General features: G+C 43.7%; 2 protein-coding genes across 5 annotated transcripts in view; one reads left to right on the top strand and one right to left on the bottom strand.

The window, feature by feature from the left end:
• The first annotated feature begins 24,717 nt into the window (after positions 1 to 24,717).
• KIF26B (kinesin family member 26B) lies at positions 24,718 to 91,133 on the top strand. Its single transcript, XM_027779854.2, is given in 11 exon segments — positions 24,718 to 24,918; positions 26,521 to 26,614; positions 28,685 to 28,947; positions 31,847 to 32,030; positions 36,782 to 36,941; positions 65,240 to 65,402; positions 66,537 to 69,827; positions 69,829 to 69,976; positions 81,542 to 81,744; positions 83,129 to 83,279; positions 84,039 to 91,133. Coding segments are annotated over 11 exon segments (5,004 nt in total). The 5' UTR covers positions 24,718 to 24,720; the 3' UTR covers positions 84,188 to 91,133.
• A 12,332-nt stretch (positions 91,134 to 103,465) lies between these two features.
• The window catches only part of SMYD3 (SET and MYND domain containing 3), a 419,966-nt gene continuing 381,084 nt past the window's right edge, over positions 103,466 to 142,347 (bottom strand). For all 4 annotated transcript variants that reach the window (XM_055810875.1, XM_055810877.1, XM_055810878.1 and 1 more), the window contains 2 exons: positions 111,474 to 111,582; positions 103,466 to 104,170 (listed from right to left, as the gene is read on the bottom strand). In XM_055810875.1, coding sequence (XP_055666850.1) covers positions 104,063 to 104,170; positions 111,474 to 111,582 — 217 coding nt within the window. In that variant the 3' untranslated portion in view covers positions 103,466 to 104,062. The remainder of the gene's footprint in view (positions 104,171 to 111,473; positions 111,583 to 142,347) is intronic.

Here is a 142,347-nt window from a genome sequence, read left to right as displayed (position 1 = left end):
GGTGTGTGAGGGCCAGTGTGCTGGGCTCATCTTCTTCCCTTTGTTGTTGTTTTCAGCTACTCCATATCACAAATACTCTGTTTTTTATTTTGGTTGGCTGTAGAAAGGATACAAGGATGCTTCTGATGTATTTGCATTGATTCTGCTTTAAGCCACTGAATATTGTTCTCGGAGGACCTGCATTGCTATGTGCTGCTGACAGACCCAGAGAAATAATTTCCAACTGAGAAATAAGGTGCTCCTGTGGACCAGCCTATCGGACTAGTGTCTGCAGTCAGAAAGGCTAACCCTCCACGTGATGGACATGCATGGCTGACTGGCCTCTTTGCCTGCTCTCTCAGAAGGCTTGTTCTCGCAGGACCAACAGGGCTGGGAGGCCCGGAGTACCTGCAAACAGAAGAGAGCCAAATGTCCTGTGAGGACTGCTGCTTGTTATACCCAAACAAGAGACGTGATCACCTCCTGGTGAAGTGAAATACAGCACTATCTTCTTTCCATTCCATTTCTGATAGAGCAGTTTCGTCTGTGGCCGCTGCAGCCTCTTGCCCTCTAGTTTTCTTGCTTTTTATCTTTTCTATTTCTGTTGTTAACTGACAGCAGCTGCCAAAACCGTATCCCACTGCATTTCTTACATACTTTATAATAGCTGCACAACAAGTACATAGTCTGTGATGTGCTGGTCTTCAGATCTGTGTCTCTTTGGATATATTTCATGGTGGTGAAGGCTCTCATTCTAATTGCTTACAGTCTCATAAGCAGAAATGGTCTCTGCAGTGAAATGAAGAGGCAGGGCATCATTACCGCAATGGGTGACAGATCTGAAAGGATTTATGATCTAATTTCACTTCATTAATGACTGTGATATTTAACTCTTCCAGCCTGCCCTTTTACTAGCTGTGTCTAGTTTTCTGGACTGCAGTACCACTCTCACTTTGTGGACTACAGCCTGCCCCTCATTGCCTTATGTCTTTGCTTCCAGGAATACGGTCCATCCGCATTGTCTTCCTTAGCACCACTTTTTCATCCTCCCACATTTATCTCAGGGCTGTCTTCCATGTTGTCTCCCTTTTCTTGGAATCTGTCTTTTCCTCTTCCACCAGCCTGTGCCTTCACTCCCACCCACCTTCCCCCAGCTCTCCCGCTGACCTTACTCTGTTCTAAAAGGGGGGGAAGATGCCTGAGCCACAGCAGAAGACAATGATCGAGTAGATCAGGGCAGAGGTCTGTGAGAGCAGCTCTGCTGATTGGTGCTTATTTACATCTCCTAAAGATCTGATGCCTAAAACCTTAGGAACTTGCACCTAATTCATCATGTCTTATTTTCTTTATAGATAGAAGAAGTAGACGAGTACTCAGTTTCACGTTGCTCACGTGCAGAGGTATACAAAAGAACTCTTAATTGGTCCAGATGCCATTACTGCAATATCAGATGTCTGTATTAGCTGATATTTGAGAGATCGCTTGCTAGAAACAGCATTTTAACAGACTTCCCAGAGACAGAAGGTTGACATTCTTTTCCCTCTTGTTCAGCTAAGGCTGCTGCTAGCTCTGGGTGGACCAGAGCTGGGCTGCCAGCTCCCCCATACCCTTCCTTCCCGACCTCTCTCCGCTGCCTTCTTTCTAATGTGAAGATCTGCTACAAGTTCTCCCACAATGCTTTTTATTTCTGCTGATGCCATGAGCTCTATTGTACCTTTAGGATGTATTTATATGTTATGAATTATGTTTTACTCCCATGCTGGCTTTTCTTTTCATAAACAAGCCTTACAAGAATCTCTGCATCGGGCAGTTACATATAAATTTGATCCTTTTGTTTTGCTCACAGAGAGGATAAGGTAAATGATGGATTGCATTAATAAAAAAAAAAAGGGAATGGCTGTATGTAAACTGGTCCCTTACGGTATAATATCCCTCTCTTCAGACCTGTATCAACAATGTGTTGAACAAGGCGTTCATTTAGAAAAGGGAAAAAATATCACCTAGCCTGAAAGTTCAAGCCCAGAGTTAGTACAGCGCGAAGGTTAGTGAAGCATACAGGCACTGCTTTGTCTAAACAGTGTGCCGAGGAGAAAAAGGCCAGAAATGACCCACCTGGAATGTGGAAACTTTGGGACCATAAATGAAGAACCCGATTTTCCCTTTAACAAAGAGTGTGTTTAGAGGTATGCTCATTATTTATTAGTATGTTCACCCAGAAAGCAACACAAAAGCTGAATAGGCTGTTCTGGCTTATGCACACAGTGGGACATGACAGGGTTCTCATGCTTTTCTGTTGAAAGAACTGTAGATGTTGTGTCAGGATGCATGCTAGTAATCCTAGAGAATAATCCAGGCAAATCCTGGCCTCTCCCAGCCCACCCCTCTGTCAAGAGAACTGTTGTCATGTGGAATTAAACTACTCCCGAAATGACTTACCATGGCTGTTACATCATGTTCCTATTTGCAACTCTCCGGAGGTTATCAGCACAGTTAATTCATGTGTCATGGATATTCTTGAAGTTAACATCACAAATCAAAGTATATTTATAATATTGGTTTAGAAGGTAGATATTTAGAAATGTGTATTTATTAAAAAAAGAAAACCTTCATCGTTCAGCCAAAAAAGTAATGCTGGGTTTTCTGTCGTTAAACTGACAGGATGTTATAGCTGCTGTAAATAACAGTGACTGCTAAAATCTTTTGGCCTCCCCAGTGTACAAATCAACTATACACGGATTAACTAGTTTCCTCTGATGTGGTTTGAACTAATCCAATATCCTCTGATAACAGGAGAAGGCCTTTAATTACACCATTTTGCTTTCTCTTCTGTGTGTGCTGTGGCTTCTCAGAAAAAACTCTTGCTTTATGGAGTTCAAAGTCAACTTTAAAAATCTGTTACCTGAGTGATGCCTGGGGACATCCGTGCCGGGCTTTTGCTGGGATGCTGGGGCTGGATGCATGTGCCTTGTGGCTTGGGTGAGAAGAGGTTGGGACGTCACCAGAAACAAGATGGACAGATTCCTCCTCCCCCTTTGGTCTGTGGCTGGGTGGTACTGTGCCACATCCTCAGTCCCTCACGTGCTTCACTTCGTACGAGAGCAATGTGAGGGATAACAGGGGCTCCAGGTGGCTCCTGCCCTTCCTCGTGTGTTTGCACTACCTTTTGTTCTCAGTCGCAGGAGCTGAGCAGCCGCAGGGCTGCCCTTGGCGTGCTTTCGGTGGCCCTGCCAGCAGCCCTTGCTTTTGCCTGAGATTTTTTGGAGTGGTGCATGCTCCTGCAGCATTTCCTTCACTCGTGGCGTGCCTTTGTCACAGGGATCCCATCTGGGGCTGGGAAAACAGATTTCCTAGATATGCTGCTCTACCTTGGGAGCCCGTCACACTGCGGGTATTGCATGAATATTGTATTCAGCAGCTCAGTGACTTTGTCATGCTGCTGCAGAGAAATACAGAAACCAAGCCATTCTCAGGCTGACAGGCAGACAGGCTGCCAGCAGCTATCTGAGATGAATGGTTTCGTTTTCATGTTTTAACAAAAAGCAAGATGAAAGTTGACATTAGTAGAAGACAGGTTCTTTGGCAATCTCTGCACTTTCACCCTTCCCTAGATGTCATTATGTACTTCAACCAGTAACCACTTTGCTTTCTGGTAGTCACCTCTGCTTGCTTCTGCCCCTTTTGGTCATCAGATTTATAGCAAAATGATTAGGGGTGGGAGAGAAAGAGATGGAGAGAGAGAAGAGGCTGAACAGGAGAAGCAACAGTAAGTTACTTCACTGGAATACGGGCAGGCTGGTGGCTGAATGGCTTCACTGAATTTTTCTTGTAACAAAACTGAAAACTGCCCATCAACAAGGGTGCCTGAAATACCTCTCAGTTCTTGCTGAGGATGGGGAAGTGTTTAGCATCTAATAGCTAAATATTCTCAAGAACCTCAGAAGATGACTGTTACATAGCTTGTGTTTGGGCCTGTTAGGATTTTCATGTTTGTGATTAGCTGAAGCCTTCAAAGATTGGTGTTCCTGGAAAACCAGGCTTGCTCCTATTTAGCGATTCTATAGGTTTTCCCCACTTTGGGAGAATCAACAGCTGGTCAGGGAGCACCTTCACATGGCTGCAGTGCTGGAGATGTGCCAAACAATTCTGATGGGGTTTAAGGTTGAAGCAAGGTTGTCAAGTCTCACATGAGACATGAAACTGGCTGCAGCTGAACCTCGTTCCAAGCTCCCCTGTGCCCAAGGGTGCATCTCCTAGTTTTGAAGGCTGGTGAAGCCTCCTTTGTACCTTCTGACCTGCCGAGTGATGTGCTAACAGGCTGTGCCTGGTGTGCTTCAAGGAGCAGGAGAGGTGAGGCTGGAGCAGTACTAGTTGCTCACACTAGCCCTGGGGCTCTTGCACCATGCGGATGGATGTGCAGCTGTCCCGTGCACACAACGTGCTGGTGTGTGTCTCGGCACATGGAGTTTCATGCACTGGAACAGGCAGATGATGAATCTAACCAGACATCTGGTTTTGACTCCCTCAACAGACATTTTACACCTTCAAGAAGTACGTTATACCCATGTGGGTTTTCTCTTGGCTACCTCAGCGTGCACTTATGGTCCTTCACCGCATAAACCAGCCTTCCACATCAGTTGTGAACTTGGCTCTGGGGCAGAGCAGTAATGATTTGAGCAGCTGGGAATCAGAGAAAGGAGGAAGAGTGAGAAGGGGAATGAACACAGGCATTTTAAAGACTTTACTGGGGAGAAAAATATTTATTTGATACACAGTATTTTTGCAGTGTAAATTATCATCCCTGATGAACTTATCCTAAAAAATAACCTCTCTTTCTTTTTTTTTTTTTTTTCTTTCCTTCAGTTTTAAAATACATTTGGATCTTTCGAGAAGGCTGTGTGTAAAAGTGAAACTCACAGCTTGGTGGAGAGAACATTGATTTTAACATGTCGTATAGACACATGCAGGCACAGACAGGAGCCAAGTCACTGAAATTGTCTGTAACAAATGGATAAGATCCAGAAAAGTCTATGTAATTAGATTAGCCTTTGGCCTGGCAAACACTTAATAAAGTTCCTTTAATACAATGTGAGAGAGCTAGTAAAATAAAGAGAAATTTATCATGGCCTAAAGTTGGGGAAAAAAATAAAGCAACCCTATTACTTTTTAATTTCAAGGCAATGAATCCACTGGCTAAATGTATTTATCGGTTGGTCGCAACAGGAGTGTTAAACAAGGAATGCTCAACCAACAGTCTCCATATTTTCTTAAAGCAGTGTTTTAAAAATCCTTACAGTGCTCAGATAAGACAGGTTTCCATTCCATCATGCACTGAAAAACTGAGCGTTAGTGGCAGTTATTGTTGTTTTTATCTTTGCCATCAGTTTGTTCAAGGTTATTTCAATGATCTTCTCTTCTAAATCAGACTGGAAAAACAGATGACATATAGGACCAGGTTATGGACCGGGTCCAAATGACCAGAGAAAAGAGTCTGAGCTGTGACAAAACACATGGGTGAGAGAGCAGGAGCTTTGGCAGAGCACAGCGAGGACCCATCTCTGTTCCTGTTCCTCTAAAGGCACCAGGAATTTTATCACTGGCTTCAGTGGCAGCCTAATTAGGTCTCTGAAGGCTTTTGAAAAATCCCCCTTGACATCTGATGGCTGTTCCCTGCGGTGTCAGTGGAAAAGTATGCATCTTTTGTCAGTGCAGAAGATGGCTCCACGTGGAACTCCGCCCCCCCCCCCTCCCTCCTACAAATTAATGTTATAGCACTTCTTTTGTCAGCCTGTGGCTGAAGTGCAGCCTTGTCCATGAAATACAGCGTGAGTTTGTTATGGACACAGACGAACGGTGCAGTAGGTTAATGCAATAGTCTATCTCTAGGCATCTGGGTTCACACCCTTGCTCAGACCTTGTGTAAAGATGAGTTTGTAGTCTCAGCAGACTCTTTAGCACACCTCATTCACAGCACTTCTGCGTGTTTTGGCGGTTTTCCATCTCTGGCCAGAAAAGGCTTAGGACTGGAATAGCAGTAGAGCTTTTCCAGGTGAGAAATGAAAAGCGCTGATAGAGAACTGCAAGGAAACTGTTCAGACTGTGTCTGTGGCGGATGAACAGAAATACCACCAACCCCGTGCAACGTTTTCAGTGCTTGTTTGGACACTTCCACAGTGCCGTTAGTTCCAGGCTGTTACAGTTCTGCACCTTTATGCCCTCCCTGTGTGTCTAAATGGTGAGGTCCTACAAGAGGTCCTCTGACTACTTAACACTTAGTAATTTAAGGAGCAATTTTGAAATTTGAGGGTATATTGAGCAATGCCTTACTTTAAAAAAAAAATAAATATACAATTCCATAGAATGTAGCAGGATAGAGTAGTATTCAGCCTGATTAAGTGTTGGATTCATCAATTGTTAGATGCTGAGGGCAAAACCCCAATCTTTTCTTCTCAAGACACTGGAGTATCATGCAAAGTAATTAATAGTATGTACATAATGAGTCACAGTAAGGCCCAGAGAACTGAGTTGTGTATGAATGTAAAATGGAATGGAGGGAAGGAGGAGAAATCCTGCTCTTGAAGGCACTGAGCGCTTGAGGAGGTGCAAGGATATTGGGTAGATCCATGCAAACTCATGAACATGCCTACATGTATTTGGCAAAGATTAGGTCAGTGGTCTATACAGTCCAGTCTCCTGCTGCCTCTATCGAAGGTCATTGCCTGGTGATTTAAAGGATATCTTAAATTAAGTTGCAAACTGTGCAGCAGCGTTGGCTGGGGAAAAGGAGAGGAAGGATTCTTTCCTAATACTGTGGACAATTAGATGACACAGTGTGGTAGGAGGTTTGATTATTTGAAGCATCCCTTTGGGACCACAACTGCAGAACAAATCCTGTAAAGGTCGAACCATCATCCAGACTAAAAAATAAAAATAAAAAAAATCCAGTTACAGTGTTTACCTTAATAGCCTTATGTAGTAGTGCTGCATGCTGAAGAGAAATGCTTGTTAATATCATTCCCAGAGTTACTTTCCCTGCTTGAGAATTCAAAGTGAATTTTTTATTTAAGCATTTATCGTGGGATGTTAGAACTAGAAAAGCCAGCTTCATCTTCCTGTCACTTGTAAACCTTTCCCTTGCTATAGTCCCTAGTATTTCAACAGCAAAGTTCCCAATGTATGGAAGGTGGCTGAACCTCAGCACAGGGATGGTGTCCTATTTGGGGGAATTATATTACTGGCTACACTGATGTTTTTGTTTTTAAAGTGTTTTGATTGCTTGGCCATGTGTAGGCTTTCTTCCTTCTTTTCACCAAGGGCGTCAGTACCCGGCTGTGTTGAAGCCCTGGGGAAGAGCTCAGCTCTCACAGTGGTCCCCAGCCAGCCGTCCTCTTTCTCTTCTGAGGCAGAAGGTGTGAATTAGGCAGAAGACACTCAAAGGCTGAGCCCAGCCCCTGATGCCCAGCCCCATGTACCCTCTTCTTTTCAAAGAGTTTGACTATTGCTCTGCGTAGTTTCCTCTGAGACACATGCTTTTTGGGTTACTGTGACCGTGATCTTCCCTTACCTTTGTTCATTCCTTCAAGTGAAACCTTTTCCTTCCAGCCTGACAAGATCCCGTTCATCTTCAAAAGCTGAACTGCCTTAAACAAATCAAGGTCCTATGATTAACTACTCTGTCTGAAAGAGCTTGTGGCGAGTCAGTGGGCCAGGAGTTCATCTTGCATATTTTGGCTGGTCTATGAACAAATATTGACAAATATTTTAACAACATTTTAAATATCTACCCATCATTTTTCTTTAGGGCAGTTCTGCGTACTCCTGCTCTACATTTTTATTCTTATGCGAGAGCTATTTGCAAAAGGTTTATGATAACGATTTCTAGATGGTTTTCAATGTTTATACGTGAAAAGCATTCCGGCTTTTCCTTTGCAGACTCTCTGGAAAGTGTAAATACAGGAGAGTGTGCCACGTATACCTACAGAAACTTCAAAGTTTTCTGCACAAAAACATGTTGGCTTTTAGGCTAGATATCCTTTTTTTTTTTTTAACATGTTTTGTTTCATATTAAGATAATGAATTGTTTTTAGTAATGTGGAAATGCAGTGGATGTAGGTAGACTTTGCTCCGAGTGAGCATTTCTAGAGGGAGTAACAAAGTATAGATTAGCTCTACAAAATACATGTTACACTACTTGAAAAATAGAATATAATTGCCTGATTAGAACTCTTTGTAGATATCAATTTGCTCAGTCTTATTTTCCTCAGTTTTATGGATTCTAATTTAAAGGTTTTAATTTTGGTTTTCTACTGTGCTTTTATTAACTCTTTCGGTACTTAAGTGTTCAATACACACCCATTTAGTAGGTCTAGTTCTACCAAAAGAACAACTTAATTATCTAATGGTTTGGTTTTTTTGGTATTAGTAGCTATATTTCAGGATAGCTACTCCTTGCCAGGTCATTCTAGTTCCCAATGTTCATTTAATGGTATAATTTTAAAACTGATGGAATTAATTGAAAGTTATCAATCAGTTTTTGTTTGTCTGGGTTTTTTTGTTTGGTTGTTCTTTTGTTTGTGGGGTTTTTTTTCCCCAAAATACAAATTTGGGTTAACTGTACTCCATAGTTATGGAATACTTTAGTTTAAAAATTACTTTTTAAAATCATATTTAAATACTTTGAAAATGTAGTTTAGGTCAGTGAGAAGAAAACACTTTGGTTTACTGACAGACTTTTCAAATGAATCCAAAATAATTTCAGCGTTTCTCAGAAAATTTTAGTCCTGCAGTTTTTTATTTCTATTCAAAACAAAATTGTTTTTTGAAACATCAAAGTTTCTGTCCCGATAAAATACAAATTCTAAATGTTGGCTCTTTAAAGATGTAACTCAAAGTTGTCAAGTTAAAATGTAGTTGTGACTTCTTGTAACCAAAATAGCTTCAACTGTGTATCTTGCAATAAGATACAAATTTTCAGTGTAGGTATGTGTGAGAGTCCTTCTTTTACTAAAGGGAAAAGAAGGCATTCTGCAAAATATGCTGGCTTATCTGAGTTTGGAATTTTAAATTCAGGGGAAGAAATCTCCATTGCAGAGGTTCGGCAAGACAGGCTCTGAGTTATCGGCATCCTTTGGGGGAGAGGGGCTACGCTTTAATGCCTTTTGTATGTATTTGCAACAGTGTCGGTTACCAGAACTGAGCAGCTTGACCCAGTTGAATCTGTACGGTCTATAAGGGCTGAGCTCCATAGGATCTGGAATGCCTTCTTTGCCTGCAGTGTCTGAGATTTCCTATTTGATGAGCTGAGGTTTGCTCCAGCCTTCAGAGGTAATTAAAGGTGATTAAAATATATCCAGATAAGACATTTTGGGTTCAAGTGGGTTTTTGAGGCTCATGTTAACATAGCAGTCTAGGTGTAATCTGCTATGTATTAGAAATCTCTCTCCTGTGTTAGGGCCATAGATATAATGGCACCCAGAAACAGCAAATAAACCCACTTTTCCTGATGGAAATCGCTGAAGGGCCAAGGTAGCTGATGCATAAAGCAGATTCCATGTAGCATATTCAGGCATTGGTGTTCGTTAATGGTAGAAACTTTTCTGCCAGGTGAGCTGGTGGGAGGGATTCTGTGTTACTCTGTCTGGAAGTCATTATAGATTTTCTTCCTTGGGCCTTTGTCCATCTGGTCACTTGCAATATTTCAGAGTACATTTCAGAGGATGTTGCAGTCCGTGGGTGTTCATGCAGTAAGAGACATAGTAAATTAGACTTACCGTGCATGTCAGTGAACGATACAGAAAAGATTTGAACCATAGACCAAAATAGTTTGGAAAGAGTTATTATGATCTGTCAAGTCCATAATTCACATTTTAGAAAAGCCCTCAGTATAAATTTACAGTTTGGATTCGTTTTACAACCTATCAGGCCGTTAATCAGGGCTTTGTAAGGTCCCCTACTGCAGTTTTATATAATCTGTATTTTTATGTTTTGACATGATGGACTGTAACAGCTTAATTAAAATAATATTAAGAGGTTTACTGAATCCCACGCTATCTGAGGACATCCAGAGATAGTCACTCCGTTGAAAATGTACCCTGTTCTATCTTGTTATTGAACAGAGGATGGGGTATGACCTGATCTTGACAGGGACCAAGTTTCTTGCAACATCTACGCAAATTGGTAGAAATGAATGACAGAATTAATTTCCTTTACTTTGGCAAGTTCATATGAAATATTCACCTTACCAACACTTGTATGGAATATTAGCTAATGTACATTTGCGTGCAGCAGGTAAGATGTGCAGCCTTTAACAGATATACAGTAAGAGCAGTGGTGTAGGCAAAGTTGTGTGAACCGTGACACATTACCATTTATTAGGCTTTATGTTATTGAATAATCTGAATCAAAAGCCAGATGTAAATACACCCAAATTTGAGATGCACACTGTCCAAAGTAAGATCTATGTCCCAATTTTTTTCTTTGTATAGTGAAAATACTATGTAAGAATGAAAGGTACCTGGCTATTGAAGAGGTGAGCACCGAGCTGCATGGTTGGCAGTGCCCAGAGCTGAGCGCTGCTGTGAGGATAAAAAAATGAAGGGCTGTTGTACAGCTGTAGTACTGGATGACAAGTGATAAAGACAGCTTTAGAAATGCAATAAAAATCCCACATTGTTAATTTTTCACCGTAATAGTTGTCGTTATGCCTATGACCGTACCTGAGGCTTCCCAGCTGGACAGATTTGTGGTCCGTTCTGTCTAAATGTGGTACTGTCAATTCCAGGAACTATTTGGAAGGATTTTATGTACTGAAAGAAGTGAGGGAGGAAAAACCAAGTTGATGCAAGTTAGGGCTTTGACTCCACCAGTGAAAATCTAACTATTGTTGTGGTTGGCATGACTTTCCTTTGGATTATGGCCTAACCCTGGCCACACTCACTTTCCATGCTTCTCACATGTTGTATTGATGTATATGATCAGCCTGTACTCAAGCAGTCCCACTTACTTCAAGACATACCTTTTCCAGGTTTTGTGGTGTCAAGCCACCCTTCAGCAGACAGACAGGCAGTGGAGCTGTCTCCTTCCCTACCACGCAGTGCTGGTGTAGGCTTATGTTTAGATTTGAAGTTTGAATATTTCATCAGGCTTCATTCTGTGCTGCACATTAAAAATCACTCTAAGTGTAATTTTTGTGGTACCTTCTCCCTTTTGTCATTCTGATATATTTTATCTTGCTTATTTGTTCTGCTTGTGCTCTAATCTACTGTGGGAAGATGATTCTTAAAAAAACCACAACACCTCACCCAAAAGTGACCTCCAAAGTGGAAATCATAAGATTTTAAAGGAGATGACCAAGGTGGAAATCATAAGATTTTAGAGGACATGAAGCAGCCAGCTCTGTTGCTCACCTCTGAGAGATACAAAGGCTGGAGCTGTAGAATTGTCAGCTGCCCAGCCTCAGCAAGGTCCTCCGCTTGTTCTTGTCCCCCAGCCGATCACTCTGCCTGCCTGCATGTGGAAAGAGAAATCATATTGTTGGTGTAGTTCAGGCTAGCTAAGGGTGAAGCCTTCTTAAGCAGCTCCTAAGTGATCAAGTGCCTGACCTTTAGAAAGTAACCTTATGTGGCTGAGGCAGTTCCCGTCCTGGGGTCAGATGCAATGGAAGAAGCCTTGCTTGGATTTGTAGAGTCCGGAATGAGATTATTCTTAGCTACTTAAATAGCATGCCTAGAAAACTGATCACACTGGACTTCATATTTGACAAGGAGGGATCACTTTGGCACTTACAATGAGGGTTTTTAAGCTGTGAGGGACTAAAGCAAACTGCACGGAACTTCTGTTTTCATAATTTTGTTCATATTTGTCAATAGTGATTATAGCCTTTCATTATTTGTACTCTATTTACTGCCAGATGTGAATTACCAGCAAAGGAGCTGGAGTTGCCCTATGCTTCTCTGTTAGATCATTCATTAAGGAATGTAAAAGCTTTCCAAATCAGTCACAACTGCTTGCTCCTTTGATACGAGCTTCACCTAGATACCCAGAAGAGTTAAAGTGCTTACCATTGTCTCGGTTTGTGATGTTTGTCCAACTGCCTTGTTAATCTGAGGTTCTGAAACCCAAATACAAATGCATTTTTGCGTTTGCGTTAAGCAGCTCAGCTTGTCTAGAGTTACAGTGAGGATTGTTTTAAACGTGCACCTGGAAACAAAGATAAAATAATCCTGTATAAGTAGCAGCTTAGGGACAAAGTACTATTATAGCAAAGTTTTACTTTAAAAAGCTCTGGTAATGACCATTGGGTTCATACTCAATAAGTCCCTATTTTGTGTTTTGGTCATGGAAAGAGCTAATTATAGTCAATACAAAAAACATATTTGCAGGACTCAACAAAGTTCATTTTTATAGTTCTTATAGACAGCAGCTGCAGGCTATCAGCCTGGACCCTTGATAAATGGTTTTGACATTTCCTACAGACACCCCTCATGAAAAAGGCCTTTTATTTATTCTCAAATGTTGAATTCTGCATTATTGATCAGGTGCCATTCATTAAAGGCTGCTACTTGCTAGAAGAATTACACAGCCTCTAAGCTACACATAACATAATGAATTATTCTGTTGACAAACAGCAACGTTAAAGGAATGTTAAGGTTGCATGGTTAAGTGCTCAAAAGTCAGGAAATGGCAGCTGAGGTTGGAGATGATGGGAATTTTTCCCAAATTAAGATTGCAGAATTACAGCTGAAGGCATGTACAAAGACCACTAACAAGCAGTGGATATTTGTTCTAGGGCAAGTGGTTTGCTACTGGGTCTACTCACAAACACTGCTGTTATTCATTGCAGTGTTTAACAAGGCAGCAAGCAGTGGATGAAATCATTAGTAGCAGGGGTCACTAGGCAGATGGGCATTTTGTTGGCTGGTTCTCATTGCATTCGTCAAGGAAGAGGGTCAGTAGTAATGTTATGCTGTATACTACAGCTGAGGGTAAAAGTTAGTGATTCCCTGTGACATGAAGCAAGTTTAATTTGTCAAAGTACTGTTTCCATTTAGTTCTCATGTGGGGGCTCCTGGTTAGTTTTATTTCTGCATTTTCCATCTGTCTGCCCCTCTGATTTAGTATCATTTTCTTCTGTTATTTAGCTAGTTATTTTCAGTACAAAAACCCCAAGAAAACATTACAGTCCTGATATCTCTAGTCTGTGATCAGACAGACCAGGATCAGTGCATACCGTACACATACGCAGTGCATACAATGCTTCCTTGCCTGCTTGCCTGGATTTCTTCCCCGGGAACAGAGGGTGCAGCGGAGATGAGCTGCGCTGGACCTGTCAGATGCATGCCCAGGAACCAATACCGCAGAGTACGCAACACAGAGGCCATTTGCACCAGTGGTGTAGGGTTAGTCAATATGTCTTCGGATTTTTGCCGGTAAGAGCATCCTTGTACCATCAGACGCTGCTTTTGCTGATCCCCAGCTTTTAGGAACAGATTTGCTCACATATATGACTTCCTTGGATTTGCTTTCCTTCTGGAGTAAGTCAGGTTGTAGTGCCTTCTAGAGGCTACTGAAAATACCAACACATTGTTCACTACTGGGCAGAAAGCAGTCGGATATTAGGACTGGGGAAGGAATTAAATAAATAAATATAAAAAACCCCAACAAACACCCCGCCCCCCAAATAATAATAATAAAAAAAAAAACACTAAGGGAAATCTGAGGAAGTACAAACAACCAGAGCCTCAGCAACATATTCTGGAAGAGCTGAGAGAGTCAGCTTTGTGTGCTCTATGTACCCAGCAGAGACCTTTCTGGGACATTTCCCACCCTTCAGAGGAGTGACGACATCCCACAAATGGCACTATGAACATGCTCAAGCCCAGTTATGTCTCCAACGGGCTGTAGATTTTATTCAGAATGCAAGTTGGCTCATCAGAGCCTGTGATGCTCTCCTGATAACAGAAGTTCCCCCCAGTTTGTGTCTTGGTAGGATGCAAGTGGCACATGAGCCATGGGGGTATTGGCAAAGCACAGCTTGGAGGGGACTGGTGGGATGCCAGTGCAGCCCACCACAGTGGGAGGCTCACAGGGGCAGGCTCTTGGGTCACTGTTGGAGATGGGATATTTTGGAATTATGTGAACTTTTAGATGCGTCTTGTATGGTCTTGTCTTCTATTCTCTTGTCCCAGGCACAATAAATAATCCTGGTTGGTTTTTTTTTCAGAGGCATGCAGAATCAAGTCCACAATAAAAATCTGTTCCGCAGATTTCTGCTAAGGCTCAAAAAACCTGCATTTTTAGTTGGAGATAATATATAGCATTACAAATGAATCTCATTAATTCTATGTGACTGGCTGCTTGGGCTCTGTAGTAATTGTACCTCCCTGTACCACTGCCAAAGATAGAAGCATGCAGGTAGTATTAAATAGGATACAACATGAAAGAAAAACTAAATTTAATGTCATGTTTATGCCCTTGTAAACATTCTAGCCTACGGTTATGGGATAAGCAAAGGAAGAACTAGAGTTCAAGTTCCTTTCCTGGGATCTTAGATGTTTCATTTATTCTTATGCTTTATTTCTGCAGTTGAAAAATGAGCATAATTGTAAATGTATGTCTTAATCCTGTTGGAAGCCTTTGCAAAGCCCTGTAAGATGTTCAGGTGAAAGGTTCACTAACAGTATAAATCATATCATTGCTTGGATCCCGGTTTTATCATTTCCTCCTTTTTCAAGTTTCATTTTGTTGGTGGCTGTTCCTAACTAAGGTCAAATTCTCATCTCATGTACTTGCAGGTAGATAAGGAATTATTGCTGAATTCAATGGCGTTATGATGTATTCCATTTCTCACTAAAGCATCTAGCTCTAATCCCTGAAGTTTCTGCTGATTTGTTTCGTGTGACGTATGGCGCTGGAGGCTGGTTATACTTCCCTTCTGGAGACTAGATTTCTCCTCTGAATACCCAAACACTTACTAGATATCACACTTATATTGCCTAATATGATAATTGCACCTCCTTCCATTTATATAGACTCTTCTTAGCTATGCAGCCCCTCGCTTTCTTTGAGATTTTTCTCCTCCCTGTGAATTCCCAAATCGTTTTCCTAGTTGGTAGCATGAATTAACCCTTTTATTTAATAGCTGTCATTACCAACCACCACTCCAAAGCTTTACACGTCTTTTTCCATGTTTATCTGCATTAAACTGCAATTCGTCACTTCTTCTAGCTTGGCTTAAATAATGTAAATCCTCCTTATCTGATTGCATTGCTGCTCATTATTTATGGTGCTATGCCATATACTGTTATGTGTAGACTGGGGAATCTTCTTTCGTATGCAGTCATGGAGATCATCTTTATAAATAATGGAAAAGCTTACAATTGTGATTATACATCTTCTGTGCAATACCTGTATTTCCTTTGTTTCCCTAGCACTGAAAAGGCATCTCAAAGACATGCGTAAGGGAAACTTTGTCTTTTATCTGCCTTCTTTCCATAGACATTCTTGTTTCCTTTAGACAAAAAAGCAGAGAGCCTGGTTCATCCAGGAGTTTCTGTTCTCCTGAGAACGTATAATGCAAAGCCCTTGGTGCCACCCTTTCCCTAATCAGGGATGAGATGATCTGCCTGCTTAATCTTACCAAGTTGCATCCTATGCACCTTTTTCACCACTTCATAAAAAGGGAGACCAGGGCTCTAAGAAGTAATATGGCAGGCATAATTATCAATGCACATGCTTGAGATATTGCTACTGTTGATAGAAAACAGTAGCAGTACCAACACCTGTCCTTGCGGCGGCCGAGGCAGTATAGCCATGTTTTGCTAGAAGGGTAGGTTTCCAAAAGGAAACTTTAATGAGTGAAGCCAAGTTCTTTCCAGTCTTTCTGCCTCGCTGGTGCCACAAATGTGTGTGATGGATTTGGCCGGTTTGTCTGTGGGATCTGTAGATATCAAGCCAGGTTGGAAGAGAACAGAGTAGCATGGCACATCACATGCTTGGGAGGTCACTACTGCACCATCTGAGTTTCTTGTATTTAACTTAATGGAAAATATGGCTAAACTGTGCAACGTTCTGTGGCTGGGACCATGTCGTGGTTTAACCCCGGTAGGTAGCTCAGCACCACGCAGCCGCTTGCTCACTCTCTGCCAGTGGGATGCATGACAGTCTTGGAAGGGTAAAAGTGAAAACTCGTGGGTCATTTCATGATAAAGTCAGTTTACTAGAAAAAGCAAAAGCTGTGTGCACAAGCAAAGATAAGAAATTCATTCACCACTTCCCATCAGCAAGCAGATGTTCAGCCATCTCCAGGAAAGCCATCATGTGTAATGGTTACTTGGGAAGACAAGCACTGTAATTCTGAACGTTCTCCTCTTCCTCCTTCTTTCTCCAGTTTTCATTGCTGAACACGATGTCCTATGGTATGGGCTATCCCTTGGGTCAGTTGGGGTCAGCTGTCCCAGCTGTGTCCCCTCCCAACTTCTTGTGCCCCCCGCAGCCTGCTTGCTGGTGGGGTGGGGTGAGAAGCAGCAAAGGGCTTGGTGCTGTGTAAGCCCAGCTCAGCAGTAACGAAAACATCCCTGTGTCATCAACGCTGTTCTCATCACCAATCCAAACCACAGCACCATAGAAGCTACTATGAAGAAAATTAATGATCCCAGCTAAAACCAGCACAGACTATAAAGTAAATTACACAGGAGCAGGTCATGTTCCTGGGCACTGGTACTCAGTCATCCATACTCCTGCTTTGTTAACAAGGTCCCTGGCATGGTGTTGGGCCACTAGACTGCTCTCCCAGACAATTCCAGGCATGGTGTTTAAATTCTCATGGGCAAGGGACCATCTTGGCAGACCATTGGATATGGCCACACCATAGCAAGGGATGAGAATTACAGGGAACGATGCTGGGCATTTTGTGCCAGGGAGCAGGTTTTGCCTTGTTTAATTTACTAGATAGGTACTTTTTATCTAAAGACCCTTTTGAAAATGTTGTATTAAGCAGAAAAAACGGAAGGGGAAAACCTTCTACTCTAAATAGCTGCTGAAGCAAAGCAAAATATCTGATGATTTTGAAAGATAATGAGATTTACATCAAGGAAATGAGATCTTGAAATTTGTAGCAGCCAACTGTATTTGCTACTCAGCACAGAAAAATAAATTCTTACTGAAGTGAGAGAAGCAGAGCAAATTTTTGCAGTAGCATGTTTGAGGTTTCGGTAAGGCATCTGCTGACCGTGCCAGTAGGTGCACGCTGGCAGATCTGCAGATCCACCACAGGGAAGACCAAATTTACCAGCTGATCCTGTGTTGTTCATGCTGGGATTATGGAAGGATGTTTTGGTTTGTTTAGGTTTTATGAAAATGCCACTACCAGTGATGTTTAAAGGTATTGAAAAAAAAAAAAAGTGCTGCAGTTTCATCCCCACACACAGCTGAGTGAGACTATTCTTGGCCTCACCATAGATGCAGGTATGCTTCTGTGGATCTCTGGGCACATCTGTGGAGAGTGGCAGAAGGTGGGAAAATTCCTCCTGCTTAAAATGACACGCTCCTGTCCCAGCTATGAAGGACTGAAATGCCAATTTCCCCAAAATTATTAGCAGGAAGCAAAAGGAAAACCAGGAACACAGTCTGCTGCATGTGGTGAACTGTAGGGAAAGATTGTTTCCATGACAGGATGATCCTTGTATCTTTTTTTTTTTTCTTTTAAAAATATATTTTTTAAAGAGCAGAAGAAAATTGCAGTGCTCTGTGTTAATCTAGCAAATGCTGAAGTAGCAATGTGGCAGCGGCATGGCCGGGCTGATGGACGTGCTGGTTTCCGACAGCATCGATGTTCAGTGCTGCCCTTCAGCCTTACCAAACCACAGTGACAAAACCCAAAGCCACTGCTGACATGGACAGGACAAGAGGTCACTTAGCCGTGCCCTGTGACCTGAGTGTATTTCATACCAGATTTTACTGGATTTATGAATAAAGTCACATCATCAATTGTAAAAGGGAACAATCCTGGCAAGGGCAAGCTTTCTGAATGCTGTGACTGGCATTTGGGTGCAGGACACTGACACTGTTTCCCGTTATCACGGCAAGCACTGGCAAGTTCAGCTGCTGTGCGGGTCAGGGCTGACAAGCCGGCAAAGTTTTAGCAATCGCACAAGAAAGGAACAGAGGGGACAGTGACAAAAAAGAGGAGGCCTGCAAGCCCTCATGGTATTGCTTTTTGAATTATTTCCACTGCCTTTCCAAAGCAGCAGTAGCAGTAACAGCATTCCCACAAAGAGCGATCAAGCCTGAGTTTTTTCTAATTTGTGCTGAAGCGAAGCGATTTGTGAAAAGAACAAGGGAGGACAGTGAGGCCTGTTCACACGTGCTTCCCAACCAATTTACACTGATATAATTTACCTGAGTTTGCACTTTTTTCCCCAAATGTGACTAGACTTCCATTAAAGCAATGCCTGCTCATGCAATTCTGTATTTGTCTCATTGCCCCAGTCCATCTGTCTTGACCTCCTAGATTTCGTGTTAGAACAATCAGTTAATTGTCCCATGATCTGTCAGAAAGTTCCTTTAAAATGCTTAACAGACTGTTTCCATATTCTCTGGGCATTATAGAAAGGCTTCCAGCTATGCATCCCTCATGCAAAAGCATGTATGTGCATGAGCATTTGCCATGTCATAGATTTTCTTGTGCTGTAGTACCTTGTGGCTGGCTCCAGCAAAAAATGTGTGCCTGCCACTATTATTTACAACTGTAACAGTGAGAAATTACAACCCCCACTCTTCATTAACCTCCAATAAGGCTGTTCCTGCAGCCAGTGGTTGCCATTACATTGATGGAGTGCTAATACAGCTCAATAGCCCTGGCTGGCCCAGCTTGCCCGTGACTGCACCACAGCTCCTGCCTCCCACCGCTACCCAGCACACATCCAACAAGCTGCTGGTATGATGGATGAGAAAAGCAGCTCAGAAAGGCACGCACAGTGCCCAAAGCAACAGCTGTCTAGCCCTGTCCCTGCAGTAATTAGATAAATGAACCCCAAACGAAATCTTAGAAGTAGAAGGATGTGAGAGTATCCTCGGTGTCAGTCCCCAGTTGCTTGCGTTGCCTTGTTCAAGCTTCTGTTTGTAGTTATTTGTGTGTGCTACAGATTTGACACAGCTTACCTCTCCCATCTTCTGTGCTCATTTTGCTGCCAGTCCTCCAGACAGACCCCTGTGGGCCAAGGAGACACGGGGGTGTCAGTGACCGGAGCTGGGCTCTGTTGTCTTTTTTTTTTTTTTTTTTTGCTGTGGCATCAGTTCTACTTTGCAGAGCGTGCTGAACCTTTGTCCTGCTCCACAGAGCAAGAACATAACAAAAGGTCTGTGGTGGTAGGTCACAAATTGTGTTCAGCTGGGGAAAATCCTGCAATTAGCAAATTGACTCTTCAAGAAATAGTTGATGTGTAATAGGGATGCACTAAATAATAACAAAGGAGAACCAAAGGGACATGGTTCAGAAATTGCAACAGAGCTGACGAAAAGGTCTGTGCTTATTTTAACGGTACAGAAGTATAGTGATAGTACAGCAATTCCCCTGTATCTGCCCTTGATGCCACTGAATGGTACCCATGAAGGAACTCTTCAGTGCCAATGATTACCATGTAGAGATAAATTTATGAAAAGTGTATACATTATTTTTATATATATTCAGAAAACGTGTATGCTTTTTACAAATAATGTATACAATTTAAATACACACACATATAAAATAAATGCATATATATAGTTGTGTATATTATTGTATATGTATGTAGATTATATACATAATATGCGTATAAAATTCATATACAAAAATGCAAAGAAACTTTGTTGTTAAAACCTGAACAGCAGAGCTCTGATTCTGCTTTCATTTGTGGCATTGCACATCAGGAGTAATATTGTGGGATTCAGTGACGGTAGAACAGGACAAATCTTTGCAGGGGGGGACTGAAATCCAGAGTAAATGAGGGTCCTGTTGGACTGCGTAGTTGTCAAATGAAATCCTGTGGACTCAGAGGAGAAAACACATTAAAAAATACCTGAGCCTGAGCAGAATGAAGAGGTGAAGTTTTATCGTCGAAAAGGCACAATAGTGATGCAGAGCAAGTGACCTTTTCTTTTATCCTCTCTCTCCATTCTTAACCTAAGGTAATTCTTCATGGGTTCAGCCAGATTGGCATGAGTGTAAAATTCGATCAAAATTAGGCCCAGGCTGTTTGTTTTGTTTGTTTTTCCGATAGTGCGTATCTCAAGAAACTGCTTCCATGTTTTCCTGCAGGAATGGTCAGAGGTGCGTCCGAGGCTGGGTGCTGCCAAGACCCGGTCGCTGGAGTTCGAGTAAGAATTTCTGGCAGCCTGAGTGGTCCCATTAATCGCAAGCGGTCTCTCTTAAATGCTTCAATTACAAGAGATTAGTGGGAAACTGTAGCATTGGACTAAAGGAGTAATGACACATAGGAACTGAAGCAGAAAACCTGCTTTCTTCTTTTTAAGGAGATGTTCAATTCACAATTTATTTAAATATAAATTGCAAGCATAAAGTATTAGAGTTCTTAAACATCACTGTTCAGTTGGTTTCAAATTAACCGCACTGTATTTCTGCCTTCCACAGAGCATCACGGTGAACTTCAGCCCGTCTGTTCCTTAAATTGAACTGAAGTCTTTTAAGTCCACTAAGCTCCTGCGCTACCCCGTAGCTGGCAGAGTCCTGTGTGCCTGTCCTGGCGCTGCTTCTTCCGCGGCACGGACTGAGGGGGCCAGCACGGGCTCTGAGCCCCTCCGCTCCCCCCAGCTATACATCACCCACAGGAGTGTGAAACGGCAGGGCAGGAGGACATGGTCCCCCATCGTTTCTACTGCTGTAGCTTGGTTGATTTACTCTTGTCATAACCCCCACTAGGAGATGCTTTGCGCGGATCCTTGGGTTTAGGTTACATGCATAGTAATGGTTAATAACGGAGTGCCTACCTAATGGCGACTGCCCGTCCTTGAGGGCCAGTAATGATGGTGTGCCTGCTGGTGGAGGAAGCTCGATTTAGCCCGTTGTGCAGGTGGGGAGGGTGAAACGGACTGCATCACTGGCTCACAATCCTACAGCACCCGAGGCACAGCCGCTGGGAGGGGTCCCAGCTCCCCAGGCTCAGCCCCATTCCCAGACCACAAGCGTGCCAGTCTCCTTGGGTGATATATCTAGCTCAGGTGTTTTAAAATCTGTTTTGGTCCGCCTAGCTCATTGTGCCACAGTCACTATGCAGTCTGAATCCCTATACATGTTTCTCCACACTGAAGTTTGCCTGTATCTTGCCTGTTTGTTGGGTTTTTGCTATAGTCACAGCTCTGTGGCATGTAGTGGATGTGTTTTTCGCACAGCCAGGATATAACTGTCTTCTCAATTAACATACATAAATCAGGAGTAATCTGGAAGAGTTACACTGGTGTGAAACTTGCCTGGAAGAATACTCTAGGCTCTACAAATTACCAGATGAGCTCAAATAATTTAGTGTTACTACTTGTGTTCAATTTCCATCACACTCATGCATTCATCTTTATTTTTGCTAGCCCATAATTTTTGCTGAAGACTTTCACACAGATTTGTGCGTGCTGCTGAATTCGGGCCAGGGACTGTACTTCCCAGGACAAGCATTTTTATTCTGCCTACAGCAAAAAGAATAACTTTAGACAGCTTGCAGTGTAGGCACCTACATCTCAGGTAATCATTTCAGATGCCTGTGGTGGTATTGGGAAAGCAAGAAGCGTTTGCGGTGTGCAACGCATCTTATCTGGAAGGCAGGTCTATAAAACAGACCCCATGAATAAGTGCTGGAAGTGCCTGTTTCTCTCTGTTGTCTACAGAGGGGTCAGACAACTGGCTCGGATGGAGACAGCTCCTGCAGGCTGGTCTAAATGGAGGTGAGAGGAATTACCAAGGTGCACAGACGTCACGTCAGCTGCAAACAAGCTAGCTCCAGAGTAAGAAGTGGTCCAGCTATCGGGATACCCCCATGCTATCAATATGATATTTCTCTGCCCTAACACACAAACATGGTCATTTCCAACCAAAATGCTTCTGCGATTCTACGTAGATGCAGTGCTTAGGGATATGGTTTAGTGGTGGACTTGGCAGTGTTAGGTTAAAGGTTGGACTCGGTCTTAAGGGTCTTTTCCAACCTAAGTGATTCTATGATTCTATGAACCATTAAGTCCCAAAACAAAAATCCTACAGGAAATACAGAGGTCCACAGGAAATGCACAGGGTCATGGCAATAGCAGTATTTTTCTTAAGAAATTTCTGTATTTGCCAGAGTGGAGGAGCCAAATGGTCACAAAATGTATGTATAGACAACTCCTGGGACTTCTGAGTTGAGCTCTTTTTTTATAGCGGTTCATTCAGTTTATCTGATGCTGGTAAATTTTTAGGATTTCAGTTAAATTGGTCTTTTACTTCAGGGAAAGATAAACCTTCCATCACTATAGCTGTTGGGAGTTAGGAGGATTTGCAGTATTACTTCAGTAAGAAGTAACAGGAATTAATCTGATTTTGTGTGAACAGGTTTAAATCAGGACCCAAGCCAGTGATATTAAAATGTAACAAAACTGGTGTAGCTGAAGTTAAAACTGAATGCCCATACAGTTTGAGGCAAGAAAGAACTCTTAGGCTGCCTGTATGAAGGGTTGTTAAATTTCACGCATTATCCATTCTCCAAAACCCAAAGAAACGTAGCCCCCGGGTTATTCAGTTAACTCTCCTTTGCACACGGGGATCAAGGATCTGGAAGACTTGAATTCATAGCAGCCAGAAATACACATAAACTTCTGGGGGAAGACCTTTTTAAAGCAGAGCAAGTATTTTATTTCAAATAGTTGAAGAATACTTTTTATTTTGGTTTTCAACAGATTAGTCTAATGCTCTTGATATTGGCATCTGTTTAAAAATGTGGGGCACGGTAGAAAAAGCCAAAGGCATCCAAGGTGGAAAACAGATCAAGGCTGCTATTGCCCTTTGTTTTCTTGCTCTTCTGGGACTTGCAGTGTTGTACTCCCTCCCTTCCTTGCTAATTCAGCTAGTGCCTCCCTTCTGAGCTACCAGGAGACCTAGAGCTGGAATAAACATTCCAACATTCCAACCTTGCCCAGTTCATGTGGACTGACCAAGGGTGTTGACTGCCTTTGTCCTTAGTAGAAATCAGCTCTGCTTTGGGTTTAGTAGAATGCTTTGGCAAAATATTAGAAGTGGCTTTTTTAGTTAGAGGTTAGGTTTCATAAACAGCTTAACTGAGCAGTTAAGAGAAACCGTTCACACCCAAGCTGTATTTTTCCTTTTTCCCCTCAACTATATTGCATAACACTGAAATCATGTTCACAGATTCATGGCCTTTCCACCATCTAACCACAACTTGTTTTCTCAGGTTAAAATACAAAGAGTCAAATCACCAGCTGGACTCACAGATATCACAAAAAATACCGAATAATTCCCATTAATCTCTGGCCTCATTCCGTTTTCTTCAAAGGAGTTGTGTTCCAAATGAAATTTCCCAGATTTTACCTCTCAAAGCAGCTGACTTATTTCCATGTGGGATGATCTTAGGCCAGCATGAAATGAGATCTGCATGCAAAGAGCTCCGGTCTCCATGAGGCCAACTGGGACTGCAGCCACCTTTGACTTCCAGGGTTCTGACCTCCTTGCAGGGTGCCCCTGCCATGCCAGCAGCAGGCGTGCTCTCCCCCTCTGCTGGGGTGACACTTCGTGGTCCCTGGCGTGCCAACCCAAAGTGGGTTTGGTACAAGTGCTGTACAATTAAGGAGCACCGATGTAGAAGTTCTGCCTGGCTGGAAGTCAGTCTGCTGTAGGCCGCAGCCTGCGCCGCATGGCTGGAGCTGTTGGAGAGGGGACGTTTGCCCTGTGAAGTTCAGGAACTCGTCTGTTTGGTGGATTCACGGGGAGAACCAAAGCCAGACTGATCGTAGTCACTTTTACTTACTCTAAATTGCTTACCAACTGGGCTAAGGATGCAGCATAACCTCATTAAACCCATGAAGATGTATTTTTGTCTTAGGAATAACGCTTTATTATGTAGCCGTTTAATGAGTTGTGAGCTAACATGTTTTAACAAATCTTTCATCGCTTATTACATTCCACTCCCTCGATGATAATTTCAAAACCTGATTGTTAAAACAGGGCTCTTTTCACGACTCGTTGATGATGACACTTAGAACTGAACACTTCATCTTTTCACGTTTGGATTAGAATTGGAAAGGTGTAAATTATGGATCTGGCTTTTATGTGTTTTTATCGATCAGATTGCTTCGTAGAAACCACAACAGTTCTGATAGCTTAGCAGTCTAGATTACCTTTCAGTTTTCTTAATTGGGCCACTGGGGTACAGTTAATATTCAATTTATACTGAGAGTAAGACAAGGTGGTGTAACGCTTCATCATTGTACATGCATAACATCGATGCTTAAACACCATGGAAGTGCCTTGTAAGTCTCAATACACAAGCTGCTTGTTGAAATAGACGGAGATGAGTTCTGGCTTTGTTCACTGTGTATTTTAGGCCAAATTCTGCCTATAATAATTCCTGTGTCTTCACTGACTTCCACCGAGATGCTACAGCAAGCGTGATATGGTCGAGTGTAACTGGAAAATTCATTCAACATACCAGTCCAGAGCATCCAACAGACTAATCAAATGTGATCATCTTTTTGTGTGTTTGCTGACAGGTCAAAGTCATGGTACGCATCTCTTCCACGCTTGCCAGAGACACATCTGAGTCCAGCTCTTTCTTAAAAGTTGACCCCCGTAAGAAGCAAATCACACTGTACGACCCATTGGCTTGTGGAGGTCAGAATGCTTTCCAGAAAAGGGGCAACCAGGTTCCACCCAAGATGTTTGCTTTCGATGCGGTTTTCCCCCAGGATGCGTCACAGGTAGGCGACGTGTGATCAGAACAGTTATCTAGACAACAGCAGGCACCAGAGCCAAATTAGTTTGTGCTGCAACGATGGTACTTCCAGTGCAGTTAGAGCAGGGCTCAATTTGGCCCACCGATGTCATCAATAACGATACCGGCTTATTAAATCATATTTTGGTAATGGTGTGTTTTCTTTATTCTTTAAATAACTGCACTTAAAATTATACGTGCAGGGTATGTGCTAAATGGTACCTAGTGGGCAAATCCTCAATATCAACAAGTTATTGTATATTGTAAGACCTTATTATCTGGTGTATACAGTAATCTGATCAGAACTGCAGTTATCCAATGCAGTCCTCTATTCATTAAAAACTCAAGGATTATTTATTCAGTATTCTATTGTACAGTTTACAGTAGGAGCATGGGGATTTTAACCCACGAACCGTTAATCATGTGTAAATATTCAGATTTCTTATTTTATTAGATTTCTTTGGTTTGATAAACTATGTTACCCAAACGTCACGAGGAGGACAGAAGAAGAGTAAAGTAACATTGCAAAGTATAATTAGAAAACTGTGCTGTAAGACTGTTTCTGCACAGTTAACTAGACAGAGGTAGGACACAGGGCCAGCTAAAGCACCCTCATATGATTGTACCATTAGAGCAGTCCCTGACCTAATTCTGGTCCCTGCAGCAAGCACCTCCCATTCTAATGCCAGGATGCCTGTGAACAGTCCCTTTCTTGGCCCATTTTATTTACAATTATAGAGACAGTCAAGAAACGCCTATGAACGAGGTGAATTTACATGATTTAGTACCAAATGCGAAGCGCTTTACATTCACCTGAACTGCTAATTCTAATTTCGTTTCACCCATTGTTGATGGGCAGACGCACTGCAGACCATTCAGCCTGCTGGAACTTTAAATCTAAGAATGCCCAGGTTAAATCTGTGTGTTGTACTTCTTAGACTACTGCTACAGCCTTCAGGATAGAGCCTACTGCTGCAAAAACCTCAGACAGCTCATAATAACATAGAGAAATTAAGAAATGTCACCTAGCTAATTCCAAAGTGGCTGTGTGTTCCCCTTACATTCCTTACCCATCTGCTAGTAGAATTGAACTCAGGGGAGTTCAATATTTGGGGAATAATTGGGGAAATAATAGAGCCTGTAAAAATTCTTAGTATTGGTTGTTTTTTCTCTTTTTTTTTAAGTCCCCTAAATAGGCAATTCTAACAAACCATCTGCATCCCCTTACAGTGTGTGTATTTTGCTTAACTCCACAAAGGATGTTGATGCTTCAGCAAATGAAACTTACTTGACACAGAACAAAAGTCCTGCTTTGTGTGCTTACACAAGTAACGCCATTCCCAGCAACAGCATAGGGCACATGAATGAGACAAGCAAGATTAAACTATTTGATATTTCAACATGCTAGCTGGGACACTGATGATCTTACAACCATTTTCCAGTAAAAATACTCTGTTGATTTTCCTTATTATTGTTAATGGGTTTATTTTCTTTCTTTTTTTTCCTTCTTTTTTTTCTGTTTTTGTTTGTTTGTTTGTTTGTTTTTGTTTTGTTTTGTTTTTTCTTTGTTTTTTAATACCTGTTACAGGCTGAAGTATGTGCTGGGACTGTGGCTGAGGTGATCCAGTCTGTGGTCAATGGGGCAGATGGCTGTGTGTTCTGCTTTGGCCATGCCAAGCTTGGTTGGTATTGTTAAATTTCCTTACTCAAGCAGCAAAGTGAATATTTTTAACCCAAGACTGCTAGTTCATTAGATTAGGGAAAAGAAATTTTCATTTGTCTGTGCATAGTAATTGTATTTGAAAGTGGTACACTGTGCATGACCTTGTACTACACCTTCACCTTCTGCTTACACATCTATTCACTTTGCATATTGTCTTAAATGTTGGGCAGCATGCTCTTTGAAACAGAAGTTATCTTTGAGTTGTTGCTTCATTCTGTCCCCTGAGTACTATAGCAATTTTTAGCACTGTCTTCAATTGTTAATGAATGATCCAACAGTGAATTGCTAATGAATGATCTGACAGTGATCTGCAGTTTTACAAATGTGCTTGGTGTTGGAGACTCTTTGCCAAAATACCACTTCTATCAGGCTGTGTAAAGGCTGGAAACAACCACTCAAGTACTTGACGTTTGTGATGGCACAATTCAAGTGCTGTGACTGGGCACTTGCAATGTTTGATTTATATTCTATTCCCTAATTAGACAATTCCATCATTACAAACCTCTTCCTATTCTGTCTCAAACAAATCCTGTTCTAATGATTTACTGAATGTTACCAGTGGGTCAAAGCTCGCACTTTGCAAACGCATCAACAGCATTTCAGGTATTTGTGGAAAGACAATAAAAAGAAGAATCATCATCATTAACACACCATTCTTTTGAAATAAGTGGATTTCAAGAGTAGTCATGGGTTTTGTTCATGCTTATCTACTAGTATTTTGAAAATACTGTATCTGTAATTAAGAGCATTGTATTGTGTGTGTACAATGATCCCTGTTCTTTACCATCTCAAAGAAGCATTACATATATCATTTAAAAGAATAAATCAGTTTTTCAGATGATAAAGAAATCAAGCTGTAATCAGGCCATGATTATCCCAAATTATAGGCAACAAAGACTGGAGAGTCCCGAGTGCTGTAATGCCACCAGCTCGGGTACAATGAAGGGAGCAGGGCCACTGGTCCAACTTACCACAAAGCCCCTCTGGGCCAGCCAGGAGTGACACTTGGATATTGAACCCCCTGTGACCTGCCAAACAGGGGATGGTAAATAAGAAGGAGAAGAAAGCCGCCAGGTAAGTGTCTCACAAGTGCACGGTGCCCTTTAGAGAGGTGGCCCAGCTGGGGCTCTGCTGGAGCAGGAGCTTCGGTGCCTGCACTGCCCTGTGCCACCAGCCACAGGCACACCCGGACCTCGCCACAGGCACGTGCATAGACATACTTTCCTCACTCATCTTTTTCCACAGAGATTCAACGTGAGGAAGTCAACAAGGTAAAGAATCCATAAGTATTTGCCTGAAACGGTGTATACCTTTATCATTTGGCTTATAAATTTAGGAGCTTTAGAAAAGTTGTCTAAAAGTGTTATACGTCGTGACACCTAAAGCGGTATCAGATAGTACTGTGTGTCTGTTCATAATCAGCAAACGTTTTAGAGGAGAGACAAGCCAGAGCTATAATTGCAAAGTCAAATGATAGCAAACCAGGGGCAAGTTTTGACCCAGGAGAAACATTTCTTGTTGTGGACACACTTCTGCACTAAAAGAGCACATGCAGCTGTTGGGGTTTTTCTGGATGAAGTTATATCTGTATGATCCTGGGAGCAGTTTCCAGCAATCCCAACCGAAGCGTAATAGACTGTTTGAAGTAAAATGCTATTCAAAGAACACTAAACGCACAGTAGGGATTTTTAGAGACCATGGCAGTCCTGCCCTGCTCAATTCCCCCCGCCACCCACCCACGGCAGGGGCTACAGTGTTGTGTGGTTGGGACCTGAAGCACCCTGCCTGGGGGATGGGAGATGTCAGGGGAATGCACGAGGAAATGATTTTTGAAAACAGCTCAAGATTTCATCTGCATGTTCCATGTCCTATTTGTCTGCCTGCCTATCTTTCTCCCTTGCTGACTGTCCTTATTGTAATGAAGAAGTCGCTTTCATGAGGCTGTGCAAGATAATCTCTCTTGGCAGAAGGCTGTGAAGGTCCTGGGAGTGATGTTGTTATCTCTTCTCCATCCCCCCATTCCTGACAGGAAAGTCATACACCATGATCGGGAAGGATGATTCCATGCAAAACCTCGGCATAATCCCTTGTGCCATCTCCTGGCTCTTCAAGTTGATTAACGAACGCAAAGAGAAGACGGGAGCCCGCTTCTCGGTCCGAATTTCTGCGGTGGAAGTATGGGGGAAGGAAGAAAATCTGAGAGACCTGTTGTCAGAAGTGGCCACAGGCAGCCTGCAAGATGGCCAGTCCCCAGGTGTCTACCTTTGTGAAGACCCCATTTGTGGCATGCAGGTGAATCCAAGGTTCATTTTACACTGAAACAAGCAATGTGATTTTTTTTTTTTTTTTTTTCTGTTAAGATGGTTCAAATTCAAGAACTACCCAGAGTATAAAGTTCATAGACTTGAAAGTGTTTACTATAAAACATGCAAGAACTTGATGACCTGCAGCTGCAGGGCCATCTGCTCTCCTGGCCTAAATATTTGTACCTCTGGTATAACTGATATTGAGCAGGGGCTTGTGTTTGCAATAAAATACGAAAACATTCAGTGCAAACTAAAATTCACCTCATTCTTAAAAAAAAAAAAAAAAAGGAAAAAGTGTGATCTCTTTTTTGTAAAACAACAAGCTAAAATATTTACAGTACTGCACAAATAGCTGAAGGCCATTAATATGGCTGTTTATCTCTTTATAAACTACATTATTTATAACCTTTTCATTAGCAATGTTGTAGGAAGCATTAATTGCTACTTATTAATTGCTGCCAAGAAATAAATTTGTGAGCTGGGCAAGCCAAGAATAACTCAAACTCTTCTCAGGTTTGGAGGTTTAGCAGGAATGAGTAAGTGGCTGGTGTATTTCCTGGGTAACCACTAGAAAGTCTCAGCAGCCCTATTTTTTCCCCCCTCTTGGTTTGAGGGGAAAAGAACTTATTCTTTCATTTTGCTGTCTCTGAAGGAGTAAATCTGCGGTTTGCGTGAGTAGATGAAGAGGGAGCAAACCAGCAGGATGGAGCTTGAATCCATTCTTTCAACCTTAAAAGCAAAGGCTGCTTCGGGAGAACCTGCAGGACACTGGCTGTCCAAGGCTGGGGAATGGAGGAAGCAGGGAACAGACCTACAGGGTCACGTACCCTATTTCCAGCTCCAAGCGTCTAGAAATCATGATTCACATCCACAAAAGTAATGAATCATGAGATTTTAAATAGCAAGTAATAAATTTTGTGGTTTATCTCTTTGTGGTTTATGGCTTTTAGACATACTTAGGTCATATTTTCCATTCTTTTCCATTCTACCCAGGGACTACAAAGTTATGTCTTGATTAAAAATAACAATTAAGGTTCTCGTTCTCCTTTGACTCCTGGCTTTAGTGCTGTATGAAAAACATGAGTATCACGAGATCTCACCCTCTGGTATCTAGAATGGGTGCAGTCTAGTGAATAAAAGGTGGGAGACTTGAGTCTTCACAGTTCCCATTGGGGTGATAGAAGGGCCAGTTAAGATCTGAATTAGCATATGTAGATTACATCCGTTACATAACCGTGTAACCACTGGCCTCTCCTTCAACTATTCTTTACTAAGGTATTTAAGCACAGCAACAACAATAATAATAAATATCCCATTTGTGTTGCTTATTTTCATTTAGATACAGAACAGCTATATGCAAAATTATTTTAGATCGGTGGAGAAAAGGTAGCTCCATGAGACACCTGTGTATCTCTGCAGTGTAAGATACTGCATCGATTTGCAAGAAAAGAAGCCTTTTATGTGTGTTCACAAGACATAGTGATATTCTGGAGTCCTGTGTCCTACACCTGAATTCTCAAAATGCTCAGATGAAGGGAAGATATTATATTGTAGCCACACAGATACGCAAAATCAGCAGTGTGTGTAGTAAATGAATAATCACCATATGTCATACTGTCTGTCATTGGGCCTTTCCAAGTATGCACATTTTCTTGTTGCTTACATTAGTGAGATCAGCCCACAGACTGGCCTGCCTTCTGCTTGCCTGGTTAACCCCTTCCTGCTCCTCTCCCTCTTTCTAGAGAGAGCTTAGCCTTCAGCTGTGTCACCCCCTCCCATGCACAGTGTTGCCTTTATCCCTCCTCAGGCTGATCAATGGTCAGGAAGAGAAGACAGGAGGACTGTCTTCTTTAGGAGAACCTGACTTCTAGCTGTATTACACAGTAGGGGAACAAACCCTGCAGATGGGAGCTTGTCCCTGTTTTTACACCAGGCAAAACAAGCCTATCCTATGGGCTGCAGGCCATCTCTGCATACTACCAGAACTGATGCCATAAGATCGCACAGTCACATGTCCCTTCCACTGAAAAACTAATCTTGGGTGACACGAAACATGCATGCATTCCTAACATTGCGGGGGGGGGGGGGGGCGGGGGGGGGGGCGGGGGGCGGGTAATAATGCCTGCCCTCCTATGCTGTCTATCACTTGAGACAGATAAGAGGAGGCTGGTGACTGGGGTTGAGGTCCAGCAAATGTGACTGTATGTGCATTACCTGCCTTGTTCCCTTTAATGGATTGCCCTGGCTTGTCAGCAGATGCATAAGCTTGTGGTATGAAGGGGCAAAAAAGAGGCTTCTCTTCTGTGCTGCTCCCCACATGCTGTGGGGCTTCAGTCTTGTTATTTATCTGTGGACTGCTCCCTTTTAACACTTTCTGAAGGGTAATGCACAGTCCTGCCCCTGCCCGTCTCCACCAGCTGTTGATTCTGGGATTGGTGTTTCTCACACAATTTTTTTCCCCCCACTTCTGATTATCAGAAGGACATAGTGATTGCCAGAACCAGCAATGCAGGGGGAAAAAAGGCAGTAAAAATAATGAAAATAATGAATAAGTAATAAGCATAAATGGCTTAAAATTCTGGGAAAGCGAAGGAAGAAATTTATGCACCTGTCCGGCCCGTGGAACGGTTCCCAGTTTGCTGGGGTTTATGTGTAGCAGCTTCAACCAGAGATACCCCAAGAGAGAACACTCAAAAGCCAGGATTCCATCATGGGGCTCCTGGAGGACATGCTGGTGTCAGGAGGGTCTCATTCCATGGGCACCTCCTCCTTCCTGGTGCCCTCAGATCCAGCGTGCCCACAGCGTGCGCTGACTAAGGGAGGTTGTCTGGTGGTGTTGCTTGTGTGGGAGCTTCTCGGTCATTTCTCCCTTGTCTTAACTGCAGCTTCAGAACCAGAGTGAGCTCCGTGCCCCTACAGCAGAGAAGGCTGCCTTCTTCCTGGATGCTGCCATCGCCTCACGCCGCAGCAGCCAGCGGGACTGCGATGAGGAGGACCACCGCAACTCCCACATGCTCTTCACCCTGCACATCTACCAGTACCGCATGGAGAAGAGCGGCAAAGGAGGAAGTAAGCTGTCCCCTTGCTCCCTTCTGTCCCCTCCAAACCTGACTCAAATGGGCTTTAAACAATATTCTTTAGCCATGAAAATTAGCAGGTTTCTGCATTCAGCACAGGGTGGAGTCATTCATACCAGGCTCTTCACCTGCCTGGTGAAGACCCACCAACAGCCATCAAAGGCCACTGGGGATTATCACCATCACTTCTCAGTTTAATTGCTGTTGTGGAGATACTAACAGTTAGTCCTCAGCACTGTCTGGGCCTCTCTATGTAAAAAAAAAAAAAAAAGATAATTTCCAACTGGCTTTTAACATTATCTTTACCGACAGTGTTGAGGTCATGGAGTAAAATATTGTGGTGATGGGAATTCCTAGCCACCCTCACGTTAGCTGCTCCTCCGGCATCTAAATAGGGCAGTGTGTGTGTGGAAGCTGATGCTGGCAATCCATAAACTGTACCTTTTCATGGAGATACAAAATATTTTAGTTGCCAGCCCAGCTACACATGTACAAAGGACTCTCGTGGTTCTTTGTAAAGGCTCTGGGCTTTTCAGGTTGCCTTGCTCCCTCTCTTTGCCACAGGTGTTTTCTCTGGCTTGTGTCATTCCTTCCATCTCTCAATTGTAAATGAGGAAAAGATGCTTCCATTCCTACTTATATGTTTTTATATTTTTCAAAGGTTTCATTTGACTTGCACTATTTCTATTTTTTTATTGTATTTATCTTCTGTTCCAAGTCTCCTGGATTGTTTATAACCAGAGATAGAAGTTTGTTTGCTTTTTACTAAGTTCCAGTGATAACAGATTTGTATAATATAAGCACCCCCACCGAAAAAGAAAACTTTCACATTAAAATTCTTTTTTTTTTAATAATCATTTTTTACAGGGGAAAAAATGTTTGTTTGAAAGACACCAGAGACCTCTGCTTCTTTAAATTTGTGGACTTAAGCAATTCTGCAGAAACAGCATATGTTTCAGGTCCTGTCTCTGCATAGGTTATTTGTAATAAGGAATAGATTGCAAGCTATGATGTGCAGTGGGTGAACACCACTGCAGTATTAATGTCTAATGTTCAAATGCAGAAAATTTACATTGTCTGTAGCTACAAGAGAGAAAACCAGAAAGTTGCTCTAAATGGAAATGCAGTTTGCATGTGTTTAAGTAATAACGCCTGTGGAACTGGCAGGCAGAAATCTCAATTAACTGAAGGTTTCTTAATTAACCACTCTGCGGTGGAAAGGAAGACTGAATGCTCAGACAGACTGCTTCATAGGAATAAAGATGGCTGATTTTGAGGGAATTATTAATCCTCCATGCTTTTTACTGCATGCATGTACATGTATGCACAGTCCTTTTCTACTGTTTTCAAACACAATTAATCAAAGGGAAAATTTATTTTCCTGTGGCTATAATGACTCATTTTCAAAAAATGAGACATAATCCTGTTGGATTATAATATGGCATGCTTTACGCACTGCCTTTAGTTATATCTTTGTCTTGTGGCCACACCACCTCCTGTCTTCAAGTTCCCATATCTGAGTGGCCTCACAAGCCAGGCAGGGTCAGATCTCACTGATAATTGAATGAGGGGGGAATTCCAGCTGCTCCGAAAGGGCGCCTAGTGATTACCACTGGCTCCTGCTGTAATGAAGGACTTTTCAGAAAAAAAAACCCACAAAAAACCCCCACGTGAAGATAGTAGAGATACATAGATTCCAGTAACAGGATTAAAAAAGGAGAGGGGAAAAAAAACCCCAAAAAAAACCCCCAAAGAAACAGCTTCTAAAGCACAAGAGATTAAAGGGTTGGCCAACGTTATGATTTTAGTATAAAATGACTTAGAATAACGCATTGGTATTGTACTTACCTCCTTGTTAGATTCATTACCAGGAATGTCATGAAGCAGGCTCAGCACCACTGAAATAAATGGCATTGTGGCAGAGCTGGCACCATCATTTTTCACCTGTCAGCTCTCCGAAGCCTCTGTGGCCACAGACAAAACCAAGTGTCAGGGTGTTCCACTTCTTTTCTCTATAGCTGCCAGGCACATTAGTGGAGAACTTGCCTAATAACTTCATTTTCAGATCAAGCAAGTAGATCTGCCATCCTAAACATGTCTGTCTTTGACTTGTAAACTAAATAAGAAGAAAAAATCCGGTTATTTCTCTTAATTCTAGATTTTCTCAGCCTCTGTAATTGGAATGTCTTTGGAAACAATATGACTGTGATTTTGAAGGGCAGTGATTTTTTCAATTTTCTTTCATTTCCCCAATGTCCGGTAATCTTAGCAACAGAAATATTTATTGTACATAATTCAGTCAAGTCACCTGCAGTCATTTTCAGTAGCCGCTAAACACATTTTGTTTTTCAAAGGAAATCACTGGGGGATACTAAAAAAAAGGTAGTGTCAGCTTTCTGAGTGTAGCAGTCTTAGAGGACTCAGGGACTCCACAGTCTAATTGCTTTAAGGACTTTTAGCATTGAGGCAAAAGTGCTCCACGAATGTTGCAGAGTGAAAGGGCAGCTGCCTGGATGGGTCCCAGGGCAGCCTGACCTTCCGCAGTGAGTGCGGGAGCCCGTCGTGCCTCTGGATGCTTCCCCATGAGAAGTGTCCCACCTCTTCCCACCACTCGGAGCACGGTGCTGAAACTTCCACGGACACCTTTCATGGGTTGTCGTGTAATCTGTGTTTTGAATGCCTAGCCACCAACATTAATTTTAATCAGATGTCAATCCTTCACTTCTGTTTCGTGATACTCAGCATGACTTAACCAATGTCACAGTATAATTTAATACATGGAAATCCTCTGTTGCCTAATACCTGATGTAGCTGAAGAACCGACAGGACTTGAAAGAAGCCCAAGTTATTGTATTTTAAGAATTGTTGACAGAGATGCTGGCTACATTTTTGGAATATTATTCTCAAATCCCATAGCAGAAACCACTTTCAGAAAAAGTCTTCTCTATTTGTTCTTTTCTTTTCTTTCTTTTTTCTTTTTTTTTTTTTCTCTCTGCTTTTCTTTGTTTTTCTTTGCTTCTCTTTGCTTTTCTTTTCTTCTTTTCTTTCTCTTTGTTTCTTTTGTCTTTTATCATAAAAAATCTACTTGTTTTATTGTTGTTCATTTTAATTAGCTATCACCTACAATTACAGCATTGTATATAACACATTGTACAGAAAGGATGGATATTTTTACAGAATGTTTAGCATCATGCAAGATGCCAGGCAGTAAGACTAACCAGTGAGCCCTGTGTTTTGCAGTGCTTGCAAAATGAAATCCCTCTCTCATTTTTTTCAGTGTAAGTTAACATGTTTTAGGTTACAGCTAATAGTGACGTGTATCTTTAGGAGCCATATATTTTCTATGTTTTATATGCATTTTTCATAGTAGACTTTCTGTGAGCAAATCTGCAAAATGATATGATTGTGTATCACCTGTTTATATGCAGAAGTTTTACCAAGTGTCTTCTTCACATCTCTGTGTAAGCTTGTTTCCTTCTTCCTCCTATGGCACCTACACACCTGTGTACCATGGCATGGTACCACAGCTACTGAATGCAGGGTCATTGAAAAAACATACTTCCAGTTGATAAGACATTTCCAAATTAAATGTATCTGGAAAATAGTTTTCTAAGGTCCCCATCGTGCAGTTTCTCCCATCACCATCTTTCCTTGTGAACTGATCTTCCCCCACTGCTCATACATTTCTTTACCAGATGCATAAGCTGAGGTCCTGTGTCAAAATGACTGTGAATATATTTGCATAGAGGTAAACTCTGATGTGAAAGTATTTCCACTCCTGTTTGAGTTATGTGTGTGTCCTCAAATAGTGCTCTGAACTATTGAGTTAAGATCGTAGAACTAAAACTGCCTTTTCCTACAGATTGCTTCTAAATTAACTCTCGAGAATAGGGAGGAGTGGTCAAGAGCAGACGCAGAAAAACCCAGCTAGGGAATTGTCTTGAGGGATTAGAGAACTAGAAGCACTTCTGTAAAGCCTATAGAATCCCTGTCCTGGGTTCACAAGCATAGCTTTTGAAGAGATCAAATGTCAGCTCATCTTGATTTTTCAACTTTAGCACCTTTTCACATTAAAGGTAGTGTGTTGATACAGAGAAAACAAGGAAAAACACGGGGATCCACTGACAGTTTTACAGGAACAATTTTCAGAGCAGGGCAGTGTGTTGACAGTCCGTTACCCATGGCATGGCAAACCTTCTCTTAGCCCAAATGCAAATGTAGAAGTATATCGATTTAAACCAAAGCTGAAAGTCCCGCTGATGCCACAGATTCTTCTGACGATCAAGATGGGAAAGATAAGAGAGGCTACCACAGGGCCAATGTTCACCAAGCAGCAATTCCCAGCCTGGAGTTTTCTGGGCAGAGGAAGAGAAATGACAGAGACAAAACAGAGCCAACTCAGGTACAGGCTAACAGAGCTGTATTAAAAAAAAAAGGGGGGGGGGGGGGGGGGAAACACCCAAAACAACAAAACCCCACAATGATCACTCACAAAGTGAAATCTGCGGGAGCTGGTGAGTACTGAAAGCCTCAGCAATTTGTAAGCTAGTCTGGAGTGGACAGTGATGTGCAGCAATCAAAGCTGACAGCGAGTTAACAGAACCCCCACCGTCTGTTGCTGCTGACACAAATTAGGAGAAGTTTCTGGGCTGTGTTCCTCTTTGCAGGTGGTGGCCAGGCTTCTGCCTTGCTGAGAGGCTGCTGCTGGAGTCCCACGCTAACTGTTCGCTTTGTTTGTGGCAGTGTCGGGAGGTCGCAGCCGCTTGCACCTGATTGACCTGGGGAGCTGCGTGAAAGTGCTCAGCAAAAACCGGGAGGGCAGCCCTGCCCTCTGCCTCTCCTTGTCAGCACTGGGCAACGTCATCCTCGCTCTAGTCAACGGAAGCAAGCACATCCCATACAAGTAAGTGGTGTTCTGTGTCACACCTAGCGAGAGATGCTTGCTAGCAGTTGGTTTGCCTGGGTTTGAGGCAGGCTCCAGGTAAGCAGCAGTGGTGCAGCCCTCCTGAGGTACAGCAAAACCTGCCTGAGGTTCAGCACCACCTGATGCTGAACACAGCTGCACTGTGTCTGATATTCAGGTCTCACAGGAAGAAACCTGCTAGAATAGGACCTAGGTGTCTTAAAGATCTTCAGGCTCAAAGTTCAGCACATTAGGATTTTGTTCTCTAGGACTGTTCAAAGATATTTTGAATGTTTCAAAGCATCTGAGAGCCGGTTCCGTATTTGCTTTGCAAGCATTGTTGCCATAATGCAGCCCTATACAGAAAATCATTTTGCTGGCCATTGTTTGGAATTCAGTTTCTTGAAGACACATGTTGCAATGAGCATGCATGCTTGTCATGAGATCCCCTCTGTGATCCGAGGTTATTTTACATTTTATTGTGGTATGGTTGGAATCTCAGTGTCAGCCTTTCACTTGCAAAAAAGTATGAGGCATTATTTCCCATGCTAGACAACAGGTGGCCTTGGCTACTGCAGGTGACTTCGGGAAAAGGAGAGGAGTTGCTCACCTGGTGGGTATGTTTTGTACTCACGTCTCTTTGGCATCATCTCACTCCGTTTGTGCAGGTCTGAAAGCAAGCTTGGATTCATTACCCAGCCCATTTAGTCATACAGGCTTCCTACTGAGAAGTTTCAGATGTGGTGGATGGTGCTGGTTTTCTCTAGCCTAAAGCCTGGGGAGTAGCAACTAGCATCACAGGGGCAGCTTACAGGAGCATCTTGTAATTGAACTGCTAATGAATGTCACCATTGGTGAAGGACATGTACATGAGATCTGGAGTTAGGAACAACGGGATGACAGGAAAACCGAACCAAGTCATTCACAGAGCCTGTTTCAGTCCATACATTTTACCCTTCTTATCATTTTAAGGGCTGTAAACATGCTTGTTTTCTCATATTCATTCAAGATTGCAAGGTACTGACAAGTTTTCTTCTATGGTTTTCATATTTTCATTTTGGAAAATAAAAAAGAATTGAGATTGGCTATAATTTAATTTTTCTTCTAACATTTATTTTCCAAAATTATTTGGCAGTCTGGCTTAAAACCGGCTTTCTGGAAACATTTCTGTTCCTGGAGCTCACTCAGACTGAAATTCAGTTAAGGGGCAACCAAATTTGTACGTAGAAATGTTCATCAGCTGTTTGTTGGACTGTGCACCTAGTCACAGTGTGAAAATAGCTTGAACTCTGCACTGCACAAAGCGTAGCTCAAACTCTGCTTATCAAACTCTGTCTTCCTTCCTGCTGGATGTTATGGATTGAAGGGAAGGCCAGCTGTTGGAATAGAAAAAATGATGTTAATGATGCTCCCTAGGTTAGAAGTAAACATACAAGGGATAGTTACCAAAGACAACAGCTGTCCTTCCTGGCAGTGGCTGACTGGGAGAAAATCGTCTTGTCTTCAAGACAAGGTCTTCAAGACCAAATTTGTCTTCTACTTGCTGCTTCCCAGTCTCTGCTGGGATTCCTGTCTGTTGCACTCCGAGCTTACACAGCCAGGGGGGCTGGCGTACTCGCCCATCACTGTCTGTGCTGCTGAAAGCCAATAAAAGCTCTCTTATGGCCAGCATCTCCTCTTGAGTTCACTCCTATAAGAGAAGATATTATAAATCATAAATATAGAGAAGTGGTCAGTCATCTATAAATCACAGCCAACCTCTCTGTTTCTAAGGAGGACTTTTAAAATGTAATTTGAAAAACATACTGGCATACTTAGGAGCAAGTTTTGTTCACATCTTGCCAAGAAGAGTCCAGAAAGCATTTTTTCCCTAAAGTGATCTATTCACGAGCAACGGAAATAAGAGTCTTGGTGGCTGGGTGAGCGCAAATGCTACTTGCTCAGTGACCCAGCGGTGCAGGCGTGTGCTGCTCCTCGGTGCAGAAGGGAGGCAGGCGGGGGTATGTGTGTGTGCTGCATTGTGGAAGCTGAGCATCCTATAGACTGGTGCGATACATGTTCGGTGGCACCTCCTCTTCAGAGCAGCGGCTAGCCTATATAGCTGATATCACTTCCCTTTCTTTAAGGGTGTTGTTGTTGATTATTAAGGATAAAATTAAAATTTTAATAACTGCCTTTTTTGAATGGGACTGAAGGAAAACAACAGAAGTGTTTTCTTATGTGACAGCATTGCACGTTGCGTGGGTGGTCTCAGCAAATTTCCGTAGAGCAGCAGACAAAATGGAGCATCTTTTCTTTATCCGAGCTGTTGAACAGCCATTAAGTATCTTATGGCAGCCTGTCAGTTGGCACTGTATCGCTTCCCGGGAGCCTGGGAGCTCACCATTTCATAGACATCAGGTTTTCTCTTACTGCAGAAACGCAGTTCTCTAAACGCTGAGAGGCTGCAGGTCTTAAACTCCCTTCAGTGCAGTATCCAGCTTCATCTCCGCAGGTAGTAGTTGTAGGGAAAAGCTTGTTCAGATTCATAGCTGGTACCAGATGCTACTGGATTGCCTTCTGTGGGCTGTGTGTTTATGCCAGGGAGGAATTTGCCTCTCTGCCTGCAGTTTCTATGAAAAACACATGCTGCTGTTCAGTGCATTTTGCAATTTTTTTTCTTACCCATAAGGCTAAGCCTTGGAAGCCATTAAATTAGAATCTTGCTCCCCTGGGGACACCCTTCCTCCCCCAACACACACACACACACACATGTAACAGAGATTAACATTAGCTTTAGCAGGGACTTGGCTGCTAAAGTTGTAAGAAAGTAATGTAGAAATTCTCAGACATCAAACAGTACGGGCTGATATGCTTCAGGATCTTGTTGGGCATTCAAGTTACATTCCACAGGGGTCTGAAAAATGGGCAAGATCCCCCATAAAGGGCAACCACATGCAGTGAGTGAGTGGCCAGGCTGTGATTTCTTGTTTGTCTCTTCCGCATATGTACTTATAATCTGTCTCTAATATCTCAGTATCTCTTTGTCACTATCAATGTCCAGACCTATGCGGTACCTTCCTAAGCACATCATTCTGTTGTGGTGTGAACCAGTGTGTTCGTCTAGCTCAGTATGTTATGTAAAAATAGAATTTTTAATTTGACTTCAATACGTTGCCATTTAATGTCACCAGTTTCTTTTGCTCTTGAGTTACGAGCAAACCCCTCAAAAGACTGGGCAAGAATTATTTTCTGTGGAGCCCTGTCAAATGTCCTCATAAAAGTTGGAAAGGGGCACGTGCAAGGCCGAGGAAGAGCAAAGGAGTTTGCTCCTGCTACAGGCGCAGGGCTTTGCTGAGCTGCAGGAATTGTTAGTGCCATTTTATTTTTTTAACACCATTTCAGCTTTACATTAGTGCTGCATTATTTGCCTCTGATTTCCAAGATGAATGTGTTTTAAACCCTCAAATGAACACCCATTTACACAAACTCCAGATACTGGTTTATATAGCTCACTATTCAAAAATTACTCCAGTTGCTAAGCAACAGGGGTGGTGATAATTCATGGTAATGCTGTTTTGGAAATAATCATTTTTATACATTTTAATGACTATGAGAATGTAAGAAAACTGTTTAGAAAAGTGCAAGGCTGTATGAATTTCTCTTTCCGAAATTGTTGCTTGTTTTATTTAATAGGCTTCTCTCTTAATGTGCGCTCCCAATGTGCTAGCGTTTCTGGAAGCATCCTATATTTTGAACTACATGCTTATGCTTATCCAAGGAGGGAGTCTTGTCTGTAAAATAGATGGGCAGGAGTCAAAAGCATGAGTTTTATTCTTGGCGCTTCTGCTTCTCTGTCGTACGGTTGCAGTTTGTCCCAGGTCTTACATGCTGGTATTGTTTGGGGTTTTTTTTAATCCTATCTGTAGAAAGTAAATGATATTAAGTGACTGGTGCAAGGTTGCACAGGAGGCTTAGTGGCAGAGCCACCATGTTTTAAGATCTAATCTGGTGCTTAAACCATGGGCTAATCCATTCGTTCTTTCTGCATGACCTTTGGAAAATAATTTATTTCTGTATTTATTTATTTATTCCATTTATAAAACTGAACTAGAAAAAATCAAAGTAGGAATTTGTAAAGGGCATTGCGAGTTGGCAAAAAGCACTACTTACATTTTAACTGTTGGTAGGACTCTGTTGACTTATTTTCTTATATTTTTTAGAGTTAAGGACTCACATAGTTGGTCCTAATGAAATAAAAATTCTGGTTTTCGTTGGTCAAGGGTAGACTAATACTGCTTTTAAGCGAAGAGGAGAAAATAATTATGGATTATAGTACGGTGGTATAAAAGATGAGTTTAAAGAATATGCTGTATATCAGATATTTTCTTTAAATTGCTAGTTAATCATTGGAGTAAAATGACAATAAGGTTTGGATGGATCCAGTAATTCAGATTCTTTTCTTGGTTAAATGGGTGTATCTGTCTGCAGTTGTTCCATCTATGTGAAAAAAATTGCGTGAAGAGATCTGGGAACCCAGGTTCGTTTATACATCTTGCCTTTGCATTTATAGCATGAATGAGGTTATTTTTCTCAGAAGAAATGTCAGTGGAAACTTTTCAGGAAGAAGTAAGGAAAGCTAAAACCCAGTTCACAATACAATTCTTGTACAACAACTAGTATTAGTACTGAGAATTTTATCCTTATTTATGAGCCTGAACTAAGTCTTAGTTTTGTGGGATTCACACAACTGCGTCTGCTTACTAGGCCTAGGAATTTAATGCCAAAATTGAACTATGTGCCCAATGAGCCATCTGTTTAATGGTTACTTCATCAGTGCCTAAGCCTAAAGTGATTTATGGTTTTTAACTGAGAAATTTCAATCAGTTTTGCTTTCCACTGCTCCATCTACTAGTCTTCTGATCCTTGCTTTTGCTTCTTCTCAATGAGAACATGGTACAAAGACCACAGAGAGCCTCAGCAAATATGTGGTGCTGCCTTTGGAACCTCTAATCTTTCTGTGTTAATTTAGCATTGAATATATTAGAAAAGGGTGAAGAAATTTTTGCTCTTCTACTTGTGGAAATGTGAGAGCAGAAGGAGGAGAAATATTGAAAATGAGGACAGATGAAACAGAATTACAGGACTGGAAAATGGCCCAAAATGAATGGGAGACATCCGAGATAACATGGAGAGGAGACAACAATCCACAGAGAAGAACTGGGAAGCAAAAGAGAAAAAGAAATGAGCCCATTCAAAAAGAGGAATAAGCCTAAGAAACACCCCTGAATGTTCCAGTTGTAGAGGAGTGTTCAATGGAGACTTTGTTGAATGTGAAATAGTTCCTAATTAGCTATCAAAAACATGAGCTGTTCAGAAACAAAAGACTTTTTCCATGTTGTTGGCAGCCAGGTCACATGGACCAGAGCCTTGGCTAGCAGAAGCTGAAGCCACTGGAGCGATGCCATATGATACCAGCTGAGGACCTGGCCTTAGGCACTTGCTCTTTGACACTAGCCAGAGTGCTCTGGCAACGTGGAAGAGCGATGCGGTTGCCAGCAAGAGCACTGAAACACCATCAGCGTGGCTATAAAGAGGACTTGGAGCATCTGGCAATCACTTACACCTATGAGGTTTTTCTGTAGATGACAGTTTTACTAGGTTGGATTTCTGACAATTTTTTTCTTGATTCCAGGGAACTACATAAAATAGATGGAATCAGGGATGCACAGTCTGTGAATGTAAGAAAGCTTCTTGCATGTTATTAGTTTAATCTGCAACTCAGGAGCATGAGGATAACAGATTTTGCATGCTCCAGCAATCGCTGTTGTAGTGTTCGTCAACAATGCACTTTATTGTAGGACAGTTTGCACAGCTGATAGTGCAGATTTGAGCTTTATCTGCACATGTCTTACAGTACTGTGTTTCATCAAGTTAATGAGAGATAGTAGACAAAATCCTCAAGGAAAGCTCCGGTGGAGCTGCCATTCCCCAGCTTTGGGTTTTCAACTCAGCCCTGCCAGGCTGGTAATGTGATAATAATTGGAGCAGAGATGTCTGCAATGCACGTGTAGTGAGTGTGGGTGAGTAGGTTGAATTCTTGAGCCCGATCCCCTGTCACACCAGCATTGCAACAGACTTTAGCCAACATGGCTCCATTCTGTACAAGTGTTGAAGTGGGAAGGATCAGGCCTCACGATGCTCTTTGAACCTCTCAATGAATTACCGCTCTACAGATACTGTAACAAGCAAATAATGATGGACCGCAAAATGAAATGAGAAGGGAAGTGCTTGTGGTTTAGAGTCAGATTTAATAGCAATTACTAATTGCATTTAAATAGTCTTTCCTATCAGTGGCAGATAGCTGCATCGGGGAAGGACATGACGTTGGTCCCGGGCCAGCACAGACGTGACTGGTAATGAACAGCAATCCAGTAGTGTGCAGTTATTGCTGAAATATAACTTGAGTAAGACCCAAATAGGCCATCGTGGTCATTTCATATAAAAATGAATCTGTACTTAATTCATTAAAATGCCATTTTGAACCTTCAGTCAGGGTATCCAGCAGTTTATTCTCACCTGTTCCACCACTGGTTCAGGCTCAATTGAACATTAATACATTTTCTCCTATGGAAATGTGGTGATAATTCATTTCATGTATAATTGAACAATTTTTAAATAGTCATATTCTTGGAATAACTAGCTCTTGTGCAGTGCAGCAAATTATCAGAAAGCATGTAGTAATGTTTATTAGCCTTACTCCGCGGTATTGGTTCTCTCTGGTTTCTTGAACAGCTGCATACGGATATGATCTGTGAAATTAACTTTTGTTTCCCTACTGATCCTTCTTTCCCTGCACAAACCCAGTATGACTCAGGGCAAGAGAGCAGAGACATCCCGCTGCCGACACCCAAAGAAAATAGCTGTTCCTTCCATCCTGCCAGGACTGTAGCCCCTTGTTCGGAGCTGGGCATCTCATTGCTACAAAGAGGTTACGGGCTGCAGAGAATTTTAAAGAGAAGCAAGAAGAGTTATGAACAGTCGGAGATGAAAGGGTTACTCACCTGGAAGAACATCGTGACAGAAATAAATCTTCATAGCTTGCAGGGAAAAGGAGACCTCTGAGAGGGGAGATGACAACTACTCTAGTATTTCAAGGGTGTGAATACACACAGGAGGAGAGAACTGTTTCTGATGAGACAGTGGCAGAACGGTTCCTTATCCTTAAGTAATGAGGCAGAGAAATATAAACTTGAAAGAAAGCTAACAGTGATTCCTGCAAGACAATGGAATAACTTCCTGAGAGCTGAAGCAAATACTCCATTGGCAGAATGACTTAAAAGCAAAATAAACATGTAACAACCAAATATTAATTAACGGTTATATAATAAACAGGTCCTGCTTGGTTAGGGGCTAGGCTTACGCAATTTCAGTGCAGAGTTCTGGGTCCAAATCACCAGCAATTTTCAATAGCTGTGCTTCCATTTTGATAATTTATCTTCATCCTTGTTCGCAAAGGGTTTGCACACGGCAGGCAGTTATACAAAGAGACAATAAAATATGTTCTGGTGTGTCTACTAGATTCTCCTCTGCTTTTAGGAGTCTGAAAACTAGCAGTCAGCCTGATTGTTACATTTGCAGGGCAAAAGAAACCCAGAATGTCTCAGTGGTGTCTTTCTCAAGTATCTAACAGGGATATGGATGCCCAGCCCATTTCTGTGCCGGATGACTTAACTCTGTTAACCTCTTTAAGGTCTCTTTCTCTTTGAATTGCAAAAGCAAGTTCTCCCGGTGCTTGATCCAAAACTCAGTGTAAGTCAATAGAAATCTTTTTATTGGGCTTTGGCTTAAGCTCACAGATTAGAAAACATGCTTATATCTAATTAGATGAGATAATCCTCAAATCCTTGCTAAAGGATATTGTATACCGTAGTTCACGTTCAATATTTGGTGATTAACAGCTTATTTGTTGAAAGAGGCAGTATGTGCTGAAGTGTTACCTAGCGTTGAGTTTGTTTGGGATTGCAAGGGATGTGATTGATGGGATTGGTGAATGTGAGAACTGGATATGTACAATCATCTATTGACTGGTTGCAAATGAGTGCAAAAAACCCTCATGTGACCATGAATTTGGAGCTCAAGAAGGTTGTACAGGAGCTTGTCACATAAGCAGGGATTGGTGACTACTGAAGTGGCACAAGCAGGACTATTTTTTTTCAACCTTAACTGAAAAATGAACAAAAACATGGTTTACATTTCTGGGCAAATATTTGAACAATTTTTCTTTCTTTTATTTCTTGGACTGTATTTGACACCACCCCCTCAACAGAGCAACAGGCCCTAGAAACTTTGAAGAGATCTGTGAGGTTGTAAGCAGGGAGTATTTCGGCCAGTTTGCCATGTTGCTTCAAGCGTGTTTGAATGGCATTGCCACTGCAAGATGGTTTTTTTTCCATACAAACTTTTACCGAAGTTCTTATTTTCCTGACATTTTTGAGAGGAAAGCAATGAAGACAACCCTCTTGTGCTCTTCAGATACCAGCTAGCTTCTTCTGGATGATCAAAGTTCTCTGGCTGAAGGTTGCCTCCAGGCCTGTGCACAATGAACAGATGTGAAGTGAATTTTTTAAAATATGCATTGGCTTTAAAAACTTAAGCAGGCTGGTTAGAGCTATCTTCTGAAATATTAAAATTATCTCCCTCTCCTGCTGCAGAATGAGCTCATTAGATTATTTTGATTTTCTAAATTTTGTCTGTTTATAAATGCCATCAGGTGACATGCTTTCTAGCAATATGTGACTAGACTCAGTAAATTTAATTTCAGACAGCAGGTTTAACTCTTTTAGCTGTATTTTATCTCATCACTCCATCAGCAAAACTGTTCTACCTGCCGTATTTAAAATTATTTTCCAATGATTTCTTTTTGAGGGGTGCGGGGAGTTGTTTCTCTCCCTATTCCTTAGTTTGTGCTCTTGGGCAGAAATGAAGCTTCACTCATTTTGAAAATGAGTGGCAGAACGTAAGCCCATGCTGAAACATCAGTTCTTAGGTGCTCTGGGTGGTTCTGAAGAGCAGAGTGCGGGGTGGCAGAACAGTGGCGGTGGCTGGTTTGGGTGCTGTTACAAACCTGGGAGCTATGGAGATAGAGTCTTCAGCCTCTGTAGATAGAACAACAGGAGAAAGTGGGAAGCTGGCATAGAGGTGTCGGGATATGGGGGCTTGGAAAAGGACGCACAACGCATTATAGTCTGCAGGAGTGGGTGCTCTCACTGATCGAAGTGGCTTCTCCGGCTTCTCCGCTGCCCTCGCCCCAGGCAGCTGGCACAGCCTGCAGCTTTCCTGGGTGTGCTGCCTGCCCTCAGCGGGAGCTCCGCAGGGCAGGGGTCTCACGGGAGCTCCGCAGGGCAGGGGTCTCATGTAGCTCCTGTGTCCCTGCGGCACCTTGGGCTGCACTAGCACCTGCACCGCTCAGCCCGGAGGCAGCTGCAGCACAGCCAAGGGGAGCCACTGGCAGGGTGAAGCTGTTACAAAGCACTTCATCATCTCTGTGCAGGTGGGACCTGAGGCTCCTTGGAGCAGGCTTTTAAGGGCTGAACACAATTTTCATGTCTGCCTTCCAGCTAGAAACAGAGTAGCTGAATCTTTTGTGCTCCTAGACTGCATTTCCTCTCTTGCAAACACCAGTTTTCACAGGCTCCATGAGATGTGCTTTGAAGTTATGCACACATGTAAGAGCACAGGAATTAGACGCAGGATCCAGATCTGCTACCTAGCTGGCATGTACTGCATAACAAAACCCCAAACGTTTCCAAAGGTGTGGTGTTAGAGAAACAACTGCATTTTTTCAGAGAGGGAGAGAGAGTATTCTAGGAGCTCCATGTACTCAGTCAGCCCATGCCGATGTGCACCTCCTGAATCCTGCTCCTCTCTCTCACGGGCGGACTGGAGGGACGGAGAATCTCATATTCATCTCATTCTCATATCAAAGGGAACGGAGTGTAACTGCTGTAGCTGCAACAGTTTACACTGATGTGAAAGGAGAGCTGGTGGAGGACCAAAGCTGAATAAGATTTGGCTCTGAAAATACATGTCTGTGAAAGAGAACCAGCTGGCACTCTTCCACCCTGTGCTCCAGGGAGACCTGTGGAACGCTCCTACGTGTTCCCCAGCCAAGGGTTGAGGCTACTTACTGTGGAGCGTGTTTTAAAGAAAAAGTGAGGGTGTGCTTTGGTAACCTTTAGGATCTTTGCATCATTCAGAATATAAAACAAGCCCATTAGGCTGGTAACAGGTTTTCTTTTCTCTCGCTAGGTGACTACTGCCATTTTAGATGGCTGCTTGCTGTGTGATGGCAATATAATCGGTGGCTTTTGTTGGTTTTGTTGGTTTTGAGCTTCCCTTGATTGAAGTCCTCTGGGAGTTCCTTTGCCTGGGATCATTTGTGTGTGTGTCAGACATAAATATCGAGTAGGTTGCACAACTGACAAGTCCTTTGTGTCCGTTTGCAGGTGCCATGTCTGTTCCCCTGACCCTCAGCACAGCGAGCCCCATGAGGGTGATGAGGGTGGTGGTTGGGGGAAGGCTCTGGCTGCTGTGAATCTGTTTGATGCTTTGGGTTTCTCTACTATAAATGCTCCCAGGGACTGTCACTTGTCTTCCCAGCAGGGCCAAGGCTCATCCAGGCAGGGACATGGTGATTCTGGGGTGCTGTGGCAGAACTCCCCAGTCTCTACTGGTATCCCGATCACTTAGGTGCATGCTGAAAACTGGATTTTTTTCACCCACCCAAGCAAATTCAAAAAGCAAAAAGTTTTGCTTAAACTTTTCTACAAAACATACTTTTCACCGAAAGATAAGACAATGAAAGCAAAGAATTACAAGCAAGTCAGTATGTGTATTTAACGAGAAACTGGTTATTTGAAACATAATACAATAAGGTTTTCTTTACAAATTGGGTCATTTGATTAGAAAAGAATTTGCATTGTTTAAGGCGTAAGATTTTGAATTTTATCTGACAATGCTATTGTATCACACCCATGCAAAAGGTAGTATAACCCTTAAAAATAAGTTTTTAATTCCACTGGCCAGGGTCCATCCATCAATGATGCTTCTCTGTAGGGTGATACCTGATTCTTTTAAGGAACCTCAGCTTCACACTAATATGCCTAATCAGAGAGCAACCTGCTGTTGCTAAAGGAATCCCTCTCGCTGAAGACCAGAGAACAATAGATAACTGAAGAGAGTAACAACAAAATGCCACATCTGTTCAACAGGGAATGTTTAGTTGTGGGCTATGAATAAAGAATGTTGCAGGCTGCGTATGAAATTATAGTAAGGTAATATTCAGCTCCAGCAGTAAGTGTGGGTATGTGAGAGTCATTTTGACTAGCAATTACACATCTATTTTATGCATTAAACAGTTAAGGTTCATTTCAACAGAGAGATAACATAAGTTCAGAACACAAATAATGTCCTTAATAATTTTATGTTTATATCTGTATAGATATAAAACCAATAACTGTATGCATCATGATAAGTATTACCAGCGGGTCTGTTTCACCTTAATTCATCTGCCAGAAATACAAAAATCCAAATGTTTCCAACTAATATCTAATCTGTAATCTTTAGTAAACCTAATAAATTCTGCATTGTTCTCTGTATATTATCCATTAATAGTCCCAGGAACTGGAGCTTCATGAAAGTTCCTTTTTAGGACTGCACCATTTGGAAGTACAATTCTATTGTGTCAGAAGCCAAGTAATAAAATTTACCAATTATTATTGTCTTAAATACAAAGGGATAGAGTTAGGTATTCTGCACTGACATTTTAAATCAAATGCTGCCCATATGACCATTCACTGCATTTTGCAATACCTGAATGCAAGAGTGAGTTCCACTGTATTAATCTCATAATATGCAATAGGAATATGGACGGTGCTTTTTCCTGCCGGCTCCTTTCCCACAGTAAATGAACATCTCCCAGCTGTACGGTCTGATTATGTTCATATTGAAACATTTCTGGCAGTTAAATCTGCAATCCTTTGCATATTTAAGTAGAGAACATTCTTTTGGGAGATCTGGAAGGATGGGCAGAGCACGGCAAATGTGCACTCCCCTTGCTGCACAGGTTTCAAGAAGGGGAATCCTGAGGGATTCTTGCTCTTCTCACCCATAATAAGAAGAAAAAATCTCTACCACCATCTTTAGGAAAAAGCTGCAGCTTCTTGCAGATCAGGGGCTATGCACTTATTGTCTTAAGGTCAGGGGTAGATAAGAGCTGGGAACTGGCTCAGCGTGCTGTGCTCTGCCGTTATCCAAGTGTTGAATTGCACACATATAGACCAGCAATGGACGGATGTGTTTGCGTGGTTGATTTAAAGACGTGATTTGTTTTTTTCAGGCATTAATGTGCATTTTGGTTATCTCTATTTTTGACTCGTTCAGAGTAGGAACCAGTAAACACAGGACACGATGGGATTGTCGGCTGACTCTCATAGCCTTCAGAAAAGAAACTCCAGCACATTTCAGCTGCAGTAAATGAGATAGCCCCTAAATGTGACCTTGTGCTGCTTCTCAAATATTTCTGTCATTGCTGTCAGTCTGTTTGTATTAATTATTAAATATAGAACTTGTATATCCCTTGATGCCCTTGATTTACACAAGCTCTACAGAATGTGGATCAGATACATTTTCCTACCTGTTCCTACCTACATCTTACTATCTGGAATTCTTTGCACTCGTTGACAAGTGGTAACGTTATGAAATATTCAGTTCTTTTCCTACTTTATTTCCAATATATTTCAGAAGTAATTTTTATTTATCTATGGTTCTGGCAAGTAACTGTGAAGCACTCGTCATCACTGCTGCTTCAGTCCATGGTTATTCAGAATCTCAGTTCTGGCTGCTGTTTCTCAAACACTTCCATAATCCCAAGCAGGTGGAGGGGAAGGAGGCAGGCAGAACTGGAAGTCACATTTCTGATTCTGGGGCATTCCAGGGGCACAGCACCCCATGTTAAACCTTTCTGAGGCTTAACCAGCAGCAGGCATCCCGGGATGCTGGCTGGGCCACCCTGCTGCCCGGCATCTCCACAGGACACAGTGCGCAGCCCTGTGACCCTCGCTCTGCCATGTCCCCTCTATTTGCAGCAGTCACATCCTTGGCAATCCCCTCTGGGAGACTTGTAGAAGACCCACAGACCCACAGGTCTGGGCTGCTGCCTCAGTGACCATGCTCCAAAATATTCTCTGATACCATATATGACTCTCTTTTACCTGGTGGGGAAGGTCTAGAGATGTGTGAGGTTCTCACCCTTTTCTCTTTTCTGCTTGCCAGGCCTGAGATAGAACGCTACGTTCTGCTGTGCTAATTGATTAAATGGCATCTATCATAACATAAAGAGATCAAACAGAATTATTTTTTCTCCCGTGTTACTGTTTAAAGCTCTCAATTCTGCTCAGATCATTAGCGTGTAATTTTCTGATGAGCTAGCCAGAAAGTCCCTAAATAAAAATTAGTAGAAAAGATTAGCTAGGAAAGCTAGACTGGTAATGAGCTGTTGCACTGTGGTAATGTGCTAGGTTTATAGTTCATATGTAGCCCTAATCAGCGATAAGTGCAAGTTGTCAGCATTTGATAGCTAATTGGTGTTTCTTGGAATTACACTGCAACAAAAACATTGAAATGAAAGTAAACTTTTTTTTATATATGACAAGTTAAGGGTTAATTATAAATGCTTGGGTCAAATACACCTCCTAGCTATGCTATATGCAAACGGGCTGCACAGAGGGAAGATTCTCAGAACTTCTTTGGTCCCTTTTGGGTTATTGCTTTTTTTGAAAAGCGGTACAGTAGTGGCTTTGAAAGCAGAACAGGGCCTTTAAGATATTTGCTATGTATTAAATATGTCATACATCACACAGAAAAATAACTAAACGCGAACTACTGGAAAATATTAACAATGCAATGATGATTTGAACTCTCATAACAGCCCATTTGTTACTGATTGTATTTACTCCATGTTCATTTGAGAACTGCTGTCCTCCCACAGAATTAATTGCACATAAAATCATAACATGGATCTGAAAAATTAGAAGGCAGGAATAATCTCAGCCACAGGACATGAAAGGCTTAAAAGCCTGGCTAACCTGACATCTGTGAGCTGAGGTTTTTGTCATTGCACAGCTATAATTAAATGGCTCTAATCACTCTCATAATGCTAATATGAGCAATGTCCTACATGTCCTTGGTAGCTGGTGGTGCAAATGACGGCGGTGCACGGTGTCCTGCCTCAACACGGTGCAGCATGACAAGGACCGCCCAGACACGGGTGCTCCAGGAGATTCTTAGCCACCTCCTGCAAGGCTGAAGCATACGTCATCACACAATCTCATTGCTAGTCATCCTAATACATTTTTTAATTGGCCATTTAATTGACCATTTCCAATCAGATTCGATGCGGGGGCAGGTCTTCAGGTCCCTGAGGGCTGTGCAGGACTGGTGGGACTGGGAGAGGAGTGGGGCAGGGGCAGGCTGGGCTGTGGAGGTGTGAAGCCAGTAGCCACCAGCGCAGTCATGGACCAGTGGAGTCCAGAGCTGGATGGCCAGCACGCACACGCCAGTGAGGAGAGGGGAAGGAGCTGCAGCTGGAGTTAGGTGGGATGTGGCAAGAAAAGGGGATGGCAGAAGTGTAGGAAATGGAACAACACAGGACACCAGCCCACAGGAAACAAGTCTTCATTAATTCCCCTATTCATAGAACAACTTGTTCATTTATTCAGATTCTCACCATTTGAAATACAATTAGATGAATGTTTTTCCCTGCTGAGTGAAATTCATACAGTCAGCAGACAAACCCTCTCTAAATGATACGCTCATCAGCGTGTGTGGAGGAGGAGGAGGGACAAAGAGGAGAGAGGAGCTGAAATGAGCTCGCTGCTAGATGGTCTGAATTAAGTGATCAATTCTTGTTACTGCAATAGCTACAAAAGTTAACACCGAGGTGTTAAGAAAGCCCTGCTACGACAAGTATCAGCGTTCAGATGTGAGAGTAATGAATCCTGCAGGCCTGAGTTAAAACTCACTTGAGAGTAAACCCAGAGAGCAGGTATTGCCTTCTCAGAGGGTGAGCCTTGAAATACCTCGACTGTTCCCAAAACAGGGAAATCGGGAACAGCTGCCTGTGCATTTAAATTCAACACTCCTTCCAAAATGGACATTCATTTGGATATGACCTTCTGGGTACAACCCTCACTGTCTGTTTTCTGCAGGCAGGATCCCTAATGTCTGAATTTCCAGGTGAAAGAACCGTGGTAAATGTAACCTGTCTAGACCTGAGTAAATAACTAAATCGGTGTCCCCGGAGAAATTATTAGTTAAGCTGAAGAAGACAAGGAGCTGTAAGATGCATCAGGTAGCAAAGACTAATGAAACAACAGTAACTAGCATTGAAGTGGGAGCTATCAGAGTAAAGGGAAAGCCACCGGGGAAGTTCTTCAAGGACCAGTTTTGGGAGAGATTTTATTTAGTGCTATTATTAGCAGGCTTGGCACACAAGGCGGGATCATGTTAATCGTAGTGGCTGGTTACACAAAGCTGAGAGCCGTCATCTGCACAAAGGGAGGTCAGAACATCAGATGGGAGCAGCTGTGGGACCTCAAGGGCTGCAGCAATAGAAAGGGCACTAATGCAAGGGCTCACCCCGACTGGGTGCTAACAATCTCTACTGAAATCTGGGAGCTCATCAGCTGGAAAAGGGGTGGTGTGTGTGTGCTGATCTAGGCATATTGGTTAATGATCACAGGTGTCCACAGCTGATCTAACAGGGAGAAGGTAACAACGTCTGAGGAGGCAGTAGGAATGACAGCAGAAAAAATAGTAACGTCCTTATGCGAGGGGATAACAGTTCCTTTCCTGGAGGCAGCTGTGGTCACCCATACAGATGAAGGACAAATTCAGACTGAAGTGAGTACAAGGAAGGCTGGCAAGGAGAGAACAATAGGTTTTCATGTGAGAGATGAAAAGAATTTGGCTTGCATACCCAAATAGGGTTAGGGAATGGAGAGAGCATGAGAAAAAGTGTTGGTGGTGTCTGTACATGCGGCGGGAGCATTCCTGTCCCCAGGCAGTGAGAATGGAAATGGAATGGAACCCAAAGAGCAAAGGAAACGAAAGGGTATGGGCAAACAGGGGAGCAGATGGCTCCCAGTGTGCTACTTCGAAATGGAAGTGTGTGTGGGCAGCGCTAGGAAGCTCTAATGTTTTTAAGGTTGGGTTTTCTAAATACTTCAGGAGAATTACATGATTCTCTGAACTGGGTAGGGGCAGGAGCTATTATTTCATAGTTTCTTCTCTCCCCAAGCATCATCTCTGCTCTGATGACATCCCACAGGCATCAGGCTTGCAGGACCAAACGATGCATTTCTCTTTCCTCCTTCTCCTTCCGTGGTTGTTGTCTGTGCGCTCTCCTTAACAGAATGACTCTTTCCTCCTGGCCTCTCCTGCGTCTCCAGGCCCATCGGCCAGGGCTGGGTGGATGCTGAGGAGCACTTTTCCCCATCCTTAGGAGATCGCAGAAGGCATGCACACGGGTGGGGGCAGGAGGCTGCAGACCCTCACTGTAAATCACTATAACTGACACTGAGGGTATATGAATGACTGTGCTGATCCAGGCCAAACGTCTTTCTAGCACCCTGCCTCCGTCTGCACTTAACGGCAGATGCCAAGGAGAGAGTATAAGGCTAGAATGAGTACTTTGCCAAAATATTCTTGTAGCCTCAACTATTTTCAGGTGGAGGAATTCCTGAGCTTCAGCAGCGGCTTTGTAAACAGAAGTGGGACCTTCCAGAGACACTGTGAGTCTGGTCTGAGGCTTTTGGAAGGCGGTTGAAGGTTGAAAGGAATTTTTTATGAAAGACTGGCTCAGCTTGGCTTTGACATTTTATTTTAGTGCTTCTGGGATTTTGAATAGCTAACTCTAATACTTATCTTTCTATCACTTAAAATTAAATACATACAAATATTAATTGTATATCAGTAGTTGTATATTGTAAATATATATATTGCATATAAATATGTATGTATATTTGTAAAAGTTATATTGCTTTCAGGCACTCACAACTGTTCTGACTACCAATCTGCAGAGGCAGCTATTAACGTGGAAATACTTGAATTTACGGTTGGTTTTCTGGGCGTAATAGATACCTATTGAACTCTAAAGCATATTCTGGTTACCTCAGGTAAAACTGCAAGCTATGTAACAATTACTAAGTGGCAGGTTTAAAAGAGTTTGTTTCCTTTGCTGTCACAAGCTATTACGAGATCTCTGAAGTGCTGGAGATATAAAAGCCTGTTGAGAATCTTGTCTAATTAATGCTATTATAGTGGGCAAAATAAATAGGAGACTCCATTTAAAGGGGGCACAAAACTGCAGATAACATGAAAAATGCATGTGTATCATTAATATTTTAGATTGCTGCATAGATGAAGATAAATGTATTTGATACAGCTTATCTCCAAATGGTTTAAATAGCAAATAGGTATACATTAAAAATCTTTATATATTGATTTGGCCACTTGTATTTACACCGAGTAGTACTTGCATGGAGACTGGGGTCCATCAGGTTTTATTTGGAGTACTCTGAATAAAGTATGATGGAGTGTGAGAAGGATAAAAGAACCAAACATTTAGTTTTCTTGCGCCTGTGTTTATAGATGACAAAATTCCTGCTGCCCTGAGCAGCTGCTACATTTGGCCCTGTGCTGCCAAAAATGTCATCATAAAACTGGCTGTGGTTCCACGGTTTAACTTCAGTGCCGTGTATTTGGCTTTGGAAGGGGCTGTCTTATTCATTATCTCATGTGCCCCATCATTAAATCTGTAAAAGGCCAACTGAGACCTTGCTGAAGCCTATGTGAGCCTCCTTCGGACCACAGTGCCATGGGTTTCACTTAATAAAATCTCAATTTTGGAGCTTCTTTTCAGACATCACCAAAACCAGGCACAGGCAGAGAATTTTCCATCCATGATCTTTAATTGCCCTGCAAGATCAACATTGTCCCTGTTGTTGCTCGGTCTGTCTTATCAGGTCTCTAAATCAGCCCACTGTGCGTGTAGCTGAGCCCATCTGGGGCGGGGGAAGTTGTTGCTGTGTGATGGCCAGTCATTTTGGTGGGAAAGGAGTTGCTGGTCTCTCTCCAGGTCCTAACAAGCTCACCCAACCCCTGTTGACTGTTGGCAGTACAAGTATAAAGGACTTGCAGGCCAGAGAATGCTGTGTTCATCAGATTCTGCGAATGTCATTGCAGGTGTCCAAGAAATTAATTTTGATCCTAGAACTATATATTGAATAGTCAAGCAAGTGGAAGCTGTGAAGTGAAATCAGGTTTCTAGTCCATTTTGCTTTTTGAAAAAGATAGGTGTAAAGGAGAAGCTCAGCTTGCTTACTCTTCTGAAAAGAGAAAGCGTGTGCAACGTTCGTGAAGCCCACGCTTACCCAGATTTCTGGAAGGAGATGGGCATGCATATTGTCTGGGACCTGTATAAGTTACCTGGACATGCCAATACAGTGTTACTAGTTACTAAAGAGCAGTCACCGGTTTTCAGTTCCTAGATGGTTTGGAACTGGGCATCGGAGGCCAGGGTGTCCCCAGCTGAGAAATGGGAGATGACACGTAAAACATCCCCCATCTGGGAACTTGCTTCACCTGCTTGATTCCTGTCTCAGGTTTGCAGATTGCTTGGCTGCTGTAAAGTCCAGCTTCCTTGCCAAGGGGCAGGGGTTGCTTCTTTAGCAGCCTTTAGCTCTTTCATGCTTCTCTGTGAAACAGAGTTTGGAGCTGTACGTGAAGAGGAACTTCAAAAGGTAATAAATTGATTACTAGAGATGGAAGCATGACTTGAGGCTCTTGACTGTTTGTTTTGCTTTCATGCTGGCTGTTTAATATTTTCACTGCTTTATTTTGTGTTTTGACAGCTTATGGTAAGGAGCTACTTTCATATGAGTGCATATTTTTTGGTCTGTTGACCTAAATGAACAGCTCGAGAGCATCAGCATTGAGAAAATAATGTTTCTAACAATTCGTGTCTTAATTTTGACATCCAAAAGGGTATAAATACTGGCTGAAAGTTCCCCTGTGGTTGGGATTTTCTTTCATCTGTGTGCTTTCTCTGCTGTGTTCAAGAGCAGAGTTTAAGGAGTTCCAGTCTTGCTTCTGTGGGAGCACAAGTAAGATTTCTCTCCATCCACCCAGACATCAATTCTCACAGCATTTATAGAGACTTACTATCTTTGAGGCTTTTATATTATTTTCTCAAAGTCTCTTCAAATTGTCCAACAGGCTAGAAGTTTATTGCTGGAGGTGATGAGGCAGGCTTGTGCGCAGGTGCATAGGCAGTATGAACTCTTAAGCCTAACTTTCTTTGGGAATATGTCTAGTGAAGTGGCAGAGATTAATTTTATAATTTCCATAATACTCATGACAGCAAATGATTGCTGCCTTCTTTCTTTTTTTTTCCTTTCTGCACAAGAGTGCTTGCACTTTCACCGCCCTCTGCTATAATGCTGTGGGCTGGAGGCCCTAGGAGGGGGACATATGAAATCTTACCTATCAAAATGCAAAGTATTTTGCTGGGTGACCTTCCCAGTTTCTTGGAGATGTCACCTATTTATGCTAAGAGCAGTGCCAAGCGGAGTGGTTTCTAAAACTGAACAGCAGTCACTCTAGTGTCAGGTACCACTCCATTTGGGATTGCAGTTAGGGTTAACTAGAGCTGCTCTCCAGTGCAGGGAACCGGGAAGGTCACACTGCCACATCTTCAGCATCTTGATGAAGGAGTGAAGCCTACTGCTGTCACGACAGCTGATCAAATGAGCCTAACCAGAGTGAAGTAATTATTAAATTCTCCCAATGGATCATGAATATTCATGGATCAATTACAAACATTGGAAGTTAATTTTCATTTGAGGAAATAACCCTGGTATTCCACTCGCTGTGCATATGAACCGTAGGGCTCCTTGCATGTGTGACCCCAGCCAGTGGCACTGGCAGCAGCTGAGGGAGCTGAGGCATTCTGAACACAACCTGTGTGCTTAACCCCTCGAACACAGAGCCCCTCGCCTGCATCGCCTGCCTGCTTGTCCCCGTGAAGGTGGGGGGAGCTGGGGGCGGCAGCGCTGCAAGCAATGACGCTGGGCAATGGGAGCGGATCCTGCTGCGTGCTGGTGGAGGGGTGCTGGGAATGCCCTCGTGCCTGTCTCTTTGCTGTGCTCGTGCCAACGTTAGCCACCAGAGGGGCTGGTGTGAAGGTGGTTTCCAGAACTCATCCTCAGCAGAGAGTCAGGGAATGTTTCCTCACGCTTCTCTCTTGCTGTGTGGTTTCCCCTATAGCTGCCCTATAGGGGCACTGGCCAAGGCTTCCCTTCCCAGTGCTCCCAGCAGCCTGGAGGAGAAGCAGGCAGGCTCCTGAGCTGCTCCAGTCCCTATTCCATAGCAGGTAACGACTGTTGCCTTCTCATATCAAGCAACCAAATGGCCTCACAGAGATCAGTTGAGCCAGACCCGGGGTGGCTGTAATGCTCCCAGGTAAGACAGCCAGGCACGGAGGGGCATGGCAGGAGGGATGGCTTGTTCCTGCCCTTTGTGAGTGTGCCTTGGCAGATGTTAGCACAGAGCCTGGCCACATGCAGAGTCCTTAAATTATTTAAAATCTGCATCATTATTGGTTTGAAGTGTGGGACTTTTTTCTCCTGTAAATCGCAGTCTATTTATTGCGTGTGTTTTCTTACACAGGGGCATTGCTGCTTTTGGTGAATCTGGCTTTAACTCCCAACGCAGAGTTGCTGAGCCTGAGTAGGCCCCTGAATTGATTGAGCTTCTGTTTTTCAGCTAGAATTTATTAGGAGCTGGCACTGTAATGAGACAGACCACTAGGGTCCTTTTCCTTTTTGATTGTCTTAGAGATTTGTTTGTGGGGTTTTTTAATGGATGCTTGTGAATGATTGACTCTGTGTTGGAAGTTGGAGTACAGAGGGGAAAGGGATCAGTTCGTCCATTTTCAGTGCTGTCCCCTCTCTGAAACCACCACTGGTCTCCAGCAGAGCTGCCCTCCCAACAACCTCCTCCTTCCCACCCCAGCACTTGGGTCTTGCTGTGACTTCAAAGCACGTCTGGATCTCAGAGCTCACGCAGCTGAGCTGGACCTCCAAAGAGTGGGGCCCTTTTATGTCATTTTTGGATAATAGGGTACTCCTTGGCTGTTTTGTAGACTGGTTTAGTTTCATCAGCTTTGGGAACAACTTTTATACGAAAGTTACAGCTCCTGAAGGAGCCCCTTTTATGGTGAGAGGGACAGTCTCTTTCAAGGAGTCAGAATAGCTGCAATTGTTGGGAGTCGGTCCTTCTGTCATTAGTTTTCTGTCTGCAGTGAAAAGAAACAAAAGATGCTATTTTGTGCATCTGCCACATGCTCATGTGTTGTCACAGGATTGTCCTGCAATATGAAATGTGCGTGGTTAAGACAAGAATTGTAGGGTAACCCCCCAACATTTTATATGCAAATACTAGAATCTTAATGTAACTCCCTGTTATCCCATACTTGGCTGCAGCACCACCTTTCTCCTACTCTCAACTGCTGCAGTGTCACATCCCTTCCAGATGTGGCTGTGATTTTCCCAGTACTGGAACATCCAGCAGGGTATCCCCTCAGCCTCATCCCTCCAGCTGGCTCCCCTTTCACTGGGCAGCGAGCACAGCTTGCTGGGTTGTGCTGGTGTACTGCAGGTGAGGCAACTAACTGCCGTGGCAGTGGAAATTTCCACTTTGCTTAGTTTTCCCTTTAAGGCTAGTCAGCTTCTACCTGGACCAAGTTCATTATTTCCCCGATGCCTCATTGCACCAGGTGAAGGATTCCCCAGGTTAAAGGTCCAGCGTGTTACCCATCTTTCTTCAGCTGCCTCCCTTCGTTCTGCTAACAAAGCCAGGCTCACGTGGCTGAAGCACCAAGGGCTTTATCACTCCACCTGGCCCCATTTTGCCTGTGCCTACACACATTGCTCCCATTTCCTCCCTCTCTCTCAAAATTATTAACAGAAATGAAAGACGTAGCTAAGCAAACCGTACAGGTTCATCATGAACTCAGCTGTTACACACCTGTAACATCCGCTATTGGGTTTGTGCCTTTTCAGCTATAAACTGTCCTCTGTAAAGATTATTTCCATGCAACAAGAGCCAAAGCCAAATGGAGTATTTATGCGGTTCCCTTGTTATGCAAGCATTTATTACTATGAATAAAGCAGTGCATCAGCACAAGAGAGCAGAGTTAAGATTTCATGATCAAAAATAACTGCCGTAGTTGCTGAGATTTTTCCTTTGACACACCTCTATAAATAATTAGATTACAAGACACCTGAGGGCGTACATCATCTGATCCTGTAACAATAATACCTTGAGGGAGTTGACAACTTTCTCCTTTTGGCCAAGTGCCTAGGAAGACATTAAGGTACGTGATTAATAGAGAGCACAAACACACACCCTTGCACATCCTAAAGCTTGGTTATAATATTGTATTGTATCCCTTGTGAAATGTTATTTCTATTCCTGATGGTGCTGCTGTTGTCACTGAATAGCCAAAATCCTCCTAGCAGTGGGGTGAGAGGAAACAGAAGACAAAGAAAATATTTGTTATTAAGGTGTGTGTGTGGGAACCCAAATAAATCATACAACAGAATTGGTTAAGTAATTCCACAGAAAAGTCATTGTTCCAAGACTTTAGTTGGTTCTTCATCACCAGTATTCCCTCCTTTTGTGGAACGTTCCTGAGTTTGCCTCTTCCATACAGATAATGAGATGCTGGGCGACAAAAACTCCTGCAAATTTCCTGAGCGTAATATTTTTTTCTTATTGCTTCATTTTCTATTCATGAATTCTATTTCACAGCCCTAAACAAAAGCAATTACCATTTGCTGCTTTTCTGTGTAGCTCACTTCAAACACGTTGCTTGCAGGGATTCTCATGAAGCTGAAGGACCTGACCGAGGAAGACCCAGGAGGGCACTGCCCATGCTCTACCCCCTCTCCTGGGCAGCATGATGCAGTCAGCCATGCCAAATTGTGGTGGGGTTATGGAGCTCCTCTGCCGGGTATCTGGGAGCAGCTGGGGGGACTCAAGTGAGGAGAGGGGCCTTGGAGATCAGGCAGTGACAGTGGAGGACATTAGTGGGAGAAGAGGTGAGGAAAGAGGGACTTAGTACTGGGAGAGTGTCTAGCAGTGATGCTGGAGACTGGCAAAGCCTGGTGTGGCTGGTCAGACCACAGCAGGATGAAATGGAGCTCTGCTGGGCTCTTTAGGCGGGGACCTGGGGGTGAGGGTCACACTGTGGGAATGAGGAGAAGGTTGGACAAGGAAAGCCCAGGACAGACACTGTGAGAACGGGATTGTCTGATGAGAGAAGAGCATGGCAAAAAGGTTGTGAGCACATAAGAGCACAGCTCTCCGACAGCATAGGAAAGGATTGTGACGCTCCTGAGCCTTACTCTTTCTCTACAGGCAGCAAATACTTGCAAAACCTCATGGTAAATTATTCCATGTCCTCCTCCACCTACTGCTTGTCCATACAAAAGGTGGAAGCCGGCTGCTGCTCCCAGCTACTCGGCCAGTTCAGCAACTGAGGCTTTGTAATACATAGGAAGGTTCCAGGCTTGCTGATGTCTCATTAAAATATAAGCACAAATCCACATGACAGTGCATAAGAGCATTCAGAGTGTGAAATCAATCACCGCATGGGCAGGAAATGTCAACGTTAAGTTTTTCCTGACAAACTCGCTTTATATGGGCTACATATTGCGTTGCCTTTGCAGGATAGCTACCCCCCCACCCCAATTATCATCTTTTTCAAGGCAGGTGAAGGACCTGCTTTAGAGATGCATCAGTGTTGTACAGCAATGTGGTCATTGCCAACAAATTCCTTCCCTAATTTGTAGCAGAAGTTGGAAGGCGTGTGGAAGAGAAGGGAGGTGTCCTGAAGGGAGCTGGTACCATCTTCAGAACTGGCTCTGCCAATGCATTCCTCAGCATTTTAGATGAGTTATAATTGTATGTTCCTGGTTTTCTGGGTACCCAGGCTGAACACCAGCTACCCCATTTTCTCTGCGAGACAAGTCAAAGTCAGCTGTACTTTGAATGTAGAAGACTATATAATGCTCAGTACTCTGAAAGATCAGTGCTTCACACCAAACACCTATACTTAGTGAAGCCTTTGATGCTGCAGGTATTACCAGAGGATTATATACGACACCTCAGAGGCATTCCAGTATTAGATACTGCATTGATGAGCTCCACAGGGGACAAAAAAAGAAAAAGAACCTTTGAAGCAATCATTCATTTTGGCTTCAGAGCTGCGTTTGCATAGTCCTAATGGTAGGTAAGGCACAAGTCCACACATTAAAAGGCAAGGATTAAGTGGAAAACTGAATAACTTCTTGTTCAGTGAGCACTGTTTATCCTGCGCAGTGATTGAGGCAGGGGTCTAGTGGAAAAATAGTATCCAGTCACGAAATTAAAGACTTTGACTTAATGCACATAGGCAAGTGGGATCTATGCGATGTCCAAGGAAACATATCATGGAGTGCTCCATTCTTCAATGTAAGGTTCTGTATTGTTTGAATCTGAGTACAATTAATCATTCATGAGGAAGGATAACACAAACGTGTATGAGGCACATGAAGACATACAGTTTTCCTTCTTACTGAGCAAGTGAAAGGACTAATTTACACTGATCCCATTTTGCATGGTGAAGTCTCAGAAGAGAAGAAATGGAGGACACTGTGCTCACTGCAGCACTACCACATCTCTCTTTCGGGGAGGTTTAATACCTGCTGGGGCTCCTTGTGGTAGCTGTTGAGAGGTGCAGAAAACAGCGCTCTAAGTCCTTCAGTAGCTGCTTTAATGGTAGAGGGTGGAATACGGGAGAGGTAAGGGAGCAGCGTGGAGAAGAGAGCGCTCCTTTCCGTGTGGAGGGCTGCTACTCCATGGAATGGACCAGAGCTTTCCACCTGGCACTCTGCAGAGCTCCTCCCTTCGGGATCCACCGTGCCGTACCTCCTCACATACTTCCAAGACGTCTGAGTTTGGTTTCCTGCTCCCAGGGCTCCTGCCTCTGGACTTTTCCAGAGACACAGCTTCGTATACTTTATTTCGGGTTTTTCCCTGTGTGGGATATACGAATAGTATTTAGTACTATCTTGCTGTAGCCATGATGATCTAAGAAGTCAGGGAAGAAAAGGTGTACAAGTAAGGGTAATGTATTTTATTAGCCTAAGTGATGCAGTTAGAAAAATGAGGTAACTTTTAAGTACTGAAAAGGCTGCAGAACTGACTTATTGATATACAGGCTCTGGAGTCTGAAGTGTGGTATCCTGACCCCTCCTTCGTTGGTCCCTATATTATATCCCAGTATTCATGATGGGTTATGGTAAATTTCCTAAACTATAAAAACACAAGTGGATGGGATAGAAATACACTTAAAATGAAGATAGGTATATAAAACAGAGCCATCATGCTGCTCTGGCATTTAATTTTAGTGCTCTTGGAGCAGAATGGAAATGGACTGTTAGCATTCCTGAAGACCTCTCATTTGCTGTGGAGACACTGGTGCATGTCACCATGCTGCTATGAGGAGCCCGAGACCTTCTGCAAGCCAGGCTCTGCTGCATGCAGCGAGCAGCACGGACCCCGCAGCAGCCGCCCGGCCGGGAGCTCCTTTTTCCCTGTGTCTTTGTTTAGTTTGCCCAGCCAGAAGATCAACAACGGGCTTCCTTCTCAAAGCTCTTCCAGTGCAGAACTGCAGGCTTTCCCTTTGTGAAACTTCTGCTTTCACAAGAAACTTTGCTTTTGCAAATACCAGCTCATGAATCACCTAATGAAACAGTTCAGAGCCTTTCTTTTTAATTTTTTTTTCTTCAGGCAGAAATGCCATGTCAGCATTCAGAAGAACAAAGCATCTACTTTGTGTCTCGTGCTGCCTGTCAAGCAAATTCAGTGAGACATCCAGAATATTTTACCGATATTTTACTTGATGAGGATAGGTTGAGTTAAAAATTAAGCCACGCGTTTTTGTGTTATTATGGTCTCTTTGGCTTGCTTGCTTTCCTTTAGAAGTTAGTAGGTGCTATTGTGAGGGATCAGTGAACCCTGAACAGGTGAACTTGTCTTATGACAATGTCCAGAGTTGACAAAAATCTGTTTAGCATATTTCTTTCTCTTCATTTTATTTTTCAGTGTGCAATAGTGACATGAGGCTGGTTATTTTGTCTGGGTGCAAAGTTGATAGTCAAGATGCAGACAGTACTGAATGAATAAACTCCAAAATCAGATTTGGGTGTTGGCTGGCCCTTTTGCTGCTGGTTTCAGGCTTTAATCCTAAACAAGCCTGCCCTTTAGTTCCTATCTGATATATGTCAGAGGATCATTTAAGTTATAGAATAGGTATTTCCTCTGTGTCATTCTTCTTGCAAGCATGTGTTTCAGTACAAGGCAGATGGCATGGATTATTTTATATTCATAATGCATATACCTCTAGGAGAGCCACGCCGCAGTGTGCTGATGCTGGCTGCATGGGTTATGTATTCTCAGGAGACTGACATGTTCAGAATGTATTCTTTTGCCCTTTCCCCTGTTGTCTCATGTTTTGCTATGATAGAAGCACTAGCAAATGAAAGGCATGTTATTGATTCCTGTGCAGATGTTAATAATTTCCATGTAACTCTGCATTGGAGTGGCAGTAACTGATGTACAAAATTTGACATCGTAATTATTCCTTGATGGAAAGGAGGGCCACTAACCTGAGATACAGCAGCCTATTAACTCTGGATCTGTGGATTCAAAGCAGCCTTAGGTCACAAGCGAAAGGAGTGAGGCTGTCTCAGTATAGTCTTTATAGATGTTTATTTGCTTCCCAAAGACACGAGGCTGTCTTCAATGTGTCTGGAGCAGGTGGAGGCAGAAATCCTGAAACAAAAAATGTTTTACTTCCAGTTCTGCTAGCCTAGCTGAAATCACAAGGACTGGAAATCTCAGGAGAAGCAGCTTATGAGCTCCCCAGACTTACTGCTGGATGCATCAAAATATGCATCCCGAATGCTGCTGTTTACTCAGTCAAAAAGAGAAGTTCAAGAATGTTGGTGTTTGTCTCAGCCCCATCCAGTAGGCATTGCTTCAGTTCCCAGCAGTTGCAGCTTTATGCAGCATTCCCATGAGCTGGAAATGTTAAGTGGACGACCAAGAGCCCTTGTGCAGTGTGGGTCATTAGCAGATATGGAACAGTGAGCCCCAAATATCTGATCCCCAGCATCTGAAGGTATCGCTATCACTACAACGTGACAAATGTTGTAAAAAGTGAAAGCAATTCCTTTAGCAATAAGTAAATATCAGGCTGTGGCTGCCTTTGCTTTCAGCCATATGTAACTATCATGAACAACCTACAGCGTAGGAAAGGCTCTCTTCAAGAGGATGCCATTTCTCAACTCGCCATTGACCTGTACACCTTGTAGCTAAAGCTCTTTTTAAAGCTTATGGCATGCATTTCTGACTATAGGATTAGTTGACCACGACAGAGGCATTATATGTGCAGCATTATGCTGTTAAAATTCATATTCTTAGTCCAGTCGCAGACAGCTCCACAGCAAGGCATCAGCATTTCAACAGCTATCCTGTGCCGAACAATGTAATGTAAATGGCAAGAACAGAAAATTTGATTTCCACCTCAGTGGAAGAAAAGATCTAATTGGAAAGAACAATTGTGTAGTCTTAAGGCTTGATTATTTTGCATGTCGCCAGCATCATCCAAAAATAATTGCAGTGATTTAACTATTATTGTTAGTGAGTTAGCAAAGTGCCCTAGAAGGCAAGAAAAAAAAATTTGGTCCTTTAATCTAATCCACTATCCTCTTGTCCTCCAGAGCTGGGCCAGAGTTTGCTTGCACACTGAGCACGGGGAAAGGGCAGCAGTTTGGTGTTTGCTGCAGCGGCTCCTTAACGTCAGTCCTGAGCTCTGGTCTGCAGCTCTGTACTGGCAGCGGCAACAGCACAGAAGGGCTGAGGACAGAAAGGTGGAACTGGGAAAAGGAAAGAAGTTTAAATTGTAGCTCAGGGTCTTTCAGCATGCTCAGCTGCAGTCATGGTACTGTGCAAACCTGAGGAAGGAAACTAATTAGGATTCCATTAAAAAGAGAAGAAAAAAAATCTTGCTGAGGCCCAAGTCACATCATGACGGTCAAAGTGAAACCTTGCTCGCTAATGCAGCCTTAATTCACTTTGTTTTGCAGAGACAGCAAGCTCACCATGTTGCTTCGGGAGTCCCTGGGGAACATGAACTGCCGCACCACGATGATAGCTCACATTTCAGCCACTGCGGGGAACTACGCTGAGACGCTGTCCACCATCCAGATTGCATCCAGGGTCCTCAGGATGAAGAAAAAGAAAACTAAGGTAAGACAACGTATAACTCCTTCTTGTAATGACGGAGGAGGGAGGAAGGAAGACCTTGGAGGGTCCTTAATAGGGCAGAGCAGCATGTAACCACATCAGTAACCAGTTCCAAAGAGCATGTGTTGTGTGTGCCCTGTCCTAGGCAAGTGGCTCAGAGCAGAGCATGGACCAGCTTCAGCCCCAGGTACAGAGCAGTGAGTTCAGACCTATCTGCTGTAGCCAGCTTGTAAGCTGGCCTCGTTTAATGATGCAGCTGCCAGCATCTATTTTCAGTTATGCTCTTAGTGCTAATGAAATATAGAGGAATGAAACTGCTGTAGAGTTAAAGGAAATTGGGCTAAGTGAGGAATTAGATTGTCTATGCTTCTCAGAGAGAGCAGGAGCAAAATAAATGCAAAGCAGCGTGGCCATTGCCAGCACTGATGCCCCTTTTATTCCCACTTGCACCAAATACAGGTGATAGATTTTCCAGGTAGAGTGAGGGTGAGCTGTAGCCACTTTCATGTTTTAGAGTTTTACGACTTTCATGTTTTAGAGTCTTACAACTTACAGTGTGAACTGGGCACAACAAGTGAATTTCAAGCCTTTCATTTAAACTGACAGCCTATGGATTGACAAAACCTTTTTTTGTCAATGGATTGAAGAGAGACAAGTGAAGGGATTCGGTCCACACGCCATCACAGCAGCGTGTCTCCAGAGACCTCTGAGTGCATGTTGTACAATTCCACACACTGGTAGTATGACCAGACAGGGATTGCCTTTATTTTCTGTGCCTTATTTGTGTAGTAAGTCTTCTTGTTCCTCTTCACGTACATACACACACACAAAATAGCAAAGCCTTTACCAAATCTCTGATTTGTTTGGCCAGGCTTGATTAAGGGAAGGATCCAAATCTGTTTGTTTAGTACTATGTTATGGAAGTGTCATCATGTTGAGTGGGACACAGAGTTGGGGCACTGGGTTCGTTGTAGATGGTTGTGTGTTTGCTGTAGGACCGTGCATAAGAAGCTTCAGAGCTCTGTGCTTTAGTTCAAAGATTCCCCCACGTAGATGTGACCGTGACCTTCTTGTGTGCGCGCAGGTAGACGCTTGCAATGCTGAAATTTCCTGGTCTCTCTCTCTCTCCTCCTGCAGTACACATCGAGTTCTTCTGGAGGAGAGAGCTCTTGTGAGGAGGGCAGGATGAGGAGGCCAACCCAGCTGAGGCCTTTCCATTCCAGAAATGCTGTGGACCCAGACTTCCCTATTTTGCATTTATCCAGCGATCCTGATTATTCATCCAGCAGTGAGCAGTCATGCGACACGGTGATTTATGTTGGCCCCAATGGCACTGCCCTTTCTGATAAGGAGCTGACAGATAATGAGGGTCCCCCTGACTTTGTTCCCATAGTTCCTGCTCTGCAAAAGACCAAAAACGAGGGCAGGCTGGAGGAAGTGAATGAATCGGGACCCAGCACATCTGAAAGAGACTGCCTGAAGTGCAACACCTTTGCAGAGCTCCAAGAGAGGCTGGATTGCATAGATGGCAGTGAAGAGACCGACAAGTTTCCCTTTGAAGAGATGCCTGCTCAATTTAGCTCAGACCAGATGTCGAAGTGCTCTGTCTCCAGCCAGCTGGCAGAGCTCAGCCACTTACCAGAGTCAGATAAGGAAGATACGATGCCAGAATGTCAGCATCCTGATAGAAAAGCCAAGGAAAATATAAATGCAACACCCAGCAAAACTAAGAGAAATCACTCCCCTGTTCCTTCTGGAGCCCTTACTAATGTTTCAACTCCTCCTTCTCCCAGGAGTGTAACAGGCAGCTCTGGCAAAGAGCTTAGCTCTGGTCAGTTAGCACACAGCACCAGCCTGCAGAGCAGCAGGGAAGGTCTCAACACCTGTGGATTTGTGGAAGGCAAACCTCGGCCGATGGGCTCTCCCCGGCTGGGCATTGCAAGCCTCTCAAAGACATCCGAGTACAAGCCCCCAACTTCCCCTTCCCAGAGGTGCAAGGTCTATACACAGAAAGGAGTCCTGCCCAGCTCCAGTCCCCCACCAGCTCCCCTGAGTAAGGATACTGGGATGACATCTAGTGAATCTTTATTGCAGCCAGAAATCCGGACCCCACCTGTCGGCATGAGCCCTCAGATCATGAAGAAGTCTGTGTCCTCCAGCAATGGGGATTTTGAGGAGACCATTCTCAACAAAGATCGACAACAAAGCCTTTCTCCAGAATCCAAGAAGGAGATTCTGAGCACCACCATGGTGACTGTGCAGCAGCCCTTAGAGCTGAATGGAGAGGACGAGCTGGTGTTCACCCTTGTAGAGGAACTAACCATTAGTGGGGTCCTTGACAATGGGCGCCCAACCAGCATCATCAGTTTTAACAGTGACTGCTCCGTGCAGGCTTTGGCCTCTGGCTCTCGGCCAGTCAGTATTATCAGCAGCATATCTGAAGATCTGGAATGTTACTCCAGTGCAGCTCCTGTGTCTGAAGTCAGCATCACGCAGTTCCTTCCACTTCCAAAGCTGGGCCTGGATGACAAATCCCAGGACGATGGCAGCAGGCGCTCATCCATCAGCTCATGGTTGAGTGAAATGAGCACAGGGAGCGATGGCGAGCAGTCATGCCACAGCTTCATAGCCCAGGCATGCTACGGGCATGGGGAAGCAATGGCAGATCCCCCTGTCTCCGAGTTTGCAAGCACCATACAAAGCGCCAGCATGATTTGTGTAAGTGACAAACAGAAGCCAGTGGCTGACAACATGCTTATACTGTCGGAAATGGGGGAGGAAGCTTTCGGCAAAGTGCCACCCCTCAAAGGCTGTAAAATATCAGCTCTCGGGAAAACTACTGTCACGATCAAAAACACCGCAAGCCTCAGCAGCTGTGAAGGTTACATCCCAATGAAGACAAACATTACCGTGTATCCATGTATCGCCGTTAATCCCTTCAAAGCCCAAGACACTGATGATGCTGTACCGGCAGTAACTGCAGACCCAAAGGTTGCTCATCCCCATGATGGGAAAGAGTCCAGTGCTAAGAAGGATATAAAATTTGAAGACCCTTGGCTGAAGAGAGAAGAAGATATGAAAAAGGACAGCTCTGGGGGCAGTGATGGGCAAAGAGATAACACTGCCGCCGTTTCAGCCAAGGCTGAGCACAACACCAAGCAGTCCTCAGCAGACAGGTGCAGCAGCAGCAGCAGCAGCGGGGATGCCTCTATCTCCCCAGGATCTGACAGTTTAAAGAGGATTGTGGATGGGTGTGAGGTGGCAGCATCCGGCTCTGCAACCCAAAGCCCTGTTCACTCCAGTGATGGCTTGAAGAACGGTAGCCTCCCTCGAGGGTTCCCAAAGGCAAGCAAGGCGGAGGAGCCCGACAGTCACCTCCATCCTACTGCCACTGACAGCAGCGGAGCTGGCTCTCCTGCCCTCCCGCAGTTTTCTAAGGCCAGTCTGGATAAGAAGATGGCATCTCCCAAACACTGTGTCCTCACTCGTCCCAAAGGGACTCCTCCTCTGCCACCGGTGAGAAAGTCAAGCTTGGATCAGAAGAACAGAGCCAGCCCCCAGCACAGTGCAGCCAGCAGCACCACCAGCAGTCCCTCCAGCCAGCCGGGGTCCTTCCTGGCCAGCTTCCCGGAGGAGCTGAATGCCAAACAGAAGGGCCCTGGCATTGACAGCAGCGGCAACAACAGCAGCAGCAAGCTCTTCAGTGCCAAACTGGAGCAGCTCGCCAGCAGGACCAACTCCCTTGGGAGGTCCACAGGAAGCCACTATGAGTGTTTGTCGCTGGAAAGAGCGGAAAGCCTGTCCTCAGTGAGCTCCAAAATGAGCCCTGGCAAAGACACCACCATGCCTAGGGCTGGACGGAGCCTCAGCCGCAGTGTCATGTCCTCACCCACCAACTCGGGGCTCTCCCAGTCAGCGGGGGCCTCCCCAAAAGCCAGCCAGTCAAAGATCTCTGCAGTCAGCAAGCTCCTGCTGGCGAGCCCCAAAGCCCGCAGCCTATCTGCCTCTGCCACCAAAACGCTCAGCTTCTCCACCAAGTCTCTGCCTCAGTCCGTAGGGCAGAGCTCCAGTTTGCCTCCAAGTGGGAAGAACATGTCCTGGTCGATGCAGTCCCTCAGCAGAAACCGGGGCTCCAGCCTTGCTTCCAAATTGCCCCTTCGGGCTGTCAATGGGCGGATTTCGGAGCTGCTCCAAGGGAGCACCAGTGCCAGAGGCTTACAGCTGCGGGGAAGCTCGGAGGCAGACGAGCGTGGGGGTCCTCCTGGAGATGAAAAGCCAACTGTTCACATGCTGCCTTCACCTTACAGCAAGATCACCCCTCCTCGGAAACCTCACCGCTGCAGCAGCGGCCATGGGAGCGACAACAGCAGTGTCCTGAGCGGGGAGCTGCCCCCTGCCATGGGGAAAACAGCCCTCTTCTACCACAGCGGGGGGGAGCAGCGGCTACGAGAGCATGATGCGGGACAGTGAGGCGACAGGGAGCGCCTCTTCAGCACAAGACTCCATGAGCGAGAACAGCAGCTCCGCCAGCGGCCGGTGCCGAAGTCTCAAAAATCCAAAGAAAAGATCCAACACAGGTAAGCTTGCGGTGGCACGAAAGAGGGGTGCAGACTGAAGCAGGTGCCTCGTACATGGTGGGGAGGCTTGCTCTAAAGGTGAGCTTGCTCATACCAGCTATATCTTTTAGCAGAGAGGTGAGGGCAGGGAAAGCATCCTAGGCTCCCAGGTTCTTCACTTTGCAGCAGGCACAAATCCCACGTGGTTGCACTGCCTTTGCAGTGGGGACTCCCTCTCGCCCATTTCACTTCGCTTTACTTCACATGAACAGAAGAACATTTATCCCTAAAACTGGTTACTATTGCCAATGGCAGCCACATTCCAGTATTTATTTGTACAAATATTCTTCTGATTTGATTCCAGAAGGATGCCTTTGTGAGGCAGCGAAATGAAACTGTTATTCTTAAGCACTTGGGCAGACTCCCCTCCTTGCATGCATGTGTTTCACCAGCACAAGGTCAGAGTCTTGCTGAATAGCAGTACCTGTTGTGAGCCCCCCTTCACTCCTTCTGTGCTCTGGATGCCTGAAGCAGCCAGATGCTGGGCAGCTGAAACCACCGCTGAGTTCCTTTCTCCCACCTAGAAGAGTGAACAAAGTTGTGCCCATGCCCCTGGAAAGATGTTATCCTGCCTCTGAGACTCTTGGGTTTTAAGTTTTGAGTTCAGAGCCCTTCTTTTCCCAGTATTTTATATATAAAAATAATAAATCATATTAATAAATGGGAACTGCTGCATCAAAGCACTTGTAAATCCAAAACCTTTTTAGTGATCAGAGAAAGGATCAGAAAGACTTGATCTCTGTTCAGATATTATGCCCAGTAGCTTTCAAACCACATCAAGACTTTTTAATTAAATGGCAAGAGCCTCCGGGGTCATACCAAGAGTCTGTGCAGTTGCAACTGATCCATCTTCCCACTGGAATGGGTTTCAGAAAACTGCAGGACAGAGATGAGGAGCACCTGATCACCTCACCTTTTCCCTGGGTGCTGTTCTCCCAACCTGAAGCACAAGTCCTGCCTAACCTACTTTTGAAAAAAGTGCACCTTGGCATTGGAACTGGTGCTCACAGGTATGTGAAATCAGTGGCTACTTATCCTACAGCAGCACTGGCTGTCCGAGCCGTGTTACTCTCCTAGAGTTGCTAATTAAGCAGCTGTTCCACTTGGTGAGATACTCACCTCTGGGATTCACTTGCAGTGAACGGACTGAGTAATGCAAAACTCGCCCTTTCTTTCCGCTCCCAACTGTGGTGGCAGGAAGAACATGTGCAGCACAGATGTGAATACAACAGATAGCGCTATTAAAACCATAATATGTTTTATTATATTATGGTTTTACCCATAAGTGCATGGCTGGTGGTACCTGCTCAGGGGATGCACCTGAAAGTGATCACTCCACATGGAGCAAACAGACCAAGTGATGAAATAATCTTTCTGAAGTTAACTTTGCATCCTATGAGAAAACCTCTTTCCTATCCCTTCAGGTTACGTGGCAGTAACTTCGTTTTCCTCTTTCTGAGGTGTTCCTGTGATAGCTCCTTTCAAATATTAACATTTTAATAGCAACTTCCAAGAAAAAGAAGGATGATTTGTGTGTTGTGGGAAAGGAAAGCAAAGCTGCCCACAGAGGTGGCATTTGTGGGTTTACACTGAAAACTGGATTGGGTCTTGTGGAGAAGCTGTCCACATAATACGGACTTTTTCCACAGAACGTTTAGATGCAAAAATCTATCAAGTTCTGTGGAAACAGGCATCTGTGCAGATGGGGGAACAGAGAGAAAGTGGCAATGTAGATTTAATCTGATTAGACCATAAAGACCATCACTCCTTCCCTAGGAGAGACCTTTTAAAAAATACTCTGAGAAAACCTTCAGGCAGAGCCTGCAGGTTCTTTACACCCCACAGTTCATCCTAAACCTAAATCAGTAGGAGACCAGGATTTGTTTACCATGACGCTCATAAAACAAGTTGTTCTGTTTCCCTTCTCTCTGCTTTGATAGCACATTGGAAGCTGGACGAGGCTGGAGACCTGAGTGAGAAAAACATCCTCTTTGTGTTGTAATTACAGAAGAGCTTCAGATCTTTTTGTTGTACTTTATACCAGGATTCTATTCTGGCTGACAGCTCTGGCTTTCAGTAACTCCTGCCCAGGACTGAACACGGTGTCAGTGGCCACGGGAAGGGTTATGAGGAGAGGGCTGTGTGAGGCTGGGGGCTCAAGTTGCTCCTGTAGCAGTCTGGAAGGCACACTGGGAGAGAAGAGGCTTTTCCATGGTCTATCCAGCCTTGAGCCTACCTGGCAGGGCAGTGACGCTGGTTTGTCGTGCTGTGCAGGTAGGCAAAGGCGAGCAGGACTCTTCCCTTGGTGGGGAACACGGGGAGTCTCAGCTGTGCTACTTTTTTACTGCTGTGTAACATCTGGCCTCTCTTTTTCACCACAAACAGCTTTTGTTTGGCCAGCCAACAGATTAATCTTTTTATTCTAATTTCTGGTGTGGGTTAGTTCCTCTCTCCTTGGTCAGCGGTGTTGCAGATCTCTCCCGGTTGCTGGATCTGAACTGTGTCCGTGGCATTTGCGTGCCCCAGTGGGCTCAGGATAGTCTGTCAGGTTGCCCTCCCTCGGAGTGATTTCCAAAGCTTCTCTCTTAATTCAACCCATCACCCGATGTGGAGAGATTCTGAGTGTATCATCACTGATACTTTACTTTTGAGAGTGATTCCCTGTGCCAGCAAGGAATTCCTGTACTGTTCTGAATGGCTTGTGTTTGTTTATAAGTACAATCAAGGGGTTTATGCAAATAATAATAAAAAAAAATATCTTTACCCCCTTCCATATCTCCAGCAGCAAACCGCTGCCTAGAAATTAATAAGGCCTCACTTTCTTATAACCCAGCTCCTGTTTGCATTTGATCCTGCAGTGGTGAAATCATAATTCTGTTTTGATGTGTTTGATAATAGTATAATTTTTCACATGTCAGCAGATTTATGATGACATAAAACCAGGATTATGACTTCAATGCTGGAGAACATGAAGGAGGAGCTGAGATATGCAGGAGAATAGAGCTGTTCACAAATATATTTTTATTGCATAATAAACAAAAAAAAAAAAGCAAGCAAAGGTTTGCAATCTTTCATCTTCTGTAATATCCCCTTTCTATAGGTCTGTTCTAGTGTGAACGTTCTCTCTTAAGGAACACTTTTTAATGGAAAAGATAGCAGACAAAGGTTCTGAGCTCTTAAAAGACAGACATTATTTTAATACATAGTGTCAAGAGCATTGGACCTTTCCTGATTTGCGGTCACAGATCCACTGTGCTGTAATGGATATGGCACTATAGATATGCTCATTTCAGGTCAGGCAACCTTGTCCACTTTATTTATGATTATTATTAACAGAAATGCTAGCTGTCAGACACGATCAACATGAATCAGCCCAAGGCCCCTCTAAGAGGAGCTATAAAGAGTCTTTAAGAGAATCACCAGCAGATCTCACAATTACTTCTGAAGTTCTGACACATTGGAGAGCCATCATTTTTGTTTTTTGAGATTAAGATCTTGCCTTTCAATGCTCTTAAGTGCATTATTTGTATGCGTAGGTGCTTCCTGGATGTCATACATGAAGCATCAGACCTACACTGACAGCTTGTGAAAGATAAAGCTAGTTCATATCCTTCGGTGTTAGCATTAGGTTAAATTTGGGGCTGTGCCTGTACAGTTCACAGACATCCCAGTATTCTGTGTCCAAAATTAAAAGAAAATTAAAAAAAAAAAAATAAAATCCCTCTTACATTCTGGTACCTATTGAAAAATCACGTTTGCATCATGAAGCACGATAAGCCTTTCCCCTGAAGCTAACCTCTCCATTAAATAAACTTTCCCATCTTTCTAGCATTTAACATTGGTCCTATAACATCGTGTCAGCATATATTGCCCCAAAGTGACTGCTTCTGGCTATTTAGCCCTGATCTACAGCTGTATGTTTCAAAGCTCTGTACAGCTGCTCTAATCCACCCTGTGCTGTATTATTCCAGACCTCATTTTACAGATGGAGAAATGAAGGCAGAGAAATTCACTGACTTGCCCCATGCCTACAGCTAAGGGAGAGCCAGACCCAGGGTTAAATTACTGACATCCCAACCCCAACCCCAACTGACCTGGCCACGCATCCTCCCCGGCCCTTGGAGAGCAGTGGAGGGGGGGGGCTCGTTTGTTATTTTATGTTGTGGCAGGCTCTTCTTCCCTCTCTGCCTACAAGCATCTGTGCAACTATATTTTCTCTGATTTCCTCGCTCGCTCCGTGAGCCTTTCCCCTGTAAGAAACCACTGGCATCGCAGCCAGATCTCTGGCTTTGGCTCTGGTCCCCTCTCCCTTGGGTAGGCAGTGCTGTCTGGAGCAGGGCACTGAAGGGTTAGGGCACAGTTTGTACTGCCATCACTAGCACCAGTTCTATACTGGTTTTTAATTCCTCAGCAATTTCAAGTGCAATGGCCCAGTGCTACTTCATGGAAAGGCACCGATAAGGGTGCTTGTATAATACAAACTCCCACATGCGTTCAGGAAATGCGTTTCAGCTGAACTCTGCTTTACCAAAGCCGAATTTGTATCCTGGGAGCACAACAGGTATGAGAGCGAGGCAGGGAGGGTGGTAGATTAGGGCTGGCAAGATCTCTGTTGTGTTCTTCGGTGTGCTGCTGGTTCGCTGTGTCACCTTGGGCAACTCTTGTAATTTCTGGGTTACCAGCTCATAAAACTAGAAAACAGTGTTGTGAAAAAAAAAAAAAAAAAGTAACAGCAGGGTCCTTAGATCAGAAATGTTACCTACCTGCTTTTTGCTCTTCCGCTTGGTTTTTTAGCATCTTTTCTCGATGAAAATCATTTGGATGTATGTGGGCGTTACTTTGAAATAACTCTCAATGCAAAACGTGGCTGTATGATTGCAGAGATGCAGCTTTGGTGCTGGCTCCGGGTCCTGCCCACTGTGAGCAAACAGCAAAGCAAGAGCCCAGGCTCTGAGGAGGTTTACCTAGTAAAGCCAGTCCTGTTTGCCTTCTCGTGTAACACGCATGAATGCCTTGTTTCTGCCTTTTACCACCCTCTGCTACAGATGGTGTTCTCTGGTTTCTGTCCCTTACAACATTTTGGAGCGGCCTGTAAGACCTTCTCTGGGGACAGCAGAACAGGAAGGGCTCTGAGACATTTCATCATAGACAAGGCTTTTCATGGAGACCACAGAGATCTTCCTGAGGCTGTTTTCTTTCCTGTTGCCTTTGGGAATCGAGCTGGGTGCCTCAGAGAGTCCCCATCCATGTGACATGGCGTTAGACCCAAGGGCTGCAGTCTATTGCTGCTTGCAGTGCTCTGCTGAGATGGGAGGCCCTCTGCCGAGGAGCATGTCTCCTTTGATTTCTCTAGCTGAGTTTTTTTGGGGCCAGTGCCAGCAGGCTGAAACGCTGGGGGCAGCGCCCTGTGGCCCCAGCAGGTCTGGGGGCCCAGCGAGGGTGCACTGGTGGGACACACCGGTGGGGACTGCTGCTGCGGGCTGGTGTGCACCCAGCTGCTCACAGGGACACAGACCCAGCACTTGGGCACAAGAGGAGGATGTGGGAAGGAAGGAGACAGGCAAAGCGGTGAGGCTTAGGGGAGAGAGGTCTTCCCTGAAGTGCTTTCAGGTTGGGCCAGTCTTCAGCCTTCCTGGGTGCTGAGTATCAGTCAGCATCAGAAAACAAAACTCTAAGGGCTGCTATCAAAAGTAAGGCCAAGTAGCAACAAGACTGGGGGAAAATTAAGGTTTCCAAATGCTGACTTGCTGAAGATTAAACCCATGTCCCGAGCTGGAGTTGTGTATCTCAACATTTGCAGGACCCTGCTCTTAGTCCAGGATAGGACCAGTGTGGGTGCATGTGTTTGGGCACAGGCTTCAGTCATCTTTGCACAGGGAAGCTGTTGGACTATAGATAATTAAAGATTCCTGCTGCAGCATTTTATGGCTATTGCAGTAAAGTTTCATGACTCCTTGCGGCTCTTTCTCAGTACTAAGTTTCACCACCAAAGCAGAGCAAATTGCTGCATGATTTTAAACACTTTAATAAAAAGACAGACTGTTAAGACATGACAATAATTGTCTACAATTAGAGTCCATTTTCCTCTCTTATTGTGTGCTCTGTGTGTCGCTGGTGGGATGGTTTTAAAGACGGACATTTAGAGGTTCCTGGAAAGCCCTGAAAACTCTATATTTGAACATATTCAGTCTCTGGAAGCACTTAGCCCTGCCTACGAAAGCCAGCAGAAAACAGGCTGGATCCGTGGGCTGTAAATTATGAAAGTCCATCTCCAACCAATATTGCAAAGCATCACATTTTGAAACGTGGCCAAAATGATAATGATGAAACAAAACACCAACAAAAAGAGTCTGAGCTTTTCTTGTTGAATCCAAGTGAAAAGGAATTTGGTTCATGTTTAGACTGCCTAAGGCACAGTGTGGGGATCTGAAAATTGCCCTTTGTATCACAAAGCCATAGGACATCTCCAGCATTTCTACTTTAACTTGCTTACAAGTGATGGTAGCTAATTGATCTCCCGCATTATACGTTCGCCGTGACAAAGGATGTTTAGAATTGTACAGGAAAAAGCTGTTTGCATGCAGGTGACCACTTTGTGCATGTGACTGCTGGCTGGACAGCCCTGGGGGGAGCAGAGGGAGGGGAAGTGTGGGCTTCAGCTCCGATTATTATTTTTTTCTTGTTCATTAAAACAACAGCATTGATTTTCCCAGGTCAAAGCCAGGCCATTTCATGCAGCAAATCTGTGTTGAAAGGGATCAGAGTAATCATTTTTTACACGCTTGACTACTGCATGCCAGTACTGAGCTTTCAGCCACATGAACATAGGAATGATTTAATAGAGGAAATGGCAGCAGGCTATTGTGCACAGTGGAGGCTCCATGTAACATGCATGACTGAGTCGCACACCATTAGGCTGGGTGTAAATAAAACCTGCTCCTGACACTGCCACAGAATTAGCTCACTGGAATGAGGCGCCTCCACCACTGTCCTGTTGGGAGCTAATGCTCTGGCTGCAGAGCCCCTTCCCCCTGCAGCCTCTGCTGCCCAAGCACCCAGCGAAGCTCTTTAGTGCAATACTGTAGTAACAATAACCGGCTTCTTAAGGAAATGCCACAGTGCGGACAAAGGAGGTTGTGGAGGTGGGTGTTGGTCTCTTCTGCCAACTAGCAAGGAACAGGACAAGAGGAAATGGCCTCAAGTTGTGCCAGGGGAGGTTTAGGTTGGGTATTAGGAGAAATTTCATCATTGAAAGGGGTGTCCAGCATGGGAACAGGGTGCCCAGGAAGGTGGTGGAATCACCATCCCTGGAGGTGTTTAAAAGATGTGTAGATGCGATGCTTAGGGACATGGTTTAGTGGTGGGCTTGGCAGTGCTGGGTTAACAATCTTAAAGTCTTTTCCAACCTTAACAACTCCGTGATTCTATGAAATACCTGTTAAACCAAAATCCAGCCCCAAATGAGATAAAAAAATAAATACATACATCTCTCTTTTAAATAAAGAGATTCTGGTGGTTTTTTTTGCTAGGAATAGTGGGTGCTGAAAACAACCCCCACCGTAACATGCATCTTCCCTGAAGCATTTCCCAGATTACTTGTCAACCTGCCACACTGCAGGAGGGCTGCTTCCTGATGTGCTTGCAGCAGTGCTCATTCACCAGCTCTAAACTGCCCTGGAAAGCTCCTGTTAAAGTGAGACAGTAATTCAGGAAACAAGGTTAAGAAAGGAACTGAGTGGGTAGAAAAAAAAATTAGGAGTAGGCTGTCCCTCAGCATGTTCCTCACACCAGTACAGAAACAACAAATCTAGTGTAGGTTTGGATGCAAGATTATAAACAAGGGTTGCTTTATTCTTATTATAGCAAGAAACAATTTCTAGACCCAAGTGTCCTTGTATTTCTTATTGATTCACAACAGCAGGATTGAATAGAAGTCAACACAGAATATGACCTGGATTATCCTACAGTGAGGTGGACTGAAGATTTTCTTCTGAATGTTGGATCCTGTCAGTATTTCCTTTTCCAGGCGTTCAAGTACAACACGGTTTTCCCTATTTAATCTGAGTTGCCAGGCTGAGCAAATGCTGTTTAGATTTTCTGGCAATAAATGCCTGCGTTCTTTGGCGGTTGGAGTGCTGACCTTAAGATAGGCACCCTAAATAGTGCTGGTGAAGTCTCCACATCATCATAGGGGTCTTCCATGCAAAGTCATTGGTGACGTCTGCAGTAACTGGGAGGGGAACCGTGCAAACTGTGTGAAAACCTGAGGCTATGTGCTCTGCACTGGGGAAAGTGCTATAAAATCAGCTAGGAGAAAGGAGGTCAAAGGAATGGGGAGGAGCTGGCTCCGTCACAGACAGCTGCCCATGAGGGCAGACCCCATTAGGAAACGGGAACGAGAGGAGATGTCAGCATTGGGTTTTGTGTTTTCAACTCAAAACAAGCAGGAGCCCTGTTGGCAGACAGCAAGGAGCAGCAGGGGGAACAGGACAGATATTCTTTGCTAGTAAGCAAACAGTTTGATACTGCATTTGAGGTTGATGCTGTTGCTGCTGGAAGCTCAGTAGTTCTTGGAAATGAAGCCACAGAAGGAACGGTGGGAGCTTAGAGGTGCTGCTCTACTTAGCCAGAATCGCTTTTTGTAATCACTTTGAGTTTGGGTGGACCATCTATTGAGGAAAAACAAAATGCTGAACACCAGGTTCTGTGCAGAAAGGCAATTCTACCTCCCGTGCCATTCAGTGCAGTGGGGAACAGCTTTGGCTCCACATTCTGCCATTGAGCGCACACACTATAAACTTCGGGAATTATGACATATCAGGTTACAGTTTTATTTTCCGTTTGGAACACCTTGAAATTTCTAGGACAGCAGTTGTTTTGCATCCCATTCAGACGTCTCCTGCTTTGAAGTGACAGACATCATACTTCTTTTCATGAAGATGTTGCATTTATAGTTTTTGCCTTTACCTTTTTCACAGAAAAGATGCTCAGTCTGGAATGTGCACTTGGAAGGCAATCTAAGGGGGACACTTCAAAATATACAGTACTTAAGCAAAACCAGAACTCTTAGTTTCTGACCTTGTCAACACATACTTTTACAAGCACACATCCTTGTGCAGTTGGGCAATTTCGCTGAGGTCAGTGAGTCTTCTTACCCTGAACGTTACCCTTGCATACCTAGCTGGCTTGGTTCATGTTTCTAAAAAGGCTTCTTGGGGCTTATCTTTGCTGAAGTATGTTGTAGCTTCAGTGCTACTCTTCAGTCAGATCTGCTTTCACGCTGCCCACCTCCACTGCTGCATTACTCTATCTTAATTTTAACCTGGCTAAACCTTAACCTATAGCTCAAGGTAGAGCAACCGATATGTTGTGGAAGCAAATCTTACATTCTGGGCATGTGCAGGGCTATTTCATAGCCTGATTATTCATATTCAAGCTAGGCTCAAGAGGGGTTGTTCTGAGCGTGGAGAAATTCAAACTAAGTGAAAAGCATATCCTCCAAGACATTTAGCAAATGGCATGTTGCTTTACATGCTGGAGGGTCATAAATTAAAGTGTCATTATTCTGTCCTGGGCTCAGCTCACAGGATTTCTTTCAGATCGATTTTTGGTATATATATATATTTTTATTTTTTTTTTTTTGGATGGAGAAAGGAATCCCATTTAGGTGGAGGGAGGTCAGCTGGTGTGTGAGGTGCTGGGCAGGGAGCTGCTGAGACTGCTGAGCTCCCCAGCTGCCCCCCCCATCCTCGTAAGAGGTTGTATGGGGCAGCAGAGGACTGGTGAGCTGTAATTCCTACAAAGCATTTTATGTATTATACAGTCAAAATTTATGAGAATCCTAACCCCATCAAGTGCTCCCAATAAATTCAGGACTTCAAATGGGTGTTTTCTATGTAAATGGAAAATATATAAATTTTAACAATTTAATTGCTGTGTCTGTGTGTTGATACGGATGAGCAAGCTGTCATCTGCTTTGTGACACTCACCCTGAAGCTCTGTTTTGGCTGTATCTTCTTACTGATCCCAATTAAGGTGAGATCAGAAAAAACAGAGGATTACTGGAGAGGTCAGTGGCAGGAGTCTCCCGTCAAAAGACACCATCATTTTCTGTACCTGAGCTAATAAACAGCCTATTAATTAGTGCATGTTTAGAATAAACTAGATCCAGTTTTGCCTCACTACAAAGATGCAGGAGGACTTTAGTTTTGTTTCTCTCCAAAGCGCTCTAAACCTCAGATAAATCATCTTGAGTCAGCATTCAAGGCTCAGATAAAGAGGCATCCCTCTTTCTCCTCTGCTTTGCACACAAGTGTCCCCGCTAGGAGAGCTGCACCCCCCGTGTGCCGAGGGAGCCCTGGGCAGGGGGCGGTGGGTCGGCCCCTCTCAGCCGGCTCTGCCCTGCCGCATCGCCCCAGTGTGCCAAGGGCCACCAGCCTCTCCTTGTGCTAGCCCACAGGCTATCCCGGTGCCAGCTCGGGCTAGAAAAATATAATGAGGACATGTAAGTGTGTCTGCTGTCACTGCCACAGTCCCCGCTGCCTCTCCTCCCAGAGAGGAGGTTGGAGCCCCCTTCTAGAGCACAGGCTTCTGTTTCTCGTTGAGCGAAATGGGTGCAAATGGGAACTAAATGCAAAACGTTTGCCCTCGTCCCTGTACTTCATAGCTTGCTGACATCTGTTTTGCTTTGCTCCCAAGAAGACCCTGACGGTGTTCTTGTGGCAAGGTGAACCTTGGCATTCCCAGAGTGTCTCAGACCTGGATCTAGCTCTGGCTGATGGCACCATTTTTCCGTTAAGGATGGTTTTAAATTTCTCCACCACACGAGAAGGTGGTGTTAACGATGCGTAAGTGGGAAACGTTTTAGAAGAACATTCTACTGAACAGAGACCAGGCTAATGCAATTCTGGTGGCAGCCACCAAGCTTGAGCAGACTTGCTGCAGGTGTTTTGTCCTTGCCAGTGTTTTTACTCCTCTGGCCAGCCTACAGCGGTGCTGTGCAAAGGACTAGGTGGTGGCACACTGGCACTCAGCTCCGGCATAGTGAAAGAACTTGGGTATCAAAGCGTTTTTTGTGCTGTGATTAAAGAAAAACCAAACCCACACCTCCCCTGGAGATGGTCTGTGCAGAGGCTGGCTGATGCTGATGCTTAGGTGGTACGAGCTGGTACCAGTATAGGGATAGGACAGAAAAGCCAGACTGGTTCCATCCTCCTGCTCTGGTCCCTCACTGGCATAGCTGTGCGCACTGAGACCTGAGCAAAGGGAAGCAGGCACAAGCTGTGGAAACTTTAGGGTACGTGCCCCTCTGAGGATCACATCCTGGAGCCAGGCACCACAGAACATGTGTGGATCTGACTCCTGGTGAGTGGGTACAGCGTGTTGCAGCCACAGCTCCCATCCATGGCCTCCTTGGGCTGTCGCTCCGCTGCTGGATAGCTGTAGTTTGTAGACATCCCTGCAGATGGAGCAGAAAGGAGAGGCAATAACCGTGCTGATGTGAAATGGAACTTTCTGCCTTTGCAGGTTCCCAGAGACGGAGGCTTATCCCAGCTTTATCACTTGATACCGCTTCCCCAGCAAGGAAGCCTGCCAACAGCCCCGGGGTCCGCTGGGTGGATGGACCCCTGCGAAGTGGGCAGAGGGGGCTGGGGGAGCCCTTTGAGATCAAAGTCTATGAGATAGATGATGTGGAGAGGCTCCAGCGACGACGAGGTGGTGACAGCAAGGTGAGTGCAATCCATATAACATCTCCTTCCTCCTGGAGGGTGTGAGAGGGAGAGCACAGATTATGCAGTCAGAAATGTGCAGTGTTGTATATGGTTAATTCAACAGGCAGCAAAACCTATTATCTCATTTAAGACAGTTATGACTCACATTGTGGCTTCTTCTGTGGCAGCTAACCGACTTTGGTACCTTGTGGTTTTGCCCCTTGCTTATATTCTTGGTGGATGCTGTGCTCCAGCACCTTGTCACATCTGTCTGTCAAGGCAGCGATGGAGCCCAAAGAGCTTTGATGGTGTTCTTTTCAGGATAGCTAATGTCCTCTCTCTAACAGAGTGGGTCCTGCCAACCTCAGGCCTCCAAATTTACAGGATCAGGGAACTGCAAAGGTCAGCTTTTGAAAGGTACGATTGGGAAGATGATCTGAGGTTGGTGGAATAGCACCAGTTTTAAAGTAACTGTGGATACAGGCTATTATTAAAGGCACTTTTTCTTCCAACCCCTGTCACTTGGTCAGGCTGTTTGTGATGTTCTCTGATGTGATTTTGTATGGAGAAAATCATCACCAACAAGGGTGGGGTTTCCCCTGCACTTTACCCACATGGCACGTTTGTCTACAGAGCAGAAGGCAGAGTAGTGTTGTGATCTTCACACGGGCTCGGAGGAGGATAGTTCTGCTGTTGGGAGTGCTCCCACGCTAGCCAGGGTACCACAGCCCTCACCAGGGGCTCACTTACCGCACACCTTGATGGATGCCACCCCTCCGAGGTCATGCAAGGCCAGACTGGGTGTCTCCAGCCAGCCCCGCACCCTGTGCCGTTACTATGCCCTCTATGTTTGCAGAAAATATATCTTCTCAATTAATGATTGTGAATTGCTAGAGCTTTCCATAACATTCCCTTTGTTTAAGGATGTTTTAAATTTGATATTGCTGCTAGTTCTTGTATTTTATGACTGCTGCATTTCTGATGCGCCAAGCACAGAGATGTATTTAGGGTTTTAACACAATGCATTAAAACACAAAACATTGCAGCGATGGATGTCCTTCTCCCAAGAGCTTAGCTTTTCTTAGCCAAACTTCTGGTGACAAGAACCAGAAAAGTTTTGCTTACAGTTAATCTGATTTCAAGATGCTGCCTGGTATTATTATGGCTTATTATGAACTATCATTGCAAAGTCTCCAAAGCCCACTGGTGGAAAACATCAAAACCAAACAAAAGCAATAAAAAGAAAACAGGTGATGGATGATTTCATGTAGTGATTCATACTCTTCCACAGTAAATGGCTCATTGTCAGTATTGTTGATAGGAGGATATTTGACTCAATGGATCTGGGTATTTCTTCTCCTCTTCACCTATTCCTTTCTCACTCCTTGTTTCTGGTTGGCAGGAGGTGATATGTTTCAATGCCAAGCTGAAAATCCTGGAGCATCGCCAGCAGAGAATTGCTGAGGTCAAGGCCAAGTATGAGTGGTTAATGAGAGAACTGGAGGTGACCAAACAGTACCTGATGCTGGACCCTAATAAATGGCTCAGTGAATGTAAGGACATCATTTTATTGCCTGGACTCACAGGTGTCCTTTGGTGTAGTCAATGGAGGGGTGACAGAAGAAGGGAGCAGAAATATTTGCTAAGAATGAGATGTAAGCCACTGTGTTTGTAAACTAAAATAAACTGACATATGACCTAAGGGCAAGTTTTAGATTGACTGTATTTCTAGAACTAGTCCCTATAATTCTTATTAAATGTTGACAGTAGAACTGAGCGATCCTTTTTGCCTGAGAGCTGAATCTTGAAATGGTACAGCATTGTGGTGCTGATTATTGCCATTGGTAGATTAATGTTCATGCATTTCAGTCCACAGCTCCTGAAAATGAGATTTTTCTTCTTCTTTTTTTTTTTTTTTTTTCCCCTCAGATCACTCAGACATGAGCACTATTATAAATCTGCTCTCCTACCACAAAATAACACTGTGGAGCAAACTTGTCCCTTGACACCAGTGGGCTTACATGAAAAATTAATTTGGCCCATTTTTTTATAACTCTAGATGTGTAAAGTTCAGACAGCTTAAAGAGCATTCGCATTCAAATGAAGGAGGACCTCAACACCTCAAAGGAAAAAAGACAGAGAGTACTGCCATAATTGTACAACAATTTTTATTATTAGCCAGTAGGTGAATTCATATCAAAGAGTCTAGAAAATAAGTACTGCTGGGTCTGAAGGTGAATCAGCGCTGTCTCTCCCACCACCCAGCAGTGGGTTTGGCTGCTTTTCCCAGCTCTGTGTTTTCTTTCCCACAGTTGATCTGGAGCAGGTATTTGAGCTGGATTCTCTGGAATACCTGGAGGCCCTGGAATGTGTTACTGAGCGATTGGAAAACCGTGTCAACTTCTGCAAGGCCCACCTCATGATGATCACCTGTTTCGACATCACCTCCAGACGCCGATAAAGTATGAACCTCGAGAGAATTCCGATGCGCATCTCTGTCATCCTCCTTTTCCCTTCTGAATAGCATCCCAAAGAAAACAGAATGAGGATGAAGGTTGGAGTCAAGTCTCAACTGTGTGTATGAGAGATTTGCTATACTATACGGAAGAGTAGCATTAAATAAAACAGGACAAGCATGAAACATGGAGATATAAGGTTGTTGATTCTCTTAGCCTAAAAGAGCACTTTGAGGAACCTTTAAGGACATGTCTGTAAATAAGAACTGCTGGCAGAAGACACTTCTTTCCCTGCGTTAGCTGAGGGAGGAGGAAAGATGGTTGTAGGACTTCCATTGAGAGGTTCATTAAAAGAAAACCTATCCAGAAAAACTGTTTAAGTGCCTTGCAAATCTTTATTATCCAAACATTTATGTTCATACTTTATTGTGTACAGATGGTGCTAGTCAAGAAAAGAAAAAGGAAAAAAAACAAACACACTTTTGAAATGTATTTACAGCTTGTTTTTCTCTTGGTGTTTTCTCCTATTTCAGACTTGCTGTTTCTAAGTAACTTGTGTTTGTAGAGATATTTCCTAATCAGTACAACATATGAATAAATGTTAACTGTCTTTTCTTGTTACCAGAGTAAGGCCACTCAAAGAGAAATTCTGCTTTCCCAGATGACACAAAAAATATTTCTAGCACTGCATAAGGTTTGCTTTCATGTTCTTCTGTACTATCTCACATGCTGGAGGACACAGTAATTTTCCCAGCCTGTAGGTTCTGCAATGTATGAGACAGGAGAAGTGACCTTACCACAAAGTAAATATCTTTCCCATTTCATCCAGCCCTCATAACTTGTTTTCTTTTTCATATATTTTTAACTTCATACTAGCTAGAGTTATGGATCAGGAGGAGCTTTTATCCTAATCCCCTTTTCTGGTGCTAGTAACTTGCTGGAAAATTACTGTTTAGGCAGTGAGGTCCCATGCTTTTTAGTCCAAAAATAAGTGATGTATTCTGTCTTTCTTTCTTAAGACTATGACTGATAAAAAACAGCTTCACCTCTTTTTGACATATACCACTGCAGAAGATGTTTTGGCAGCTTTCGGTCACTGGCCCAGTCTGTCTGTAGTCACAGATGTACCTGAGAAGTGCAGGCTCTGCTTAGCTCAGCACATCTAGAAGTAAACCAGGTCGGGAGTGAACGGTCATAGCACTTCGGGCATGTTGGCTACAGCATTTTCCTTACCAGCCCTCCAGTACTGAAGCCATGGTAAAATTCACACTGACATCAAAAGGACGAGAGTCTGTCCCTCAATGCACATCTAAATGTTCTACTTGTTTGCCTCTTTATCTACAAAACGGTATGTGGGAGGGAACATCCCTCATGTTTCTTAAAGGGATGTGTGAAATCTGCATTTTAATTACATATGAGCATGAAGAATTATTTTGTTTAATTGGGTTTCTTCTTCTTCTGTATTGAAACAAGCCCATTAACACAAATTCCTCTCTCACAGTTGTCTTACCCTCCTGTTGCTTATGAGAAAATAAGAGCATCATTTAATATATACTCATTATGCATCAGTTTACTGCTGCACTTAAATGCAACTCTTCTTTTACCTGCACCATCCTATTAATGCCATCTTACAATATTCCAAGCAGCAAGTCCCAATGGAAATACAAACCTACAAAAATACTTAATAGATTTTCTAGCAGTTAGCTGAAAAAAAGTGCTGTAAAAAAAAAGAAAAAAAAGAAAAAAACTTTTATATGGTTTTATTTTCTTTTAGTACTCTACAACTTGTAATAACAAATCTTATTCATCCTATTAGCCTTGTCACTGGATTTTGTAGGAGATTCTTCTTACATTCTGTAGGATTATTTGGAGGAAAAAAGGGTCCTACATGAAAATCGCTTTCTAGCCTGTTCCACAGCATTCTCCTATTATGAAATTTAAATTCCGAGTAAGTATCAAAGACATAGATCTGATCTCTCTAACTCTTCTCTCTCAAGGCAAAAACAACCTCTGAAAAAGTCCCCCAAACAGCACGACTGAGCTAGCTTTGTTTCTCTTTGCAATAATGCTGGTAGCACTTGCCGTGTGTTGGTTCTGCCAAGGCCATCTTCTCCACAGAGCCCCATGAATTCCGTACAGCTCCACGGGAATCGCCCCTGTGGTTTTGTGCTGGATGAAGATGTAGCACCCTGGGGATATGGACTGCATCCCTCTTGATGGGCTTAGTCCAGGGAGCCCCAGATACACATTGCCGGGTCACCCCCTCCCCACCCCCGGGTGGCTTTTACATCCAGCCGCCACCTCTCACTCCCCTGCATCCCCAGGCAGGTCTGTACCGCTCACCCCGTGCTGCTGGGCTAAGCCTGCCTCCTGGGCCATACCCTCACCTGCAAGGAAACCCCGATCCCTCCCCACCAGCCAAGCTCTGCACATGACATTAAATATTGCCTTCTTTAAGCTTAAGCATTCCTGAAGGCGTGTTTGCTGGAAGGTGGGTGTTGGGTAACTGGGATGCTGCCTTCTTCCTCTGCTGAAAACAAGCAGCCCAAAATGGGCATACTGGGCGCCCTGGGGACCTGCGGCGAGATGCTAAATGTCAAGCGGTACAGTAAAAGTAAATATACACTTGATAGAAGGTGGAATCCGAGCAAATAGTGCACGTACAGAATGCATTATTAACAAGAGATGCCCTCTCACATAGTCTGGGACTTACACAGAAGTGCTGATGTTTCTATAAATCAAGTGGACACGTTTCAGAGGTGTTGTAAAATATCTAGTATTACGTGTAATATTCGCCAGCATAATTAACTCAATTATTCATTGTCTCTAGATTTAGTACCTCTGTGGATTAGGAAGCATAGCAAAAAGCCTGTCTTTCTAGCCATCATTTTAAATACTAAGAGCATATGTTTGCCCTGTTTATCATGATGGACCAAAAGGATTCCTGAAACCAAATGGATTATGCCAAGGATGGACTTGTCACACTGAAAGTTATGTACTAACTGAGGAGAATCACAGTTCCCACAAATATTTTATTTCTGAGGACTTAATTAGATTAGCCATTAACATTCCCATCATCTACCAGTATTCATATCCTAAAAACCATACTTACTCTCGCTTTTTTGACTTTCTGTCAGCGCAGTTCAGAATCTGCCACTATATTGTGGTGGGTTTATGAATAAAAGAGAATGAAAATGTATGGAGATTGAACACCTCTGAAATGTTTTCTTGTTGAAAATAGCTTTTTACTACAGAATTGATATTGTTATACTTCAAATAGCTGCAAAACAGATCATTAAAAGCATCAGGACGCTGTTATGAAATTGATTGTAGTCTACAGGAGCCAGAGTTTTACAGAAGATCCATACACTTCTGCAAGTCGCTCAGGAAGTCCCGTTCCTTAAGGAATTGCCAGCATAATGCTGGTTTTATGCTGATTTTCTAGAAGACACCAAGTTGCCCTGAATACACAAAAGCAACAGGAGTGTAATGCTTAATTATTTGCATATTCACATGTCAATCATATTTCCCTGGGACGGCTTTAGTAGGAAACAGCAGTGTTACCATCGTTAGGTTTGAGGGTTAGCTCTTTGTTAAGAACTCACCAGTTCTTCATCGTCAGGTTGTGAAGAGGCTGGGGACACCCGAGCTGCTCCGCATGGCCACTGCACGGGCATGGACACAGGGGTCTCCGGCTGAGAACTGCTCCTCTGGGCACACATGGACCTTATTTACACAGGCGGCAGGACTTGCCCCACAGCTACAAATTCGAGCAAAGCCTTGGAGCGGAGAGTGTGGCTGTGACATGGACCCAGGCATCCCACCGGTCTGCGTGAGGGCTCGCAGCAGGCAGAAAGCCACGGGTTGCCCATCCACTGATGCCAGGTGCCGGTTCACTTCGTATCCCTGAGGATGTGGGAAAGCCCCGATTCCTGGTGGGCTTGTCATAACAACACGTGTCTTCTGCTACGCACGCCTTGTATTTGCCTCAAAATGATTCCCTGTCAATTAATTTGGATTGAAGCGATCTAGAGTGTTATTCCATACCAAGGCAAGGAAGCAAAGTGATGCTCAGGATCTTCGCAACGGATCTGTTCTCATCTCACCTGCACTCCTATAGCTGAGACACAATTCAGAGGCAGGAGAGTTATAGCAGAGTAAACCCAGTTGGGAAGAAAAGGAAAAATAATCCACCTGCTATTTCTTTGGGTATTTACCGTGCTACTAGTTATATAGTTGAACAATATGCTTCTCTTACCTATTTGATACCCCCTTGCTTTGCGTGAGGGCCACACACAGGTCTGTCATGGAACATCTACTGGCTTCCATCCAGTCTTGGAGGCTCCCACTGCTGTACAACCTGACTTCTGAAACTTGCAGCTCCGTAAAACAGTAACTGGTAAAAAGCAGCAGCGTGATCCCCTGACATGAAGCAGGCTGAGTGGGAGCTGCAGGTAATGTACAGAAAAGGATGAAAGATACACATTGGTATTTTTTTCTTTAATCTCTGCACATGGCAATTACAGAGGCAGAAAGCTGGAAGTGATGTTGGAGTAATGCACATCAAGTCCCAAGCTTGCTCACAGGATAAGCTCAGTCCATCTTGAGGTGATTTTTTTTTTTTTTTTCATTTATCTTGATGATATGGTTTGTCTTAAAATAGAGACTGTTATGTGTGGCACAGAATTAAAATTTTATGACAGCTGAAGGATGTAGACTCCTGTACAAACATCACCTTCTACAAATGTTTCTAATTTCCTTGCTTCTTTTTTTCTGAGCTAAAAATAACTGTAACCATGAGGCATATATACATACAGACAAAGGTATATACACACAGCCTGAGAGAGACAGCCCCCTCACATGGCACTGTGGGCAGCTGGCACAGATGTGCACTAACGGCAACAACACCACTTCCCCTTCCACTGCCAAGGAACACCTATAAAACCTTTCTCCTTGCACTCCCCAGCATGAAGCTGACTTAGGACACACTATAGGGAAAACGTATGCTTGAAACACTTTTGAAGGCTTCTTCTAAAGGTCCTTTCTTCCCCACATTCTTTGGTCTCCAAGCCAAGCTGCTGCAGTGCCCATGTAGAGCCTGTCATTGAAACGTTCAAGCCCGTAAAAGTAATCCAAATAAACCACTCTGTATTTCAGGGTGTCATGAATTAAAGGCAAGATAGTTTACAATCACAGCTGTTAAATGTAAAACAATTTGAATAAAAAAATAAATAAGTTTCTGCATATGCATGAGGCATACAGCATAGTTATATCAACTGAAAGCCTGGACTCATTGCTGTCTATGAGAGAAAGCTTGCTGTCTAGTCGTAATAGCTTTAAAATTGTTACTTGAAGCTTCTGCACTGCCAAAGCAAATAAGATTCTCATAAACCCGAGGTTTTGTGACCCCCTGAAGCCAGTTCAAATGAGAGGGACAGTTGCACAGCATCAGGGATACACCAGCTCACTGCAGAGATCAAAGCATTCATATTGCTGGGTACCAACAGGCGTGGTGATGACCAGAAAGACGCTACTTCTCCAACCCACTGGGCAACATACCTTGCTTAATCCTGATGTCCTCACAGTCTTTGCTTTGTTCCAACACCCAGCAGTTTTTGGAGACGCAAGGCTACCCGTTGCTAGCCATCGCAAGATTTGAAACAGGTTTCCAAATAACTATGGCAAACAAAACTGTGAATGATTTGTTAGTGCAAAGTTAATCATCTCTATCTCTTGCATTTATTGTGCGCTCATCCCAGGGTTATCTGAGCTTCCGTCCCTGCACTTGGAAATAATAAACCATTTTATTATTGTCTTTATCTTTTCTTCTTTCTCCTTCTCAAGCCAGCTTAAAAAAAAAAAAAAAAAAAAAAAAAAAGAAAAATCAGTTTCCCTTGAAAACGTAGCACCCTTTTCCCAACCCCATTGAAGTCAATCCAGTTTTTGCCACCAGCTTCACGGACAGCAGACTTGTGCTCACTTAGGCAACATATTTTGAAGCTGACAAAGGGGATGATGATTCTACAAAGAATGGAGGTGCTGAAAGCGAGATAGTAGCATTCACCTATAATATTTCTAACCACCTCCAAAACCCTCCGGGACAGGAAATAAAACACAACTCAAACCATCTTACTTTGAGTGGTCCTACTTCAGTATTGAGCAAACTTTATAACAATGGTAATAAATTGGTGCTTGAGGCAGTTTCAGCTATATTACATATTCTCTATATACTATAGATATTGATGTATTCACCCTCTATATTGTATATGTATGTGTGTGAGTATTTACATATAGCACACATACATATATGTTTTATGTATGCATAGATACTAACTTTTCTATGTTTTACTTCCTTTCCTCCCATAGCTGAAACTGCTGGTTACTAACATCCACATCATATTCTATGTATGAAGGATATAATTTATTTGTAAACTCAGGATGTTCTTGTTTTATAGAGTTGCTTGTATTTTATAATTTATTTACACATCATGGTTGGAAATGCTTATCTAAGTGCTATGCATTGAAGTGTATGTTTGCTAAATCCATTTCACACTGTCTGTGGCTATGTTCTTTCTCATTATAACAGTGGTATAAAATAGGGCTAAGGAGGAGACAAACTGATGGATATAGAACTTCTGCTGGTCCCACCAGTGGGTAATTCCAGAAGAGGATGTATCAGTAGTAGATATATATATTTTATCAACTAAATCTTATGGAGAAAAAAAAATAGAAAAAGAAAGAACAGCATGAGGACAAGTTCAAAATGTGGAAAGTCACAGCCATTTCCAAGTTGGTCAACGAATGCATTGAGCCTTTTGCCATTAAAATTGTAAAGTTTATTGTTTGCTGGCTAAAAAAATATCCCTTTTGTGGTATCTGAGGTGTGAAACATTGTCAAAAATATGATGTCTGGAAAAGAAAATCAAACTATAGTGGCATTAAATGTTTACTTTTATCTTACCAATATACCTGCCTCCTCCTCCTGACTATTTCACTTTGGATGAGAGCATTTAGGACACGGCAGAGAAGACAGTGCCTTTGACTCACGAGAGGATGTGTCACTGTAATATGGAGGGTGAGCAAGATCAAACCTGAAAATAAAACCACCAAAGGGGTTCTACTCAGCGAGTATTGCTGGGAAGCAAATTCACCAGAAAACGGTAAGGAATGTCAGGGTTTGCTAATAATGACAGAAATATCACAACCAAGCATAGCACCATTAGCTTCTGCCCTGCTGCTGTCCAGAAACAGAAAAAAACCCACCGTCACTCAGCCTGAACGGGTCAGGCTCGTACTCGTACACAGGGGTTACACATTCATGCCTCCCTGTGTTAGCAGCGACTGCTCTGCCTGCACCTGTGAGCAAGGGGAAAACCTGAGACCAAACAAATGATAAAAATGTGTTTGTAGATAATTTTTTTTTTTTGGCAATCTCTAGTAATTGCATGAGATTTCCCTTGGCCACCATGCATATATATATATATATATTATATATATATATATATATAACACAATGTATGAGTCATGAAAAGAGTTTGTGTCCATTCCTGAAGACACACTTCTCTCGGAGAGGTGCTGGGGGCAGGTTCAGCCAGCCCCTGAGCTTCTGCCAAGGTGTGTCGATACCTGCTCACCTCCTGCAGTGTGTGGTGCTCCCTGCTGATAATTAAGGCAGCACCTCACTTGCAGGGCAAGATGGGAATTAGCTCTCTGGGCAAATCTGAAAAGCTCACTGACACCTGGGTAAGCCCTGATAAGGCCATTGTGTTCTTCCTGTTGGAAGAAAACAACTAGTCTTCTTTCTTGTGGGGAAGACAAAAAAGGAAATTTTTTAAAACCTCCTTTAAGACACATCGTATGCCAGCAGATGATTCCCTGGTATTCCCTCCTTTAGGAGGGACACATCAGTGTGCGAGGCAGCTGGATATTTGGTTGACAGTCTGGTGAGCATTTAAACCAGCCCTTTCTTCTCCCTTGTTGCCACACCAGCTCAGTGGCAGGGCTGGCAGGCTCGGTGGCAGGGGATGCAGTCGTCTACAGTGACCAGGTCTTCCAAATGAAAAATATCCCAGCGGCTATGGAGGCAAAGGGCAGCACTTAGCGAGATGGTGTGTTGGCAGGGAGGAGGGAGTCTCCTCTCCTTCCTCCTCTTCTTCCTCCTCTCCCTGCAGCTAATGCTGTGACTCCAGCGCTGCCTTAGCTGTTGCCCCTGGGCCAGTGAATTTGCATGCTGGTGCCCCTCCACAGGAGCTGTAAATTAAGACAAACAGCCATTTCTCTCGTCTGTGGGCTGCTCAGAATAGCTCTGATTTGCTCTAAAGAGCTAAAAGGCTTATTGCCTATTTTTGAGGTAATTTATCTTCATTGCTGTTATCATGCAGCCGCATGAGTATTAAAGTGCCTTACAGTGACAAAACCAGAGAAAAATGGGTTCGTGCAAGTCCTAGACTTTGTCTAAGGCCAAGCTGGTGGTGAGGAGCTCTATATGAGCTGAAAACAAAACCGATTGGCTCTTGGTCCATTCTGAAGCCTTACAGACCTCTGTGCTACGCACCTCTGGATTGGGACAAGGCTGCCAGGAGAGGTTTCGGGCATGGAGCGAAAGCAGGGGCTCATGCCTGGCAAAAGGCTGGTGTCCTTATGAGACCTGCTTGAAATCATTGGCACCTCTTGCAAGCTAATGCCCTAGCCATGACTGTCTTAACTTGGCTTTAAAACCAGTAACTTGCCAGGCTAAACATCAGGAGAGGGTTTAAGATGGAAACTTGACTGGCCTCACCTCCTTGCGGGGTCCTGAACAAGCTCCCCAACTACTGGTAAAGCAGGAGAAGGAGGAGTTGCTCAGGCTGGATCCTCTCCCACATCTGCCCGCAAACCACTGGGGCTCCCGGGACCTCAGGCTCATTTTGGCTGGTAGCATCCTGGAAGGTGCTGAGGAGGGAGAGGAGCAAGAAAATTCAGCAGCCCCCAGTCTCTCGGATGAACACAAAGTTAATGTTTAGTTCCTCTAGCAAAAGCCATCTGTAACTGGATTTTAAGTTTTATGGTATCTGCTAGTGTTCCTGACGGTTGCCAATCTGGCAGTTTTGGAAGCTGACATCTGCTATTTAACCACTGAGCAATGCTATACTGGCTGTGACCACACAAACGTGCTACATGGCTCAAAGACCATTTTCATAACCTCCAAAAGCAAGTAGGTGGCTTGGAGGTCCTACCCACTCTCCCTTCGAGACCAACCCTGGCAAAAGCCAGCTTGGGAAAAGCTCCAAGATGGCCAAAACTGGTCCATCCCCAGTGGATGCCTGTATCCAGGGACAAGACCTGCAGTCATTTTCATACATGTTTACGTGCATCTCATCTGTGGACACATTGCATGGGTTTGGCATCCATGTTTTGCCTCAGATTGCCGGTTTCATGCCAACCCACTGGCAGCTGAATGTATGCAGCTGTGTGTGTCTGGCACACATTCATATTTCCATTTCTATCTCCTAGAGAGCCAAGTACAGCATGGGTATGGTTGGCAGGGCTCGGGGTTTGCTGCGGGGAGGACGGCTCATACCTCCAGCGATGGAGGGCCTTTGTCACTCACTTTAAAAGGAGCAGGGGCTGTCCCAGTCCCTGCCTCATCCCCGCTCAGCTTCATTCTCTGAATGACGGGAAATCAGGGAGATGGGAGAAAACCTGACGTTTTCCTCTGTTTAGTTCGTTAAAAGATAAATTACTGATTGTAGTTATAATAAAGGAGCGAGGAGGGGAGCACACAAGCCACCCTGCTCGCTGGGTTGTGCTCTGGAATCCTCCACACCGGTGCCGTTGGATGCTCTGCACCGCCCAGCACGGCCCCTTGCAGCCTGCCCCTTGCAGCTTGCTTAAAGCAAGCGTGCCCAGCGGTGCTGGAGGAGTAGCAGTGCTTTTCCCCTGCCCTTGTCCTTCAGTGCCCATCCCTGCATGGTGCCCAGCTCACTCCTCTCTCTGTGCTGGACCTGGATGCCCAGGGGCACAGCTCCGAAGGGAGTAACGGCAGCTGCGGGAAGATTCACAGCCCTGTTTTTATTAAAGTGCAAGCTGCCTGCTCCAAACCCACATTTGATGGAAACCTCGCAATACCCAGCAAGCGGCACCACGGGAGCCAAGCAAGACACTGTAAACATAATTTTCTCCTAATTTCCAAGGACAATGGCAGGCATTGCAATTATGCAAATAATGAGAAAGGGAACAGTTTGGCTCCTGGCCTTGCGGCTGGTGACTCCTGCTGCTCCCGCGGGCTGGCGTAGCTGGGACTCACGCCGGCCCTCAGTTTCCAGAAGCTCAAAGAACATTTCTGAAGGTTATACATAAAGCCATTAAGATGCTGTGAAATCCACAGAAAAGGTTCTGGGCAGCCTCTAAGCCTCGGCGTTGCAGACTTTACATCCATGGGACTTTATTCTCCCTGCTGGCCAGGCCAAAACAGCAGGAGCACCAACCCCAGCCTGCTCCACAACTGGCACTGCAGTGGCACAAAGTGGGCTGCGGAGCGGGATGGTCCCAGGAACAACACTGTGGGCATGCTAAATACAGCCCTCACCTAGCAAGAGGGCTTGGCCCCTGACATCTCTGATGGGGATGCAGGTAATGCGAGAGTACCGGGGCACTGAAACACCCCCACAGGGCAAAAAACTGTTCTGGGGCTGATTGCTCCACCCAGTAACTTCACCTATGCACTCATGGCGCATTCTGTGAAGTATTTATTTCTTGCCCCTCTGAACAATTCCTATCTTGCTTTTATGTCCTGTTAATAGTTTGCTTTCCAGTTTTTTCCATATGTTTGCAACATACGCCGGCCCAAGAGGCAGGCTCCCCAGCTCTCTGTGGCAGGTCAGTGCAGACATCAAGGGCAAGGTGTGTGAGCCCCTCTAGGAAGTCATTGCAAAGCTGCCCTCAGTTTCTCATTAAGATGCTTTCAAGGCTGTTCTGAGCCGGCCATTTTCACCACTGTGTATCACCCAGACACTAGGACAGTGATGTTGCCTGTGCAACAGTGTCCGTGACATGTCCCAGTGCAATGTGGTTACACATTGTAGTAACTGAGGCCAGTGCTACTGGAGCAGGGGGCAGGCAGCGCTACACCACAGAGAGGTGGGATCGAGGGGAAACAAAGAGGGTGGCAAAACCAGTCCCACTTCATGGAGGCGGATGGACACTCACAGACTCGCCAGCAGTGTAAGGGCAGAGCAGCACCGGGTGGGCTGCGGAGAGGATGAACATGACAGCGCCTTGCTCGCCCCTGCAAAGGCACCGAACACACGGTGTCACCGTCTCATTTCCAGATTCATTTCTGGAAGCAGAAACCCACTGGGGCTAGAGCCAAAAAAACCCAAACCCCTATAATCTAGTAGTTATATCAAAGCTATCGATGAAGATTTGGGATGTATTTTCCCTGCCTCAAACAGGAACTTTCAGTGAAATTGACCCTCATGCTAAGACATTTTGACCTCTTCATAAGCTAGCACCATAAAGTGTGGAGGCTGTTACGCTGCCTTATCTCACTGGGATTGTAAACCTTTGAGCTTTAAATTCCCTCTATGACCCTAGACATTATTTCCCAGGCAAGACAGAGTAGAACTTTTTTTTTTTTTTTTTTTTTTTAAAGCACGCAGTAAGGTAACTTGTAATTAAACCCCAAATAACCGGTGTGTTTCAGATGGGAAAGCTGTAAACCCATTTCTCTAAGAAATCACACACCTGACCACATCCCCAAAGCTTTGCTTGGCTGCAAGGTCCTGTCGGCTGGCAAGGAGCTGGGCTGCTTCACGCAGTGAGATTTTGCTGTGAGAAATTTCACGTGGTGCCTGGGGTACCCGGCAGGGCTGGGTGAAGGTGGCACAGGGGCACGGGGGCCAAACCTGGGCATCTCTGCCTGGGAACATCTGCCAGCCGGAGGCAGTTTGGGGTTTCCACCACTTTCCTCTGGCAGCCTGCGTGAGCTTTTTTGTGGGAGTTGCAGATGGCAGAGGGTGTTCAAGCCTGGTAACAACAATATTCGCTTTCCTCAGGTGCCTTTTGCAAATCCTGCCCCTGTGGGCACCCCCAGGCTGCCAAGCCCTGTGCCACAGAACAGCAGCAGCAGCTGAGCCCGGCGCACTCAGGGCTTTAGGGGCAGGTGGCCAGTGCCAGGACTGGCTGGGCTCAACCGGTGCCAGGGAGCGACGGGCACAAAAGAGCTGCCACGATCCAAAGCCAACACAGCAGCTGAAGACTTGTCCTGCTTAACCATTGTTCTCCGACATGCGCCAAGGGTGGAACAGCAAGCTAAGCACTTCCATTCCACTTCAGAATTTATTATTTGTTTGGTTTGGGGTGGTTTTTTTATATAAATTTTTGCTCTCTGTTCCCCCCTCAATAGATGCTGGACACTTGACATCTTGTTACAAGGGTAAAACCTCAACAGCTTGAGAAGTGATGGCCCCTCCTGGGAGGCTGGGTCCCTGGCAGGGCAGGACACCAAGGGGACGGTGAGGAAGGCACCGGTTTCCCTGTGGTGCAGAGCGAGTAAATGGGAAGGTCCCTGCAGCTCCCGAAACGCTCACTGCAGCAGGAGGTAGAGCCTCAACAAGTGTCCCAAGGCACCTTTGTGCTGTGCTGTGAAAAATGCAGTGTGCTCTAGCGCTGGCTTTGGCTTGTTGCTGCATTCCCACACGTGGGAGAAAGGTGTTGGCTGAAGGCATCGTCACACCAGGCAGGAGCAAACCCCTTGTCTTTGCCTCCCTCGGCTCCTCCTTTGGCTCTGGCTTGAATAGAGCTACTTGCCCAGCTGGGTGACGCTCTGACAGAGCTCAGTCAAGAGCAAAGCGGTGCAGGTTAAAGCCCCCCGAGCCATGGGCTAGGTTGGAGTCAGTCTGTAGGTCTGCAGAGCTCTAGACTTTTCTGCAGCTCTGCAAACACCGACCAGAGGCTTGTCAGCAAAAGGGCCTTTTTCCAAGTAACGAGCAGGACCAGTTCCTCCCTCCCACCACCCAATAACCATCATTTCTTGTGACTTAGCAGCAGGTTTCAAAGGGTTGTTCCACAGCAGAGATGTTGCTCTGTTGATGAACTTCACCACCTTGGAAGGACACGTTTTGCCAAGGCTTTAGACTGAAATGGTAAAACAAGCAGCTTTGTGGCCTGAGTGCATCACAGTCACATTACATGGCTTGCACGAAGAGCTTTGGGGCTCTGATGAAATTAATTTGGACAATGCCCATCTGAAGGATTTTTATCCATCTTCCCATCTGCCAGCCATAAAGCAAGGCGGCATCCTTGCCTGTGGCTGGCGGGCTGCCCCATCCCAGACTTTGGATCAGCATTCCTCTGGTCTTTGCAGCAAATACAAAATCGGATTTTTGTCTATTTTTCACAAATTATGTAACAGTCCCCACAGAAAACATTTGGTAAGGATGAAAAAAACCATGTCTTTGTACACCCTCATTGCACTGACCTTTCAAAATGCCATTATTTACTAGTGTGTTCAGCCACAGATGTTCAGAAATTAACATTCCCAACTTGTGACAGAGAATTACCCTCATTCAGCATTCCTGTTAGCATGATGGGGAACATCACACCCCAGTAACAGTGTTTGGATCCCAGCTCTACATTGGGAATAAGCTGGGTGCAAGACGTTGATGACATTAAAGAGAACAGAAATCCAGACGCTGCCAGTCCCTCACTGAAGACTTTCTCCCCAGAGCTTGACGTGACTTTGTAAAGGAGACTGAAGCACAACAGGGCCCTGGCGTCCTAATGGGAGAATGGGATTGCCTAGGAGAAGCAGAAGCGACCCCCCAGCAACGACTGCTCCCTTCCACGCAGTCCCCATCACCTCAGCTACTCCAGTTCCCAGACCACCAGCTGTCCCTCACCCCTGTGCAGACCACCACAGGCACGGAGATCAATTCCTCCCCACAGCCGTGTGATGCTGCGACTCTCCCCAAAGACCACCCACCTTTCCACCCTTCGCTGTGGGCTCCTGCCAGCGGGAGGGATGGCAGCTCCGTGACTTTGCAACACATCACTTGGGTGTCCCCAGCGGGCAAGGGACAGCACAGGGCGGATCAGGCCAGACCTCTCCTCTACCTGTGTCATCAAGGGATGCTTACCACCACACCTGGCACCTACTGCAAGGGGAAGGCAATATTAAAAATGCTTCATCAAAAGGAGCTTCATTAAAAGTGAGCAGGCAACTACAGCACAGAGCAGAGCACAGGGCCTGGGGGAGGGGAAGAGTGGAGCTCCACTAATTTTCTCATCAGACGCCCTTCTCTATTACCGTCTCCTGGCTCCTGCTCTGAAAGTCAAGTGGAATTGTCAAGAGGAATCACCTGTGATTTAAAGTGCAGTTTTCCTCCAAGAGGAATGTAAAATTGCCACCTTCCGATTCAGAGCCTCTAGGGAGCAGGAATCAGAGCCGTCGAATTGGAGGGGCGGAGGCAGAGAACACTGCTCATCCCTCTGGTCTGCCAGCCCCCCTAAAGCAGTGACAGGGGGGCAGGACCCCTGCCCCCAGGTAAGGACACCAGCCAGCATCCGAGCCCAGGAGACAGAGGGCAACTGCAAGCAAAGAGGAGGCTGTGTGGTCATCCCCTCCCTGCTGTCTTGGGGGCAAAGAAATCAGAAGAGATGGTGCTCTGCCCCGATTTAGGCATCTTTGGAGTTAAAAAGGACTCGGGCAGGATGGTTCAGCCCTGGTCTCTTGCTGAGCCCCACCAGAACACTGTTAACAAGGGGCTGGGCGGTCTGAGAATACAGCAAAGCCTGTGTGTATGCACGTTTCTGTGCGTGCCCGTCTCTGTAGCTATATAGAGATATATTTAAAAGAAGGTTAATTGGTCTCCTGGGAACTATAAAGAACTTGTTAGGTTCCTCTGTCTGAGCAGCGACTGTACGAAGCCTAATTGCTAAGCCTGAGTTATTCTTTTTTGGGGGGAGGGGAAGGAATCTCTAAGGTCCTTATTAAAACCTACAGAAAGTCTAAGGAATGATGGAATTAGAATTGATTTGTCCAAGTTGATCACGAGTGCAGAGCAAATAAAAACATTGAACTTTCCCCATGAAATACTAATGGGGGTCACATAGGCATGGCTTACACACCACTGTTGTGGGGAGAAACAGAAACCCCCATGCTGCATGGCAAGAACAGCCAACTACAGATTTTCAGGTAAGGCGCATTTTTTATGCTTAGTGCAGGAAAAATACACACTTAGATGTTCTTCTAGGGAGCATTTTCCAAACCAGCCATCTCAAATATATTTTCAGGCTGATTAACTTTGCAGAATCAGAACTGAAAAAGAAAAGGACTTTCCTAAGGGAAAATTTTTATTGATAGGAAGAAGAGAATAGCAATTTAAAAAGAAGGAAAAGAGGAACGCTAGCATGGCTTTGGTCTGAAATACCCAAAGGCATTTGCCTGGTTTTTTGGTTTTGTTTTTTGTGTCTGTTCTTTAGATTTACTGAAGTCCTGTGGGTGGAGACCGAAGAAGCACAGCCTGGGCACGGGCAGCTCACCAGGCTCTGCCCCTGAGCAGCAACTCTGTTGTGGGGGAACTCTCCGGCAACACCTGTGATCATGACAAGTATGGCGATGACAATTCATCCCACAGCCAGCGATGGCAGGAATAGAACAGAGACATTGCGTGTAGCTACAGCGCTGTCACCAGTCAGGACACAGTCATATGGGACATGACTAACGTTTGTATTTTAAAGTACTCGGCGGTATTTTGAGAACTACATTTTCTGTGCCTAGCTCTCCTGCTGTCCTACAAATAATGCACTAAGGGAATGCATATAGACTCTTTAAGCCCTTATAGGTAGGGAAGTGGAGAGGCAGATGCATGGAGAGTGTCACATTCAAGTTTGTTTTGTTTTTTTTTATGAGGAGACATTTCCCAGGGATCAATAATGACAAAGTCCAACTCTGGACACCAGTCTAACCCTGGCTGATTTGCCCAAGGTCAGGCACCATTTCTGGTGCAGCAGGGAAGCCAAACAAGGACTCCACATCCATAACTAAAAGACCTTCCCTCTTCTTGTCTTATGGGAGGTTTATTTCTGAATCAGGAAAAAAAAAATCCTCATAATTGGCACAACCTCTGTGAAAAACAGAACTCAGTTCATTAAAGTCTTGCAGTGACCAGGGACTATTTGGAATATATTGTGCAGGGAAACAGCCTCTGTATTTCATAATTGTGCTATGTAAAAAAAATCACCTGTCTAAGCAAAGCTTAAACAGCCTAGCCATCAGAGAACAGGATTACAGCACGAAGCAGAGAAAGGGCTGAGTAGTGGGCGAGTTTTACATAAACCCACACATGATAGACTCCATAGTCAGCTTGATAGACTCAGGATGGTCAAAGCTTTAAAAAACTGGTTCATTGCATTTTTCTCTCACTGCATTTCTTCTATTTTCCATCACCTCTGCTACACACTACAAGTTCTGTTTGCTGGGGCCTGGAGAGTTTTTACTTCCAACATCAGGTCAGTACACCTTGAGGGGTACGGACATGGGGAATTACACCATGCTTAAAGAAACAGCACAGTTTAGGTTTTTTTTTTTTAAGACAGTTTTGTTCAAGTGGAATCTATTTTTCTTAGCAAACTATATAACCCCCCATGTTTTTCTCCTGTGTTTTGGTACCACTTTTCTTCCAAACAGATACTGCAATGCAGTTCAACTCCCTCTAACTAAAAGCTAACATCATCGCTCCTGGAGTAATTTAAGGGACAACAACAAATCAAATGTAACTCAAAATGTGTGCCTAAAACTTGAGGTGAACCCTAATTACCATTGCTTTCCAAAAAGGCACTGGAAAAGTCTCTGACCAGCTGGAAGCAAGCAGCAAGCCTGCCAGCATTACTGATAACATTGCTGTCTGCCTCTTTCTGACTTCAGCATCTTTATCTTAGCAAGCTGATACCACCTGAAAAATTTGACAGATATTATTCATGAAGACCAAAACATGATGTCTGTACAAAGACAACTCCAGCTACTAAGTCCAAGCTAAAAAAATAAGATTACTTGATTTGAAATGAGTGCTTATCTAATGTTCCTTCCTTGCTGGCATGCTTGCTGGCTACCGCACTTCCAAATGATGCCTTTAGCTAAATCCCTCTGCAGTCACCAGCCAGCTTTCTTTGCAGAAAACAGGCTGGAGTGGGACCACTGGGAGAGAAAATCTGCCCACAACAACCTCCCAGGGCAGTATCAGCAGCTCCACCAGCAGCATCAGTGCATGTGAATGGCCAAGGGAAACCACTCAGTAAATGACTGAGAACAACCAGAAAACCTGACTTTTTCCCTTGACCCAGCTGAAAGCAATGCAAGTTTTCCATCAACAGTGATGAATCTAAAGCATGAATTACGCCCCCGTAGTACAGAGCCTGTGCAGCCCAGCCCCGAGCGGGCGGCCAGGCAACGTGGTGGTGCCCTCAGGACCCGGAGCCAGAAACCGGAGCCACAGAGCAGCCTGAGGACCGTTCGGTTCCTCAGTTGCTCACTGGGCTACTGATCACTCTCCCACAGCCCTACACACATGGCAGCACATACATGGCACTCCGCAGCCAACACAGCACCCTCTTGCTCCATTTCCCCCAGTCACCGAACTGCTTTGCTTGTACATTTTCTCTAAGCATCTACTACAGAAACAGAGAAAATACCAGCATGGGGTTGTCCTTCAGCATGATGTAACGTGGCCTTTCTCATCTGACATCAGGTAATTCTGTCCACCCCCCCCGCACCCACCCTTCCCTGCTATCGTGCCCGAGGATTTGAGGTGCCCTGGTACCAGCAGCCCCCGGGAGCAGTGCTGCCGGTCACACACCCAGACGTGCCTGCACACATCACCATGCAGGCAAAACTAGCAAGCTGCAACAAGGCTTTACTGTGGGTCAAATTCTACTGTCCATAAGTCCAGCTGCTGCCACTCAAGGTTATTCTCCACTGTCCACATTGTTTCTCCAGCTTCCAGAGGTCACACCACACTCCTCCTTCTCTCTGCTTCATCCAGGGCCTCTTTCCTCCAAAACCACACACCCCTCCCCTCAGTCCTATTTAACCACTTAGCAGGAACAAGCTACAGCTGCACATTGTCCACGTTAATTAACCCACTGCCTTTGAAGCATGGCCACAGCTGTATATTATCAATGTCAATCAACCCCCCTTCATTCCTCTACAGGCGCACCCGAGAGCTGGTGGGCCATTCCCCAATATCTGCTGCACAAACTAATGCATCACCTTAGCTTATGCTCTGGGTCCCTTCCATTTGCACATCTTAGATATGTAATCATCAAACATAAGCATCACCCTTATACAAAAATCACATATATTCTAATATGCACAATGCCCCTTTAAAACCAGATAATAGCTCTTTAATGCTGGGTACCCCTCCAATTTACTGACTGGCCATCAGCGATGCCAGTACCTCATCAGAAATCCCAATAAATACAAAGGTCTGACCTTTTCCCCCACCCAAGCAGTGAATTTCTGCGAGGATTATTGCACTTCTTGGGTGGCTGATACGACTTGGCCTCTGGCACGAAGCCACGCTACGTACTCCAGAAATGCACTGCATTTCATAGGTTATTGCTTGCACATTACTGCCGGGCAAGTGAATGCTCCATACGCTGGAACAAATTCAAACGCCTTGCAAGGAGATATCTTCCTCAGCGTTGGCATTCTCGTGATGTGGTAGGAAATTATGCCCAGAGTGTTCATTTTCTTTTTAAATGTGTTCTCATCTCATAATAATTAATGGTGTCAAGTTACTGGTGTGAAAAGAGCCTGACTTTCCAACAACGATGGATTAATGAAATAACAGTCATGGCTGGAGTAGCAGCAATAAATTGTTAAGAGAGGGGTGATACACCTGAAGTGATACTTTCAAAGGCCTTAAATTATTTAGGTTTCAATGTTCCTCATAAATGTTTGGCTTTTGTTAGCATTTGTTTCTCTGTTAAAAAAGGAAGTCAGAAGCTCTGGCAAGAACAAGTCTTTCGCTGAGGAGCGTGGAGAACTGGGGTGCCCGTGTTTTCCAAGGCATCCTTCTCTCCCCCAGATATGACCTCCCAAGTCAGCGGTCGTCCACCTGTAGGTCTCAGAGCTTCACTGTTTGGGGAAGTGAAATCCAAAGCCCACAGGCTCAGAAAGGTCTAGAAACCACACCACAGAGCTCACAGATTCACATCTCGCTCTTCTAAGAAGCAACATGAAGTGAGAAAATCTGGAAGTAGTCAAAACAGGGAGAAAACAGAGTAAGCAATTTCCACATAGATACACTTTTGATTAAATTTTTTATTCAATCCATTTTAATATTCAGTATTATAACATATGAAATGCAAGAAGAAGAGGTACAGAGCCCTGCAGATATATTGGCAGGGAGGAAAAATCTCATTTAGAACATTGGGAAACTTACTTGATGTCAAAAAGCACTGGATCAGGCTTTTGGAAACCACACCTAAGAGCAAGGCAAAGGGAAAAAATATATTCTTTATATTTATAATGTGTCTGACACAAGTTCCTTAACTGCTGGCAGAAACTGTATAAAAAATTGACCGCTGATAGCAATGAATTTGTATCACTTCATAACTGATGAAGACTTCGTATGCATTTCCCAATACTTATCATCAATTAAATTAGGTGTTGTAAATTGATAATTAGGTATGGTCAATTAGATTGTTTGGTAGAAAACTGCAGATATTCCTCCAAACATCAACTCAATTCATATCATACGGCAAAACTAATACTAAACATTTTTGTAAAGCAAGTAGGGCCTAATGAAAAGACACCAAAATCCTCAAGAAGCTTCCCAATGCAATGAAAAGCATTTGATTTCCTTTTTCCTTGAATATTTTCTTTTCCAGACCAGAGGTTATCGTTGCTGTACCCTCATGATGGCCTCACACTGTTCCTTTATCTCCATCAGGGCTTGCATCAGGCTGTGATCTGGCCCGTGGGTCACCTTCATGATGTTATAGGCCTTGAGGAGACAACAGAAGGGACAAGTTAGTCACCGTGCGGATCCAGCAGAGGGGCTGGGCCCTGCAGTGGGGCAGGGGTGTAGGTACGGCCCCTCGGGCGGCTGGCAGCGGGGGACTGGATTGCATGGCACAGCAGAGACAGGAGTGAAGCATCCCCAAGTGTGTAATGCTTTGTCCTTGATAAGGGAGGAGACACCAACACATTAATATTCTTAGGTGTTAAAGCCCACAAAAAGGTTGCAAAGATGGATGTTTGGAATAGTAAAGCAACTGAGGCATGAAGGCCATTTTAAGACTGGTCAACTACAGCATGCAAGGTTTTGATGCGTTATTTAAAAGACGGCTGTGATGTTTATAATGTTAGTAGCCTCAAAATCCTGTAAACAGAAATGGACGAATGCTTAACCAACAGGATAAAAAGTGCCTGAATTGTATCAGGAGAAACTATGCACAGCACCAAACAAATGAGTGAGAAACTATGCACAGCACCAAACAAATGAGTGCATCAATAGTTTCACTCTGCAAAGGCACGCAGGGGAATGGGTCTTTGCAGCTTTTCCCAGGGATTATTTTCTCTGTGTATTTGTCACCTGCCATAGCTAGGCCAATTTACACTCGCTGATATTGCCTGTAGTGCTGCTGATTCCCTGCCACCGATACATCTGAAATGTTCTTTGCCCAGCTCATGTTATGTTTAGATCATCACTTTTCATATGACATTTCTGCTTCGTCCTTCTATTAAATTCCTCCTGCAAGGAGAGAAATACCAGATGGAAATGGATGCAGCACTTCTGAAGAAAGAACAAGGAAGCTAGAAGTGTACTGGCAAGAGAAAAAGACATCAGAAATTTTTCCTCATCCCAAACTGAGGAATTGCTAAAAACTAAATGCAGCCTGTGTTTCAATGGGTTCCTGGTCCAGTCAACGGACAAAATTCAGCTAAATCAGCTTTGGACTGCAGAAAAAGGTTCTTTTTGGAATCAAATGTTGAGGTAGGGGCCTCATTTAAATTGGAAAGGTAAAGACGAAAACAAATGTATCCTTTAGTGGAATGAATGAAAGCCTACTTCCAAATTCTAGAGACTGGAAAGCATATGGAAATTCTAGCACAGTTTATTTTTGCTTCGAGTTAGTTGATCCTTAAAAGAAGAGGGAGGCAGCAACAGATTGAAAGAACAAGTTGAAACAGCAGTCAAAACAAATCAGAGTGTGCAAGGAGCTCTAAAGAGAGTCAAGCATGTTCTGAGTTACCACAATGCCTTACCAGTGAATGATAAAACACTCAGTTAAACAGAACAATGGAAATGCTTTCATCACCCTTAGAAATGCCTCAGAAACGTGAAATAAAATCAGAAATCCTTAATCTTTTCATATTTCTAGTTTAGCAGAAATACAAAGCTGCTCATGCTTTTCTATAATGTCTGCAAGTAAGTCATAATTACACTCACTGAAAAGACTACCTGAGTTGTTCTTAGTGTTCTGCTTTTCCTAATTTAACATGCTGGGGAAATGTTGTAAAGAATAGATCAATGAAGTATTTCAACATAGTGGAGTGTGAGATATTAAGCTGTACAGGAGCTTTCCCTCCCCCCCCCCCCCCCCCCCCCAATAAAAAATTGAAAAGTATTGCAAAAAAGCAAGAATAAAAGCCAGTCCTTCCCTGGAAGAAACAGTGGGATGGAGAAAGATGAATGCTTGCGTGGTGTACAAATCCTTGGCTGGAGCAGAACAGGATAGCTGCAGGTGGGATGCCATGTGTGCTGCAGTGTAGCTGCACCCAGGCTAACTGGGAAGGGGCAGGACCACCCCAGGGCAAAGTGGCCAGGTGAACTGGCCGTGGATCCAGCCACACGTGGTGCACAGTGCTTGCATGCCCTGGTCAAGAAAGCTGATGGCTTTATTGTCAATGATGGATGCTAAGGGCTGTGCACCTGGATACATCTCAGTCACAGCACCGGGGCACCTGACCCTGCTCTTCAGCCCACATACAGGACAGAGGTCAGTGACAGACCCTGATGCACAGCTAGAGGTGCCCATATGGATATGCCTCTGTTAAAAGGCAAAAATCCCTTCTATCAAACCTAATCTTGAAATAATGCTAGCACTGCTGACGTCTCTTTTGCCTCCAACATTTCCTTTCTATTTCCTTTCTTTCTTCAGTCTGGCAGATAAATGCACCCAGGCTTCATCTTTTTGTTTCCTCAGGGAGAAAATCATTCTCATGCAATGTACTGTCTCTACACTGCAGTGCCAGTCAGAACCAGCTGCATCAAAGTTAGAATAGCAATGACTTCTGTAATCCCCACATTAAACCGGCATTAAGTTATGTAGCTGTTTTTGCAAAGGTCAAAGCAAAACTGGGGATAATTCCACCTCCAAAGCAAGGAATCGTTTTAGTGGGCAGAAGTAGGAACATGTAGGCTCCCCGAGCACTCCCCTGCCCTCCTAAATCACACAGCTAACCAGCGCAGTCGAGGCAGAGCAGAGTCTTGTGGTCTGTGCGGCCTTCCTCTCAGCTAAAAAGAACAAATCTAATTACAAAAAACTACAGTAATCGCAAGACAGCAACACAGGCCACAGTGTCATCAACCACATACCGTCTCCCTGAAGAATATCAGACCCATTAGATTAGCGGGACGGCTGTTGCTCCACGAATGCAAACGAAACGCTGCGCAGCCGTTTGTACCTGATTTGCATGGGGATGGAGCAGGATGCCTGTCACCACAGCTGCGGGAACCGCCAGCAGATGCAGGACAGCACCGCTCCATCACCGGGAAAGCAGAGAAGGCTAGCGCGTGGGGGGGAGTACCCGGGGGTCTCCATCCCTCTTGATCGAGGGGGATTCCTATGCCTTACTAAAGCAGGAGTAGGAAAAGCCAAAAGCATCACAGTTACTATCAAGCATGGCCGGTCAACAATTCAGCGTTTGAAGAAAATAAAAAGAGAAAGGGGATTTCTTTTCAGTGTTGCTGTGAAACCTAGGAGGCATTTAAACCCAATTCCCGTGCTTTTTGCCCCCACACCAGGGATTACAGTAAGAAGGGGAATTATATGGTAGCTATTGCAGGACTTCATGAGACAAGATGGCTATGCCCATAAGCTCATGGGAGGACAAAGGTGCTTCTGCGACCGAGCCAGCCGAGTGCAGGGCCCGCGGGGGGCCTGGCCGGTCCGTGCTGCACACGTGTGCACCCTCCTGCCTGCCCCATCCCCACCAGCCACCGCTCAGTGGCTGGGCACCCTGCCCGCAGTGCATGGGTACAGGCAGCCACCGCCACCCAGGGGATGGAGCAGCAGCCCTGACACCACGTCGTGGCACTCGGCGGCGTGCTTCCAGGGCATGGCACGGCACGGCACGGCACCGCATGGCACAGCACGGCACTCATCAGCGTTCTTCCAGGGCACAGCACGTCACGGCACTTGTCGGCATGCTTCCAGGGCACGGCACTCAGAACGAAGTCGTCTCCTTGAATCCAAGCCTTCCCCACTGCACCCTGCTTGCCTTCCCAAACCGACTCCGGCTCTACTCAGGGGGTGGCAACCAAGCGGGTGACCTTATGGTGCGGTGAAGGTAGCAAACGACGCCTAACAAATATCTGTGCTAAGGAGCACAGCTCAGGACTGATCCGGACACTTGCTAGGGGCTCCCCAGAGCCCCAGAGATGCAGCCCCATCCTGGCTCCTGCAGAAGTGCCGCCTCCCGGCAGAGAAGCTTCTCCCTTCACAAGACAGCTTGTTGCAACTTTTGTTATTGCCGCTTTTTACAGTCGTTCCAGGCTCTTTAAATTAGGTTTGCCAGACTGGGCTGCAGCTCTGGCCTTTTGCTGACAAAGGTTTTCCTGATCTATAATTCCATTTGTCCTCCCACCATTACATCTTTCATATATATATGTCTATAAATTTAAAGATAATACATTGGTTGTACAATAAACCAAGGGCTACCTTCAGGTTTTATTCCAGAAGCGGAGTATTGCCTCTCTGTAACATTTCTCTTTCCAAAACCTGGCAAATTAGATTCTGCCGGGTCTAATATACTTTTGGGGGGTGATTTCTTTTTAATAGGTAACACAAAGCACTCCATATTATTTAAGCCTTCCTTGGGGGTGCAGGGAAGAGAGCTAAACCCAAAGGGCACTAAGAGTAAGGGGGTTCGTTTTTGGGTGGTACAGAGGGCGGCAGTAGGGGCTGGGCTGCAGAGCTGGGTATGAATTGCTGCTGGGCTGACCGGACCGTGCATCTGATGCGGAAGCTGTCGGTCCCCAGCACTCCGAGGCTGTGCCTGATTAAACAGGATTTATATGTGAGGTGAATTTCACTCAGAGCTCAATTCCTCTGCACCTTCCACATCCTTCTCCTTAATGCCACACTGAAATTAGCCTGACGAGGATTCCAATGGGGTGCTGCTATTCAGTGTCAGAGTGCATTAAGAAGAGTAATGAAGCGGAGAAGGTAATCGAGTTTCTGCTCTGAGCATGTGGCATGCTCTGTTGACACATCTAATCACAAAGGGCCAGGCTGGGTTCTCAGATAACTCTAGGGTATTAGCTGAGCTAAGAAGGACACAGACCTGTTGGAGCAAGTCTGGAGGAGGGCCACGAAGATGATCAAGGGGCTGGAGCAGCTCCACTGTGAAGACAGGCTGGGAGAGCTGGGGTTAATTCAGCGTGGAGAAGAGAAGGCTCCGGGGGCACCTTATAACAGCCACCCCGGTACCTAACAGGGGATGACAAGAAAGCTGGAGAGGGAATTTTTACAAGGGTATGTAGTGACAGGGCAAGGGAGAGTGGCTTTAAACTGAAAGTGGGTAGATTTAGATTAGATACTCGGAAGAAATTCTTCACTGTGGGGGTGGTGATGCACTGGCACAGGCTGCCCAGAGCAGCTGTGGATGCCCCATCCCTGGCAGTGTCCAAGGCCAGGCTGGACGGGGCTGGGAGCAACCTGGGCTGGTGGCAGGTGTCCCTGCCCATGGCGGGGGTTTGGAGAAGGGTGAGCTTTAAGGTCCCTTCCAACCCAAACCATTCTATGATTCTACACTAGGAATCACATCCTTTATTTCCAACAAACTGGGAATTATATCTTGCTCTGATTTGTTGTAGTGTAGACAGCAATGAAGAGAATCAGTTTCCTATCTCATCCTACGCTTACAAATTGCATCGAGATATAGGATGACAAGAAGCTTTTCTCAGCTGTGCTCCCAGAGAGTGGGAGTTCGGTCTCCCAGTCTCACACATGTGGGTGGAAACGGGGAGAGGCTCTGCAGGGAACAGGCAAAACCACAACAGGATGAGTTTGTACATGGTTCTGCGTCTCAGCTGTAAAGCACTTACTGCATCCTTGCGGACCAGTAATGGCTTGGAGACCACAGCCAGAGGTGCACTGAGGTATGGCATAGAATGGTAAGCAGCATCTTATTCTCCCTTTTCAGGGAAAAAGGAGATCACAGCTTGAAAAAGGGGTTTTCATTAGGCATTGCTTAGTATTTGAAGAATAATACAGTAGCAATCTGGCTTGCAATGAGCAACTCCTTCACTACAAACATCCGAAACCCCATCACAACCTCCACCTTCACTGACAAGCAGCATTCAGATCTCTCTAGAGGATTCACTCCAGTTTAATTTAGTCAGTATCACATTAGAAATGCAATTAGAAGAATGCCTGTTGATATATTGTGGCAGCAGCAATGCAAATAGAAGCTTCTCTGACTGGGGTCTCGCTCTACCTCCTGAAAAGGAAAGTCTGAATGTTTGGAAATTATAAATATTACGGGGGAAATAGCAGAGCAGATTACCTGGCATATGACAGATATATGACTTACTTCTGAATAATGCATGGAAAATAGAATTGATTACTCTTCCATCTGCTCTTTAATGATCAGAATTGGCCATAATTTAAGTTAAATATATCAAGTGAAGATTTAAGTTACCAAGACTTAGTAAGACTGGCATCGTATTAAATACTAGTTTATTATTTCAACATGTGGAAAGTATCAGTTCTTCAGCTTGCATAATTAATCGGGTGTTGCAAACAAATAGATATGGGGGTTGAAAAAAGTAAGTACAAAATACTAAGTTATCTAGAGAAGCATGACAGATGTTAACTTCATAGGGGATCCAGGCAGGAGTGAAACTCACTTCTCCCCCACAGCCCCAGTGCAGACACCCATTCCCTTCCATCCCCAGCAGCTGCCCTACCTCTTTGCCACAAGACTAGCTGTCCATGCAAGCGTGCACCTTAACCATCGGGGGGACACAGCCAGCTTCTGCACTTCTTTCCAAAACTGGGGCCAGCGCTGGGGCCTGCTCCTGCCCAGCAGCAGTGGGCCAGTAGCTGGGCCAGGTGGCTTTCTGCAGCACCAGCCAAGGTGACGAGGAGCCACTGCCAGGCACTGGAGGTGGGCTGAGAGACGAGAGGTGGAACCGCCTGGAGCATGTACTGTCCTCAGGCCAAGCTGACCACAAGACAATCAATAATACAAGGGAATAAAAGCCTAAGATATCTCTGAGGGGAACTGGGGGCAGCACATCTTCCAAGGGGAGAAAAACACCCTAGCAGTGATTGAGGGCTTGAGATGGGAAGCAAGTGAGAGCCTGCATCCTGAGAACATGTTACACATGGAAGGGGATTCTTCAACGTATTTAAGATGATACCAACAGCAATATAACAGCAGGATAAATGAAAGCCTGAGGTAGGAGGAAATTAATATAAAAGTCAGCTCAGGTACAAGAGGGATGGCTTAAAGCTGAAATGTAACTAGCAAAGCACCAGCTGCAAAAAGAGATCAAAGAAGGGAAAGATGATGATATAGAAATAGGAGGGATCAGGAAGCCTGCCTGTTGATTTGAGTGTGGCTCACAATAAAATACAAGCATTAAAGGTAAAGTTCTCCAATCTGAAATCACAGATCCCTGATAGGGAATAAGGAGGGTAAGAAACTGCAGCTCTGCTCCTGTTCTTGCACTGTCAGTACTCCCAGACTCACTTTGCTATGGCAAGGAGGACAGTGTGAGGCACTGAGATATTTTTATCTCTTCGGATCTAATAGTAATTTTTCATCCAGGCACCTCTGAGCTATCAAACTGTAATTAGCAGTGACTGATGCTGGAAGAAGTCGGTGCCTGAAACACTGAGCAACAGTGACCCGTCACCGCACTCAGCTGCAGCCTGTGGAGACACCGCTGATGGAAAAAGCAGTGAGGAGTATGCAAAGGCACAAGGGACAGTCAGAGCAGAAGTGGGGGACACAGACAGCAGGTTCAGGGGAAGGAGGGAGGGGGACAGAAGAAAGCTGACAATACTGACCTGTTTCAAAGTCTCCAGTGCCTGAGGAAACATGTCCTGACTGTACTGCAGTTTGCCCACTCGCATCAGCTGGACAGCCCTCAGCGGATGGAAACCAGGATAATACAAGCTGCAGAGAAAAAGGAGGAAAAAGTCCGTGTCAGCTCTCACCTTCACAGTCACTGCCTCTGCTGAGAGCTATTAGGGTGGGACTGCAAAGTCATTGTGAATGTTAATAAGGTACTCAGAGAAAATTAGCTGCACTACTGAGAAGCATGAAATACTGACGGGAATTAGCAAATTATTACTCTCCATCTCAGAGGAATGCCTTTAACATTATCCTGTTAGAAAGTGACGGGAGTGGGATTATTTAATTCGCTACTGTTGGAGAATACAATAGCATTTACTGTACTTAGTGTTGCAAACAGAGGTCGTTCACAATCTCAGGTCTCTGGAGAGGTATAATTTTAAGAGGAAGCTTCAGCAAGGAACCCAGTTCTGGATCCTCCAAGATGAAGGAGAGGGACTGCAGGGAATGCAGGTACCTAACACCAAGGCCACTGTTTCTGAGGGTTTGCTTGCTGCTCCTCGCTGTGGAAAGAACTGATGCTGCGTGCCCAAGGGTACATCTCAGCCTTGGCTCGTGCATCTAGACAAGGCATCTGCTAGTGTGAGGACACGCTCCCATTCTTAATTAATTTCGCAGAGGCAGAGGTTTTCCATCAATCTCGCTGGAGTTAATAAAGACAGAACTATGCTCTCCTTCTTTCTAGGAAGTAGATTGAGAGCAATGTCATTATTCATTCCTCTGCAGATGCTCTTGAAATGTCCATGCTTTCATGGTGACCACTCTGCATTTCCAAATCCTGCTGGCCTTTGGCTCACAACACCTGGACCTCAGCCCAGCCCTGTGCCCGAGCTGTGGCGGGCACGGCATCTCAGAAGAGCAACCTGGGGGCTACAGAAAGCTGTGGATGTGACTTGCCTGGAACTGGTCAGCAGGAAATACGAGGTGAAGGGACACACCTGGATGTTACATCACTTGAAAAAGATCTTATATTTCTTTTGCCTAACTACACAAATCAAAGAATAAAAGTCTTAAGCACACTTACTGAAGACAAACACCCTATCCGATCAAACAGCATTTCACTTCCTCAAGTACACCGGTGTGCTTGAGGACTGTCTAAAAAAATACAGAATTTGTCACGACTGCAGGAAGAAGAGCCAATAAGCTTCCTAAAATCTGCTCTTTGAAGAATTTGGTTTTGTGTTTACCCCAAACCTACCATCATCGGACTTCAGGGGAATTGCTAATGAATGAAACCACTGCAGTCTGAAGGACACTTAAACCTGCATGAGTATGATTAAATGCATGCTGGGACATTAAACGATGTAAATTTGTACAGTGCAGAGGAATCTTCTGATAAATCTGTGTGGCAATGAATGAGTTATCTTTCTCCATTACTTTTCAGTAATGAAAATGCAAACACGATTAAACACAAGTAATTGTTTAAATGGCTATGTATCTGGCTGTCCTTCCAAATCTCAAATGAAGATGTGTAAACATCATGGAAAATGTTTTCACACCCAAAAATCCCTTTTCTGCTGATCTGACGCAGTTTCAGTGAAGACAAACAGAAACACATGGGAAGCATGCCTGGCAGGATCTCAGAAGCAACAGCTCCTGGTCTGCCAAAGCCTCTCATGAAGCAACAGAAACCAACTCCTCAATGAGAATAATCCATCCTGCATTGCCACCAGCATCACCCACTCAGCCCCCCTGTGGGATGCAGTTCAAGAAGGCTGGAGGGCCAGCGGGCCAGAGAGCAGAAAAATGGTAGCGCTTATCTCGGTCCAACCCGACCACTCAGGAGCTTCAAGGATCTGGTTAAACAAACACCAGAAAATTATCAGTAGGTTTAGTTTTAGATTTTGTTTCTGGTTATTGTACCAGTTAACATGGTGCTATCTGCTACTAGTTGAATAGGGAAAAAATGCAACTAAGTGACAGGTTTTGGTGTGAATTAGCAAAGAGCAACAGAAATTGCAGCGCTAACACAGCACAAATGGGAGTAGTGAGCACGTGCACAACTTAGTAAAAATTGCAAAAAAGTGATGCCTATACGATTGTGTACTTCTGCCCTCACCTGTGGCTGCTGAAAAGGAAGGAGTTAAATGGTCGTTCCCTCTCCTCTGGGCCACAGAAATGCCAGGATGCCCGGGGCAAAGATCACAGTCACAAGAGGAGCCAGGAAGGCAAAGACTTTTGCAGGAGATAACTCATCTTTGCAGTCCCCACTAGACTGTCTCTGCTGTACCCTGACAGGTCTGGTTCTTTTCCTACTGCTCCTTCACAGCCTCTTCACATCTCCTTCATTTCACACCTTTCATCCTTTCAACCACCTTTTTCATGTCTCTCATGTTCCTCTCCCTCCTGAATAACCAGCTCCATCCAAAATGCCAACAGGAACAGGGAACCTGGGCTGTGCCTTGCCTGCAGCCACCTCAGGGATGGCAGCTCACACAGACAAATCTAGGCTATATTTTCGTTCAGCAACGTGGCACCTGCTAAACATCACCTGGGCCCATCAGAATTCAGAACCTGCCCCTCCATGCAAACAGGTTTCTTTCCATACATTCACCTGCAGTCAGTAAAGATTTAGCATTGTGGTATATGCAATATTGGAGAAAACAGGCAGCAATTCAGCAGTGTCAGGCCCTCAGCCCGGACTACCGGCCATAAACTAAAGCACGTGAAAATTTAAGATGAAGACACAGAAGGAGTAAGTGTGAAATGAAGAACCCTGTGTTCATAAATATTTACAAAGCTGTTTTACTGAGCTGATTTATACTCTGATCTTATGCATGTACATAGTTATATTTGGCAAGCCTTACAACTGACATTTGAAACAACTGTTTGTTATCATATTCTAGAATAAATCTATTAAACTTTGGAACACCTTTTGTGGAAGCACATCCATTGAGTGAGTTTACTAGAGAAATGCAGACAGCTTGCGGCTCTTCTGGGAGACGTGTAAGTGAGAAAAATGCTGCTGGCTTCTCCCAGGCATTCCTAGGATTCAGTATTATGAAAAACTGGCATGGCAGAAAGGACTAAAAAGCAGTGTCAGGTACTTGTGAGCCAATTTATTATCCCCACACATTGCTCTGAACAAAGCCAAGTGGATAAATTTAAGAATAAGGGAGACATTTACCAGCCAAGGAACTGGTACCTAAAGACTGTCAGCAAGAGACTAAGACAGCTATAGAGAAATACATGCTGTGAAACACGTTACAGCGTGGGTAGAGTAGGAATTCAATCTGAAAAGGATTTTATGAGATTTACCAGGACCTGAGGGACAGGAAGGGGAACAGTAACATATTGAAAGCTGAAATAAAGATAGTTCCGTGGAGTGATGTTTCCTGGCCCTTGGCACTGGTCAATGCTCAGTAGCTCGCTTGCAAAGAGAGATTAAACAGAATACAACAGCTAACAAGTAAAGCTGCGCTGTAAACAAGAGAATTGGAGGAGGCTGAGAAAGAGCTGTACATTTTGTGTCACATTTTCTGCTTATATAAGGCAGCACAGCTTTGTTTCCATCTATGACCAACAACATCCATGCTGGCTTGTGCCTCCAGCCTGTCCTCCTGCCTATCGATGGGTCCCCCCATTTCAGTGTCATCTGCAAACCACACAGAAGTGCCTTCTGTCACCTCCTCCAGGTCATCGATAAAGATGTTAAACAGGACGAGTCCCAGGACAGACCCCCATGGTACCTCACTGCTATTGGCACCCAGACAGGTATGACCCAACAGCCAGACCCTCTCACGCTCACCACCCAACCAATTCTCCACCTGTCATCTAGCGCTCTACTCACCTGGACTGTAACACCCTAACTTGGGTGTTACCTCCCTGATCTTCTCGACTTTGCAAAGATAACGGTGAGCAAGCTGGCCAGCTCTCCCAACACCTTTGCTGGAGGTAGCCATCAGGTCTGATGTGTTTGTAGGGGTCACACGCTCCCAGGTAATCCCTGGCTCAACCTTTCTTCTGGGATGTGCCTGGGAGACGTCATAGGTGAGCAGTGGAGCAAAGGCGGCACCGTCTAGCTTACTGTGCAAAACCTCAAAAGGAAGCTATTTCCTAGTCACCGGGTAGCTTGCACCAGTGCTTCACTGTTCCAGGCACCAGCAGTTCCTGCATTTCAGTCACAAAATACAAGGATTCCAATTTTCACTAGGCAAAGACACGTCCCAGACTTTGTAAAGCAATATCTGCTTCTAACACACCATGAAATCAATAGCTCCTCTTTGTAATTCATCTACAAGGTTTGCCTTGATTAACCCCCAGAGCAGTTGCTGATCACATATTTTATAAAGAAAAAAATATTTTTATTCAGTCTATATATTAGCTCTGAATCTCTCCAAGCAATCCCTTGAGTTCTCATGTAAAGGAAAATGTAAAGAAGACAAGCCTTGACAAATTTTAGCCAGTTCCTCCTATTTCTTAGTACTGTAGTTCCATTAATTCCACTCAACTTATCTCCCATTACAGGGTAAATAATGAGAGCTTTTTTGTTCTCTTGTGAATTAAAGCCTAGTATTAAAAAAAAAAAAAGACTATGCCAAATCACTTCCTTTTCTGATGCCTCATATTTTAAAATAAATAGACGCCTACCATTCCTTGTAAATCAGTCTGTGGGGTTAACATTTACACTGTTGTCTTCAGCCTGACATAATTAGAAGCAGGCAGGATTTATAAAACCTGAAATAAGAGTTTGAAATGGAAATGTTACAAGGCTTTCTAATATGGTGACATGTATAAAGTGATGCTACACCTAACTGTAAATTGCTTCGCAGTACCTTTTAGTGCAAGTAAATATGACAGCATAAAACACATAAAGGGGTTTCAGGAGCCTCAGCAACAGAGAAGGAATTAAGAAGAGGCTCTCGGGCTTCAGCAAAGGTGGTGAGCAGAAAGCAGAGAGGGTGGTGTAAGCCTCACAACAGAAACATACTTGCTACAGCTGGTGGAAATGTCCACCACCAATACAGCACCCACTAAGTTCAACCTTCTCTTCTTTCTCTGACTGCTCAGTATTTGAACACATTAATTAAAGCTGTTCATTGAACTGCAGCCTAGGAATTATTTTTATGTTGTCCAGTTATTTGTTTTTTCGTTATTCAGTGATGTGAGACCGGCCATCTAATTCACATGATATTATTTCTGCTCCTTGGCTGGGATGGTCAATGGGTTCTAAATACGGCAATTATGAGAAACATATTTAGGACAAATTATGATTTGTGCTAAAAAGTATAAAACATTTGGTATCTATCATCATTTCCAGGCAGGAACTAGTTATTTAATGAAACTCGAAGAAATCATGTGCTGTGGGAACATAAGACAGGTGTTCTAAACCGTGCTCAATTAGGAGCTTACAGATCTTAATGGCAATGGTGCTGCTGCTGTTCAGTCTGATCTACACGGAATTTCACCTAGCAATTCCTGCCCCAAAATCAGTAATTTGGGGCTTAAATAGTGCTTAACAAGCAATGTTGTGTTTATGGAAAATGATCTTGAGCAGCTTTATACATAATAACATCAATATTAGTATTTTTTAATAAGCACGAGACTTGTGCAAGAGTTTTGCCTGGAACAGCACAAGGTTACAGGGTTATTTTTGGAGGGAGTGGGAATGTATTATCAGTACTGGACTAAGTGGCTCTGTTTTGCATGTTAAGTATTAGAAGCCTAGTTGGAATTGTAAAATTTCTAAGGGCAATAGATCTATACTAACCTGTGTATAATCTTTAGGGCTCCCTGTGAAAGCCTTCTGAAAGAATACTGGCCTGGCTTCCATGATAATATTGCTTGGAATAATAATGGTGTCAACTTGTTACACTTTCTGGTTTCTCTTCCTCTCTCTTTCTCCCTCTCTTTCTTTTCTTCTCTCAACAATGTTATAATCTCAAAATAAATTCCTATTTATCATGGATAACCAGACAAGCGTGAACCAGTTCAGTACCTTCCCATTCCCCTTACACCTTCTGCAGCATCCGTGCCATTTTGGGAGCAGCAGGCTAAATGCTTTACCTGTGGCAGACCTGATAGACTCCAGCTTCCCTGAAAGGTTTATTGTCCATTTTATCTCCCCATCACTGTGTCTCATGGAGATGATCAAAACATCAGTGAACAGTTTAGTGCTGGGATCGCTCTTTTCTATTTTTTCCCAGATTTGACCTCTCTCACTTGGATTTTGGGATCAGCTCCTCAGCACTAGCTGGGAGGTTTTCCTGGAGGTAACTGCTAGTGCACATCCCTAAAGCATTACAAAAAAGCTTTGCCAGTGATAAGAAGACATTACTATTGTTATTATTATTAGAAAATTTATGCTGGGAAATCTCTAGCAAGCTAAAGCAGGAAAAGTTACTTTCTGGTATTCTTGCATAAAACTATTAATTACCACTAAGAGAATTACTATTCTGGTTTAACCAAATAACAGCAAAAAGTCGGCAACACTTTCTGAGCCAGCTGTGGCCTGATACCACTAGAGATGTGTAGACCTAATGCCACTACTCCAAGTTCACTTGGAAGTCTCCATACTCTTATAATATATCCTGGCTGCACATTTTTGCAGCCTAATTTAAACATGCTCTCTATCTGTGTTATTGCTGTACTGGCAAAACTCTCAGTAACCCCAATATCAAAATTTTTACCAACAACCCCAACTCGGGCACGAGCCTCATGCCACAGAGCACTGAAGAGCACAGCATGGTGGCCCTCGTTCCACGCAGATCAGCCACAAGGCCCAGGCAAATGCAGCAAGAGAAATGTTCCAAAAAAAAATCTCCGGGAAAGCTAGGAGTTGAACCTAGATCTCATTGTAACTTCAGGATGACTTTTGGTTCATGCAGAGCCCGGTTCTTGTGTCTGTGCTGTCTCCTCTATCTGTCTAGCTCTGCCAATCCAAATGAAAACAAATGTAGTTTTACAGGCTTAACAGGCTTGCTGTATTTTGTAAATGAAATGCAGAGGCAGTAACCTTAGTTTAGAAATTTTTGTACCAGACTGCCAACTTATTATTCTGTTTTTTTTATTTATTCTGTCCTCACTCAAGAAATGTCCTGATATTTCAGTGAAACAACTGCCTCTGGAAACAGTGTAGGATTTACATCTGTGAAATTATGGCTCAAAGTATTTCTCATCACATCTGCATCTCATACTGTTCCATTACTATTTGTTTCAGTAATTTAACTGATGTGATCAAATAAGCAATCACACTTCTTAATCGACTGAATTCTCCAGAAATGTTAGCTATCCATCTCAGAAATCATTCCTTTCTGGATGCTGATCATTCTGCCATATTCCTTATGCTGATAATTTACGTCACATTAAAATGGATATTGTTCCAGATGTTGGCTCTGCCAGATTTGAATGATAACTTCAATAAAATGAAGAAGTGGTATAAAATGCAATTTTCATTTTGGCTCTCAATCTGTCTAACAACTCACCCACTTTAAATGCTAACACTGTCTGTTGGAAATGTCCACTTCAAATGTTCTGTCTTCTGGTGTTAAGAGTTGTTAAGGAAAGTAAGTGTGCTCCATCTGGAATGGAAACAGGAAAAGATTTTATATAGATCTTCCCTGTGTCCTGATCTTCAAAACATCTTGTAGCTCTTTGTTTTTTTGTCACAGGTTCACCATCCTTACAGCTGAAGATGGTAGGTAGGATGGGCTGTCGCTGCAGATAGGAACGTACTGTCTCAGCCCTTGCATAACCATAAGAGTAGGAGATTAAAGTCAACAGTTTAGTTCAAAGGATTTATAAAATTATTTTTAAAGCCATACAGAGTATGTTGGAAGAATGCCAGAAAACACAAGAAGTGTAGGGAAGACGGCAGAGGAAGCACGGGAAAGCTAGTTAAAGGGAGCACACATGGGAAGAGAAGCAAAAAACAGAAGGAAAATGTACACCAGAGACACTGTAATTTGTGACAGAGTCCTTGGGGTCACCTTCTCCTCCAGCAGTGAACCTATGACTAGCTGTTGATGTTCAGGAAAACGGCCCACCTTCCACATCCCGTACAGCTGAGAACACAGGCCTGGCTGCAGGTACCAGCGATGCAAGTTCAGACTCCAGTTCTCTTAGAGCAGATCATGGATCTAGAGGTTTGCATGGCCTCTCCAGCCACAGAACCAGAGCGACAGGGGAATGAAAAGCACTGCTGCATCCCTTATGCAAGCTGCATATGACTCTCCTCTGCTTCCCTCTGCTCTGCTGAGTCCCCCCCAGCATCAGAGCCACACACATCCAACTGCTACTGGTGTCGGCAAACTGCAGAGAGGTCGTGTGAGTGCAAACTGCACAAGGGTGGGCGCCGCTGGTGGTACTGATATCTGCAGTGCTGAGCGTCTTCTCTCCACTCACCAGGATCTCAGATGGAAGACCGTTGTGATGCAAAAGACTGATAACGTGAGTTAGATCACTGCTTTAAGCAATAGTATCAAACTTCCTTGTTTCCTTTTCTATTGCGTCTCCAGACAATTCTCCAGAGAAACTGTCTGGTGCAGTGCAATGACTCTCTCTTTAGAGAGATGATGACAAATACCAGTTTCAGACAGGATGGCTGAAATATGGAGACACACAGTCATTTTTCTTATGGTAGCTGTGGGTCAGGAAAGAGTCAAAGCAGCCTGTTGTTCGGCTGGATTTCTGTCACTTTCCACTTCAGGAGACTAGAATTATTGCTATTTTTATTAAAACTTTTTTGTACATACCGATCAGTGTTTTAGTAGGCATTTATACAGACAGTGATGGGTTCTGAAGTAACCTGTATAATTTGGGAAATAGATCTTGGAGTTATACTGGATATTTCTGTGAAAATACCAGCTCTGTGGACATTATAGTCAAAAAAGCAAAACAAATATAAGGATATTTTTTAGGAAAAGAAAACAGAGAAGTGCTGTAAAAATACATCATCCCCTATATCTTGAGTACGGTATGCAATTCTGATCCTGTCTTTCCAAAAGACTTCAGTAGAAAGGTGATGAGGCCAGTTAGAGGCAGTGCAATGAAGGAGTAAACAAATAGACCAGGAGAAGCCTGCAAAAGAAATGAATGTGGAAGGACTTGTTGATGGCTCTACAAAATCACAGGTAGCGTGGAAAAGGCAAATGAGGAATCGCCGCTGTCTTCCAGAATACCCAGAAGGTATCAGCTGAAACCAACTGGCACGTTCAGAACAAATGCAAAGGTGTTCTGTCTCAGACACTAGTTGAGCCATCAGCCTCCTACCTCTAGGCGCAGTGGATTTTTGATCAAAAAGTAAATGGATAACCACATTCAGGTTCTTATTTTCTTCTCCCAATATCTACATTATTTGGCAGGTTACAGTCACACTGTGATCACCAAATCTTCTTCCCTGTCTGCTATTTCCAGATGTTAAGCTTCCAGTTTAAAATGGATGGAAAAGTGAGAAAGGACTCATAGGAAACTCCCTCTTTTTTTTTTTCTTTTTTGATGTCTCACAAAACCTGCCTCTTTCTTACCCAGTTTCTTACCCACCTTATCATTTTTCTGCAAATGACCAACCAGAATGACAGTAACTCTGTAATTCTTCATTACATTCCTCACTGAAGCTTAGTATTTTCCTTCCCTTAGATTATATCATCTTATCAAAAATACAGTCTTCCATGATCCATTTTCAACACAGCTAGAAATTTATAGCATTTTCTATTCCTTTTACTTTCTTCTGTCTTCACAATTTGCCCAAAATCTTTGAGGTGATGGCCCTCTAGTTCCCCCTTCCACAAGTACCATGGGCCTTACTCTTCAGTTGTTCAGTGTCACCTTTGACGTGAGGATGGTCTTTGAGCACCACAGGTACTTTGGAAGCGCAGCGTACCACATCCATAGCCAACAGTGATGCTGAGTGAATACAGAAAGGAATTTGCTCTGCATCCAATTAGCAAGATGGTCTGTTCTGCTTTGTGCTGTCTCCTGCCATCGCTGTTCGCTGAGTAAAGACCTTCTTGTTTGCACTGACACCACAGTGGCATTGAGTTTACCAACAGAATTTCATGTTATGGGAAAAAGTGAGACCAGGGATCTCTACTTTGCCCAACAATCTTCACACCAGCAAGATGCTGGTTCACTGTCACGCCAACAGCAGACATCTGATGCAGTTGGTTGGGTAGTTGTTGAACCTAGTCTCAGCTTTTCCACCTTTAACATGTGAATCCTGATCTGCTCAGTGGAGCTGATATGAGGGCTAAATTCACTTGTGCTTGTGAAGAGTTCTGAGAGTTTAACTATAAGATTCTGAAGAAGTTCAAAATATTAGCACTAGTTCCGAGGAGAACTACAAATACTTGGTAAACTACACAGTTAAAATGTGACAGCTAAATAAGACCATCTGTCTGAACTGGAGAACACTTCCATCCAGTCTCTCAGCTGGCTAGAAAATTTCTTGCATGACCCAAAAGGCATGTAAATTGCACCAGAGTTTCCTAGGAAATAAAACAAGCTGGAAGGAAGGGGAGGGGGAAAATAGCATTCTTTAGTGAGAAAAGGAGACCTGCTATGAACTTTATGAACAGCAATCACGAGCAATAATCACTCCCAGGCTCTACAGTGCTGCCTGAAATGCTGGCTGAATATAAAGGAGAGATTTTTTTTCAGGTAACACCACTATGCCTCTTCATGGCTTGGAAACCGGCATGCAATACTTCAAAAGACCAAGGCATGCTTGAACTCTCTGTTTGTAATTGAAAGTAGCTTGTTCACTGAGCAAGCATTTTTCAAGCAAACCCAGGTTTGCTGTACCCCTTGATTAATGAGTGCATTTGTACCTTGGCAGAATAGGCAGGGGGTAAAAAATTCTTAAGAAAAGATTGCTCGAGGAGGAAATAGATCCGTGAAATGAATATTTCAGTTCACACAAAGTAAAGCAGTTCTCAAGATTTCATGCTTTACATGATAACTCCTATCAGTAGCCAGTTTAGTTTGTGAGCTACTGTCTCCAATGGTGAAATGCAACATGTATGTTACAGATAGCAGAACACCTTATGGCACTTTCCATCGATGTAAACCAGTTTCCAGATGTAAACAATGCCACTGATTCTCATGCTAGATGCACAGACTGCCACGGTTACATCACCTTTTGCTAGTACATGGAACACTATGCTTCTACAGTCTATAAAACAATTTAATGTCAGAATCACAGAATCAAAACTGAGTTTCCAGCGCATTGCTCAGAATGCATAGTACTATGGATTAAAAGATTTTTGTCTCACTTTTTATTCAAACGTTGCTTCCTTCCTATAGTGCTCTGGGACACGGAGTAAAGTTTTATGCCCAGATTTTGGCTCCAAATTATTTGCAATCTCAATCCACCATTTTGTGATCATTTGTTGCCCTAAAAGACTCTGGGATTTTGCAAAATTATACCTAGGCATAGTTACGTGGCCCAGCCACTCGGAGCTTGTTTAGAGCCGTGTGAGATAACAGGTACTCTCCAACTGCCATTTTGCACTGAATTTCCTCAGTACGAGGTTTTGGTTTGTGTTTCTAGATTAGGTCATTGGAGGTTCATGTCCTGACAAGACAAGGATATATTTCTATAGGCAAGATAAGGGATGCACAATTCATTTAAGCTAAAATGCAATGCACTCAGGGACCTACTGACTAAATCTCCAGTGAAAACAGAAATAAAGAGTCCCCAGACTGAAAATACAGGGATATGATACACAGGAACCCAGTTCCCAAAGAATTAGCTAGTTTTCTTCCCACTCAGTGGCTACTGCAGAAAAATACATGATGGGTCTGTTGGAAGGTTAACATTTTCTCCAACCATGGGAGTCCCAGCCCTTGTGAGAAGAGCCATGGAGGGGTGTCTGCCTCTCTGGGCCAGACCACAAGTGCAGTGGCTGAACACGACGCTGAAGAATATGGCCATGATATCACCAGAAAAAAAAATAAACCAAAACCAACCAATAAAAACCCCAAACCCAAACAAAATCCAATTCTGGAAGCTGCACAGGAACCCTGTGGAGTTACTTGCCAGGGACCTGACCAGTCCAGCCCTTCACAATGGTACTTGCTCAGGCACCGGGGGTGGATCAGACATTTCATGTCCAGCTTCCTCTCCCTGGAGGGTGTGGGTAGACACCCATCGGCACCACATCGGACAGGAATTCTCTGAAACAATTGGATGAATGTTTACCTTGCACCCTCTTCACTAGGGGCGGCAGGCACGAAGGGAGAGCTACAACTGCACTATCATGCCTAAAGCACATGACTACATGGCTTGTAGCAGTCTAAAATTACGAAACAGTGAGCAACCGCACTTCCTTCTCAACCAAGTGTGTGGAGGCAATTAGCACAGTGATTTATGGTTGAGTGGAGGAGGGGAAATAAGCAAAAGAAACACATGTGGACTCTATCAAGTACTCTTTTTTTCCTGTCAAATGTTAGTAGTGTCCCACTGAGCTAAAGAGAGACTGTAATGCTTGGCCCACGGTTCCCAGTAGACTATTTCTGTGAAGTGAGACTCACAGGTCTAGCTCAGAAATCAGAGCGAGCATGTTGGGAAGGGCTTCAGCAAGCTCTTGTGCAAGCGCAGCAGAGCTGCCAGCATAGCTTACGTATGGGTCCTCGACTGCTCTCCTCCCGTGTCCCAGGTCATGCCCCTTTGTTGGCTAAACCACTTTGGCATAGTATTTACTATCAGTTTACCATTACACGTATCAGCTGTGTCTGAGGCAGAACCTCCAGTCTATCTCCCAAGTCATTATTTTGAGCCGTAGGAATAGCCCTTTTCTCCCTCTTTGCAGATACTTGTCTGTTTTCTTCCCTGCTTTCCCCTTCTATTTTGTGTACCTTTCTTTCCTGGTTTCTCTATCCTTACCCTTGCATGTTCTTTCACTGTTCTCTATCCTACCAAGTCAGCTTTTTCCCCTCTAACCTCCTAATGCCATCTTTTTGCTCATAATTTTATATTTCTCCACTGCTGGGTCCTGTCTACCTACATATAACCGAAGTGGTACGTCCTATGGAGGCTAATAGCTCATTTGGGTGGGCTTCATGCAAGAGACACATCTTCAAAGCAACAGTGAGACCACTAACAGCTGTTTCAGAGTGACTCCCTAAACACACTGAAAATTACATGTTAAGACACACAGTGGTGTACTGTGCATAAAGCCTCAGGAAAGCACCCATTGATCTATGATGTGTCCATTAATCTCTGCAGCCTTAAGGGCATATTTCTAAATTGGTACAGGAGGCAGCCATGAAAAGAAATCTGTCAATACTCCTTTGTGAGGCAAAGGAAAACCACATACTGAGTCTTTGCTATCAAATATGAATCCATGGCATGAGGCAGGCATCACAATCTAAAATGGCATTTACTTGCCTCGAGCAAAAACAAAATGTCATTGCTCCATCTGATTTTGCAAAGTAGCACAATGGGACCTCATCATTTGATTGTCAATTTGTGAATTCTCTGAAATATGGCTTAGATATCTCTTGGCTTTCACGGCATCCATTCTGAGGATTTTTGTATCACTTCCAGTTTGTATTTCATGCTGGGCCAGATGCATCTCAACCGAGTGCAGAAACAGGCCTCTGCTAGGGGACAGCTTCTCTCCCAGAAGAAAGGAGATCTCTTCTGGAGTCACCTTGCAGATGCACACCACGGCACTGCAAACTCTGGTAATAAAAGGACTTCACGCTCTTCCGTGGAGCTATACCTTCTTTCTTCACTCATGGCGGTACATCAAGTAATGTTCTTGGTTCACATCCTCCTCTTTTTCATAAGGCTCTGTCAAAGGACCAGCAACATTGCTTCACATGAAAGACCAGCTCTTAGAAGGAGCTCTGCTAATTGTTTACTGGCTTTCTGCCAACTTTTTTTGGCAAAAACTATGACATACCTTACCATAGTCCCTGATATTTAGGGCAGTTTTTTACATCATCCCTCATCAAATGAACAGCTGATGAGAATCGCACCTTTCAATAATAAGGTATATGGCTCAGTTCTAGCCCTTACTTGGTTGGTGCTACCATCAACGGCCATCCTTAGTCTGGAATCATCAGATCTGCTCTCATCCAGGTCTGCTACGGATAGGTTAGGGCAGACACACCGATGGCTGAGCTCCTGCTTTGACTTTTCTGAGCAGCTTTGCCCTGCGTGCATTTTACCTCTCCCAGGCATGTTCTAGATCCCATCCTAAAGCAGAATGACCCCTGCTTTGGTGTTTAGGCCACGGTTTTGAGATCTAACATCCCATCACCCTGCCTTAGAAAGCAGCTGGATTATGTTGCAATTTTTTGGTATAATTTCTATTTTACATTAAAAGATAATTATAAGAAAAGGAAACCCAAAGTTACGCATTTCGAAATGCTATCATAGTTTTGAACAGTGCACTTCCAGAACAGAAGTAAGAATGAAGCCCACTTCCAGACACAGTGTTATTTAGCTACAACACAGCAGAAGGCCTGGATAGTTGATCCATGTAAAGCTGCTATAAAGTACAGCTAATGCTAACCATGCAAGTAGGTTTTGCAAAATACCTATCTTTTTTTTTGTTGCTGGTTTGAGGCATGATACAGTAGATTTTTTAAAAAAACTGCGGAGTAGTTACTTATCCATGCCATTTGTTTATGAATAGAGATGAGCCAAGAAGGAAATTTGCTGTGTACAGAAGTACAGACAGCATGAACACTACTGTATAGTACAAGTATTTCCACCATGACATAAGTAGATTTAAAATGAATGTGTACAGATATGCAGATTGCCTCAGCATTTAAAAATATGAGCCCAGACAGATTAAATATAACCATACCACTATTTTTTTTGACTCCTACATGATAGAATATAGATCAAGTCATTTCATATTGTATGTCCTACAATATTATACCACACACAAGATACAACATTTTAAGCCAGTTTCATGTGGTGAAATACCAAAATATGAAATTAAACAGAAAACAACGACTGAAGAAGGCAGCTATCTACCCCTCAACACAAAAGCAATAAATGGAGAGATTACTGGGCTACAGAGTACAGGAATGCCTTGTTCAGTCTCCACACCAGAGCACATACGCTCATTTCTTTTTCTGTCTTCCTTTGGCAGCCTTGGCTTCTTGTTTCGGGAACAGCCAAGCCTTTTCTGAACCCTCCACCACCAAGAATCTTTAAGCTTCTAACACGGCTTGCCCATGCCCAAGGCTCCTTCACTACGTATCTTTCCTGTGGCTTTGCCTGCAAAGGGCTCCCGACAAGACCGCTGTTCTCCACAGCCATCACATTTGCTAACTGCATCGTAAGTCTCATGTACAGAGTAGGGTAGCGAACCTGAGAGATAAGCTTGGTACGGTGTACTGAGCTACTCCAGCACATGCTCTCATTGCCAATGGTTTTGTAGCATGGCTCTACAAGCAAAATATTTTTAAAAGCAGTGTATGACCATTTACATGAAGAACAGATTCCATAAATCAGAGTAGTGAATAAAATTAATGCCAATCTGGGCATTTAATACCTGTAAAGCTGCTTACCCAGTGTGTCTTTGTCACCCAGTAACCACAACGCTGCTATTCAATACTTCACTACACGTGTATTACTGCATCACATTTAATTTGAACAATTTAATACTCTGTGAATTACAACAAATCTCTCTACTTTACAGATAAGGTCAGCAACTGAAAATAGATAGATTAAGGACAATATACACATACTTTAAAGAAAGGGTGTTTGCTCAAACCTCAGCTCTGTACTTGGCAGTGTACATGGGGCTATCCCAATGAGCCCTGAGTTGAGTTGATTAGAAATTATGGCTACATTATGAAACACTTTTTGGATTACGATTTCAAATTTTCAGCTTTTATAATACATGGGCAAGCACATTGATTTTCAGCACCAGTTTGGAAATAACTGCAGTTCTTGGGTAGACATAATTATTCTGCACAATACCAGAGTTAGACAGATTGTCTACCTATAGACTTTCAAGGTTAATTTGACTTAATTAATGGTGTGAATTTACAGTAATCACTTCAGCCATGTTGTAGATGCTGTCATTGAAAACTAACAGAGGTATTTCAGATCTGGTTTGATTCATTTCCGAAGTAAATTAGGCCATACTGCATTAAACTGAGAAAAACACAGGTATTTGAAAAGATTAATTAAAACACTTTAAAATCTATTTGGGTTACTTACCCTTGAGGTAGAAGCATTGCTCAAACAAAACTCAAAAGCCTATGTTTCTTCAGAAAATTGGTCCAAAACGTATGTAAAGATAAAATCCTATGATGAAGATTGTGTAAGTACCTTCTCCTCAGGGTAAAATTTGATGTTTTCTACATTACTTGCTCTGAGTGGACAGGAGGTGGCCAGAAAACTGGTTAACATGGAGAAAAAAAGATTTGTCCTTTCAGATACTAGACAAAATTGGGCAAGGTGCAAACTGGATACAAAAATATATCTTGCCTTATTAGCTTAATAAACTGGTTGTGCTACATTTTGATCCAAAATAGATGGTACAAGAAATACAAATTATGAAGTATTAATCAGAAATGGCATATTGCCCTTAATGTACTAGCAAATACTAAACTACCAACGAACACATAATCAGTTGCTATAGTAATTCTAGTCCCCACCTATGTCTTGAGAATTGTTAAGGGATATGATGAATTCTGTCCTTTACACAACATGCGCTTTCTCATAATCATGTTTAGTGGATTTTCTGCACAATCCCCATGTGCATACTGCATAGATCACACAGTGGCTAATCAGATCCAAATATCTGATTTGAATTTTTATTGAATGCTGACCTTTCCAATATACATTTCATTTGCGTTTGTATCTAATATATGCATCACGATCTCAGATACTCCACTCTGCTTGTCTTTAACCAGAAGGCAGCACAAAAGCAGTTTACTAGGAAAAAATGGAAGCAGATCAGAAAGAATAAAAGATTTTTAATGCCAAGTACAACAGCTAATTATTGCAAGCCTAAAAACTGGGAGCAATTCTCCCATGTGTATAAGGGCCAGTATAGGTCCTGTACATCAATTAGGCCCACTTAAAGCACATTTTAAAGGCTTAGACAGGATTTATGTGGTGCATAAGCCTGGGGCTGGCTGGCTGCATGCGAGTTTCATCCTCTATGAATATACCTGTCAAGATAGCTGGAATCTGAACATTAAGGAGGTTGTTAGCAAATCGGAATCGGAATTCTCACCTCAATTGTATTTGTCGCTCTTCCCTTTCTCCCAGCAAAACAAAGTAGTTTCACGCACAAAGCAACTGCAAGCAACTGCGGCCCATATACGACATTTTATCATTTAACCTGCCCTGAAGAGGAAGACGGATGGTTCACTCTGAAGAAAAAGATTGTTTCTCTGTCTTTCTCTCTTTAAAGGAAGGGGTTTTAGTGGTACTCAATAAAATTCATTTCTATGTCAGGAAACGTAGGGCAGGACAAATACTGTACTAAGCTCCCAAGATATACAAGCTTTCAATTACTTGTTTTGTTCACATAAATATATGATTTTAAAATGCATGATTAAATTGTATTCTATAAGGAGTTGGATTTTAATCCCTGATGAGCAATTTTTTAGGATTCATGGATTCTTAGTAATTACAGGTTTCTCTATTCCTTTACATTTCTGCATTAGTCACCATTTCTAAGGAAGGTAGCATCCTGAAGTCTGGAAACTCTATTTATCCCCACAATTCAACATAAACCAATTCTTTTTGAGACATTAAACATTTTGACAAGTATTCAGTTACTTGGATCCATGCTAAATTGTGAAATAAAGGAAAACCTAATGGAATAATTCCTCATAATACTGGAATTATTCCTCAATATACTGGAATAGTTTCCTCATAATTCCTGGAGAAAAGCCACAGATACTTCAAGTGGTAAATTTGCACTGAAAGCACTACAGAATTCATGCTTTGAGTGCTACTGGACTTTCTCCTATCAGATCCTATCTGATCTATTAATGACAACATATTTGAGAAAACTTCTTTTGGTTTCAGCTTCATTTCTGGACATCTTTCTCTATATATCCTTATGTTTCTTCTCATGCCAAATCACCAAAATATTACATTGCCTCACTGAAATCCCTCTTAGAAAATTCTTTAGGCACTGCGGAATATGCAAAGCAGAACGTGAACCTTTTCCCTCCTGAGGAATCCTCTAGTAACCCCTGCCACCAGGTTTCTGGGGGCAACACTATATTCCGCCCATCTATCTCCCAGTCTGTGCTCTGAGGTCAGTTGACGTCTTCGCATGGCACAGCACGGCACTTACCTTAAGGAAGTGCTTAAGCACCTGCTTAATTGACTTCTGCGGGCCTTATGCACATGTCTAAGTCCTTTCCAGAGCTACCTGCACCTGCGTCTAAATAGTTAAGAGATAATCAGCTCTGCTACTATAATTGAACACAACTTTAGAAAACTCTGACATGACAGTAAAAGCGGGATTTATCCCAACGGTATATTCACGCTGTCAACTTTAGATGCCTGGACAGGGAGTTTCCCAGGTTCCCAGTATAGGCAGTGCAGAGTCCAGGGCTCCTTGAGAAGGAAATTCAGAATACCTAGCTCACCCTGCTGAGTATTCCCCAGCACTAATAATTCAGGATCATCTCATGAGCTCAGTTTTCTGTCATGTGGACCCAGACTCCTAACTGTGGGGCCATTTGTGCCACACTTTGATTCTCCAAATTGAAATGAGGATACAGAATGACCGATTTTGCTTGTAATTTACTAATCTTTGAAATATATGGGAGGCTTCAGAACAGTGCATTTCTATAGGAACAACGTGCTTCCAAAAAGAGAAGCGACCTAACTGCAAACCTCCTCCTATAAGTATGTTATACATATATACATATATATATATATACAAACTTCATCAACGATCGCATTTAAGAAATGCCGTAACAGTAAATGTCTAGAGACTAAAAGCACAATTCTCAAAGGGCCACGATTTCTAATTTCTTTGGAAAACAGACACAATCTACACCATGAAAAATTTAATCGTGCTTTAATTACCAGTCAGCTGAATAGCATGAGATATGTATGCCTTCATTTTTTAATAACTTCTGCCACTTTCAGCAAATTGTGGAAAGAAATAATGGATGCCTTGAGTATTCCTTCTGTCTGCTTCTACCAAAATAAAAAGTAAAAAATTCAAAATGAAGATTCAAATTCTTCTGGATTAGTCATAATCCAGGAGGAGCACTAGCAATAATGAATATGGATATACAAACGCAGCTGCAGCGTTCGCATCAGTGGCAAGGTAATGCAAAAAATTTGCCCCTTTGGTCGAGTTCTGCTACATTAAACTGATAAAAAGCTCTTGGCTGGCTGACTCAAGGTTGCTTCTTTGTTTTATAAGGTCAGAGCTTTAGCATTTGAAAAACAGTTCGTATATTGCAATATTTACCTCATTTCCTTCTACAGAGATGTTATAATCATTCAGGAATAGCACAGAATATTGCATATAAAGAGAAATGCTTATGAATAAAAACATACTAGCGTTTTGAAGGATTTTATTAAATGGGTGTATAGCCAAGGACAAATGTTAGGCTGGATGCAGTACAGTCTAGCCAGGCTTTTATACCACACCCCACATGCAGTGGCATCTGAACAGCATACAAATAGGCAATACGTTGACACAGTCTTTCTAGTGCTTAAATCTTCTCATACCTGAAAACCAACTTATGTTTGAAAAGGGTTCATGTTCAGAGTACAGGGAAAGAGGCAAACTGCTGTGTCCTCATTTTGGCCTCAGCGTCTTTTGTTCCTGCTGACTTCAAGCACAGGAGAGCTTCCTAAGTATAAAAGTCTGGCTGAATTATTTAATTCCATACATAACATTGGGGAATTAGTGAGAAGAGGAAGTCTGTGATAAGGAGAAATTATTTGTCTATCCATGCTCATAGAAAAAGGATGGAAGGAAAATATATGCGTGAAGCATCGTGCTCGTTGCCATCATAGATTTGTTCGACCACAGGACACATGCATTAGCTGCAAATGAACATTAGTTATAAATGTAAATATCCCTCTGGGGATGAGGGAATTTTATCTTTGGTAAATCTGTATGAATCACAGTAATGTGGACTGTATTTTTTTTTTTATTATTATTGTTGTTGTTATTGTTATTATTTCTTAAGGGAGGAGTTAAATAGTGATACAGATTATCTGGAGAACCAGTGCTGCTCACTGTGATAAATCCTCACTGCTGCTTTGCTGAAAAGATACATCACATGAGAACATTTGGCCTCTAAAGATACAGTACTGTCAAAACTGAAATATCAAAATGCTCCCACTTTGTTATCGCATCAGGAATCAATATTACACTGAAAGTGTAAATGAGGCAGAACCAGGTATTATAATTAGCAAATTACAGAGGAGAGTAAAGACCTTGAAAGGAACACCGTATTTTCTCCATATTCCTTATGCCATATTAACCTACGCAGCATTTTAAATGTCTTGTTGTGATGAAGAGTAATCATGAAAACCAAGAAAAAAAGCACACGCTTAACTATGGACCTATGCGCCTGCGCCTATTAAAGCATAGTTACCCAGCTTGACAATTCAGTAGATAAGGAACATTCACTGGAAGCTAATAATTTTGAGCTGCATCTTGCATGTTTATATATGTTTAAAGCCCTTACGTTTCTCCTGCATTTATTATCATGAAGACAGAGTATAAAATAAAAAAATCTGCTATGGTTTTATTTTTTTAATTGTGAAATGTGGCCTTCTTCATATAAGAATATTATTTTTTTAGAATAAGAAGGTGGAAAGCCTTGATGTATCAGTGGCATTTTAAAGTCTGACTAGAAGTTACAGGGAAGTTAATATTAGTCATTGCTTTCTTATTGTTGCACTACTTTGTTCCCACAGGTTTTCTATAAACAGCATGAATTTGCATAGGTAGTACGGTGCTGGAGGAAGAGATTAGAGCATGGATAGCTGAAGAACTGTTACATGAGAAGTCAGGAACATTAGCTGGTGTAGCACAAGTGTTTCTTAGAGGGTTTGCATCAGAGAACAGTATTCTTTCTGAGTGCTTGCTCTCTTTCCCCTGTCTGGGATGACTAATCACAAAAGCACTGGTATTAAATCAGTTAGCAGGGCTGAAACCCAGTGAAATGTGTCAAAAGTAGATGAATTTAACCTTGCAGTATTCAAGGAATGGAAACTATACCCTGGGGCACATTAGAGAAGTACATGGATAGTAATTATCTAAAAGGAGATAACCAACGTGGATTTAGAAAGGCAAGAGCCTCCCTAACTAATCTACTTGACCTTTATCATGAGGCTAAAGACGAGGCTGATAATGGGCTCTGCAAATAGAAGTGTATTTGTATTTTCAGGAGGTCATGTGGGCATACACAACAAATAGATGAAAGGGGTGAAAAGAAAATAGCTTTATAAAAAACTCTTGAAAACCCTCCGTCACCCACCAAAGCACAGGCAGACACAACTGCACGGGAGCATCTGTTGCATCAGCCACAGGGCAAGTTGCCCAGTAATGTAAATGGGAACCAGGCAGCACAGTTCCATGGGTGCCAACGGTCCATCTACATTTAAGTAAAGGGGAAAACTCTGTATGATCTAGAGAGATCTCTGTATAGGTCAAAATTTGATTTAACAAACTAAGCAGCTATAGTATATGAAATCCCTTTCTATGCTCAGCCTTTCTTTTTTCATTTCTTGGCTTGGTTTTTTTTTTTCTTCTTTTTGTCCAGACAGCAGATGAACCTGGGGAAGGCAATGCTGGAGAAGGGTAACAAAGGTAAAGCTACTTTCAAAACCCCCTGCCTTTCTTGAAACCGCTCTTCTAGCTTATGCCAGCCTGCAGATGCTTTGGGTGGGGAATGCTTGGGCCATAGCAAAAGTCTGCCTTCTGACAACCACATCCAAAGCCCACAGAAATTAATGGGGTTTGGATGATCTCGCAATTTCACATCCCTCTAACCAGGCACCAAGGTGCTCAGGCATCCATTTGAGTTGGAGCAGCCAAGCTTTAGTGAGCTGATTGTTTCCTCATTCCAGCACCAGCTAAGCAGGGGAGGTGACTCCCCTCACTTCTTGGAAGATGGAAAAGATCTTCTAACTTGGTTGGAGAAATGACAGTTTATGAAAGGAGGACTTTGTGTGACAAGAACAACCTCTTCCTTGGGGAAAAAAGAAGTCAAGTTATAGGGTCTTTATCCTTTTTCCACACTGGAAGGAGCACTGGTTTTCCATCTCCTGTAGTAAAAGGAGAGGCCACCAGTGATGATACACATTTGTACTCTCAAGTTGATGAGGTGATGGAGAATAAAGAAGAAATTACAGAAATACACACACACACATATACACACCCCAACTCATTCTTCACGAAGGAACAGAGAGTGGAGTCAAACAAAGGAAAATAAACAGGTTGGAGTCAAAGAAGCAGTAAGGAGTGTAAGAAGAATGTGGGAGAGGAAGGAACCTGATCCGAAACACCTCCCTGAGGTTAGCAAAAAGAATCTGAACCAAGGGATCCTAGAAGATCCATACTGCCTTTAACACCAAATGTTCGCAGGTCTTTCGACCCCAGAATGAAAACAAATTATTCCTTCCTGGAACATTTTCTCCATCCCACTGCTTTCTCTACTGAGCAGCCAGCAGCCATTGCCAGCTCTGCTCCGCAGGGTGACGGCCACCCTGGCACCTCCACTTGCTGGTTCCCTCCTTTTTGGCAGCCAGGCTGATGACACACACCCGAGCCAGCAACCTTGCGTGGCAGTGGGTGCAACTGGGGAATCAACCCAACTCTCTCAGGTCTAGTACCAGGCTCTGCAACCTGGAAAGGCTCGTTTACTGCCCTGACCTCCCCCACAGGTTAACTAAGACATTTGAACAGCTGGATTTTTACTTTAATCACTGTTGCTACTGGTACCGCTGGATCCAGCACAAACACATCACCGTACTATCTTCTTGGCTTTTTTTTCAGAATGAATTGCTTAGATGGAGTATTTTAGGTAGCTCAGGGAAGTCAGGAACCACTCAGAATGTGTGAAGTACCAGGGTTGGGAACACAGAAGAGAGGTAAACTACATCTGTAAACTAGACCATATGGCTAAAAAAAATAAAATGAAAAAATAAAAAAAAATCTACAGATTTTCATTTATATATATATATACACAGAAATTCATTTGTTGTCACACAAAAAATACATTTGCAAACATTTAAAGTATTTGACAATCTAAATAGTATCTGGAAACGTACACATTGCTTTTTTTTCCTTCTCATTTCAGAAGCGTGCTAGAAGCAGCACAAAATATTCTGTTCTTTGCTACGAAGTGGAACATACTTGCCTGCATTTTAACTGAATTGATCAGGTCCCTGATTTTGTTTCACAGTCAATGACAACTTGAATTCTACTGAAATAAATATTCATAGCGTGCATATTCCAGTCATATGTGTGAATTTGTTAAGTTAAAGCTTGTTTCCCATAATTTAAGCTATTAGTAAGGATTCCAAGATGGCTTTGTGCTTGTGCAGAAACTTGCAGCAGAAATATCTCCATTTTTTAACACCTGCACTTGGCTGGAACTGACTTAATGCTCAGCTAGTATGGGAGAAAGCATTTTTACCTGAGGGATAAAAACTGAGCTTTGGGTTTTAAAGGTTCACAATACAATCACGAAGTAAAATATTCTAAAATATTCTAAAATACATTAATTTTAAAAACTCCACTAAAAATAAATCTGAGAAAACTGCAAATATGCTCATGGCTGTTCTGAAGGCAAAGGAGAAATGAATTTTGGGAAACAAATTAGTTGTTATTCATTACTTTCTTCACTTTTGTCATCATTTGCTCTGTTCAGACCCAATTCTAATATCAGTGACAGAGGCCTGTAAGCTCTGGCTGAGTTGTCATGTTGTGTGGGACTGGCACGTGTTCAACTGCTGAAAAATTGTTACTGGGAACTACAAAATGCAAGACACTCATATATCCTAATGTAGCCATTCCCAGGATTCCTTGAGGTTGGTTTGGCTTACGCAAGGGACCCACTTTGATTAAAATAACTCCATTTTAAATGTTGGGAAAGCATCCAAAGGTGACCTTTGTTCGCAGCAGGGGCACCGTCCGGGTAGTGGAAGGGGAGATAGTATTTGGGGGTAAACACAGAGGCAGGAAGGAAAATCCTGTGCTTCTGCTTGTCATCTGTAGCTTGCCTTCCAAGAGAAAAAGGTGGGCATTTGGTAAAGAAAACACACGCCTGCAGCAAAGTGGGCAGGGGTGGGAAAGTATCCTGGCATGGGTAGGAAAATGGGGAAATAGGTAGATAGTGTTTGGTGTTACATGAGACAGGGAAATGAGTGCCCAGTGCCAGGTGGGAAAGAGTGACTCCTGGAGATGTGGCAGCTGCCATAAGTGTCTTTGCAAAAAGAAGACAATGCAGCATTGCAACCAGTAAACTTGATTAGCTAAAGCTATCTAATCAGTGCTAGGGTACCTAACAAACCGAGATGTTCAATTGTCACTGCTCCGTTACACTAATAGGAGAAACACCCCACCCACCCATTTTTCCCTACACTTTCTCTCAAGCTGCCCTTCACACCTGGAAGAAGCTTCCTATAAGCATCCATAAAACTATTTCATTAGCTTTCAGCAAATCCCTCACTAAAACCGTTCCTTATCACAGGTCCTGGATAATGTCTAGATTATGTGGGAAGCGGTAACATGCCACTCATGCCCACCAGTAGTCAGACTGTCTAAGGCTGGACAGGAGTGATGTCCTGATCATACTGTACCTTATTGTCAGCCTGTCCTTCCCTGACCTGCTGGCTTTATCTACTTCTGTGACAGCTCAGGAAAAGAATCCCTTTTTTAGCCTGATAACAAGATTTATGGAGCCATCATCTGTCTGCCAGTTCTTCTTTAGTAAATTCCAAATCCATTGGCCAATTTTAGCTAAATTTGGCAGTGAAGCAGAAATCTCAAAGATGGTTCAGCACTCTAAAAAAAACAAGATAACAGAAGGTAAAGATACCAATACTACATTCCCCATGGTAAAGAACAGTGTGAGCTCGCCTCGAGATAGAGATGACGGAATGCATGCAGGAAAAGTGTTATAAATTCTCCACTCATGGGAAACTCGGGCTTGTGCACTATAAAACCCATTATGCTGCCTCTCTAGTGAATTCTCTGATGTGTAATAAGTAGTGCATGAACACCGTGGCATAGCTATCATTCAGTCAATCAGCATAAAAAGCCAGTCAATCAGAGATAAAAATCTAATAGCTCATTTAGTTCTGGGGGCCAGTGAACAACTTGCTTGTCGTATTTTTCCTTTTGAGCTCTGTCGCTTCCCAGAGCTTCTTACAGCCAGAAATTGCCCTGGTGCTCCTCACAGGTACCATGAAGGTCTTGAGTGTTAACAAGCAGTGAAAGGCTACAAGGAACACACTGAGCTCAGCTCTGAAATCCTGTGAATAGACGAGTCCACAGACCGCAGGTTTCCAATATGCTCGTTGCACATGTCTGCAGCCCACTTGTCTGTATGCTTGTACATTTAGGGATAGCACTTCAGGGAAATCTGTGGCTTACAAAAGGCAAACATTTAAATGCAAAGAAGAAAAACAGATCTCCTGAGCGACCGTTGTTAGCAAGCTGCCTTCAGGAGGAGAATAAACCAGATAACATTCTATGAAGCGCGTCTATTTAATTTTTTTTTTTTTTTTTTAAATAAGGTAGTCTTACTAGACACAGAGGGCTGGATGTATCTTACATAAATATCACTGGACTCTGGTCGCTGCTATGATCTGTATCAGCAAAAAGTTAAAGGTCATGATAGCTTGGCCAAAGGGCACGCATAGGATGGTGTCAGGGATGAAACAGGGCAACATGCAGTGACACAGAAGGCAGATCATGTACAAAATTGGGGATATTTTCACACTAGACAAGGAACAATAGCAGCAGCTATTAAAAACAAAGCAGTACAAAAAGGGCTTGCTCCTTCAGACTGTGATGAGCCATCTCCAGCACCTTCAATATCAAATATCACGCCAGCATCAGTCAGTGGCTGGATTCATTCTCAATAACTATTTAGACTTACACTACACACCAACTTCATTTTTCTATCACTTCAAGTTCAATAGCATCATTACCTCTGGTCCCTCTGATCCACCACCCTGTACTGAAATCACTGAAAACCAAAAGCTGTGAAAGGGGATAAGAGGGCAACAGTCATGCAGGTATCAATCTTCACAAAACTGGATACACAATCTTCAGATGTGTATTACTGCAGCCTTACAGCAGCCTTCCAGTACCTAAAGGGACATACAACAAAGCTGGAGAGGGGCTTCTTACCAGGGCACACTACTAGGACAAGCGGGAATGGTTTTAAGCTGAAAAAGAGGATTTAGATTAGATATTAGGAAGAAACTCTTCACTATGAGGGTGGTGAGGCACTGGCACAGGCTGCCCAGAGCAGCTGTGGATGCCCCATCCCTGGCAGTGTCCAAGGCCAGGCTGGACGGGGCTGGGAGCAACCTGGGCTGGTGGCAGGTGTCCCTGCCCATGGCGGGGGGTTGGAGCTAGATGGTCTTTAAGGTCCTTTCCAGCCCATCCTATGGTTTTGGCCCCACATAATCTCCACGTAAAAAAGGCTTCTAAGAAATGTTAGAGTACATAAATGTCAGCTTATTAAGGACTGCCATTCAAAAAAGACCATCATATATGACAAATTCCTACAGTGCACAGTATGCTCTCCAAGACACAGAAAGTAATGTAGTCAGACAGTTTCAAAATTATTAATCAGAAGTTCCCTTTCCATTTCCCTGAACTCTCATTCAGTAATTTTCTTCACTGACGTTAAGTTAAAGAGTGATAATTCAAGAAAAAAGACTTGATAATGGTGGGGTTTTTTTGCATTATTCAAAAACCTTTTGCTTAGTAGAAGAGGGTGCATTACACAGAGAAGAGCATTCCATTGATGCCTCACAAAATCTTCTTTGCTTTCCAAATCACTGCTTTGTCTGGGTTACATGATAAAATAATTTGTAATCTCCATCAGACCGTGAAAAGCAGGTATCTTCACCAATTGAGAATAAAGTAAAATTGCAAAATGTGGCTGCACTAAAATTAAAGAGCAGGTGATGCTTTATTGAACTCAGAAACATCTGTCTACATATCGTAACAAAAACTCCTACAGTGAACAGTCACCAGTGCAGCTTTCTTACTTTCAGAGATGTTTGCCAATTTAAAAATGATGTACATGAAAGAGAATCAGGTCTTGAATTCATGAAAGTGTATTTGCCCCTACAGAACTGAGGAAAAGAAACACACTACGGGATGCACACGCTGGATGACAATTGTACGTGCGTGTGACTGCCTGTACTCCCAGGCATGGGAGAGAGAAGGATGTCACTGCATTGCTCCCGGATAATGAACCATCTAGCAATAAATTCTTCCAGCTGACTTTTCCCAGACATCCTCATTGCAGATGCAAAAGACACGGAGATGGAAACAAGCAGCAGCCACTGCACCGTGGGTTGGGGAGTGCAAGGGAGAGGTCAGGAGAGCAAGTTTCCCACCCGGCGTGCGAGGCTCAACAGCTCTGAAGGTCTGGGGACACCTACATAGGGCTCACCCACAAGCCCTCCACAGCCGAGGGATCCACAACCAGCACAAGAGATGAAACTCTAGCCCCAACAAAGCCAAGGGAATTTCACCCATAACTACAACAGTGCCAAGTATTCCACCTGATCGCTTTGAATTTTTTCCAAACACATTAACAAAAGATGGTGTTTACTTTGATATATAAAAGAATGGAGACTTGAAAAACTCTCTCAGCTTCGCTCAGGCAGTGTAGTGAGAACTGCTGTGTATGCAATGAAAAGATGGTGTTTACTTTGATATATAAAAGAATGGAGACTTGAAAAACTCTCTCAGCTTCGCTCAGGCAGTGTAGTGAGAACTGCTGTGTATGCAATGCCTTTTGCTCCCACATAATGTTCAAGGAACACTGAAGTTGCACACAGGATTCAAGATTTTCATTATTTTTAAAAATTTCACCCCATCTTTACCATGGTAATTTTTTTGCTCCGTACATTAGCTATAAAACAAAATAATTTAGATAAAACATATCAACAATTCTGTAGCAGAAAAAGCAGGAAGGAAACCAAATGTTTCCATTGATACATTTTTGTATCATACATAATTGCACTGATGCAGTGTACATTCTGTTAATCTAAAGCATTCATTGAGAAGTGACATCACAGAGTACCACATCTGCAAAATGCAGATGCTGAGCTCTGATGACATTATTTCTAAGAGAAATACGGGCCCTGAATAAGCAAATATATTGGCTGCTATTTACGGCTCTCTTTCACCTTCTTTGTAGCTTTTCCCTTTCCCCAACGGGGGCGAGAGATGGCCGAGGTTCTGCCCGTAGCTGTGCCACCGAGGTGAGCCGCGGAGTAAGAGTTCAGCTGGTTGTGGGAGCGCCCAAACTTACCAAACTCCTTGTGGCTGGTTTACGCTACCACAGTAAGATAGGTGTGAAGCTTTTTCCTCACCACCAGGACATTAAAACCTCCTTTTTTGCTATGGGGACATTTTGGTGTCTATTAATATATTTGAACATGAGCTTAAACTCCTTCCCTTTCTAGGCACTCTGTATGTGACCTCTTATTTCCTATAAACTTGTAGGAACTTTGTACGCTTGCCGTCTCCGTCTCATGCAAGTTGCTAGGTAGCACTAACAAGCAAAGGCACAGACGACACAATCATAGAAGCCTCATTGACACCAAAATGTCTTTAATTTCTTAACAGTTGCTGCAAGAACAAGAACTCACTGGGACAATGCATGGCATTCTTTCAGCATGCTTCTGACTCCGGCCATTCTGCTCTCTCGTGCTCTGGGCAGAAAGAACATGGTACACGATTGCTGGGGAAAATGGAGGGGGTTGCTCTGGGGTTTTTTTGCCATACTTTGCATAGTCAGGATTCCCTTAGGTTTGAAGAGGTACGATTTTTATTGAGCTTTGCAAAAGCAGGCTAAGGATGTGTCCTCCTACCAACAGCACATGCAAACCAGCTCAATACAGTATTATATACTATACCCTGAAGAACACATAAAATGTAGTTTTAAAGTTAACTGGAGACTACAGCACACATAATTCACAAGAGTAGAATTATATTTCCAGAGACACATTTTTAATATTATTTCTTATTCTGCTCACCCCAGGCAAATTTCTCACAATCAGCTGAAACAAGATCTCTGCTACAGGTACAGAAATTCTGCACTACACAGAAAGCAAGTCGTTAGAAATCCACATCCTCTTTTTTATTTTGGGAGAGGCATTGATTTGATTGCTTTCCAAAATTGAAAAAAACCACGCCATGCTTCTGAAAACCTAGCCCTTCTTTTGATTCAGTTAAGCTGATTTAGTTCAGTATAAAAAAATAGGATAAATGTCAGCGTAGGCTGTCTGCAAATTCTATCCCAAGGTTCAACTTGGTGTAAATTATGGAACACAAAACCTGAATTGCCACTGCCACAATGGCGTGCGAGTCAAAATCCACAAAGCAGTGACTGTGGTGAAGCTCTGCACAAATGGTAAGGGTCTTCCAGATCTTGATATGGGGTTTATTATTTCTTCAGATTAGCGAGTGGTGGAGCTCAGAAAGTCACCATTCAGGATACAGATGTGACATCTCCCTTACACTATGTACATACCCTAGCAGAATTCAGCTTGCAACTCTATCCATTGTCTGCAGGGATTTACAGTATGCTTCAACAGATCTGTAGGATGCTTAACATTTTTCTATCAAATGTTACAGAATTGTATGCCATTTCCATAAAATTCTACCTCATTTTTATAGATGCTATTGAATTAAACTATAATTTTAAGACATGCCTGCTACGGACTTAATTTTTGATTGTATTGTAATGAGACTCCAACATCTTATTCTTTATGTTGTCACAGTATACTTCACTTTTCTTTCTCCAGCTCCTTAGGATATATCCACAATGATACTGTACTTTTTACTCACCTCATTATTTTAGGAGAGGAGCACACCTTTTAAGTCAAGCCCCTTCCTGATGAGTTTCTGTGCACCTACTGATGTTGGGTTCTGCACCTGCAGCTACTGGCACCTTACTGAAAATCCAGGCCTTTGTTTATTTAGGTTAAAACAAGGAAGCGTCCAACAAATCTGATAGAAGCTGCACGCTTTCATGAATCAGTCTATTTTACAGGTTCCATCTGCTCTTAAGTGCTTCCCAGAGAACAAACACTGTGTCACTATACTGCATATTTCCATTGCACTATCCCAAACACACTTAAGCTGCTGACAGATTAATGCTTAGTTCACTTGTGGCATACATTCTTGGGTTCTTACACATGTTCTTATAAGGAAATGGAACTCACAAAGCACTTAATCACAAGATGGGGTAGTGTTATTGCATTGAACACACCACACTAACTTTGTTTCAGGAACAGGCTAAGGTACCTCTATATATGCCATTGTTGTCACTAGCCCTGCCAAAGACCCTGGAAATCAAATAGTTTTTGTCAACCTCAGTTGAACAAAAGCAAGCAGAAGAATAGCCCTGGGGGTTAGGGATGAGCCACCTGAGGAGTGTGCCGAAATGGCCAAAGGATTGCACTGTTTGCTGGAATGCAACTTGCATGGCTTAAGCATGCATGTATTTGCTTGAAGCCATTACAAACAGATCTTGATAAAATGGCTGCAAAGACAGGAAATATCAGGCAAATATAAAAAGCAACAGCAACAAAACTCAAGTAAAATACAGCCCAGCTCGCTAAAGACATCAGCAATCCAGTTAATTGTGGATTTACCTAGGAAGCAGTAACAGCAAGAGAAA

Source organism: Falco peregrinus, chromosome 7, assembly GCF_023634155.1.
Source record: "Falco peregrinus isolate bFalPer1 chromosome 7, bFalPer1.pri, whole genome shotgun sequence".
In the NCBI taxonomy this organism is placed as follows: Eukaryota; Metazoa; Chordata; class Aves; order Falconiformes; family Falconidae; genus Falco; species Falco peregrinus.
The sequence above is the reverse complement of the archived record's forward strand: the minus strand, read 5'-3'. Positions and strand labels throughout refer to the sequence as shown.